At 37.6% G+C, this 144179-nt stretch overlaps 1 protein-coding gene across 1 annotated transcript; it reads right to left on the reverse strand.

Annotated features, from left to right (window-relative positions):
* Positions 1 to 16130: 16130 nt before the first annotated feature.
* On the reverse strand, positions 16131 to 100406 carry GIMD1 (GIMAP family P-loop NTPase domain containing 1). The gene is made up of 2 exons (XM_053700802.1): positions 100020 to 100406; positions 16131 to 16391 (listed from the first exon to the last, which is right to left on the reverse strand). Exons 1-2 carry the CDS (start codon positions 100404 to 100406, stop codon positions 16131 to 16133), a joined length of 648 nt encoding a protein of 215 aa, XP_053556777.1.
* Positions 100407 to 144179: the final 43773 nt, after the last annotated feature.

Below are 144179 nucleotides of genomic sequence, written 5' to 3' on the forward strand. Positions count from 1 at the left end.
AAGATGATCCCTTGCTTGTGAAAGCTACAATCGTTCCCACATTTAATAAATCCCATAATAAACTACCAGATTGCATATCTCCTACAGCTCTACGATCCTTTAACCTTTAGGGGACATTTAAGCATTTTCAGTGGATGTGGCTTTCTGGGTGATCAAGACCATATTGCTTGCTAATGTTACAGCATAGACTTTGTGAGGACTATTTCTGGGTGATCAGACCATATTGCTTGCTAATATTACAGTATAGACTTTGTGAGAGCTATTTCTGGGTTTGCCTTTCATTCACCTAGTACTTTTTTTTACAATATGTTCAGAGGTTTTAGTCTAATGTCTTTATTTTTCTAAATAAATATTGCCAGATTCTTTTGTATATTGGACATGAACTATCATATGGTGTTTTTGAGGTTATTTTTTTTTTTAATTTAGATATTTTTCCATTCTTGTCCAAGAGACTTTTCATTTTACTTCAGTTATCACATTTACTTGGTATCCTCTGTAGAAAATTATAACTATATAGACTTGAGAGCAGCAATGTGATTGGGAGCTAGCTGGCTACACCCATGCCTCTTGCCATTGATTCACCAAATGTGTTCAACTAAGCCCCATAGTGCATTGCTGATCTGGTGCAAGCAATAGTACCATAATACATTTCCTTTGTGCCCTTGTATGTCCCTTTAAAGTTCCTTGTTTGTTGTGGAATACGTTTTTAAGTTTGTAGCTCTTGCCGTTTTCACTTAATATCCAATAATATAACTTATCAGATCTAAGTGGATCTCAGTAACCTATTATCTACAAAATATCCTAGTAAAAAGCATTGCCAAATGAGTTAACCTGTCACAAAGGGTTAAGGCTTTTCTAATCTATAGTTGGCAAATCTCTGTGCCAAACAAAGAGATCTGTTCATTGTTTTTTCTCACTGACAGAAGTGCCATTCACATGGACAATGAACTCTAAATCATGTGTCATTTATGATTGCATGATGGTCATTGCTTTGATAAGGGTAACTTTAGAAGTTGTTCATTTTGCCTCTGTTTACATGCAGCTGAGAAACCCAACACACTGGAATATCAGCCCCAGAATGCATCTGTTCCACCATAGGACTGGTCTTGCCCACAGGTGTATCATATATTCCACAAAAGAGCTATAATTACTGGGTGTTCTTTCATTCCACCTCAATTTCCCACAGAAGCTGAGGAGTACAGGAAATCTTCAGTGTGAGGAACGGTTTCTTGCTATACAGCAATGAGGTATGTTCAGTCATTTTTTCTGTAGAGACTGTGATAACTCAGAAAGGCTGACAGTATCCCCATAAGGGGAAGGGTAAGCAGTAATCCTAGTCTTAGAAGGGGCTTTACTAGCTTGTATAAAGAGCTTAACTTATATATAACCAAACGTTTGTGTGTTCTGGGAGTAACGTTTTTATTATTTGAAGGGACAACTGTATTGATGGTACACTTGGCTTTTTTGGGGTTTTGATAACCCACATGGGTCCCTTCTGGTGGTCCTAAGGCCGCGGGGCATAGCAGTGGCGCCTTATCTAGACGACATCCTAATTCAAGCGTCGACTTTCCAACTAGCCAAGTCTCACACGGACTTAGTTTTGGCCTTTCTAAGATTTCATGGGTGGAAGGTGAACATAAAAAAAGAGTTCTCTTTCCCCTCTCACAAGAGTTTCATTTCTAGGGACTCTGATAGACTCGATGGACATGAAAATATTTCTGACGGAGGTCAGGAAATCAAAGATTTTGACCACCTGCCGAGCTCTTCATTTTATTTCTCGGCCGTCAGTGGCTCAGTGCATGGAGGTAATCGGTTTAATGGTAGCGGCAATGGATGTAGTTCCATATGCTTGCTTACATCTCAGACCACTGCAACTATGCATGCTCAGACAGTGGAATGGGGATTATGCAGATTTATCTCCTCAGATAAATCTGGATCTAGAGACCAGAGACTCTCTTCTTTGGTGGTTGTCACAGGATCACCTGTCCCGGGGAATGTGTTTCCGCAGGCCAGCGTGGGTTATAGTGACGACGGACGCCAGCCTTCTGGGCTGGGGTGCAGTCTGGAATTCCCTGAAAGCACAGGGTTTGCGGACTCAGGAGGAGGCCCTCCTACCGATAAATATTTTGGAATTAAGAGCGATATTCAATGCTCTTCAGGCGTGGCCTCAGCTGGCTTCGGCCGGATTCATCAGATTTCAGTCGGACAACATCACGACTGTAGCTTATATCAATCATCAGGGGGGAACAAGGAGTTCCTTAGTGATGATAGAAGTTTCCAGGATAATCCGATGGGCAGAGACTCACTCTTGCCATCTATCAGCGATCTATATCCCAGGGGTAGAGAACTGGGAGGCAGATTTTCTAAGTCGTCAGACTTTTCATCCGGGGGAGTGGGTGCTCCATCCGGAGGTGTTTGCTCAACTGGTTCAGCTATGGGGCACATCAGAATTGGATCTGATGGCATCTCGTCAGAACGCCAAACTTCCTCGTTACGGATCCAGGTCAAGGGATCCTCAGGCAATACTGATAGATGCTCTAGCAGTACCCTGGTCGTTCAACCTGGCTTATGTGTTTCCACCTTTCCCTCTCCTTCCGCGTCTGATTGCCAGAATCAAACAGGAGAGAGCTTCAGTGATTTTGATAGCACCTGCGTGGCCACGCAGGACTTGGTATGCAGACCTGGTGGACATGTCATCTCTGCCACTAAGACAGGACCTTCTGATTCAGGGTCCATTTAAGCATCCAAATCTAATTTCTCTGCAACTGACTGCTTGGAGATTGAACGCTTGATTTTATCAAAGCGGGGTTTCTCTGAGTTGGTCATAGATACCTTGATTAAGGCTCGAAAGCCTGTCACCAGGAAAATCTATCATAAGATATGGTGTAAATATCTTTTTTGGTGCAAATCCAAAGGCTACTCATGGAGTAAGATCAGGAGTCCTAGGATTTTGTCCTTTCTTCAAGAGGGATTGGAGAAAGGATTGTCAGCTAGTTCCTTAAAAGGACAGATATCTGCTTTGTCTATTCTATTGCACAAGCGTCTGGCAGATGTCCCAGACGTTCGGGCTTTTTGTCAGGCTTTAGTTAGAATCAAGCCTGTGTTTAAACCTGTTGCTCCGCCATGGAGTCTAAATTTAGATCTCAAAGTTCTTCAGGGGGTTCCGTTTGAACCCATGCATTCCATAGATATTAAGCTTCTATCTTGGAAAGTTCTGTATCTAGTTGCTATCTCTTCAGCTCGAAGAGTTTCTGAACTATCTGCATTACAATGTGACTCGCCTTATCTTGTTTTCCATGCTGATATGGTGGTTTTCTGTACCAAACCTGGGTTCCTCCCTAAGGTTGTTACTAACAGGAATATCAATCAGGAGATTGTTGTTCCTTTTCTGTGTCCTAATCCTTCTTCTAAGAAGGAACGTTTATTGCACAACTTGGACGTGGTTCATGCTTTGAAGTTCTGTTTGCAGGCAACCAAAGATTTTCGTCAAACATCTTCTTTGTTTGTTGTCTATTCTGGAAAACGTAGGGGTCAAAAGGCTACGGCTAACTCTCTTTCCTTTTGGCTGAAAAGCATCATCCGTTTGGCTTATGAGACTACTGGACAGCAGCCTCCTGAAAGAATTACTGCTCACTCTACTAGAGCGGTGACTTCCACATGGGCTTTTAAAAATGATGCTTCTGTTGAACAGATTTGTAAGGCTGCGACTTGGTCTTCGCTTCATACCTTTTCCAAATTTTCCAAATTTTATACTTTTGCTTCTTCGGAGGATATTTTTGGGAGAAAGGTTTTGCAAGCAGTGGTGCCTTCCATTTAGGCTCCTGTCTTGTCCCTCCCTTCATCCGTGTTCTAAAGCTTTGGTATTGGTATCCCACAAGTAAGGGTGAAACCATGGACTCGGTACAGCTTGCAAAAGAAAACAAAATGTATGCTTACCTGATAAATGTCTTTCTTTTGCGATGTACCGAGTCCACGGCCAGCCCTGTCTATTCAAGACAGATAGTATTTTTTATTGAAAACTTCAGTCACCTCTGCACCTTATAGTTTCTCCTTTTTCTTCCTTGGCCTTCGGTCGAATGACTGGGGGGGTGGAGTTAAGGGGGAAGCTATATAGACAGCTCTGCTGTGGTGCTCTCTTTGCCACTTCCTGTTAGGAAGGATAATATCCCACAAGTAAGGATGAAACCGTGGACTTGGTACATCGCAAAAGAAAGAAATTTATCAGGTAAGCATAAATTTCGTTTTTTCTCCCTTCTCTTTTTGTTCACTGATTATACACTGTCCTAGAACCTGAAGCTTTATATTGATTGTCAGTCAAGCTCTGCTTCCATGCCTTTTATCTTTAATGGGATAGTAAAGTCAAAATTAAACTTTCATGATTCAGATAGGGCATGTCATTTTTAACAACTTCTAATTTACTTTTATCATCAAAATTGCGTTGTACTCTTGTTATTCTTAGTTGAAAGCTAAACCTAGGTAGGCTCATATGCTAAATTCTAAGCCCTTGAATGCCACCTCTCATCTGAATGCATTTGACAGTTTTTCACAGCTAGAGGGTTTTAGTTCATGTTTCATATAGATAACACTGTGCTCATGCACGTGGAAATATTTAAGAGTCAGCACTAATTGCCTAAAATGCAAGTCTGTCAAAAGATCTGAGATAAGGAGGCAGTCAGCAGAAGCTTAGATAAAAGGTAATTACAGAGGTAAAAAGTATATTTCTATAACAGTGTTGGTTATGCAAAATTGGGGAATGGTAAATAAAGGGATTATCTTTTTAAACATTAATATTTTTGTTGTTTACTATCCCTTTAAGGTATGGAGTTGCATTGGTATGCATTTGGTCTTGGGTCTGTTACATACCTGTAACTTGCGTAAAAGAGATGCACATCTGGTATGGATGTCTGATGTGGGCGTATAGATGGCATTAATGGTTTATAGGTGATGGCTGTCATAGCCATCCCACTGGCAAATAGGGTATGGTAAGGCAATCTATTATGTCTGGTTTCGGTTATGGGTATATATATGACTTTAAGAGTATACATGTAGAATGGATCTACCCAAGAGATATTGTATTGCACTCCTCGGGTAGACAGCAACAAAAAACAAAAATATAAAATAGAAAATTCAATTACGGCTGTAGGCTAATAAATGGCAGGCCAAAATGATGCATCCTTGGCTTCAAATGTTCCTGTTTTAGTGATTACCTTGATGCTTCCTAACAATGCATCATTACATGCCAACTAAAATGTAGTTCACCTAAAATATATAAAATCTTGGCATGGATGGAGATTAAAGAAGTGTTATTAAAGTATAAGCTTGAATTGCTACAAAAAAATGTGGTATCTCTGTATATAATTTAAATGTATGTTTTCTAAATATATTCATGTATAGTGATATAATTGGTATATTAAACTTTCCTACTAGTGTAAGAAATCACACAATCTCTTATTTCAAATAAATATAAAGCATTTCTGAAACTCATTTTTGTCACAGGAAAAGCTTCAAAGTCAAGATAAAATATAATCAATATAAAATAGGATAGCTTTTTGACTGATGTTGGCCTTTAAATGACAAAATCTAAAAGAGAATCAGTCTTATCAAATCTTTTAACCTTGTTCTTTATATGTATTCATTTTGTATTGATATAAATTGTACAGATATGTGTATGTGTGTATAGAACAAGAAGACTGTGTAGAGGTACAGCTTTCAGAATCATTCTTCTTTAGCACAGAAATCTCTAATACAGTTACTTTATGGGGATGAATATTCCTTAAAGGGACAGTAAACCTTCAAAAATAAAATATATATAAACACACATATATTAAAATGATTTTTCCTAATTATGTTGTTATTTTGTAGTTTTAATCTAATAAACTCAATATAAAAATTCCTTATTTTGCACTCCCTCCGTTTACCTAATTATGCAAAGCCATTCACGGATAGCTCTACATATAGCCCTCGGGAGCGCACACCTCTATATTTAATCCCATGATTCATTTATTTTGCAAGGCTGTCAGTAGGAGGAGTATTTGTCTTTGTCTCTCTCATAGTCACGTGATCGTTACCCTCGGCTCGCGAGTGAGTAGTATTTTATTTATTTATTTATTTATTTATAAAATATTTTACCAGGAAGGATACATTGAGATTTCTCTCGTTTTCAAGTATGTCCTGGGATCACAAAACATTGCATTGATACAATAGGGTACAATAAAATACAAAAACAATAATAATACATAACATATGCAGAATTTACCATAGAACAGGTAGGAAATATATAATCAACCATGACAGGTGCATTCTGTTTTGAGATATGTAGAGAGGGATCTCTTAAAGGATATTAGGCTTGGGGAAGGTTTGAAAGTGTGCGGGAGGTCATTCCATAACTGTGGCGCTCTGTAGGAAAAGGAGGATCGAGCTGCTTTCTTTTTGTATTGAGGCAAGCTTAATAATGTGCTGGTACTGGATCTAAGGTTATAGGAGGTGGGAATAGTTGGGGAGAGCATTCTGCTCAGGTAGAGTGGGAGCTTCCCAGAAAGGCTCTTAAAAACAAGGCAGGAAAGATGGAGGGTGCATCTGGATTCCAGCGTCAGCCAGTTTAGTTCTTTTAGCATGTCACAATGATGGGTCCTGTAGTTACATTGTAGCACAAAGCGGCAGAACGAGTTATACAATGTATTACATTTATTATGGTGAGTTTGCGGTGCAGGTGCATATACTATGTCCCCATAATCCATGATAGGCATCAGCATTTGCTGTACAATCTTTTCTTTTACTGTAGGGCTGAGGCAAGATTTGTCTCTGTACATGGCACCTAGTTTTGGATAAAGTTTAGATGCAAGTTTTTCTATGTGGAGGCCAAAAGATAGATTAGGGTCTAACAACATACCCAAGTATTTGAAAGAGTGGACTGCGGTCAGCATGCAATTGGATTTTGTTTTGATGCGTAGATGGGAATTTTGTAATTTGTGTAATTTAGGTCTCGTTTCAAAGATCATTGTGACAGTTTTGTCAGTGTTTAGGAAGAGTTTGTTTTTTGAGATCCACTTTTCTACCTCTGAACTGGTCTTGGAGCACTGCTTCAAGCTGCTGCAGATCGGAATTGTTTGCATAGATTACCGTGTCATCTGCATACATGTGTACAGGAGGGTTTGCAGACGTTAGGCAGATCATTTATAAATAATGTGAATAGTATGGGACCGAGAATGGAACCTTGGGGAACACCACACGTGACTGGGAGAGGGAGGGAGTCACTGTTAGAAATGGAGACATATTGTGATCGATATTTTATGAATAGGCACTACTCTTGCAGTTTTCCAGAGTTTGGGTATGTATCCAGACATCAAGGATTCATAAATTAGGGTTGTGACAAGCTTAGCAATTGCCGGCGCACTGAGCTTCAACAGCATTGCTGGGATTTGATCAGGTCCAGACTGGTTTTTCATTTTTAGATTATTAAGGTGTTTCTTAACGACATTGATGGGTACAGGTCTAAAATTAAACTTCTCTATATTGGGTCTTTGCTGTTTTAGTGGGGCCTGATCCACATTTCTAGTTTCAAGATGCGTGCCATTTATTAGTTTGTAAATTAGGGTGGTGGAGCATCCGACAAAATAATTGTTAAAGGCATTTGCTACTTCTAAGGGGATTTGCAGGGTTTGGTTATCCACATTGACAGTGGAGGGTTGGGAGTGGAGTGGTGGATTTTGTAAGTTATTTATGAGTTTCCAAAACTTTCTAGGGTTAGATATGTTATTGTTCAGATTTTCACAGAAATATTGGGCCTTGGCCAATTTTGTTTGTTTAGTGCATATATTTCACCATTGTCTATATACACAGTGATCGTTCATAGAGCCAGTATGCTTGAATTTTGACAACAATGAATCCCGAAACTGGTACATTTGAATGAGGTCAGCTGTGATCCAATTTAAGTGTGCTCCTTTTACTCTCACCTTACGCAGCGGGGCATGTAAATTCCAAACTAGTAGGAGTTCAGACTGAAAGAATTCAACTGCAGAGTCTAGATCTGGGATTAGGTTTAATCTGTGCCAAGGGAGGTTCTTGATGTCATTTAGAAATTATTGAATATTAATTTTTTTTAAGGACCTGGTGATTTTAACTTTGGGAGGGGATTTAGTTGCCTTTATTTTGCGCACGCACGCACGCAGTACACTATGCAGTGGTCACTGAAATTGTTAGGGAAAACACCTGCCTCCTGGATTCGGTCAGGAGAAGTGGAGAGAATCCAGTCGAGCAGGGTATGATTATGGCTTTTGATGTTTATGCGAGTTGGGGAGGAGATTAATTGTGTCAGCTGCAAAGATTTAAATAGCGTGCGACAACTGTTATTTTTTGTATTCAGCCAATCAATATTAAAATCTCCAAAAAACAAAATTTCACTTTTTGGGTTTTGAGCTAGGGTTTCACTAAGGAGATGGGCTATGTCAGAAAGGGAATGCACAGGGAAGCTAGGTGGGTGGTAGATTCCTGCAACAATGATTGATTTACTGCATGGTATCTCAATTGTGCCAGAAAGGAAATCAAAGGTGGCAGAAGAGCTAGATTTTTGTAAGGGGGTGAATTTTGTGGAATTGTCAACATAAATTACAATGCTGCCTACTCTCTTTGCTCTGTCAATTCTATGTCATGAATACCCATGTATTGCAGTTGCAGAGTCAGGTATTTTTGCAGTTAGCCACGATTCCGAGATAATGATTTTGGGCTTGTATTGTAAACACCAAGCTTGCAGTGCATCGATTTATGGTAGTAAGCTGTGGATAATACAGTGCACAAAGGAGAGGCCTTTTTTAGCTGGAAGGCTAGGATTGGAATTTGCTGGGGGACCAGGGTTAGACTCTACATCATTTGCAAGGGCAAGTAACATAAGGAATAGGAATTTGGACATAGTTTGTTTGGCCATATAGTGAATGGGATACTTTATAATTTTGTGAGGTGGGGGTAGGAGGGCTATTTTTTATAACTCTCCATCAGCACTCAGCAGATGTTACAGTTATTTAGCAAGCGCACATCCTTTTTCACACACTTCACACTACAGAGATATGCAGTTATGATTTAGTCCAAGTGTGCATGCGGCTAGGATTGTGCATTGCTGATTAGCATATAAACTTAGCTAATTTGAATAATCAATCTCATTGGTCAATTGCTTTGAGCCATTTCAGTGACTGCCTGCCGGGGCTGTCTCCTATTGAAAGATAGCGGCATGAAACGGTTTCTTCAAAATAGAAAAAGTATGGTAATTTATATGCAATGTACTTTATTTACACACGCAATGTATTATCTATGTACTTTGGTAACAGAATATAACTTGTTAAAATGCACTGTTTTGTGACCCTTTAAGCATGGTCTTTCTAAAACCCTGGATCTTTGTAAGTTTCTTAAAGGGACATTAAACACAATTGTTTTCTTTCATGATTCAGAAAGAGCATACATATGTACACAACTTTCCAATGTAATTATCAATTTTGCTTCATTGCTTGGAATCCTTTCTTGAGAAGCAGCAATGCACTAATGGGATTCATGGGAACTAGGTGAACACATTGGTAATTCAATTGCAGGAGGCATATATGTACAGCCACTAATCAGCAGCTAGCTCCCATCTCCTGTGACTACCTTGGTATACTTTTCATCAAAGCATACCAAGAGAACAAAGTAAATTAGACAAAAGAAGTAAATTGGAATGTTGTTTCAATGTGTGTGCTCTGTCTGAATCATGGAAGAAAATATTTGGGTTTTGTGTCCTTTAAGGAATAAGGTAAAGAATAAAACAAATGAGTGTAACTATATCATATACACAATATTTTTTTTTTTAATCCTTTCTTTAGGCCGTTTATAAAAAAAATTACAGGACCCCAGTGTTGTCTCTTTTATTGGACCAGGTGAGACCAAGAGGTCCTGACAGCATTTGAAAGGGATGGCACATAGGGAGAGCATATTCACACAATGTTTTATTTTTTTTTATAAAGAAATAACTATCTTGTACATTGCTGGGTTTGATGGATTTAGAATGTAGAGGGTAGAGAGTTAGGTGTTATTTCAATTCTTGGACCCAGGCAGCACAATGTCATGTGCCAGCTCTGCTGGACCCCATACTTATTCTTGAGGGACTCCTCTTTTGTCCATTCTGAGTATAATACACATACTACAACTCTTGTTCCCTTTCTTTCAACCAGTTGTTTTAAGTGTAAAAACTATCCTGTTCCCTGTCCTTTCATTGTGTACAACATACAGTCTCATGTAGATTTGCACCCAAATTCCAAACATAGCTGTATAACTGATTCACCTTTATTTGTGTTCCCCACTTCTTCATAAAAACTGATTACATTAGTTTGTGGCATGATCTGTTTCTCATAAAACCATACTTGTCGCGACCTATGATCTTGTTTTCACGAATAATTTAACATCCCCTTTTAGCTTCCTATATGAATTATGTTTTTTTTTTTTTTTTTTTAAAGAGCTTTATTGAAATGAAACCTTAAGAAATATTACAATACACACATTTCAAACAAGGTTACAGGTTCGTTTTGTTTCCATCATGCAAAAAGTACAATAAAGGATTGACCACGTGTTGGACGTTAAATAACTTGGAGTCTCTGGCCTAAAACTAGGCCTACTGTCTTTATCTTACTGATAATAGAACACGAACAACTGCAGTCTGGGTGAACAGAGTCATTTTCTGTAAGTAGCTCTACATTTTCAGTTTTCTCTGTAGTAGTCATTTTACATCTAGTTATAATACGAAGTGGTAATGAACAACAATGATGAGATCAAGAATCTCAAAACATATTTTAGCACTAATGGTGAACTAGATCCGTGATACCCAGCCAGACATGACTAAGCTAATCGTACATCTTATACCAGTCTGACCAAAGAGGAAAGAAAGAGGAAGAGAGGAGAAAAGAAACACATACACACAAACCCTTCAGGGGGAGATAAAAGAACTGGGAGACGGGAGGGTGCAGCTCGCAGCGGGGTTTAGCACGCCACCCTTCCCGTAAACCTCTTGTCCTCTCACTTTTAATTTACTGTTTAGGACACTTAGTCGTTCCGTTTCCACATCTGAAGAATCATTTCATAGACATCTATCTTAGATGTCTGAATATATTGATACTTTTCAAGAAGCAGAGTGTTATGCGCACCCCGCTTCCATTCTGATTTTGTGGGGATTATCGCTGTTTTCCAATGGAGTGGAATCCGACATTTTGCTGCTGTCAGCATCAGAATTAGGAGGGTCTTTTTTAGCGGGTTTTGAATTTTATTTGGGAAATTAAAATTTAAAGTTTCTGGGGCTTTAGGAATGTCTAACTCCAGGACTTTATGGATCTCTCCCCACACCTCCTCCAAAACAAAAATGCTGTTTTTTATCGGTTACCGGATCATTTATATGGGACCCATGTTCAAGCGTATTTGCCTTATCTATGAATACATCTTTTGAATACAGGACATATTACTTATTCTAACTATTACAGTAATACTATCCAATGCATTGGGGGGTAGTTATCAACGTGTCTACTTTTCCTGCCTTCGCCGGCCCAATACGCCCGCCTAAGCTCGCATCACATCGCCGCCACCGCGGACCTGCAAAAATTCGCCTAAGTTATCAAAAAAGCTGTCAAAAAGCCGCGCACCAAGTACGGGGCGATGAGCAGCGGACTGTGAGAGTTATCACTCATCCGATCTCGCTGCTCTTCGGCTTTTTTTACAGCTTTCTTGCTAGCCTGTCACTAAGCACCCACACTAACTACACTGTTCTACCCCCTATACCGTCGACCCCGGAGCCCCCCGCAACTAAATAAAGTTAGTAACCCCTAAACCGCCGCTCCTAGACCCCGCAGCAACTCTTATAAATGTATTAACCCCTAAACCGCCGCTCCTGGACACCGCAGCAACTCTTATAAATGTATTAACCCCTAAACCGCCGCTCCTGGACACCGCCGCAACCTTACATGATACCTAGTAACCCCTATCCTGCCCCCCCTATACCGTCGCCCTCTATAATAAAGTTATTAACCCCTATCCTGCTGACCCCGCACCTCGCCGCAACTAAATAAATAGTTTAACCCATAAACCGCCGCTCCGTGACCCCGCCGCAACCTATATTAAATTTATTAACCCCTATCCTGCCCCCCTACACCGTTGCCACCTATAATACATTTATTAACCACTATCCTGCCCCCCACTACACCGCCGCCACTGTAATAAAATTATTAACCCCTAAACCTAAGTCTAACACTAACCCTAACACCCCCTAACTTAAATATTAATTAAATAAATCTAAATAATATTTCTATTATGAACTAAATTAATCCTATTTAAAACTAAATACTTACCTTTAAAATAAACCCTAATATAGCTACAATATAAATAATAATTATATTGTAGCTATGTTAGGATTTATTTTTATTTTACAGGCAAATTTCAATTTATTTTAACTAGGTACAATAGCTATTAAATAGTTATTAACTATTTAATAGCTTACCTAGCTAAAATAAAGAGAAATTAACCTGTAAAATAAAAACTAACCTAAGTTACAATTACACCTAACACTACACTATACTTTAATAAATGTTTCCTATTTAAAACTAAATACTTACCTGTAAAATAAACCCTAAGATAGCTACAATATAATTAATAATTACATTGTAGCTATCTTAGGATTTATATTATTTATATTTTACAGGTAACTTTTTATTTATTTTAGCTAGTTAGAATAGTTATTAAATAGTTATTAACTATTTAATAACTACCTAGCTAAAAGAAATACAAAATTACCTGTAAAATAAATCCTAACCTAAGTTACAATTAAACCTAACACTACACTATCATTAAATAAATTTAATTAAATTAACTACAAATAACTACAATTAAATACAATTACATAAACTAACTAAATTACAAAAAATAAAAAAAGCTAAGTTACAAAAAATAAAAAAAATAAGTTACAAACATTTAAAAAATATTACAACAATTTTAAGCTACTTACACCTAATCTAAGCCCCCTAATAAAATAACAAAGCCCCCCAAAATAAAAAAATTCCCTACCCTATTCTAAATTTAAAAAGTTCAAAGCTCTTTTACCTTACCAGCCCTTAAAAGGGCCTTTTGTGGGGCATGACCCAAAAAATTCAGCTCTTTTTCCTGTAAAAGAAAAATACAACCCCCCAACATTAAAACCCACCACCCACATACCCCTAATCTAACCCAAACCCCCCTTAAAAAAACCTAACACTACCCCCCTGAAGATCATCCTACCTTGAGTCGTCTTCACTCAGCCGAGCAGCGATGGAACCGAAAAGGAGATCCGGAGCGGCAGAAGTTATCCTCCAAGGGGCGCTGAAGAAATCTTCCATCGATGAAGTGATCCCCCAAGCGGCGCTGAAGAAGTCTTCCATCCGATGAAGTGATCCTCCAAGCGGCGCTGAAGAAGTCTTTGATCCGGGCGATGTCATCTTCCAAGCGGGGTCTTCAATCTTCTTCTTCAGGCTCGATCTTCATTCTGCCGACGCGGAACATCCTTCTTTCCCGACGGACTACCGACGAATGAAGGCTCCTTTAAGGGACGTCATCCAAGATGGCGTCCCTTCAATTCCGATTGGCTGATAGGATTCTATCAGCCAATCGGAATTAAGGTAGGAAAAATCTGATTGGCTGATTGAATCAGCCAATCAGATTGAGCTCACATTCTATTGGCTGATCGGACAAGCCAATAGAATGCAAGCTCAATCTGATTGGCTGATTGGATCAGCCAATCGGATTGAACTTCAACCTGATTGGCTGATTCAATCAGCCAATCAGATTTTTCCTACCTTAATTCCGATTGACTGATAGAATCCTATCAGCCAATCGGAATTGAAGGGACGCCATCTTGGATGACGTCCCTTAAAGGATCCTCCATTTGTCGGTAGTCCGTCGGGAAAGAAGGATGTTCCGCATCGGCGGAATGAAGATGGATCCTGAAGAAGAAGATTGAAGACCCCGCTTGGAAGATGACATCGCCCAGATCGAAGACTTCTTTAGCGCCGCTTGGAGGATCACTTCATCGGATGGAAGACTTCTTCAGCGCCGCTTGGAGGATCACTTCATCGGATGGAAGATTTCTTCAGCGCCCCTTGGATGATGACTTCTGCCGCTCCGGATCTCCTCTTCAGTTCCATCGGTGGCTCGGCTGAGTGAAGACGACTAAAGGTAGGATGATCTTCAGGGGATTAGTGTTAGGTTTTTTTAAGGGGGGTTTGGGTTAGATTAGGGGTATGTGGGTGGTGGGTTTTAATTTTGGGGGGTTGTATTTTTCTTTTACAGGCAAAAGAGCTGAATTTTTTTGGGGCATGCCCCACGAAAGGCCCTTTTAAGGGCTGGTAAGGTAAAAGAGCTTTGAACTTTTTTAATTTAGAATAGGGTAGGGCATTTTTTTTATTTTGGGGGGCTTTGTTATTTTATTAGGGGGCTTAGATCAGGTGTAAGTAGCTTAAAATTGTTGTAATATTTTTAAAATGTTTGTAACTTATTTTTTTTATTTTTTGTAACTTAGCTTTTTTTATTTTTTGTACTTTAGTTAGTTTATTTAATTGTATTTAATTGTAGTTATTTGTAGGTAATTTATGTAATTAATGTAATGATAGTGTAGTGTTAGGTTTAATTGTAACTTAGGTTAGGATTTATTTTACAGGTAATTTTGTATTTCTTTTAGCTAGGTAGTTATTAAATAGTTAATAACTATTTAATAACTATTCTAACTAGCTAAAATAATACAAAGTTACCTGTAAAATAAATATAAATCCTAAGATAGCTACAATGTAATTTATTAATTATATTGTAGCTATCTTAGGGTTTATTTTACAGGTAAGTATTTAGTTTTAAATAGGAATAATTTATTAAAGTATAGTGTAGTGTTAGGTGTAATTGTAACTTAGGTTAGTTTTTATTTTACAGGTAAATTTCTCTTTATTTTAGCTAGGTAAGCTATTAAATAGTTAATAACTATTTAATAGCTATTGTACCTAGTTAAAATAAATTGAGTTACCTGTAAAATAAAAATAAATCCTAAGATAGCTACAATATAATTATTATTTATATTGTAGCTATATTAGGGTTTATTTTAAAGGTAAGTGATTAGTTTTAAATAGGATTAATTTAGTTCATAATAGAAATATTATTTAGATTTATTTAATTAATATTTAAGTTAGGTGGTGTTAGGGTTAGTGTTAGACTTAGGTTTAGGGGTTAATAATTTTATTACAGTGGCGGCGGTGTAGTGGGGGGCAGGATAGGGGTTAATAAATTTATTATAGTGGCGACGGTGTAGGGGGGGCAGGATAGGGGTTAATAAATGTAATATAGGTTGCGGCGGGGTCCGGGAGCGGCGGTTTAGGGGTTAATACATATATTATAGTTGCGGCCGGTCAGGGAGCAGCGGTTTAGGGGTTAATACATATATTATAGTTGCGGCGGGGTTAGGGAGCGGCGGTTTAGGGGTTAATACATATTATAGTTGCGGCAGGGTCAGGGAGCGGCGGTTTAGGGGTTAACATGTTTATTATAGCTTGCGGTGGGCTCCGGGAGCGGCGGTTTAGGGGTAAACACTTTATTTAGTTGCAGCGGTGTAGGGGGGACAGATTAGGGGTGTTTAGACTCGGGGTACATGTTAGGGTGTTAGGTGCAGACATCTCCCATAGGAATCAATGGGATGTCTGGCAGCAGCGAACATGAACTTTCACTATGGTCACACTCCCATTGATTCCTATGGGATCCGCCGCCTCCAGGGCGGCAAATTGAAAACCAGGTACGCTGGGCCGTAAAAGTGCAGAGCGTACCTCCTAGTTTTTTGATAACTAGCAAAAGTAGTCAGATTGTGCCGCACTTGTGTGCGGAACATCTGGAGTGACGTAAGAATCGATCTGTGTCGGACTGAGTCCGGTGGATCGAAGCTTACGTCACAAAATTCTACTTTTGCCGGTATCTAGGGCTTGATAACTAATGCGAATCAACCTCGCCACAAATACGCTGCGGAATTCCAGCGTATTTGAGGTTGACGGCTTGATAACTACCCCCCATTGTGCTACTCTTTGGTGTTATCCATAATCCACATACTATGCTAAATATTATCACATAGTATATTATTTGAACTGTAGTCTTCGGTAACTGTTCTGCCTAACAAAATGCAAGATTTTTGATAATAATCTCTCTCTCTCCTGGTGTAGTGTTTTACCCATAGGAAATCTAAAAATGTATTGATTGTGAACATTTTCCAAAAGTGCTAAAATAGATTTAGGGGCCAACATAAGGTATTCTTCTTCATCCATTTTGGCCTCTTGTAACTTGTCTCCATGAGTAAATATGACAGTGGTGAAATGCTTCCATTCTGGGCCAAGTAGATACTGCGGGGGGAAAAAATATTAAATATTTTAGTTTAGCTTCTCCATTTTATTTTAAGTAAATTAAAAGAAGAATATGTCATAATTATTAGAGTAAAGAACTGAAGCTTGCTTAAACCAATGCTCAACAGTGTCACAAAATAAAATCCACTTTTTTGTTTTACGTTTTTCAAACACTGGGTACCTCATGTCTTTATAGTTATATTAATATGGCTGAAAACCTATTTTACAACAGTTCCATTTATAAGTCCTATGGGTAACATGATAATATCCTTGTCTAAGAACAGCTGGATTAGTCAATACAACTCTTTGAGCTACACCTGTGATTATGCAGATGTATCCTTAAAATCATGCCTTTTAAAGTCCTCTGGGGATAAAGATATGAAGCACGTTAATGCCCTTCCATCTACACACAAATATTTCCAGACAATCACAACAAATACAGGTCTGTCATTGCAATAACCAAAGCAAACAAAACATAGCAAATCATTTGCCTCTATATATTCATTTGTACATTTTCTTATAAAGACAAAGGTTGTCGTGACATTTTTTACTTATTTTTACTTTCTATATATTTATTAAAATTATACACACTTATTTATACAAGGTTGTTAAAAGTATTGCACGCATCTATCAATATGTGATAATTTGGCAAATAAAAAGCAGAAAAATACACAACAGACTGTGAACCAATAAAATAATGTTCAACTTTCAAAGTTTTTAATAAGTCTTACAGGGTGGTGTCAAAATGTTTTCTATGAACAAGATAGTAGTCAAATGTGACCAATTTGAAATAATATTACATTCTCCAAGGTGTCGGGGTCATTATATACTGTGTGTGTGTTTATATATATATATATATATATATATAAACAGCTGTAGTGAAGGTGCCGGTCAAAATCGCCAGGGTGCTCTGTAAACCTTACACAACCTGGATATATATATATATATATATATATATATATATATATATACACACACACACACACACACAAAAAATGTTGTTCCTGGCTTTATTTGGTTTGGACAAATTGTGAAAATGTTTGTTAAGAGAAATTTGTTAACCTCTTGTTTACTATGGGAAACATTTCAGGCAGTTATTACTGGTCTTTTCCTTCAAACAGCACATTAATCAACTTTTTCTGCAGATCAATCACATTTAGAAGTTTGCAACAAGCAACTGTACAGAATGCAAAAGAACAAGATTTTTTTCTGTCTGTCTTTCTTTCTAATGACACGATGAGTCCACAGATTATCTAATTACTATTGGGATATCACTCCTGCCCAGCAGGAGGCGGCAAAGAGCACCACAGCAAAGCTGTTAAATATCACCTCCCTTCCCTCTAACCCCAGTCATTCTCTTTGCTTACATAAGAGCAAGGAAGTGGTAAAGTTAGGTGTTGGAAAAGAAGATTCTTCAAGCAAGATCTTAGTATTTTTTAAGTGGTGCAAGATTGTGCTGCTTTGTTCTAGGGTGTAGCCGTAGTCCATATCAATCTCAGTAGAGCAGTGGTGGCTTTAGAGCAATGGGAACTTATGGGGTATAATCATCACTGCGCCTCCCATATACTAATGCTGACCTATTTCCTAAAGCCTGAGTAAGTTTATTCAGTCTTTGCTTTTTTTCACAGGTCCATGTGAGGAATCATGCCTCTCAAACCTAGTGAGCTGCCTGCTGCCGGGCAGAATTACAAAGGTGAGTGCTGACTTTTTATTTTCTAAGAATCGTCATTCAGAATAAAAGATGGCACTTTAATATAATATAATTTGGGACATAATAAAGGAATTATATTATGACTTTGACAGTATTTATTATGAGCAGTAATAGCAGGCACTGGGGACGAGGAGCAGGCTCAGAGGTGGTGTTTTTTAACTTAAGTATAAAACAGCATTAGTATACTTTTAAAAGACTTGAGGGAAGTTTTTTCTTGTAACGCTCACGATGGGCGGGGCTAACAAAAGCACCAAAAATTGTTGTGCACTTCCACATCATAGTTCCTGTGTTATGTGACACGGAAGACTTTGTTTCAGTTTTTGGGCCGTATTACAGATTTTAGCTGACAGAATAAATAGATTGAGTCCGGATCATCTAACAGCCTATAATCTCTGGTGTTAGTCAGTTAGGAAAGCACCTCAGCAACGTTAAACTGAGGTGTAAAGGTGTCCAGAATATTTAATTATTAATTATGTTATTTTCTTGCTGAAAAATAAAGCAGTTTATTTTAAAGATTTAAAGTAACAGTAACAGTCTTTTTGTGAGGTATTTTTTTAATAAAATATCAACTTTCTATCTATTTAGTTTTTTGTGGTGAATAAAGGTGGACCAAGAGGCCCTGCAAGATGTTACATGTTCTTTATGTTTTGATGCTAATGTTGAACTACCAATCCCTTTCTGTTTCTCATGTATTAAGAGAACTTTTCATTATAGGGATAGACTTTTTTTCTGAGCCAACATTGTCTAGGGCGGATGCTGTTCAGGAGTCTTCTGACAATGTTCAAAATATACCGTAGCTCTCTCCTCAAGTGTCTCAAAATTTAGTGTCCATACAACCAGTGCCCCGCGTTTCCTCCATTACTCCATCTGGAGTTACTTTGCAAGACATCGCTTCTCTCATGTCCTCTGTGGTTTCTGATGCATTGTCTGCTTTTCCCATGCTGCAGGAAAAGTAAACAATCTGGAAGTGAGGTTACTGACACAGTTGTTGCTATTTCAAATGCCCCCTCCCAGAAGCCTGAGGAGGAGGATAATTCAGTAGCATCTGAATGTGAAATCTCAGACTCAGACAGTGTAATTCCTCCTGCTGATACTGAAGTTGTATCCTTTAGGTTTAAGCTAGACCACCTCCATTTGTTACTTAAGGAGGTTTTAGCTACCCTGGACGACTCCAAAACTACCGTCGTAGTCAATCCTAAGATGTGCCCTCCATGGTGGAGGTACTTCCTGTACCAGATAGGGCTACAGAGATCATTGCTAATGAATGGGAGTAACCGGGTATCCCTTTTTCTCCATCCCCTATATTTAAAAAAATGCTTCCTATAGAAGACTCTATCAAGGAGTCTTGGCAGACGGTACCCAAGGTGGAAGGGGCAATTTCCACACTAGCCAAGAGAACTACTGTTCCATTAGAGGATAGTTGTTCCTTTAAGGATCCTATGGATAAAATTTAGAGGGGTTACTCAAGAAGATATATGTACACCAGGGTTTACAATGGTGACCTGCGGTTTGTATTGCTATGATCACTAGTGTGGCCGCATACTGGTTGGATGCATTGTCTGAATCCATTCGGACAGACATTCCCCTCGAAGAGATCCAGGATAGGATTAAGGCCCTTAAATCGGTCAACTCCTTTATTACAGATGCTTCCCTTCAGGTTATTAAGCTGGGAGCTAAGATTTCAGGTTTTGCCATACTGGCTCGCAGAGCTTTATGTTTAAAATCTTGGTCTGCCGATGTGTCATCTAAGTCTAAACTTTTGGTGATTCCTTACAAGGGAGAGACCTTGTTTGGGCCTGGTTTGACAAAAATAATTTCTGATATTATGGGAGGTAAAGGACATTTCCTCCCTCAGGATAAGAGAAATAAACAAAAAGGACGTCAGAGTAATTTTTATTCCTTTCGAAATTTCAAGGGAAATCCTTCCACTCCTTTCCGCCAACCAGGAGTAGTCCAAGCCTTCCTGGAGGCCCAATCAGTCTTGGAACAAGGGAAAGCAATCCAAAAGGTTGCTGTTGAGTCAAAGACAGCATGAAGGGCCTGCCCCCGATCCGGGACCAGATCTTGTGGGGACAGACTTTCATTCTTCACTCAGGCTTGGGTTTGAGATGTTCAGGATCCCTGGGCGGTGGACATCGTGTCCCAGAGATACAAACTAGAGTTCAAGACCTTTCCTCCCAGGGGCAGGTTTCTGCTTTCAAGATTATCTGTAGACCAGACAAAAAGAGAGGTGTTCTTATACTGTGTACAGGACTTCTCTGTCCTGGGAGTGATAGTTCCTGTTCCAATGCAGGAACGGGGTCTGGGGTTCTATTCCAATCTGTTCATGGTTCCCAAAAAGGAGGGAACCTTCAGACCAATTTTAGATCTCAAGAGTCTAAACAAATTTCTCAGAGTTCCGTCCTTCAAGATGGAAACTATTCGTTCCATTCTTCCTTTGGTCCAAGAGGGTCAATTTATGACAACGGTGGATTTAAAGGACATCATCCCGTTCACCCGTTTCCACCTCAGACCTCTGCAGTTAAGCATGCTCAGGCAGTGGAAAGGAGATTATGCAGATCTGTATCCACGATTACAGCTGGAGCAGGAGACAAGGGATTATCTACTTTGGTGGTTCTCTCGGGATCATCTCTGCCAGGGATCCTGCTTTCGCAGACCCTCTTGGGTGATTGCGACAACAGATGCCAGCGTTCTGGGATGGGGAGCAGTCTGGGGCTCTCTAAAGGCTCAGGGAACATGGACTCGGTCAGAGTCTGTTCTACCCATAAACATTCTGGAACTGAGAGCAATCTTCAATGCTCTCCTGGCCTGGCCTCAGTTAGCGTCGGCCCGGTTCATCAGGTTCCAGTCGGACAATATAACCTCAGTGATTTACATCAACCATCAGGGAGGAACCCGGAGTTCCTTGGCCATGACAGAGGTAGCCAAGATCATTCAGTGGGCAGAGACCCACAATTGCTGTCTGTCGGTGATCCACATTCCAGGAGTGGACAACTGGGAGGCGGACTTCCTGAGCAGGCAGACCTTTCACCCGGGGGAGTGGGAACTCAATCCGGAAGTGTTTTCCAGCCTGATTCTCAAATGGGGTCAGCCGGAATTGGATCTCATGGCATCTCTGCAGAATGCCAAGCTTCCGAGTTACACGTTGAGGTCAAGGGACCCTCAGGCTGTACTGATAGACGCTCTGGCGGTACCTTGGAATTTCAGTCTTGCATAGCTATTTCCTCCATTTGCTCTTCTACCTCAGGTCAATGCTCGAATCAACCAGGAAAGGGCGTTGGTGATCCTCATTGCACCGGCGTGGCCTTGCAGGATTTGGTATGCAGACCTGGTGGACATGTCATCTCTTCCACCTTGGAGACTTCCATTGAGGAAGGACCTTCTACTTCAAGGGCCCTTCCTTCATCCATATCTAGTTTCTCTGAAGCTGACTGCTTGGAGATTCAACGAGATTGAAATCCAAGCGTGGATTTTCAGAATTGGTCATTGAGACCATGATTCAGGCTCGTAAACCTGTGACTAGAAAGATTTACCATAAGATATGGTATCAATCTCTATATTGGTGTGAATCCAAGGGCTACTCTTGGAGTAGAGTTAGGATTCCTAGAATTCTGTAATTTCTCCAAGAAGGTTTGGAGAAGGGTTTATCGGCAAGTTTCCTAAAGGGTCAAATATCTGCCTTGTCTATTTTGTTACATAAGCATCTGGGGGACCTCCCAGACGTTCAATCGTTTTGTCAGGCCTTGGTGAGGATCAGGCCTGTGTTCAAACCAGTTACTCCTCCCTGGAGTCTTAATTTAGTTCTTAAGGTTCTTCAAGGGGCTCCGTTTGAGCCTATGCATTCTTTAGATATTAAGGTGTTATCTTGGAAAGTTTTGTTTCTTGTTGCTATTTCATCTGCTCGTAGAGTGTCAGAGCTCTCGGCATTACAGTATGAGTCTCCTTACCTTATTTTTCATTCGGATAAGGTGGTTTTATGTACTACTTTAGGGTTTCTCCCTAAAGTAGTTTCAGACCGAACATTAATCAGGAGATTGTTGTTCCTCCTTGTGTCCTAATCCTTCTTCTCAGAAGGAACGGCTTATGCACAATCTGGACGTAGTACGTGCACTAAAATTCTATTTACAGGCGACTAAGGATTTTTGTCAGTCTTCTGCTCTGTTTGTGGTATTCTCTGGGAAACATAAGGGACAGAAAGCTACGGCTACTTTTCTTTCTTTGTGGCTGAAGAGTATAATTTGCTTTGCCTATGAAACTGCTGGACAGCAGCCTCCTGAGAGAGTTACGGCTCATTCTATGAGGGCTGTTTCCTCTTCCTGGGCATTCAAAAACAAAGCTTCTGTGGAACAGATTTGCAAGGCTGCAACTTGGTCCTCTCTTCACACTTTTTCAAAATTCTATAAATTTGACACTTTTGCCTCGGCTGCAGCCGCTTTTGGGCGAAAGGGAGAAAGGTTCTTCAAGCAGTGGTGCCTTCCGTTTAGATTCCCTGTCTTGTCCCTCCCTTATCATCTGTGTACTCTAGCTTGGGTATTGATTCCCAATAGTAATTAGATGATCCGTGGACTCATTGTGTCATTAGAAAGAAAACAAAATTTATGCTTACCTGATAAATTTATTTATTTCTTGACATGAGTCCAAGGCCCGCCCTGTTCTTTCCACAGGTTGTTATTTACTTTGGTCAAATGACTGGGGTTAGAGGGAAGGGAGGTGATATTTAACAGCTTTGTGGTGCTGCTCTTTGCCGCCTCCTGCTGGGCAGGAGTGATATTTCCAATAGTAATTAGATGATCCGTGGACTCATCGTGTCAAGAAAGAAATACATTTATCAGGTAAGCATAAATTTAGTTTTTTTCTATAGTGTACACAGTAAGCATCACCATGTAAACAGCGGTTTATTTAATTTTTGAGCTACCCTATGCAGTGACGTGCAGTGAGGTCAGTGGCTGGTGAGGCCCTGGATAGTATCAGAGCCAGATAAACATGTATGAACCCAATAGAGGTTCAGTTTTTTGGATACTTAAAAGTCTGCAGAAACACTCAGGCACACAAAAACAAAACATTCAAATGCACACACACTCATAACACAAACAAAAACATTCAAATGCACACACATTTATAGACACAAACACAAAGAAACATTCAAAGGCACAGACACATAGGAATGGTCACACACACTTAAAAAAAACTCATACACACAGAAACTCTCCTGAGACACACACACATTCAAAGACACAATAACACTGACACTAACATAGAAAGACTCAGATACACACACAGACACAAAGAAACAGACTAACAGACAAAAAGAAAAATAGCTATTCTGTATACATAGATGCACAATAATATGCACTTATTGAATTTATAGCAAAAAATAAATCAAATTTTGGTATTGTTTATTATTATTAGTTTTTCTATAAATCCAGGAATTGCCTATCATGCATCTGTACTATGCTTTATAGTTTATCTATACTCTGTTGGGAGTAGAATTTATTTCTTCTGGAAATGGTTTTGTGAGTAAAATAATCACATTATTAGAATAAACTGGGAGCCTTCTTTATCTGGCAAAATCCTTGCAGTTGTATTATATGGATTCTCCTCACTTGAATTAAACTGCTTTCAGTTTTCATGCTGTGGAGTCATATCCCTGATCACCATCACAGCTGTGGTAGTCGCCCTTATCAACCCCACTGAACTATAAACCTTCAGAAATCAGTTGTGCTCACCCCTGCATTTCCTTTTATTCCCTATATTAATCTAAATGATTTACTTTATTAACAAAAGGATGCAGACGCATGTCATTTTCTGTTTTACAATTAATAAATAAACATGTTATGATTAAAAAAAAGTATTGTTTTTACACAATCAGTTAAAATACCTAAAATAATTGTTAAAATACTATTAGTTACATAATAGGGGCACGTAACATTTTTAGGATAAGGTGGAGAGAGATGGCTTAAAAAGATGACGCGTGGTACTTTTTAAATAAGGCAGGAGGTTTTTTAAATGTTATCAGTAAACTCTTATTCCCTACCACAATCTTCTGCCACTCAGAAATCAGAAGTATAAATAAATGAGTAGCAGCGCAGATACAACTGTGCAGACCGAGAGAGCCTTACCCGACGCCGGCACAAAGAGTGTCAGAAAAACCGCCACAAACATCAGTGTGTTCCAGAGGTGGAGGGAACTTAATATAATTAATATAGGACATCTGTGAAATTGGAGAGTTAAACAGATCTATACATTTAATTAAATCTAAGAAGCATATTAAGTTCCAAGTAAAGATAGTTTTCATTTCATGCAAGCAAAACACTACTTAAACTCGGTTATCCAAGCTGCCCCAGATTCATTATTCCAAAATCATCCACTCCTAGACCATCCTAAAATTAAGCTGGGTTCACTATCGGCTATATATAAGATACTTTTATCTACACTCGAACAAAAGCAGATAGAGACATATATATATCAAATGGGAACGTAGTTTACCCATCTGTGGAGAGGAAAAAATCGTACAAAAAAACATTGGGAAGCATATATAAATTAAATAGATCTATGGCAATGAGAGAATCCCATCTAAGACTTATGCATCAGGATCATCTGACCCCTAAGAGGGTACAGAAATGGAATAAAGAAATAGAGAATAAATGCATTAAATGTTCCAAACATAATCCGGAACTATTACATATGATATATAATGCCCCAAACAGTTACAACTATGGGCAAGAGTGGAATATTTGTTAACTTGTATTCTTAAAATAAAAATGTCACCATCGGCAGCAAACATAATATTTCTAACTAAACTCCCACACTAGGGCCAGAACACTAGATTTATTCAAGTAGTTATCTTGAAATTAGGTCCCTTTTTATTTTTTTAATTATTTTTTTGCTACTAAGTATGTACTAGGTAGGTTTGTTACATGAAACAATATTTAAATAGATCTGCTTAGGCTAGTAAAGAAGCATTCAATATTATTTTTGTTTTTGTTTTGTTAACAATGGAAAAATCTATAAGCACTTTAATGACTCTGAACTGATATAAGGTTACTTTTTATTATCTATATAGCCATGTTTATACTTTGTAACTGAAGATATTAAGAATCAGCATCTCTATTTGTTTTTCTTTGATGTATCTTATGCAAATTTGTAATTATTGAATCTGTAGTATTAAAAATAATGAAAAGTTTATAGAAAAAAAAATATGTCAACACTACCAAAACCTATTAACCCCTAAAATGCAGCCCCCCCCCACATCGCAGACACTAACTAAATCACTAAATAAAATTATTAACCCCTAAAGCGCCGCTCCCCGACATCGCCAACACTAACTAAACCTATTAACATTACAAACCCCCACCCAATATTGGCTGATTTGAACAGCCAATAGGATTTAAGCAGCTCTAATTCCTATTGGCTGGTTTAAATTTTTCATCCAATAGGAATGCAATGGTACCCCCAGTATAAAAGGGGTACCTTGCATTTGAATCCTCAGTGTGTGGAGGACGATTGCATAAAGAGGACCTCCACGTCGAATCAATGGACCTCCACAGGGATGAAGAAGATGTCGGTCCCTCGATGGATGAAGATGGAGCTGCTGGGATGAAGATCGTTCAGCAACTATGAGTACCTAAAGAGGGGTTAGTGTTAGGTTTTATTGGCGGTGGGTTTTTCTTTTTAGATTAGGGCTAATGGGCAATCTTAGAAGAGCTGAATGCCCCTTTTAAGGGCAGTAAAATAGCTGAATGCCCTTTTAAGGGCAATGCCCATACAAATGCCCCTTTAGGGGCAATGGGTAGTTTTTTGTTTTTTTTTAGTGTTAGGTTTTTTATTTTAGGGGGTTTGGCGGGTGGGTTTTTTTTACTGTTAGGGGGTAATTGGTAATTTGTTTAGGTGAAAGAGCTGTTTGACTTAGGGCAATGCCCTACAAAAGCCCTTTTAAGGTCTATTGGTAGTTTAGTATTAGTTTTTTTTAGTTAGGTTTTTTATTTTGTGGGTTTGGAGTGGGTAGGGGTTTGTAATGATATGGGGGTTTGTTTTTATTTAGTAGCAAAAGAGCTGTTATTTTAAGGGCTATTAGTAGTTTATTATAGATTAGGGTTCTTTTATTTTGGGGTGTTTTTTTTTTTTTTTAAACGGTTTAGAATAGGAATCATTTTTATTATTTTGAATAATTCTTTTTAGGTTTTAGTTAGGTTTTAGTGTAAGGCAGCTTAGGTTTTACTTTTATTTCACAGGTAAGTTTGTACTTTTTAATGTGAAATGTTTTTTTTCAGATTATGTTTTTTTTTATAATTGAGAGTCTTGGTACATAAACATCATTAAGATGATATAACAAGTCATATACATGAACAATTAAGGTTGTCTCTTTACAGTAGTTACATAAAAGACAATAAATCTCATATATCGACAAACGATAGTTGTACATTACATAGTTATCAATAATTTGAGAATCTCATTTTATAATTTATAGGAATAATAGCATTTAACAGTGGTTAATTCAATGGTTACATATGAACCAACTGATACAGGAAACACTATTACTCTGATAATGATAACCACAGAAATTATACATCTGTAATGACATAGGAATAGTTTAGTATGACCCAAAGTCGGGTGTACCTTTCGTACAGATATAATGAGAAGGGAAATTAAGTAAGTAAATACCGCTATAGAAATGTGAAAAGGGGGGGGGGGGCAGGCTATCTCCCATGAACTTTGTATTTTCGAATGCAATATCAAGGATGTTCTAGTATTATATGAGATATATGGCCAGACAGGACGCAAATTACAGGTCGTGGGTTTAATAGAGAGTAACTTGAGTATGAAATGGGCTATGAGATACAGGGTTGTAAAGGTGTAACATTTCACCAACTGTAGCACATAACTATATTAAATATAAGGAACCAGAACAATAAGGCAGTTATCAGATTAATACATATGTTTAAGTTCTAAAGGGCAGGACATACCAATTATTTCAAGCATAATAAATGTCTGTGAATACAAGTACAAGAGATTCATAACTGTATATAGGATATGAGGGCTGAGCCTACTGTATACTCCTATTTGCTAGAAATATGATTTAGACAGATATTTCCATACATATAAGAGTAATATAAGTAATTAGCATTAAGTAATGAATACCACTTTGGAATATCGAAATGACACATTGAATAAGGTAGGATGTTGATGAAACTAGTAATAACTCTTTATCAGGGATATAGTATTAAATAGATTCGGAGCATGTACCTAGGTACTGTTGCTTCAAACTATTAATTAGAATCCCTCCCCCCCTCACCGGCTTAGGGAAGGGAAAGACCTTTGGACACTCTAATCGCTGATGAAGCGTCTATAAAATGAGTACATATATAAACAAAATCGCCATCAGCTACAACGATAGTGTTAAACTGTATATAAGATAAAATCAGTAATATCAACGTGGTATAAATTTGAAATAGAATAATGACATTAATAGTAAACTTTAAGTTTATAATAGAATCCAGAAGGATTTTCAGCGGATAAGCACCACTTTTGGTATGATAATACCCTTAGTTCAAACACTATAAGGGTAGTCAGTTTCTGAGAAAAAGTAAAATAGATGAATTAAACATATATTCACAACAATGATAACGGTCTTTTTGCAAACACTACAATAACATAAACTGAACACAGTAAAATGAAGCCACAATTTCCTTATTTTCAATTCCTCTTAAAGGGACAGTATACACTCATTTTCAAATAACTTCATGTAATAGACACTACTATAAAGAACAAGATGCCCAGATACTGATATAAAAATCCAGTATAAAACGGTTTTAAGACATTCGCCTAGATTTTGAGTTTTGTCGGTAAAAACTTGCGGAGCTAACGCTCCTTTTTTTTCCAGCGCACCCTTAAGCCAACGCTGGTATTACAAGTTTTCTGAATGGCTGCGTTAGCCTCAGAAAAGTGAGCGTTGAGCCAAATTTAGCTCCACTTCTACTCTCAAAGCCAGCGTTGCTTACGGTAGTGGTAAGCTGGAAAAACGTGCTCGTGCACGATTTCCCCATAGGATACAATGGGGCTGAGCTGGCTGTAAAAAAACCTAACACCTGCAAAAAAGCAGCATTCAGCTCCTAACACAGCCCCATTGTTTCCTATGGGGAAACACTTTCTAAGTCTACACCTAACACCCTAACATGAACCCCGAGTCTAAACACCCCCTAACCTTACACTTATTAACCCCTAATCTGCCGCCCCCGACATCCTCGCCACCTACATTATATTATTAACCCCTAATCTGCTGCTCCGGACACCGCCGCCACCTACATTATCCCTATGAACCCCTAATCTGTTGCCCCGAACATCGCCAACACCTACATTATATTTATTAACCCCTAATCTGCCCCCCAACGTCGCCGCCACCTACCTACACTTATTAACCCATAATCTGCCGACCGGACATCGCCGTCACTATAATAAATGTATTAACCCCTAAACCGCCACACTCCTGACTCGCAAACACTATAATACATTTTATTAACCCCTAATCTGCCCTCCCTAACATCGCCGCCACCTACCTACAATTATTAACCCCTAATCTGCCACCCCCAATGTTGCCGCTACTATAATAAAGTCATTAACCCCTAAACCTAAGTCTAACCCTAACACCCCCCTAAGTTAAATATAATTTAAATAAAACGAAATAAATTTACTATAATTAAATAAATTATTCCTATTTAAAACTAAATACTTACCTATAAAATAAACCCTAATATAGCTACAAAATAACTAATAGTTACATTGTATCTATTTTTTGATTTATATTTATTTTACAGGCAACTTTGTATTTATTTTAACTAGGTACAATAGCTATTAAATAGTTAATAGAGTGGGTCCATCTTCAAGACATCCGACGTGGAGCATCCTCTTCTTTCCACGGCTAACACTAAATGAAGGATCCTTTAAATGATGTCATCCAAGATAGCGTCCCTCTAATTCCAATTGGCTGATAGGATTCTATCAGCCAATCGGAATTGAGGTAGGAAAAATCCGATTGGTTGATGCTATCAGCCAATCGGATTGAAGTTCAATCCGATTGGCTAAATGGATCAGCCAATAGAATGCGAGGTCAATTCTATTGGCTGATCCAATCAGCCAATCGGATTGAACTTCATTCCGATTGGCTGATAGCATCAACCAATTGGATTTTTCCTACCTTAATTCCGATTGGCTGATATAATCCTATCAGCCAATTGGAATTAGAGGGACGCCATCTTGGATGACATCATTTAAATGATCCTTCATTCAGTGTTAGCCGTGGAAAGAAGAGGATGCTCCACGTCGGATGTCTTGAAGATGGACCCACTCTATTAACTATTTAATAGCTATTGTACCTAGTTAAAATAAATACAAAGTTGCCTGTAAAATAAATATAAATCAAAAAATAGATACAATGTAACTATTAGTTATTTTGTAGCTATATTAGGGTTTATTTTATAGGTAAGTATTTAGTTTTAAATAGGAATAATTTATTTAATTATAGTAAATTTATTTCGTTTTATTTAAATTATATTTAATTCGAGGGACGCCATCTTGGATGACGTCATTTAAAGGAACCTTCATTCAGTGTTAGCTGTGGAAAGAAGAGGATGTTCCGCGTCGGATGTCTTGAAGATGGACCCGCTCCGCGCCGGAAGGATGAAGATAGACGATGTCGCCTGGATGAAGACTTCTGCTGGATGGAAGACCGCTTCTGCCCCGATCGGATGAAGACTTGTGCCTCGGTTTAGGGGATCATAGGTAGTTTATGGGTGTTAGTGTACTTTGTAGCACGGTAGTTAAGAGCTTTATGTTCCGGCGTTAGCCCATAAAACTCTTAACTACTGACTTTTTTAGGCGGTAGGAGTCTTGGCGGTAGAGGCTGTACCACTCACTTCTTCCAAGACTCGTAATACCGGCGTTAGGCAAATCCCATTAAAAAGATAGGATACGCAATTGACGTAAGGGGATTTGCGGTAGACAAAAGTTGCGGAAGAAAAGTGAGCGGTAGACCTGTACCTACCATACTCGTAATACCAGCGGGTGTTAGAAAGCAGCGTTAGGACCCCTTAACGCTGCTTTTTAAGGCTAACGCAGAACTCTAAATCTAGGTGATAGAAACTCTCAATTTAGCTATGTTGAAAAGTTAGCTGGAAAGCCCATTGCAAGTGGGAAATAAGACACTCCCCCCTCCCCCTTCTTTTGCATATGAAAAGACCCTTTACACAAACAGGAGCAAGCTGGAGAAGGTAGCTGACAGTATTCACATCAAACTTTGGGGCTTGATTAGGAGTCTGAAAATCAGAGCAATGTTATTCAAAAATAAGCAAAACTATACATTTTTTTTTAAAATCAAACTTTATGGGATATATAAATAGATCATCTACAAAACATATATGCAAAGAAAAAATGAGTGTATAATGTCCCTTTAACTTCTTAGAAGGTCATTTATATGCCCCAGTGAACTTCACATAGAGGAAAATTAATGGTATAAACAGTTGTTCTTGGACCATATGGAACTAAGAAAATAAAATATTATGTTGTGTATAACTAGAAACTAGCTAATGAAAAAAGAGTGTAAAATATAGAATATAGTATTTAGTAGTCGTTCTCTATCTACTTGTATAAACTAGTTTTTGAGGGAAGAGAAAGCATTGTATGGGTTAAGGTATGTTGCATTATGAATGTACATAAATCGAATAGCTCTTATGCTATAATATGTATTGCTTGTTTTATAGAACCCAAAACCCCAGACAGATTTATGTGATATAAGCATCTTACGGTGGTGTACAGGCAATAAATTGTAAGGTTACATATACTGTAATTCTCAAGCTGAAAATGCTCAGGTATAAGAGCCATGTACAAATAGCAAACCTTTAGGGTGAGTATTAAAATATAAAACAGAGCAGCCAAATATAAAGGTTCTGTAAGATATATAGTATACCAATAAATTCAATAAACAAGCTGAAATAATCCTTTAAGTCGCAGGGAGTAGCATACATAATGATCTCCTTCACACAGTTAGCGGTACATCAAGTTTAGTTGCCCCAAATAGAGCGGAATAGATCTAGTAACAACCAGGCATTTAATCATAGAAACCCTCTAATAATCCAACATTGCTATCTCCATGGCTTAGTTATTTTTGTATGGGCATAAAAATAGAAGATATCAAGCCAGTCGCTCGCCTCTTATGTAGTTTTTCTGAGAATTTCTCACAATCGAGCCATATCAACATAGACTTATGTCAAGTGACCATAATCTAGTTCTCCATAAATAGGACGAGCTGACTAACTGAAGGTGATTTCTGAGCTTCTTATCCAATACACAACCTTTGCAGAGTTCTGGGCAATTTGCTCTGGAGGGGTTTCAGGACCTGTTCCGAACCCCCTGGAGCTGAGAGGGTTGTGCGATGGACCGTTATTCCAGGGACGTCAGCTTTGCTAGGAGAGTAGCAGCCTATAATAGGAATGTCAGTTTGGGATTCCACACTGCGAGACATCTGAGTGACAAAGGTAGTTTCTAGTGGCAATCCTTGTGGCAAGTCCCTTGTCATTTTCAGATTCCACTTTTGTTACCTTGGAATGTAGACCTCATCTGCCGCTGTATGATATCTGCACTTCGCTCCCAGGGATCGTGCGCATCCCTCTCGGCTGGTGCAAACATCGGAAGTAGGTGTTTCTCGTTATATCCTATATTATCCGAATGTCCGTTTGGGGTTTCATCAGGAGAGCTAGTTGTCAGAGTCTGCTGAAAGGAGGCATGCTGTACACAAAGGGTTACTCTCTCCACCTCTACTGCATCAAATGCGGTTTCTTTGTCGTAAGGAGCTCTCAGCGCCATTTTGAGATCTTCATAGCCTCTACTTAGCTTTCGCTCCATCTTGTCTAGCAGCCTTTGCCATTCTGTAAAAGGAATTTCCATAGCTAGAATGAGTGATAGAGAACTACGTAGTTTTCCAGTGTAACTGTGTCTGCTTAACCCAGTAGCTCGGGGGGGGGGGGGGTGGATGTCTGCAAGGTAGGCCGCTAATTAGGAATTGATATAGGTAGTTTGATGTGTTATATATGGCAAATTATAAATCTGAGATCAGGAGCCTCTAGCAAGTGTGACCTGCCATGGCCACAATTAGGACACGCCCCAGTATTTATTTTAACTAGGTAATTAGTAAATAGTTACTAACTATTTACTAACTAGTCTACCTAGTTAAAATAAATACAATTTTACCTGAGAACTAAAAATAAAACCTAAGCTAGCTACAATATAACTATTAGTTAAATTGTAGCTAGCTTAGGTTTGTTTTATTTCACAGGTAAGTTTGTATTTAGTTTTAAATATTATTTAGTTAATAATTGTAACTTTAATTTAGCTCTATTTTAATTATGTTAAAGTTAGGGTGTGTTAGGTTTAGGGTTACGGCTATGGTTAGGGTTAGTTTTAGGGTTAGGGGCTAATATAGTTTAATTTAGGTTGTTGCAATGTGGGGGCCAGCAGTTTAGGGGTTAATAGGTTTAGTTAATTTTGGGGATGTTTGGGAAAAGTGGTTTAGGGGTTAATAGGTTTAGCTAGTGTCGGCGATGTTTGATAACAGCGGTTTAGGGGTTAATAGGTTTAGACGAAAATACTTAAAATAGAGGTGCAACAATGTCAATCTAATGCGCTACCTAAAGTGCTAGCAGTCCCAAAGTGATTATAATATGGTTAAAAGGAAGGACAAAAACTGAAATAAGTATCTGTCAAAGAAGGACAAAGGCTGCACTTAAGGTAAATCTGTGCTTTATTACTACACAAAATGAAGTCTATCCTCCACCCATTTAGCACATGATAAACACACATACACACAATAAAAAGCAACCAATGTGGGTGTATGGCAGTTTAGGGGTTAATATGTTTATTTTGTGTTTTAGTTAGTGTTAGCGATGTGGGTGTACGTCGGTTTAGGGGTTAATAGGTTTAGTCAGTGTCGGCGATGTTGGGGAACTGCAGTTTAAGGGTTAATAGGTTTAGTTAGTGTCAGCGATGTTTGGGAACGGCGGTTTTGGGGTTAATAGGTTTAGTTAGTGCCGGGGAAGTGCAGTTTAGAGGTTAACAGGTTTAGTTAGTGTTGGCGATGTGGGGAGGGTGCGGTTTAGGGGTTAATAGGTTTAGGTAGTGGCGGCGATGTCGGGGAAATGTGGTTTAGGTGTTAATAGGTTTAGTTTGTGTTGGCGATGTTTCGGAACGGTGGTTTAGGGGTTAATATATTTAGTTTGTTTCGGCGATGTTTCGGAAACGGTGGTTTAGCGGATTTAATAGGTTTAGTTAGTGTTGGCAATGTCAGGGAACGGTGGTTTAGGGGTTAATAGCTTTATTTAGTGATTTAGTTAGTGTAAGCGATGTCGGGGAAGTGCGGTTTAGGGGTTAATAGATTTAGTTAGTGTTGGCGATATGGGGGGTGCGGTTTAGGGGTTAATAGGTTTAGTTAGTGTTGGCGATGTTGGGGAATGGTGGTTTAGGGGTTAATAGCTTTACTTAATTATTTATTAAATAAAAAGATAGAGTTAGTGTCGGCTATGTTCGGTTTACATTAGAAACAATGAAAAATTCCGAATATGAGTAATGGGTCTGAAGATTCGGAAACTAATTTATTCATTTTTGGATTTTTTTCGGGATGTGGTAATTCAGAACTTCGGATGCATCCGAATCTCCGAATTTGGCAAAATTCGGCTGAAACAAAACACACCTGTCTACAACAAATACACTCTGAGCATCAGGGGTTAAATGCGCTATCACAGCAGTAATGAGACCTAAGAACAGCACATCCCAGTAATGCACTGCCATTCTGCCTAGTGGAGGGAGTGTAAGTCTGACAGCTCCGCCGTGTAAAGGTTTGTAAAAAAAAAAAAAAAAAAGCACAGCCTGGCGGCCAGTAGGCAAAATAGACCAAGGACTGCTGCTACTCTGCATTGCACGCTCCAGCAGCCCTTTACATGGAGAACTGTATAAGTGGAACCCAGCCTACCACACAGGACATGTAGTTCGGATCAGAGTGGCACTAAAATAATAACCTCTCCTGCTGCTGATGCTTCAGACATTGCGCTCAAAACTAAAATTGATGTGCACAATTTTAAGTGGAAAGGCAGTTGCAGCACTATATTTCTGCCACCCAGATTTTCCTCTTCTATTAGTTCCTGCCCACAGCACAGATTGTCAGTGCTTCTCTTACACTAACATTGTCACGCTCCCCCAAGAGGCAGATATGAGAGTTGCCTCACTTAAGGATTTTTCCCTGATTGGTTTCTTGATAAAATGTGACTCCTGACAGTGGGTGGGCTCTCCATACAGGACCTTCTAAGCTGTTCCACAATTGAGGGAGGCTGAGTTGGTCACTGACTCGTTCATGTATTTGCAGCTAAGGTCAGAAAATTTGGTAATTTCTTTTATTTTCATTTTCCTTTTCATGACAGGTGAAGCTTTGCCTCCCCTAACTGCACTTTGAGATCTGCCTCCCAGAATCCTCTTGCCCTAAGAAGAGATCTAGATGGCATAGGCAACATTTGTATGGTTTGCATTAATTCACTTTCACGGCACAACAATATTTAGAAATCAACCTATATTATTCTATAAAAATTGCTAATTTATAATTAGAATAAAGCATTTTTTTTTATCTTAGATTACCCTGGCCAATGCTCACAACAAATGAAGCTAGCCCCCAAAGGGGGAAATGGACAGAAGAGAAACCTCCTCCTCACCTGTATAAAAGTAACTGCATGTCTACTCTATTTCCAGATACAATTTAAAAAATGGAAATAAAGTTTAAGAAAACTCACTTGTGTTTAGTTACAGCATTTCAACCTTAGTAATTAAAGCAGCCGAAACCGGGGCCATTTGAGTAAAAAGTTTTTATATTATTTATACACTTCCTGTTTCGATGCCTCAGTTGAGACTTGGGGGCCAATTTATGGGGGCAGTTATGAAGCAGTGGTCTTAAGACCGCTGCTCCTTAACTGGTCCATCTGCTCTGAGGCTGCGGACATCAATCCGTCCAATCTCATACAATCGAGCTGATTGATACCCCCTGCTAGCAGTCGATTGGCCTCAAATCTGCAGTGGACGGCATTGCACAAGCAGTTCACAAGAACTGCTTGTGCAATGATACATTATAAATGCATTAATCGATGTCTGTCGGACATGATTCGCTGAGCGGATCATGTTGGACAGACCGATGATAAATCTGCCCCATGTTCTTGGTTTCTTCACTAAGCATTCATGAATCTACTGAAGTTAAATACTTATAGTATGGTGGCTGCTTATCTAGGGAGACGGTTTCTTTGGTTGAAGCATTGGGAGGCAGTATCCAGCTCAAAGGTTAACTTGTGTAATCCTCCGTTTGAAGTAGATATGTTTTTTAGGCAATGACTAAATCATTTCAGTTTAAGAGATATTGGGGTAATGCTTTGTCCTTTAAACTAATATATTTACATTTTCATTTTATAATTTCAAACAAAAGTTGAATATTAAACTCAATTATGGAAATAACAATCTTAATTCAAGGGAACGGGCTGTGGAAGATTTACCTCCAACAAAAAAGCAAAATTATAGTTTATCTCCTAAGTTGTTTTCTAAGCGAGCAAGGCTAGTTCACCACAAGGACACCTGGCTTAATAGAGTTACAGACTCCTGGATCATTGAGATTATCAGAAAGGGCTACTCTTTCAAGGTTAAGGATATCCCACTTCCATAATTTCAAGTTTCCTTTTTTCCTATAGGCCAGGTGAAGCAAGATATATTACTCATACATATCTTGCGACCATTAGAAATCAGTGCCATTCATAAAATACTCTTTTTTCCTTTAATACAAGGATTATTTTTTTGGGATCTCAAGGATGCATACTTCTATATTAAAATGGAAACATTACTAGTTTACTTTAAGACTTTGGATGCTGTTTTCATGGAAGGTCACATCTGCTATTCATATGGTAAATGGGCAATGAGGCAGATGAGATCCTTACTAAAGGACATTCTCAACAGATGGAATCAGCATATCTATTTCTCAGTCATCTCTTTATCATATTACATATCTATGTATTGTATATCTAAAAATAACAAAATAATTCAGGCTTGAAGACAGATATTATTATTCCTAAGAGTTATCAGAAGTGGGATTTTGAGTTGCATTGACCAAGATATTTTAAAGGCCTTCCATATGAAGCAGGTTCTAGTTCCTGCCAAGCTTAGAACTCAGTCTATACAGTGGTCTCTACATCCTGGGCAGCAACGTTAGATGTTACTGAATTATTTAAATAAGCAATCTGAAAAACTCAAACTGTTATCACACATTAAAAGTTGAATGTAAAATAGGCAGAAGAGTCTAATTTTGAAAATAAAATACATTCTGCATTATCTATTTTTTCCCCTCTAAACTGCGAGAGGGTCAAAAATAATCAAATTTTATCTTCTAATTTTTAATTATCAGTTTCTATTGAAAATATAGATATATACAGTCCTAAATTTTGGTGTTTTGGGAAGTGAACTGATGCTGAATGTGGGAAACAAAGTTTAGGTTTGAAATAATTAGTGAATTATAACTCCTGTGCTGCAATTTACTATGTATGGTATTTATTTATTTTTTTCATTTCATATGGTGGCATTTTTCTATTTTATGATATTTGTTAGCTGTGTACGGTAGTATATTAAAGGGACACTCAAAATAAAATAATCTTTTATGATTCAGATAGAGCATGCAGTTTTTTTGAGCATGTGCAGAAGCTCACAGGGTATACGTATACTAGTCTGTGATTGGTTGATATCTGTCACATGATACAGGGGGCTGGAAAATGGGAGAAAAAATATGTTTGGCAGAAAAAAAATCTATTGCTTACTGGAAATTTATAATAAGTGCTATTGCATTGTCTTTTTATTATGTACTTGTTAATTATGCAATTTTACTGCATTGAGTGGTCCTTTAAGCGTTTGATCTATGTCATTACACTCTGCAAATGATTACTGTGAAGTACTCAATATATTTGTACATAAGTATTATACATGTTCTATTTGTTGATTTACCTGTCATTAATAATGTTTTAATTAGCTTATATTTTAATTTGTAGTATGTAATTAGTCATTTTGCGGTGTTGCACTGATTGAATATGGATTGGTACACCAAGGATTAATAGTGCTCTGTTACCTGAACCAAGAGCTTTTGAGTGAGATTTTAAAGGGCCCCTCAATAGTGGGTCATTAGGACCTTGGGGATTAGTATTCATATTTTAACTTTCTTCAATAAAAGTTTTGCTTTTATCATATCAAATGCTATATTCAAGATTCACATTTTTTTCTATGGATAAACAATAGTGGCAGTGCTACTATAAAAGTGTTCAATTAACCTTATGTCAAATTATATCCAAGCATTGCAATCTCTACACCCCTTGTTGGAAGCATTGGTAAGTTTCTTAAAGATGCTTACCCGTCCTTATAGCAACAAATGAGACTTATTGGGGCCAATTTATGAAAGTGCGAGCAGACATGATACGATGTAGCGTATCATGTCCGCCGCACATTGATAAATGTCAACAGCATACGCTGTCTGCATTTATCATTGCACAAGCAGTTCTTGTGAACTGCTTGTGCAATGCCGTCCCCTGCAGATTTGCGCCCAATCGGCCGCTAGCAGGGGATGTCAATCACACCCTTATGAAATGGCAGGTTTATAAAATGTAAAGACAAAAACAACATGGTAAATTTCACACTTTTTCCATCTGTAATGTGATCTTTCATCAAACAAAAATCCAGAGAAAAAAACAAATAGTTAATTATTAGGAACATTTTAAATAAAAACAACAACTATAACATACTTCTAAATCATGTCTGTAGGTAAATAGCATATACCTGCCATCAATAAAAGTGATTTTGAATAAACTGTGATTAAAGTCAGCTGTTGATGTAGGATTTGCTTGAATGTTTGGGGTTGCATCCTACTGGGAGAGCTGATTGTTGAAAAGTACCAATCAGGAGAGGAATATAAAAAAAAAATATCAAAGGCACTGTATGTACCATAGAGCACTGTCAAAACCATCATCAATAAGTGAAGAAAATGTGGAACCACAAAGACTTTAAAAAGATCGTGACGACCCTCCAAAGTTGATGAGAGGACGAGGAGAAAATGTATCAGGGAGGATATCAAAAAGCCAACAGCAACACTGAAGGAGCTACAGAAATTTCTGGCAGGTACAGGTCACTCCTTGCATGTGACCATCATCTCTTGTATTCTATACATGCCTGGGCTATGAGGTAGGGTGGCAAGGCAGAAACCCTTTCTTACAAAAAAAAGCACATCCAAGTCCATCTAAATTATGCCAAAAGATTTAGCCACCCCCAACCATGTGGGAAAAATGTATAATGGTCTAAACTTTTTGGCCTAAATTGTAAAAGATATGTTTGGAGCAAATCCAATTAAGCTCATCATCCAACTTAAGGTACACCTATTATGAAGCATGGTGGTGGTAAGGTCAAGGGTTCTTGCCAAGATAGATGGGTTAATGAATTGCTCCAAATAGCAAGATATTTTGGCACATAAACTACTGAGTGGGGCGTGTAGACTTACGCAATCAGAGTGTTGTAGTTTTTTCATTTGAAATGTTCCTTATAAACTATTTTTTTCCCCTCTGGATTTTTGTTTGTTGGTAGATCATTTTACAGACGGAATAAGTCTGACATTTACATTGTTGTTATTTCTGCCTTTACATATCAAAAAACAGTAATTTCATGAGGGTTTATATATGTATATATATATATATATATATATATATATATATATATATATACAGTATATATATATATATATATATATATATATATATACATATATTTAAATATATATATATATATATATATACACACATATATTTATATATATATAAATATATATATACATACAATAATGTGAAGGGGACGCAATTGCATATATGGAAATATTTTGAGCTGAATAATAGTATAAATCACTATTCATGTATAGGCAAAATAGCCTCAATTAAGTTTAACGATTTAGTGGTGCAGACCCTTGAAAAAATGTAGCATGAGTAGACCAGAGAGGCGGCCTCAGGAATGTAATCCTGAATAAAAGACAGGGAAATTCAGCACTCTTTTATTAAAAAACAGCTCGTCTCACATAATTAAGTGAGGTGACAAAATTTGGACGGGTAATGACGTTCCCCCCTCCACTCCAAGAAAGGCACACACAGACTTAGTTTGTAAATTAATAAGTTTTTATATCAGTGATTTATAATAGAGTACATTCACCTAATGAAAATTAATAAAACAGAACTGAAAATAAGCAAATAAAAATAAACCTGACCGGTCAGGGGTACATGCTAAGTGATAGGTGTAGCGTCAACAATACAATATAAAGTGGACCATATTCAAGGTCTAAACCCAGATAAACCCTGCCATGAGCTCCGCTCGTAAGCGTATAGATAGGAGCTAAATCTTCAATAGAAACATGTCAGGGTTTCAGCAAGGCCGAAATGTTAAATAATGGTATCACACTTCAAGCCTGGAAAGAGGATACATAGGTGTTCAAGCTTTGTATAATATACAGCGTTTCAAGCTTATACCTCATAAGTCCACTACAGTCTGACTACACCCAGCTGCACACAGCACCCCTGTAGGGGGGATTAACACTGGGCAGGTTTACCAAGGGGATCTAAGCAGACTGTAAAGTGGATCAAATGGATATGTACAGCGTGTTATGCAGACATAGAATATAACACATTGATAGCCACTCTTGATAAGGGAAATATGTATGGCACTGCTAGGGTCCTGCCGTAGGCTATAAAGCAAGCGTATAGAGAGTCATGCAGGTTGAGGGTTAAAGCAGCTGCTGTTATTAGAGTGAGTTCATCAAGCAGTCTAATAGGTTAGTGCAAATCAGAACCTTGCAAGTCCCATACAATCACTGTAAAAGCTCCCAAATATCAGAGGTACTCAGCATGTATAACACTTCAGATAAAGGTAATGCAACTGCCGTTATTTTTGTAGAATACCATCGGCAACTTCAACCGAAATTAACAGTTATTGTTTGGCAAGGAGGTCTTAAGTCCGCATACTCTTTATCCAAAACACAAGCTGGCAGAATAAGTATCACCGTTTCTTGACCACAGTTCTTATACGACCTGTTTGTGTGTAATCCTCAATTCCTTCAACACCAGGTAGATTCAGTATAGGCCAACGCTATACATAGAGACAGCGCGGCGTCTTTCCACGAGAATTCAGTTGACAGCAGCACATGCACGTATCATGTGACCGGCCAGGACAGCCAATGCCCAATGTACTCTATTATAAATCACTGATATAAAAACTTATTAATTTACAAACTAAGTCTGTGTGCCTTTCTTGGAGTGGAGGGGGGAACGTCATTACCCGTCCAAATTTTGTCACCTCACTTAATTATGTGAGACGAGCTGTTTTTTAATAAAAGAGTGCTGAATTTCCCTGTCTTTTATTCAGGATTACATTCCTGAGGCCGCCTCTCTGGTCTACTCATGCTATAAATATATATATATATATATATATATATATATATATATATATATATATATATATATATATATATATATATATATATATAGTGTATGGATAAGTGCACTCTCACTAACAGCATCGATACATGATTATAAATTTTGATTATAAAATAAGGTGGCGCAATTGTGATTGCTAATTCCCAATTCTTGTTTCCAATTATATGCAATATGCATGTATATTTTATATTTTATAATCCATACATGCATATATAAAATGTTATAAAATGTATATGTGCATAAGGGTTAAAAAGGTCTCCTATGTACTCCTGTTGTTGAGAGAAAATATAACAATGTTCATATGTATAAAACAAATAAATTTATTAACAATATATTAAAAATCCCATATGGGTACATTCAATAAAATCACTAATAAAAACTATAATAAGCTAGACACCAGTGTCCAAAATATATTGTCTATCAATGTGTAAATATATTGAACTAATCTAAAACATAGTATACACTGAGAAGACAATCAATATAAGCAACAATGTTGATAAACATATGATATGTTTGCGTGAAACACTTGTCACAGTCTTATTGGATATCCTCAATATCCCATAGTATCGTAATTGTTACTTTGTAGGTGTACACTAACTGCAGCTAGTAGGTAAACAGTACCTTATAGTGCTCTGTAAAAGATACACAGTAACATAGTAACAATTACGATATTTCATATTTGGAAACAAGAATTGGGAATTAGCAATCACAATTGCGCCACCTTATTTTATAATCAATATTTAAAACATTTTTTGGGATTACGTTTTTAAAGGTGAGCTCAATTCCCATTCCGGCCAGACAGTTGTCATTCCTTTTTTTTTTAGCATCAACACATGCCAGGGTGCTAAGAGGAAATCACAGGATTAATTGGATGAAGCACTCACTGGTCTTATCAAGTGTATCCAAACCAGTGAGTGCTTCGTCTAATTAACCCTATATATACAGTATATATATATATATATATATATATATATATATATATATATATATATATATATATATATATATATAAATTGGGTGGCAGGGAGTCAGATGGCGTTCTGCACATGCACTATGGCTTGGACTGTAAAAAACATCCCTGTTTCATAGCGATCAGTGTGTTGAGAAGTGCACGAACCATCTGGACGTAGATAAATGTAAACATGGTCCTTCAGGACCATTTATGTATGATTTGTATACAAATCCAGATGGGTTTTAATTGGTTTAAGGCATGAATACTTCACAAAAATAACACAAAATACATGGTGTAACGTCAGAGTTTGAATGGAATGTTTAATAGACTGAATATGTTCTATTAAAAAAATAAAAGCTACTAAATGAGATGCTCAGCTATGTAATTCACCTAGTTTTGGGAGGTGTGTCTGTTGTTAAAGGGACACTGTACCCAAAAAAATTCTTTCGTGATTCAGATTGAGCATGAAATTTTACGCAACTTTCTAATTTACTCCTATTATCAAAATTTCTTCATTCTCTTGTTATCTTTATTTGAAATGCAAGAATGTAAGTTTAGATGCCGGCCCATTTTTGGTGAACAACCTGGGTTGTCCTTGCTGATTGGTGGATAAATTCATCCACCAATAAAAAAGTGCTGTCCAGAGTACTGAAACAAAAAAAAAGCTTAGATGCCTTCTTTTTCAAATAATGATAGCAAGAGAACGAAGAAAAATTGATAATAGGAGTAAATTAGAAAGTTGCTTAAAATTGCATGCTCTTTCTGAATTACAAAAGAAAAAATTTGGGTACAGTGTCCCTTTAAGTGTTATGCTTGGGAAAGGAATGACGCATAAACAATATTTTATGTGTGTTCTATCTTAATGTCTCAAAACCTGTGTATTTTATGATTTAGAAAAAAAATATGCATTTTTGCATTAATGTATTTGTGAGATTATAAAAATCAGCATTTAAATCATCAATGCTGATGGGCTATGCAGCAATGTAATTAATTTAATGCAGTCAGTAATAGTTTATAAGATTGAAGACTTTATAATACTATTACTACTACTACCAATAATAATAATACATAATGGACCAGATTACAAGTGGAGTGGTATTTAATGCTTACGCTAGAGCTCTAATTGTGCTAGAAATAAACTTTTTGCACTCGTCGGGTTGCGCTCCTATTATGATTTGAAAGTAAAAAGTTTGTGCTCTAGAGCTAACCCGACAAGCGCAAACAGCTTACTTCTAGAGCAATTAGACTATCGCACGATAACCTATTCCCCAATAAAAGTCAATCGAGAAAAAAAAGTGGAAAAAACACTGAACACCCTGCTTGCGTGCTAACCTGATCGCATATTCTCAAAAGTGCAAACCCGATTGCATATTCTCATATACGCAAACCCTAGCACATATTCTCATATGCGCAAGCCTGATCGCATATTAACATGTGCGCTAACCTGACCACGTATTCACATATGGGCTACAAACAAGGGGAATTGAGGGATAAGTGAAATTAAAAAAAATAGTTCAAGTAGCTATATTATTGTGCATTAGTTTGCTAGCTCACTGAACACAAGAGTATTAGGCTAAATGTAACAGTATTTACAAAAATGTTTTTTTACAACAAATGTTACACGACAGAAGAAAAAGAGCCTTACTCTAGTTAAGCAATTGATTCACAAATATAAGGATAAAAACATTCCAAACATACAACTCAAAATAACTTTATTGGAATTGTAATTAAAAAAACAGTCATAAATACGTACACTTGCACGCACACACAGAGATTAAAAATATCTTAAACTCAGAGTGATAAGTATATACAGTATATGCTGTTAAATCAAATAAGAACAAAAAAGGGAAGCGGAGCACTGAGTAAAATAAAAAGTTCTCTTTATTGTTGAAGAAATGTTAAAAAACGAAAAATACAAGGAGTTTAAGGGTGCTATTCCTTGCAATGGGAACCCCCTCTGCTCAAAAGTGGTTTTTTATAGGAGGTTCATTGATGACCTCCTATTCATATGGAAAGGGAGCACAGATGAGTTATCCACTTTTCTGGATCTCCTCAATGAAAACGACCTGGGACTGAGCTTTACATCTGAGTCCAACAATACGAGCATCAACTACCTCGATGTAACCCTTTTGGGGGTAATTGGTGAAAAAATTCGTAGCACAGCCTTTAGAAAGCCAATCTCTGGCAACATATTGCTACATGCAACAAGCTGTCACCCCAAAAGTGTATTTAAAGGTATCATCAAGGGTCAGTTCATCCGTTTAAAACGGAATTGCTCAGAATTGGACAATTTTGAGGATGAAGCGAAAAAACTATCGGATAGGCTCAAGGCAAGGGGTTATGCTAACAATTGTATAACATCAACATTAGATGAGGTCAGGAAGATTGACAGAAGGGATTTATTACATCCCAAAACGAAGCAGAGCAGAGGGCATGACATGCAGAATGACCTTTACTTTGTAACTGACCATTCAGAGCAATATCCCCAGATTTGCGAGATAATCAAGAAACATCTGGTTATGCTTAGAGCTGATGAAGGGCTGGCAGACCTAACCCCTAAGTCTTGCCACTTCACTTACCGGAGAAGTAAAACAATAGGTAACGTGGTCTCTCCAACCAGAATTGGTAAGGACACCATAAGAAACGAGTCCTCTTGGCTCACCCAGAAGGGAATGTTCAAATGTCACAAGAGAGATTGTGTAGCCTGTGAAAAAGTGGAAATGGGTGATCAGTTCAGGTCTTCTGTAACTGGTCACTCCTTTCCTATTAATATGTGTCTCAACTGTAGGTCGACCTACACGATCTATCTAGCATCATGCACAGAGTGTGCCAAACAATATGTTGGACTCACAACCAGGGAGGTCAGATCAAGAATTAGGGAACATCTCTCAAGCATAAGGGTGGGAAAAGCAAGCACCCCCCTGGTCCAACACTTTACATCCATACATAATAAAAGCTCCGAAACCTTTCGTTGGACATGCATAGAGAAAGTCCTAAAACCACCCAAAGGAGGTGACAGGGATAAATTATTATCCAAACGAGAGATCTTCTGGATCTTTACATTGAAGACTAGACACCCAACAGGGTTAAATTCCATGTATGATCTGATCAACCATTGGGAGTGATCAAGATGCTTAACATAACTCCACTCAACCCCCAATCTGAGAGATTGTGAATTATGTAACTTTAAATGGTACACATATGTATTACTAATACATTCATATTCAGTCTTTAATCCCTTTGAAACTTTAAATTTTACAATAAACAAAATAGGGGTCTCCTGTCCTTGTATAATTATAGGGTTAATATCCCTTTATTTCACTAGTATGTTGTCCATTCTTTTTGACACTCACATATTTATATCTCCGTTTCCTTAAGTTTATTTTTGATACACAATAACCACCTCTTACATAATGAGGGCATTAAAGTTAGCTAGTTAGCAACATATGAAGGGAGCTAACAGATCTAGGACAGACTTTCCGGATACCTACTCCCAGGAGCTAACTATAAAATGGTATAGGCTAACTAGTTTAACATTCTATACTTAGGATTGTTCATATGATGTATACTTGTACAATCCTACAACTGATTATTAAGTTTATTGCAAATACATATGCAAGTACAGAATGTATGATTTTAAGTTTATATGCAAAATGCAGATTGTATGACTTTAATTTAGATTCTTTATGGTCTATGAATGTTACTTTGGTTATTTTGTGTACAATAATATGTTCATGGTTTAGTACATCTGTAATCTGTTTAGTATTATTATATACTCCTCTTGTACAGGTTATAAGGGGTTAATAAGAAATCCTTCCCCCTTTGTACAATTGCCCAATAGGGTTCAGCCATTGTGTTTTAAAAGAGGGCTTTTCCCTACACAGTTCAGCAGCTTTGATAACGGCGGAATGCCAAAACATGTCAGCAGCTGTTTGAGCTGAACCCATTGCAAGGAATAGCACCCTTAAACTCCTTGTATTTTTCGTTTTTTAACATTTCTTCAACAATAAAGAGAACTTTTTATTTTACTCAGTGCTCCGCTTCCCTTTTTTGTTCTGTTTCTGTGACCTACTAGCGTGAGCACTGAGAGAGGAAACTGCTGCTCGCACTATCCCTAACTTCCACACTGCTAAACAGACCCTGCAGCTGGGCTTCCCCTATCCACAAGAGGATTGGTTGAGATCGATTTTACTCCAATCAGGAGGGAGCGTCTGAACAGAGGACGTCTTCTAACCAATCACAGCAAAGGAAAAACACAGGGAAGTGTTTGGTGGTTCCCTCCCCCCCACCTCCAGAAACGTCTGACGAGGGAGTACAGGCACCAATAGCGGATGCAGTTTGAAAGCCATACCGGACAGGCTGAAGGAGAAGAGCCACCGGCACATCGCGCATACCGCTTACAGGTTTCAGTGATCCTGCCCCCAGGACCGGATGTAACAGAGGTGAGAGGAGGGGGTCATAATTGCACCAGTAACGACTGTTTGGTCATATATTATCCGATTGGGTCTGTGAAGTTTCTGTTTACTACAGTGACTATAGCTCCTTTTTAACTCTTGACACACCGTACAGGGACATCCCACTTTCTTGTAAATCAAATAAGAAGTCAGATCTAGTGTTATAACCTGTGCTAAGTGGAAAAATTGCTGATGCTAAGTTCTACCCGCACATCAAAGGGTTAAATAGTGCGGTTTAAAGACAATGACAATAACAGAAAAAAAGCGACTTGAAATTAATGTAATTTCATCCTGGTGTGTAACATAAAAAGAGGGACTATGCCCACAGTGAAAGGTGCCCCTAACGCGCGTTTCACAAACGCTTCCTCAGAGGGGTGTCTTTAAAGTAGTCAGATTAAAAGTAATCAAGCTCCCGCTATAGAAGGAGCTTTTTCTTGAGAACTAGCTTTGCTATAATTTGTGGTTGTGCTAGGCACTATTTAACCCTTTGATGTGCGGGTAGTAGTTAGCATTAGCAATTTTTCCACTTAGCACAGGTTATAACACTAGATTTGACTTCTTATTTGATTTAACAGCATAGACTGTATATACTTATCATTCTGGGTTTAAGCTATTTTTAATCTCTCTGTGTGTGTGTGCAAGTGTACGCATTTATGATTGTTTTTTTTATTACAATTCCAATAAAGTTATTTTTGAGTTGTATGTTTGGAATGTTTTCCATCCCTATATTTTTGTATCAATTGCTTAACTACAGTAAGGCTCTTTTTTTCTGTTGTGCAACATTTGTTGCATTTTTGTAAATACTGTTACACATGGGCTAACCTGACCGCGCATTAACATATGCGCTAACCCGACCACATATTCTCATGTGCTCTAACCCGACATAAAATATGAATATTTCAAATTACAATGTTCTTCACATAGAAAAATATGTTCTATGTATTCATAAATACATATTTTTACATATATCTGATGGTATTTTGGTAGAATATACATATAATCATATATATATACATAATTTTATATAGGTATAAATATATACATATATATATATAGATGAATATCTCTTTAAAATACTTGCAACATCCTGCTATTTGCAGAATATTGGAAGGTATAATATTTATACACAATAAAACACTTTATTAGATAATAATATTGCATAAATATGCTTTGACATGTTTTCATCTACTTAACTGCAAAGGGCTCCAATGCACTGTTTATGTATGTATCTCTATGTTAAAGCCCTTTGCCTGCCTTTTTTTTCTAACACCTGAGCCCTTATAACTTTTGTGTGCAATTTGTTTTTAATAGTTTTTATTAGATGGTGTTGTTATGAATGTAACTATACTTTGTAATGTATTTTTGATGTGTTTTTTGACACTTTTATGTTTCGCGAAACAGTTAACCACAGCTCTGAAGTTGCGGTAATCATTCTAGCATAAATCGCGATTGAGCTCACGTCATAATACGATCGCAATTTAACCTGAAGAAATGGTTGTGAAAAATCAATCACAAACATTTGTGCTCCACTTGTAATTTGGCCCAATTTAGGGACATCTCCAGCTTCTAATATAAAAGTTGTTGTGGAGTGTTAAAACTGGTTGTGTTTTTTTTACACGTCATTTAAAAAGTGTGCTGTTATGTTTTAAACTCTCCTTCTAAATGCCAAAAGAAACTAAGCTGTCACTATCGATAAAAAAACAGCCGCTTTATTACACCACCAGATATAAACAAAAAAGTTGCTACAATGTTTGCATAACAGCGTTGATCATAGTTGATACATGAAAAAAAATTGCTGGCATGAAAATAGCAATCTAAAAATATGCTGTGAAAATTACAAGTGATAGGTTACTTTTTGCCATGTAATGGAGATTTTTATTTTACATATTGGAAACAACTTATTACATTATTTTGTAAACTCTTTATCCATTACTCTTTTAAAGAGACATTTTCATGAAATGATATAATTCATTACTGTTTTTTCATTGCATAAAATTCTAATTGATAATTGTGTGTTTAACCCTTGCAAAGGTGTTAAAGTAAGCACATAGTTAAACTCGTACCCCAGGTGTGCTTCTGTGCTGTTCCTGAGCTGGCTGTCTAGATGAATATGCTTCTCTTCATTGGCTCGCTGGTCTTGACCTGCTCTTGAGTACCAGTTTTAACAACTTTGCAAGGGTTAAACACAGTTACTAATGGATATTTGTGTAATTTTAAAATGTTTTAATATAACAGAACATTGTATTGTTAAATCAGCATATTCCTTTAGTTCAATATTTTACATCAACGCTTTCGTATCTATTGCCATAATTTTTTTGGGAAATTGTGGTCTGCTTGAAGAGAAATTTATCACTTTTAGATTGTAAATAACTCTCTAATAAAAATTCATATTTTATTCTGTCCTCTTTTATTGTAATTTAACTGAAAATGATTCGGTTCCCAGTTCTGGGAATTAGAAGTGGACATCTATCCCTAGTTGGCCTCATCAGAGATAAGGAACTGCAAAATAATGGAACTTCTGCTAACAAAAACAGTGACAAACTTTGTATACTCCAGTAACCAGTCTTAAAGGGACAGTCAAGAATAGAATTGTTATTGTTTGAAAATATTGATAATCCCTTTATTACCCATTCCACAGTTCTGCATAACCAACACTGTAATATTAATATACATTTTACCTCTGTGATTACCTTGTATCTAAGCATCTTCTGACAGCCCCCTGATCTCATGACTGTGGTTATTTATTATCTGTTGACTTGCATTTAGTTCTGTGTTGTGCTAAATCTTAAATAACTTCTCAGGAGTGAACACATTGTTATCTATATGGCCCACATGAACCAATAGGATTTTTTCTACCTTAATTCCGATTGGCTGATAGAATTCTATCAGCCAATCGGAATCTAAGGGACGCCATCTTGGATGACGTCACTTAAAGGAACCTTCATTCGTCTTCAGTCGTCGGAAGAAGAGGATGTTCCGCGTCAGATGTCTTGAAGATGGACCCGCTCTGCGTCGGATGGATGAAGATAGAAGATGCCGTCTGGATGAAGACTTCTGCCTGTCTGGAGGACCACTTCGCCCGGCTTGGATGAAGACTTCTCCTGGCTTCGTTGAGGACTTCGGCCCGGTTGGATGAAGACTTCTGCCGCTTCCTTGAGGATGGATGTCCGGTCTTCAGAACTGTAAGTCGATCTTCAGGGGGTTAGTGTTAGGTTTTTTTAAGGGTGTATTGGGTGGGTTTTATTTTTAGGTTAGGGAATTTGGGCCGCAAAAGAGCTAACTGCCCTTTTAAGGGCAATGCCCATCCAAATGCCCTTTTCAGGGCAATGGGGAGCCTAGTTTTTTTTAGCTAGTATTTTATTTGGGGGGTTGTTTGTGTGGGTGGTGGGTTTTACTGTTGGGGGGGTTGGCTGTATTTTTTTTTTACAGGTAAAAGAGCTGATTACTTTTGGGCAATGCCCCGCAAAAGGCCCTTTTAAGGGCTATTGGTAGTTTAGTTTAGGCTAGGGTTTTTTTTATTTTGGGGGGGGGGCTTTTTTATTTTGATAGGGCTATTAGATTAGGTATAATTAGTTTAAATATCTTGTAATTTGTATATTATTTTCTGTAATTTAGTGGGGGGGGGTTGTACTTTAGCTAATTTTATTTAATTTATTTAATTGTTGTTAATTTAGTTAATTTATTTAATTATAGTATAGTGTTAGGTGTTATTGTAACTTAGGTTAGGTTTTATTTTACAGGTACTTTTGTATTTATTTTAGCTAGCTAGTTATTAAATAGTTAATAACTATTTAATAACTATTCTACCTAGTTAAAATAAATCCAAACTTGCCTGTAAAATAAAAATAACCCCTAAGCTAGCTACAATGTAACTATTAGTTATATTGTAGCTAGCTTAGGGTTTATTTTACAGGTAAGTATTTAGTTTTAAATAGGAATAATTTAGTTAATGATAGGAATTTTATTTAGATTTATTTAAATTATATTTAAGTTAGGGGGTGTTAGGGTTAGACTTAGGTTTAGGGGTTAATAAATATAGTATAGTGGCGGCGACGTTGGGGGCGTCAGATTAGGGGTTAATAAATGTAGGTTGGTGGCGGCGATGTTAGAGACGGCAGATTAGGGGTTAATAATATTTAAGTAATGTTTGCGAGGCGGGAGTGCAGCAGTTTAGGGGTTAATATGTTTATTATAGTGGCGGCGATGTTGGGGCAGCAGATTAGGGGTTAATAGGTGTAGGTAGGTTGCGGCGACATTGGGGGCGTAAGATTAGGGGTTAATAAATATAATATAGGTGTCAGCGATGTTGGGGGCAGCAGATTAGGGGTTCATAACTATAATGTAGGTGGTGGCGGCGGTGTCCGGAGCGGCAGATTAGGGGGTTAATAAACATAATGTAGGTGTCTGCGATGTCGGGGGCAGCAGATTTGGGTTAATAAGTGTAAGATTAAGGGTTTTTAGACTCGGGGTTCATGTTAGGGTGTTAGGTGTAAACATACATTTTGTTTCCCCATAGGAATCAATGGGGCTGCGTTAGTGAGTTTTACGCTGCTTTCTTGCAGGTGTTAGACTTTTTCTCAGCCGGCTCTCCCCATTGATTCCCATGGGGAAATTGTGCACGAGCATGTGCGACCAGCTCACCGCTGACTTAAACAGCGCTGGTATTGGAGTGCGGTAAGGAGCAAATTTTTGCTCTACGCTCACTTCTTGCCTTTTAACAACGGGTTTGTAAAAACTCGTAATGCCAGTGCTGTAGGTAAGTGAGCGGTGAGAGGCTGTCTATAGAGCCTTTGAAACAGGCAGAAATTTTGGCTTTTAAATGTTGTAAAGTATATTAATCTAACAATGTTGGTTGTGCAATGCTGGGGAATGGGTAGTAAAGGCATTATCTATCTTTTTAAACAATAACAATTTTGGTGTTGACTGTCCCTTTAAGTGGGATTTGGCTATTGAAGTACAATGGAAGCAAACAAGGCATTCAAATAAAATTCACACTCACTAATCTTATAATTACAATGGCTCATGTCTCTTTCCGAGCTGCTGCTTTAATATGTTTGAGGCCTCTAAAGAGTTAAAAATGTTGAGCTATACTTCTTTCGTTGGCTTTGGTTATTTCCTTGTTGTCAATAAATGTAAAAATAAGCAGCATTTAATAACTTACCAAAGTATTTTTCTATAGAAGATATTTGACAGAAGTGGCATGTTTTTCTTCAAATTAGTTTACAAATGTACTAAAAAATCAAATTTTATTTGAGTGAGCATATTCTGAAGTTTGCAAGTGCTCATACGATGTAATCCATATGAGTTGACATAACAGGGAGTGATTTTAAGCTTGTGCTGACTTTTCTGTACCACTTCTGCCATAAGTAAATGATTGTATCCAGAAAGACTACAAGTATCTCACATTTCAAAATCCTTTAGAATGTTTTCATTTTTAAGAAAATTGTGGAAATTATGAAATACAATACACTATGATTTTGGCATGGTTTTTGCAGCATTTAACACTGCACATAAGAAATTTGAAAGTTCATTTTAATTTTTTAAAAGGAGGAATTGTTTTATTCTGTACATAGTTGTATGAAAGGTTAAATATCTCCTACTTAGGATATTTGGATAATTTCCATATATTGTGAAATAGACATTTGAGACATTGCTCCTTCGAGCAATTTATTTATAACCAAATTATTCTTTTAGTGCAGTCAAAATCACACTTCTGCAATACGTTGTTACACAAGATAGAGATGTGCAACTGCTGATTACTTGATACGCATGCATGCCTGTATTTGATTGGCTAATAGCCTTATTCTACTGAGCTCATGGTAGCAATTAGAGCTTATAAAATTAACCGCTGGTTAATTTTATGAATGTGCCCCAAATGCCTTCAAAATACATGCCACTTCAAATACCAGCGCACAATTGCATGCGCTGGTATTATGAGTGGAGAGCAAATATCACGCTTGCAAAAGCGCAATTTAGCTCTCCACTCGTAATCTGGCCCATTGTTAGCATTGATATTGAGTGATCACAATCCCAGATTGCTTCTGCCAATAAAAAGCCTCAGCCACTAAATATTTTTCGGAAAAAAAAAGTGCCTCTTGGCAGGTTTAGGTGTAATATTAGAAGTTTTTGGATTGATCTCTTTGTAAAGAGAGTAATGTTAAGAAGAAGTGACATGTATAAAATAGCCTTTTGATAAAGCCGGAAAGCCGGCAAAACATGTTAAGGGGAGAGGGTTGGTGGGATTGTTTTAATACTTACAGCGAATGTGAGTGCAAGTAACATTAATGAGGTTGCTCTTAACTGAATATTTATAACAGCAGTTTCTTATACCTATTCGTAGACCCATACTTGTAAACTTTACAACCTGCCTAGCAAGTGCATTTGGGCATGATGGTACAGTCTAACTTATAATGCACTTGCACTATACTCCTAAATGATAGGATATCTTCTTATGGGGTCTTTGCAATATTTATTTGTGTGACGTGGCAAGTGTGTACATAGAAGTACTTTAACCAACTGTAGTACTCTCCCAGGAGGTTTCTCCTTATTACTAGCTCCGGATATCGGTGTTATTATAGTACAAGAACTGGGCATATTATGCACAGTGAGTGATTGAAGACATTGATATTTCACACAGCATTAGATATTATTCATGCCTGGTTAACTTAATGTGTTAGACGCAGTGGGGCCTATTTATGAAAGTGTCAACCGAAAATACGCTGGAATTCCGCATCATAATTGTTGCAAGATTGATCCGACCTAGTTTTCAAAGCCTTAAGATTGGCAAATGTTGAAATTTGTGACGTAACATACGATCCCGTGATATCAATCCAACGCAGATCGATGCTTACGTCATTACAGATGTTCCGAATACACATTCGGCTCTATTTGACACTTTTCCCCTTTTATCAAACTTTTAACAGGTACTCTTGCGTCTTTTCCGACACAGCATACCTGGTTTTCATGCCGCCACCCTTGAGGTCGTGGATGCCATAGAAATCAATGGGAGTATGAAAGCACAGAAAGCTTATGTTCGATGCTGCAAGAAAATGAAGCATACCATTGATTTCTATGGTAGAAAATAAGTTACATTTACACCTAACACCCTAACATAAACCCAGAGTCTAAACACCCCTAATCTGCCGCCACCTACATAATCTTATTAACCCCTATTCTGCCGCTCCCCAACACCGCCACCACTAAATAAACGTATTAATCCTTAAACCTCTGGCCTCCCACATCACCATTACTAACAAACCTATTAACCCCTAAACTATCAGCCCCCAACATCGCAAAAAACTAAATGAAGCTATTAACCCCTAAACCTAACAATCCCTTAACTTTAAATTAAAATTACAACATCCCTATCTTCAAATAAATTAAAACTTACCTGTAGAATTAAAATAAACTAATTTTAAACTATTAATTAACCTACCCTAACTATTATACTACAAATAAATTAAACTACCAATTAAATAAACCAAATTGCATATTAGAAAACCTAACCCTACTAAAATTATTTAAATGTACAATTAAACATTATTTACAAAGTCCTAAATTACAAAAAAACCTAAGTTACAAAAAAAAACAAATACTAAATTATGAAAAATAACAAACCAAATTATCAAAAAAATTTTTTTACACCTAATCTAATAGCCCTATCTAAATAAAAAAAAAACCCCAAAATAAAATAAAAACCCTAGCCTACATTAAACGACCAATGGCCCTTAAAAGGGCCCCAAATATATCAGCTCTTTTACCTGGCAAAAAAATACAAACACCCCCCAACAGTAAAACCCACCACCCAACCAACCCCCCAAATAAAAAAAAAATATCTAAAATAATCTAAGCTACCCATTGCCCCAAAAAACCCCTAAAAAAACCTAACACTAACCCCCGACGATCCACTTACAGTTATTGAAGTCCCACTTGAAGGATCCATCCAGCCGGCCAAGTCATCATCCAGGCGGCAAGAAGTCTTCATCCAGATGGCCTCTTCTATCTTCATCCAGCTGGCGCGGAGCGGGTACATCCTGATAACATCCGGCACAGAGCATCCTCTTCTTACAGTCTCCGCCATACACTGATTCTTCAATGCAATTGACGCAATCCAAGATGGCGTCCCTTGCATTCCTAATGGCTGAAAGATTTCAATCAGCCAATAGGAATTAGAGCTGCTAAAATCTTATTGGCTGTTCAAATCAACCAATAGGATTGAGCTCTCATCCTATTGGCTGTTCCAATCAGCCAATAGGATTGAGCTCTCATTCTATTGGCTGATTGGAACAGGATGGACCCGCTCCTCGCCGGCTGGATGAAGATAGAAGAGGATCCTTCAAGCAGGACTTCAAGAACTGTAAGTAGATCGTCGGGGGTTCGTCAGGGGTTCGTGTTAGGTTTTTTTTAAGAGTTTTTTGGGTGGGTTTTTTAAGGGCAATGCCCATACAAATCCCCTTTTCTGGCCAATGGGTAGATTAGGTTATTTTAGATAGTTATTTTATTTGGGGGGTTGGTTGGGTGGTGGGTGGGTTTTACTGTTTACTGGGGGTGTTTGTATTTTTTTGCCAGATAAAAGAGCGGATATCTTTGGGGCAATGCCCCACAAAAGCCCCTTTTAAGGGCGATTGGTAGTTTATTGTAGGCTAGGGTTTTTTTTTTATTTGGGGGGGGGGGGCTTTTTTATTTAGGTGTAAAAAAATTTTTTTTATAATTTGGTTTGTTATTTTTCGTGATTTAGTGTTTGTTTTTGTAACTTAGTTTTTTTTTTGTAATTTAGGACTTTGTAATAAGGTTTAATTGTATATTTAAATAATTTTAGTAGGGTTAGGTTTTTTTAATATGTCATTTAGTTTATTTAATTGGTAGTTTAATTTAATTGTAGTATAATAGTTAGGGTAGGTTAATTAATAGTTTAAAATTAGTTTATTTTAATTCTACAGGTAAGTTTTAAATTATTTGAAGATAGGGATGTTGTAATTTTAATTTAAAGTTAAAGGGTTGTTAGGTTTAGGGGTTAATAGCTTAATTTAGTTTCTTTCATGTAATTGGCAAGAGTCCATGAGTTAGTGACGTATGGGATACACAATCCTACCAGGAGGGGCAAAGTTTCCCAAACCTCAAAATGACCCACATATACAACCCTCACCACACTCTCAATTCAGTTTTACAAACTTTGCCTCCTATGGACGTGGTGAAGTAAGTTTGTGCTTGATTTTCTTCTGTGATATGCGCTTCTCAGTATTTTGAAGCCCGATTCCTCTCAGAGTACAGTGAATGTCAGAGGGACGTGAAGGGAGTATCACCTATTGAATTCTATGGTTTTCCTTGCGTTAAATATTTTCATAGGTTCTCTGTTATTGGTCGTAGAGATTCATCTCCTACTCCCTTTTCAGATCGACGATATACTTTCATATTCCATTACCTCTACTGATAACTGTTTCAGTACTGGTTTGGCTATCTGCTATATGTGGATGGGTGTCTTTCGGTAAGTATGTTTTTATTTCTTAAAGACACTCTCACCTATGCTTTGGCACTTTATGTATTAATGTAAAGTTCTAAATATATGTATTGTACTTATATTTGCCATGAGTCAGGTTTATGTATATTTCCTTTTGCAGACTATCAGTTTCAAAATTGGGAAAAACATATTTAGGAAGTTATTTTTCTTACCTGGGGTATAGTCTTTTCTTCAAAATTGACTGTTTTCATTAATTTTCGCGGGCAAAATTTAGGCTCGAGAGGCCGCAAAATGCTGATATTTATTGCGTCATTCTTGGTGCGAGAATTTTTTTGGCGCAAAGGTACGTCCGGTGATGCAAATTCATCTTTTCCGGCGTCTTAGTTGATGCCAGGTTTCCTTACACAAGGATGCGTCTGCTATGACACGAGTTGCTTCATTTTCGGATGTTGTTAGCACCCAAAAATTTTGTTTTGCGTTGCGCATCATACTTGGTGCCAAATAATTTTATTATTTAAACCCCACTTCCTATATGCCTCTTACATTTTTCTATGCTCAGAGGACTATGCTGAAACTGCCATATAAGGAAACTGATAATTTTGCTTTATATGTTGTTTTTTTTCTCTTACATTTGCAAGATGTCTCAATCTGATCCTGTCTTAGAAACAACTGTTGGATTCCTGCTGCCTGATAACAGCTCTACTAAAGATAAGTGTTTCTGTTGTAAGTTAGCAGATATTATATCTCCAGCTGTAGTATGTAATAGTTGTCATGATAATATTTTACATGCAGAGAATGTATCCATCAGTACTAGTACAATGCCTCTTGTTCCTTCAACATCTAATGTACATGATATCCCTGTGAATATTAAAGATTTTATTGCTGATGCGATTCAGAAGACTTTGTCTGCCATTCCGCCTTCTAATAAACGTAAAAGTTCTTTTAAAACTTCTCATAAAGATGATGAATTTTCAAATGACCGAAAACATACTGAATTATGATTTAGAAGATCCTACCTCAGATATTGACACTGACAAATCTACTTATCTCTTTAACATGGAGTATATTCGTTCCTTGTTGAAAGAAGTGTTAATTACTTTGGATATTGATGAAACTAGTCCTTTTGATATTAAAACTAGTAAACGTTTAAATTCTGTTTATAAACCTCCTGTGGTTACTCCAGAGGTTTTTTCCAGTTTCTGATGCTATTTCTGATATGATTTCAAAGGAATGGAATTGGCCTGGAACTTCTTTTATTCCTTCTTCTAGGTTTAAAAAGTTGTATCCTTTGCCAGCAGCCAGATTGGAGTTTTGGGAAAAAATCCCCAAAGTTGATGGGGCTATTTCTACTCTTGCCAAACGTACTACTATCCCTATGGAAGATAGTACTTCTTTTAAGGAAAATAGGAAACTTGAATCTTATCTAAGGAAAGCTTTTTTATTTTCTGGCTATCTTCTGAGGCCTGCAATTTCTATAGCTGATGTTGCAGCTGCATCAATCTTCTGGTTGGAAAGCTTAGCGCAACAGGAAACAGATTCTGATTTTTCTAGCATTGCTCGCTTGCTTCAAGATGCTAATCATTTTATCTGTGATGATATTTTTGATATCATCAAAATTGATGTTAAATCTATGTCTTTAGCTATTTTAGCTAGAAGAGCTTTGTGGCTCAAATATTGGAATGCTGACATGGTATATAAGTCTAGATTACTATCTCTTTCTTTCCAAGGTAACAATTTATTTGATTCTCAGTTGGATTCCATTATTTCAACTGTCACTGGGGGGAAGGGAGTAGTTTTACCTCAGGATTAAAGAACTAAAGGTAAATCTAAGGCTTCTAATCGTTTTTGTTCCTTTCGACAGAATAAGGAACAGAAACCAAATCCTTCCCCCAAGGAATCTGGTTCCAATTGGAATCCTTCTTTATGTTGGAATAAATCCAAGCCTTTTAAGAAACCAAGTCTGCATGATGGTGCAGCCCTCATTCCAGTTCAGCTGGTGGGGGGCAGATTAAATTTTTTCCAGAACATTTGGGCATTCTGTCCAAAATCATTGGATTCAGAGCATTGTCTCTCAAGGGTATCGAATAGGATTCAGAATGAGCAAAGACGAAAAAATGGTAGGCTACTGAGCAACAGGTAAGAACAAGATATGTGGTTTATTCCATTAAAATAACAAAGAACAAAGCAATACAAAGAGGGGTGTTAGCCATCTAACATGTTTCGCGCATAAGAGCGCTTACTCATAGATGCTAAGTGCAAGTAAGAAAGACCAGAGCATTTAAAGGGACAGGCACCAATAGAAAACAGGTTCATCAGGTGACATAATCTAACAGGTGTCACTTAAATAATTTCACAAAATTTATTAAAGTTGTCTGCCCTTCATATATGCTATAGTTTGTATATTAAAAACAAATACATTTTACTTGTGAAAGAAAAAGCAATATTTGGCTTATAAGAATTGCATCAAATGTTTAAATACTCAAATGATTCAGAAACAGTTCATAATAGAAACAATATACAAAAAGCAAATGAAAAAAATAAATGAAAAAAATAAGTAAAAGAGAGAAATAAAGTATTTGCACAAAACTGAACCATATCAAAGGTGCATAGCAAACAATATGTGAAAAATATATGAAAAACTCATAATAATTATATGTTGAAAAGCAATTAATATGTATCTGCCTACATGTAGTTGTATGAGGAATTATTAACAAATTTTTTGTGTTTGTTTTAGTCTCCTCAAATACTTTGGTTAGCTCTTTTTCATTATAACCTCTAGCTTTGAGTCTTACAATTAATTCTTTACCCCCTTGTATGTAATTTTCAATATTGCTGGCATTGCGTCTGAGTCTGACAAATTGGCTCCTAGGTATAGATTTTACTAAATGATGTGGATGGCAAGAGGTGGCGTGAAGTATGGTGTTCCCTGCCGTATCCTTTCTGTATGTACTGGACTGGATCTTATGTGTGGAAATGTCACCATATAGGTGAAGATCTAAAAAATTAACTCCCTCAGGGTGCAGATCTCCAGTAAATCTTAGATTGATATCATTGTCATTAATAGTGGTCAAAAAATCATCAAAAGGAAAGTCATCTTTCACAATGAAAATAAGATCATCTATATACCTCATGTACATAAGGATGCCGGACCTGAAAGGTTCCCCAATGTCATATATATGCTGGAGCTCCCACCAACCCACAAATAAATTTGCGTAAGAGGGGGCGAATTTCGCCCCCATAGCTGTTCCTTGACATTGTAAATAATGAATTGAATCAAAGTTAAAATAATTGTGGGTTAGTAGGAACTCCACAACCTCCAAGATAAACTGTTTAGTCTCATCCTCGTAGGTGGTGATTCTGTTCAGGAAAAATTCCAAGGCCCGGCATCCATGCACATGAGGTATAGAAGAGGTTATAATGAAAAAGAGCTAACCAAAGTATTTGAGGAGACTAAATATTGGAAACCTAAGACACAGGTTCCCCCCCCCCCCCCCCTAATGGAGACAACTAGCAGTATTGCCATATCTAGGGATGATCCTAAAACAAGAAACTATTTAAATGAGGACAGCATTGTATTTTCAACGGAATTTTCTCTCCAATACAATTCAATATGTAATATTCTTAAAAAACATCTACATGTATTGAAGAGTGATGAAATCCTTCAATCCTATATCAAAGATTGTAGATTTGTAGCAAAAAAATCTCCCACATTAGCTTCCAAGCTTTCACCTAGTTTGGTGAAATCTAAGGCCAGTACTGATGCTAACTGGCTTAGAGGTAAGGGCAACTTTAGAGCACATCTTTCTAATTGCCTAACTTGTGACACTATGGACTACACCAATAGTTTTTGTAGTACAGTCACAGGTGAAACTTTCAAAATTGATTTTTATGCTACCTGCCTGACCTCCTATATTGTATATTTACTTGATTGCCAACTTTTTGGGGCCCAGTACGTAGGTCAATCAACCAGAAGTCTTAGGGACCGTACTAGGGAACACCTTAGGGATGTAAAGAATTTTAATAAAGATTCCGCAGTGGCCAAACATTTTAATCTTTTCCACCTCACTAATGTACCCAAATTTAAAACTAAGGTTATAGACATAGCTAGAGTACCCACACGTGGGGGTAACCTATCTAAAATATTGGATAAAAAGGAATTATACTGGATCTATAAGTTAAGATCTAAATCACCACTAGGTATGAACTTAGAGTGGGATATGAGATATTTCGTGGATTAGACAGATATGAGAGTGTATATCTATCATTGTATATTGATGTCCATACATATATTTTCATATTAGTATGCCCACATATACTTTTGTTTCTCTCAAAAAAATCTTGGACTTACAACTATTTGTATACACCAATATCTGTCTAGGCATTAGGATATACATATGGGTCTCACCTATGGTTGTTAATGTATATAGACACTACCTCTACTTTTGAATTTATGCAATAATATAGAATTTGAATATAAATTTATTTTAAGTGTAGAGTCTATATAGGATATATGTAAGCCCTGGGTGTACCATATTTCATTTTGTTTTGTTTTGTTTTGTTCTGTTTTCTTTAATAATTAGTATATATGGCAAATACTCTTTCTTACAAAACAAACACAAAAAATTTGTTAATAATTCCTCATACAACTACATGTAGGCAGATACATATTAATTGCTTTTCAACATATAATTATTATGAGTTTTTCATATATTTTTCACATATTGTTTGCTATGCAACTTTGATATGGTTTAGTTTTGTGCAAATACTTTATTTCTCTCTTTTACTTATTTTTTTCATTTGCTTTTTGTATATTGTTTCTATTATGAACTGTTTCTGAATCATTTGAGTATTTAAACATTTGATGCAATTCTTATAAGCCAAATATTGCTTTTTCTTTCACAAGTAAAATGTATTTGTTTTTAATATACAAACTATAGCATATATGAAGGGCAGACAACTTTAATAAATTTTGTGAAATTATTTAAGTGACACCTGTTAGATTATGTCACCTGATGAACCTGTTTTCTATTGGTGCCTGTCCCTTTAAATGCTCTGGTCTTTCTTACTTGCACTTAGCATCTATGAGTAAGCGCTCTTATGCGCGAAACATGTTAGATGGCTAACACCCCTCTTTGTATTGCTGTGTTCTTTGTTATTTTAATGGAATAAACCACATATCTTTTTCTTACCTGTTGCTCAGTAGCCTACCATTTTTTCGTCTTTGCTGAGTTTACTGCGGATGTCCACCGCTTTTGGTTGGCTCCACACACCCCTACACCGGTCTTGGTTTGGTCTGTTTACCCCAGTCCTTTACGGAAGTATACTGCAGCAGCACCGCCTCCTCTTCCTTCTAGGATTCAGAATGAGACCTCCTGTGAGAAGATTTTTTCTCTCACACGTTCCAGCAAATCCAGTGAAGGCTCAGGCTTTTCTGAAGTGCGTTTCAGATATAGAGCTTTCAGGGGTAATTATACCAGTTCCGTTTTAGGAACAGGGTCTGGGGTTTTATTCAAATCTATTCATTGTCCCAAAGAAAGAAAATTCATTCAGGCCAGTTCTGGATCTGAAAATTTTGAACCGTTTTGTAAGAGTGACAACTTTTAAAATGGTGACTATAAGGACTTTTCTGCCTTTTGTTCAGCAAGGTCATTATATGTCCACGATAGACTTACAGGATGCATATCTTCACATTCCAATTCATCCAGATCACTATCGGTTTCTGAGATTCTCTTTTGTAGACAAGCATTACCAATTTGTCGCTCTTCCATTTGGCCTAACGACAGCTCCAATAATTTTTTCAAAGGTTCTCGGTGCCCTACTCTCTGTAATCAGAGAGCAGGGTATTGCAGTGTTTCCTTATTTGGACGATATCTTGGTACTAGCTCAGTCTTTATATTCTGCAGAATCTCACACAAATCAACTAGTGTTGTTTCTTCAAAGTCATGGTTGGAGGATCAATTTACCAAAAAGTTCCTTGATTCTAACAGACAAGAGACAAATAAAATTGGTTTCAGCTTGTCGGAACCTTCAGTCTCAGTCTTTCCTTTCAGTGGCTTTGTGCATGGAAGTTTTAGGTCTCATGACTGCATCATCGGACGCAATCCCCTTTGCTCGTTTTCATATGCGACCTCTCCAGCTTTGTATGCTGAATTAATGGTGCAGGGATTATACAAAGATATCACAATTAATATCCTTAAATCCCAATGTTCGACTCTCTCTGACTTGGTGGTTAGACCACCATCGTATAGTTCAAGGGGCCTCCTTTGTTCGTCCAACCTGGACTGTAATCACAACAGATGCAAGTCTTTCAGGTTGGGGAGCTGTCTGGGGATCTCTGATAGCACAAGGGGTTTGGAAATCTCAAGAGGCGAGGTTACCAATCAATATTTTAGAACTCTGTGCTATTTTCAGGGCTCTTCAGGTTTGGCCTCTATTGAAGAGAGAACCATTCATTTGTTTTCAAACAGACAATGTCAAAACTGTGGCATATGTCAATCATCAGGGTGAGACTCGCAGTCCCCTGGCTATGAAAGAAGTATCAGGGATACTTGCTTGGGGGGAATCCAGCTCTTGTCTTGTCTAATTTCTGCGGTACATATCCCAGGTGTAGGCAATTGGGAAGCGGATTATCTCAGCCATCAGACTTAACAACCGGGGGAGTTTTCACTTCATCCAGATGTGTTTTTTCAGATTGTTCAGATGTGGGGTCTTCCAGAAATAGATCTAATGGCTTCCCATCTGAACAAGAAACTTCCCAGGTATCTGTCCAGGTCCAGGGATCCTCAGGCGGAGTTTTACCAACCTGCTTATATCTTCCCGCCTCTAGTTCTTCTTCCAAAAGTGATCTCCAAGATCATCATGAAACATTTGTTTGTGTTTCTGGTAGCACCAGCATGGCCTCACAGGTTCTGGTATGTGGTCCTTGTCCGGATGTCCAGTTGTCAACCATGGCCACTTCCTTTAAGACCAGATCTTCTATCTCAGGGGCCGTTTTTCCATGAGGATCTCAAATCATTAAATTTGAAGGTATGGAAATTGAACGCTTAGTGTTATGTTACAGGCTCGTAAATCTGTTTCTAGGAAGATTTATAATTGAGTTTGGAAGACTTATATTTCATGGTGTTCTTTTCATAAATTCTCCTGGCATTCTTTTAGAATTCCTAGAATTTTACAGTTTCTTCAGGATGGTTTGGATAAAGGTTTGTCTGCAAGTTCCTTGAAGGGACACATCTCTGCTCTTTCTGTTTTATTTCATAGAAAGATTGCTAAACTTCCTGATATTCATTATTTTGTTCAGGCATTGGTCCGTATCAAGCCTGTCATTAAATCAATCTCTCCTCCTTGGAGTCTTAATTTGATCTGAGAAATTTACAGGCTCCTCCTTTTGAGCCTATGCATTCTTTGGATATTAAACTACTTTCTTGGAAAGTGTTGCTCCTTTTGGTTATCTCTTCTGCTAGAAGAGTTTCTGAATTATCTGCTAGAAGAGTTTCTGAATTTCTTTGTGTCCTAATCCTAAGAATTCTTTGGCGAGATCCTTACATTCTCTGGATGTTGTAAGAGCTTTGAAATATTATGTTGAAGCTACTAAAGATTTCAGGTAGACTTCTAGTCTATTTGTTGTCTTTTCTGGTTCTAGGAAAGGTCAGAAAGCTTCTGCCATTTCCTTGGCATCTTGGTTAAAGCTTTTGATTCATAAGGCTTATGTGGAGCCGGGTCAGGCCCAGCCTCAGAGAATCACAGCTCCTTCTACTAGATCAGTCTCCACTTTGTGGGCTTTTAAGAATGAAGCTTCAGTTGATCAGATTTGCAAAGCAGCGACTTGGTCTTCTTTGCATACATTTACTAAATTCTACTGTTTTAATGTGTTTGTCTCTTCGGAAGCAGTTTTTGGTAGAAAAGTTCTTCAGGCAACTGTTTCAGTTTGATTCCTCTGTGTATGTTTTAAGTTTTTTCTTTCCAATTATAAGAAAAACTTATTCTTTTGGTTGTGGATTTATTTTTTCAGCGGAAAATGGCTGTTATCCCTCCCTCTCTAGTGACTCTTCTGTGGAGTTCCACATCTTGGGTATTACTATCCCATACATCACTAGCTCATGGACTCTTGCCAATTACATGAAAGAAAACATTATTTATGTAAGAACTAACCTGATAAATTCATTTCTTTCATATTGGCAAGAGTCCATGAGACCCACCTTTTTATGGTGGTTATGTTTTTTTGTATATTATATTTCCATTTCCTTTTTTGATGCTTTTTACTCCTTTTTCTATCACCCCACTACTTGGCTATTCATTAAACTGAATTATGGGTGTGGTGAGGGGTATATTTGTAGGCATTTTGAGGTTTGGGAAACTTTGCCCCTCCTGGTAGGATTGTGTATCCCATACGTCACTATCTGACGGTTTAGGGGTTAATAGGTTTAGTTAGTGGTGGTGATGTGGGAGGTCAGAGGTTTAGGGGTTAATACGTTTATTTAGTGGCGGCGATGTCGGGGAGTGGCGGGATAGGGGTTAAACATTTTAGTATAGTAGCGGCATTTAGTGAAATTGTATAATTAAAGTTGGGAAAAAGCCGAATAAACGTGAGATCAATGACTGCTAGTTAACAACAGTGCAATGTTTATCGCCCCGTACTTGGTGTGCGTGTTTTTGATGGCTTTTTTTATAAAGAAGATGAGCATATTGAGATCCGCGGCCGTGATGTTAGGCGAGCGTATTGATGCCGGCGAATGCAAAATAGTTGACACTTTGATAAATATGCCCCAGTATCTTGAGCTATTACCTGTGATAGAATATAAGGAGCACTTTGATACGATGTTGGGAATGGGTGTGATTGCTACATTTGTATGTTGATTCACTGTGCACTACCACGCAACCTCAAAAATATATTGACCATTAAACTGCTGCAATAATATCCACTATAAACCAATGTGCAACTGTGGGAATATTTGCAGCTCACATCTCGCTAGCATTTTAGTTTTAATTTACACCCACTCATTTTAAAAGATATTAATAAAGTTTATGTTTTAATTACTTTTTGACACACACGCCTTCATATCATTGTAATCAGGGGTGGCCAAGAGTGCTTACATAGTATCGCTTTCCAGTTCAGTCTGTGGGGCCGATTTATCAAGCTCCGTATGGAGCTTGATGCCCCGGGTTCCGTGCGAGCCTTCAGGGTCGCCGGAAACAGAAGACTGCTGCTCCATAACTTGCCCGCCTGCTCTGAGGCCTCAGACAGAAATCAACCCGATCGGGTTGATTGACACCCCCTGCTAGCAGCTGATTGTCCGCAAATCTGCAGGGGGCGGCATTGCACCAGCAGTTCACAAGAACTGCTGGTGCAATGATAAATGCAGACAGTGTATGCCACTATACTAGCTTTATATAAGGCCAATCTATTACTTTAGTGGTAATCACCCCTTTCATACCAGTAGTGCCATCAAGACTCCTTTTTTTCATTAATGTATGAAATTAACCCCTTGTTCCAAAACCATAGTAATACGGGTTAATTGTTAATAAAGCTTTTTGAACACAACATTATGGGTATAGTGGGTATGGGTGTTGGATGGATTATTTATATTGATAATAGTGTAAAAGTGCTCATTATGATTTTTTTAGTTGATCAATCACAAATCTTTTTAAACTTTTTAATAATTTTTTACCTTGAATCAAGATTTTAAATACTGACACCAGATTATGATACATCAGATGGAAAATTATTATTATTACTTTTTTTTTTTTTTAAAAACAGGCATTTTTTAATCTTTTTTTTTGTTTGTTTTTTAACTGTGCTATGAATAATACCAACAAACAACATGAACACCAACAAATAAGATTTTATTTAAAAAAACGAAAGCACTGTAACATTACAGAAATGGGAGTAATAATGCATAGGTTTGCCAATTAGGTTATCTAGATTGAAGCGCTCCCAAATTTTGTTTTCTCTTGTTTCTAGTGGTTCTCGTTTGTTGTTGGAGATATCATATAATTGGCTAAATAATGCAATTAAAGGTGTAAGTTACAGAAAAACTCACTAGAGAAAGGCTGTAAAAGACTGATGAAGAGAACCTCAATAAATCTAGATCATAGTTTAATTGTCATCCAATATGACACTGTGGGATATTTTCCACTATATTTTGCTCATATGCAAAACTGTTTCATAAAGTCAAAAAGACCAATTTGGCATTTTATTATCTTTGATGTCTAATTATTTACACAAGTCCCCCATATATTCTTTTTACTGTTAAGTCAAAGGCCAATACATAGAGAGAACAATGGGAATAAACAGCTTGGTACCTCTCTGCCACAGACATTAACTGGGAGCATTATATTTCATCTACAACTTTGTGTTAACATGTTTTTTGTGTAATCAGAACTTAAAGGCACATACTACTTCAGTTCAGAAATGTTCAATATAGGTGGGGAAATAATAGACAAAATAAAGGTGAAGGAGCTATTTGTAAACAATTTAATACATTCCTGTAGGTAAGATGAATATTTGGAAACACATTGAAGGGGAGAAAATATTAGTGTAAACTGTCCAATTAAAGGGACTGTCTACTTCATAATTGTTATTGTTTAAAAAGATAGATAATCCCTTTATTATCCATTCCCCAGTTTTGCATAACCAACTCAGTTATATAAATACACTTTCTACCGCTGTGATATCTAAGCCTCTGCAGACTGCACCCTTATTTCCGTTCTTTTGAAAGACTTGCATTTTTAGGCAATCAGTGGTGCCTCATAAATAACTCCAAGGGAATGAGCACAATGTTATCTATAGGACACACATGAACTAGCACTGTCTAACTATGAAAAACTGTCAAAATGCACTTAGATAAGAGGTGGCCTTCAAGTGCTTAGACATTAGCATATGAGCCTAACCTAGGTTTAGCTTTCAACAAAGAATGGCAAGAGAACAAATTTGATGATAAAAGTAAATTAGAAAGTTGTTTAAAATTGCATGCCCTATCTGAATCATGAAAGTATAATTTTGACTTGACTGTCCCTTTAAGTTAGTGAATTCAATAAGTGAAAAAAGGGTCCTTAAATGTGCTGATATTTAACTACTGTTATTCTGGAATATGATCACATTTAACAGAACTGTACAATGATAACAACAGGGCCTTTATCGGTGAGAGCACTTTCTGTCCTGATATTTGTGATTATGCTGACATTGAAAAGTGCTTATTGGCCACTGTTAACCTGCTGATAGATTGGGATTGAACGCTATATTAGCCAGGTCCTACACTGTAAATATTAAAGCATTTATTTTGCTCTAATGTTGTGTGAGATTAAATACTAGGGAGTTAGAATCAAGGTCTATGTTCATTTATCCAAATGACAAGCTCTTTAGAGCAATGCACGTTTATCACTGTAGGCTGCTTTATAATGTGTTATACAATGTTAAGTTTAGTAGAATGTAATTTTATAAAGAACCCTCACATACTGCCAGTCAACATAGTAAAATGAAAGGGATTTTAATATATAGTAAAATCGGTTATTAATTGTGATTTACGATATACAGTATTACCCCCATAATGATGTGGATGTGTTTTGGACACTGGAGCACTAAGTGAAAGTGTTGAATGGAGCTTTTTCACATAAATAAGAGAATTTCTTTGAAAAAAAAAGTTTTATTGAACAATTATTACATTACAATTATTACATTTGTATTGATATTTTAGGTGACAATAACTTTTTTACTGGTTAAATAAAAAAAATACAGTACAGCTACTAAAGTAGATGTTTATACTTGTAATGTAGAGAACCAGATGTTTTAGATGTATCAGTATATTAATCAAAATGCAAATTAGACACACTGCATATACAACTCTAAAAACAATACAATAGTTCTTTGTGTTTACTGTACCTAACTGCAATGTATACAGTAACTGTACTGAATTTCACATTGTTACATTATGGTACAGTAAATATTAAGTATGTGTGTACCTGTATAATAGTTATATTATGGCACCTGAACAAATACTAGATCTATTACATTAGAACAATATGTACTGTCATTGACTTTTAATGGCGATACAGAATTTTTAAGTCAATGCACTGCACTGTACACTATATTAATGTATATCTGTATGGTACTTACATAATGACCCTGACTATGATCTTCACTTTCTTACTGTAGACAACTGAAGTGCACACAGTTACTTATTCGTTTTCCTGAATATTTGAGATGGGCTGTAGTTTCACTAAGGATGTGTTGCATTATTGCCAAGACACTAATTATGAGACTGCAGTAATTCTTGTACATCATCATCAACAACATTCTCCATTCCAGTCTCATTAACCAGTTCAATAATGTTTTAGATGATTAATTAAACCATCCTCACCTTCTTCCAGGTTGCTACATTCATCTGGCTACATCTTATACCACATTCCATTCATGCAGTTAGGAGTCATTTAATTCCAAGCTGCTGTTTTTAATCACATTAAAGTGTCGAGCTGCCTCCCCCTGCTCACTTGCGGCCAATCGACTGCTAGCAGCTGCTGCCAATCATTCTGATTGTATCTGCTCAGGATTAATTCAATCTGCCACCTTTTAGGTGGCGGAGAGGTTAAGGAGCAGCAGTCTTATGACCGCTGCTTCTTAACTTTCGTTTCAGATGAGCCATAAACGATGGGCCTCCGAAGCATCATTGACTGCTTGATAAATGGAGTCCATAATATTTGTATCTTTGCAAGCTTAGCTTATGGATTGTTTATCTTCATCATCCGTTTTCTCTTTGTGCCTCTTGAATGTTCAGCAGAGTTATCAGGCCTAAATATTACTGCATGATCCTTTAGTGATATTAATAAAGTGGTTTTGGTAAGAAGGTAACCAACTTCTATGGAGGTTAGAAGTGTGTCTAAATTATCCGAGTAGCCTGGAGTATTATCAAGTACCAACAATGCTTTAGGTTCAGTGTTACTCTCCTCACATAGCATTTCACCCATGGGCAAACCAATTTTGAAAACATATTAACTATCACCCAAGCCTTCTTCTTTGGTTTCCAAACCATTGGCAAACTTGATTTTGGGACAATTTTCTTGGGTCATGATGTCTGAGAATGATACACAAGCATATGGGGTTTAGCTTAAAGTCAAATTTAGTGTTGTACCCTAGCAAGATAACTTGTCTTTCATATTTAAACCTAAATACAGGTGGCCCTCTGTTTACAACGGTTCAATTTACACCGTTTCAGAATAACAACCTTTTTTTCCTGTCATGTGACTGCTATTGAAAAACATTGAGAAGCAGTGCATTTATTAAAATAGCCAGTAGGTGGAGCTGTCCGCTTGTGTTGCAGCAAAGCCAAGCAAGCGGAAATTAATCAGTTTAACCAGACCTGAGCTATCGAGCAGATTTCAAAGGAACAAGATCTTCCTGTCTATAAATCAGTCCAGATTGGAATGCATAGAAAGAACTGTTTGCAGAAAAATGCAAGTGAAGTCTGTGTTGTGTGATTATTGTATTAGGTTTATAATGCTGTTTAGCAAATGTTTTTGTTCATTTAACTTAGTTTAATTATATATTCTGTGTTGTGTGATTATTTTATTAGGTTTATAATGCTGCTTAGCATTTAAAGTCTTCATTTCAAAGCTTTAAAAATAATGTATTAGGTGTTACTTATGACAATTTTGAGAGGGGCCTGGAACCTAACTCCCTCATTTCCCATTGACTTACATTATAAACTGGGTTTCAATTTACAACAGTTTCGATTTACAACCATTCATTCTGGAACCTAACCCCGGCGTAAACTGAGGGCTACCTGTACATGTTTTTCCTTATGGGAGATAATAGTGAAAGGTCTGTTTCATCAACATTAAAGACAAGTTCAGGTGAGTTGCCTTGCTCTATGATGGCTTTGAAAGTTGCAGGACATTTTCTAAGCATTTGTGATATGACTACGCTGTCTGGGGCAGAACCTTGCAGTAGATGGATTCAGTGCCAAACAGTAACAGCATTATCTGTGATATCAGAATACAGCAGAGAACCAGCACTCGCTGGGACCAAGTTGAGCATGGTAATTGTTTATATACATATATGGTGCCAAGGATTTAGAAGGCTTATTTTCTATAACTTCTAATTTCTTTTTTACATTCCCCGATAGTTTGTAATACACATTTATGTGTAAATATAAAAACCTCCCTGCTTCTAAGGTGTTAAATGTGTCTTGCTAAAATAAATCTGAAATGAGGAATAAAAATACCTCCCTAAAGTTTTTTTTATCTTATCCAATGTTCAGACCATTTTTGTGCCAAAATTATTTAAAGTGACATTAAAATTATGTTTTATTGATGCATGGCATATTTCAGCACAAAATAAATGTTTTAAATTAAGTTAAAACTGTCAGTTTATTTAAATAAATTCGAAGGTTTTGGAAATCAAGATCAGTTCATGAAAACACCCTTTGAAAAGTATGGGAAACATAGGGCCCAATGATCTAAACTTTGCCAGATGGGAATGTCAATTAACCAGACTCGTGCGTGACTACTTTCGGTGCCTAGAGGAAGAGTTGTGCAACCTCATTACAACCAGGCTGAATACCAAAGAAGTACAATTGGTGTCCGTAAATCAGCCAACACAGGAACCAATTTCTAGGTCTACACCTTGCATTTCAGACTCGGATAGCGCAAAGACCCCTTACTTTCATACTCAGACAGTTGTTAGGTATCCCGCTCTTACAAAGCCTCTGTCTAGCATGGGACCATAGATGAGGGAATCTATCTATACTGGAGCTTCATGTGACAATGTAGAGACGTCCGCTTATTGCACGAGGACCATACTTCAACCAGAGATAAAAGCGGAGGTCACGGATTTAACTATGGAGATCATTTCCCTTTCTCACACCAGACAAGAGTCTATAGTCACTACCGAGAAGCAGAGCCTTACTGAATACATAACGCCAAAGTTATTGCTTTGAAATGGAGGAGTCAACCTTACTCATCCATCCCTGGCAATTATGACTAACGGAGACATGGTGGGAGGGAACACTTGCTCCACTTTTAAAAACCAAAGATATGTGACAGACTTACTGAGAGTTTTCTCAATGGTTAGGCTGAAATCTGGAATTGGCTAAAGCTGGAACTACGATAACTTTTACCGTGTAGAACGGGCAGTGGTCATACCTATAGACAGGATAAGACGAAATTATCATCAGAAAGTATATCTGGCAACGAGTATATATGTCTGTATGTTCCTTTTAGTTGGTGCCCTATTTGAGCTATTTGTTTTCATATAGTGAGTACCTTATCTATAGTAAATATCATGAAAGTCACATATATAAATATATAGCTCACTTGACTTTACATTTTTATAGTTTTGGATAGTTTAGTGTTTAATTAGAAAAGATTGACCTCTGCGCCTATTAACAACCTATGTGCCCGGGGAGGGGTAATCCTAGCTGGTACCCAATGTGCAAGAAGAAAATTAAGGTATAACCCAAGGCGCCTACCCTAAGGAGGCTAGGTGTATGAAAATGTAAAATCTAATTATGATTTAAACTCCAGTGTGGTCTAAAAATGTTTTAATACATAAATAAAAATATTTTGCAGATAAAACAAATATACATACAATGCTTCAAGTAAATATACAATGCTTCATGGATCCATGATAAATAACAGATAGAATAAAATCGAAGTCGAATAAGATAAAACAATAAAACAATAAAATATAGAGGTAATACAATAGTGCTTGAGCAATAATATACAATACTATATTATACAATAGCAGCGAAAGAAGTGGTTGCGGACAATCTTGTTGTGAATTCTCTGATGGAATTCTAAGATGAATTAAATGTGAGGAGAAAAAAGTTAAAAATGTGTGAAAAAAAGTGTGAAAAAAAACTCCTCAAAATAAAGTGTGTGGGTGAAAAAACTTCAAACTGTGATCCAAAAGAATTCAAAAATTTTTTTTATAATCCTAAAAAATATAATCCAAAAAAATATATATATATCTTCCACAAAAGTGTAGTCTGATCCAAAATCGATACAAATGTTGAAAATAAGAGTGTCAGCAATGTCTCAATAGAAATTGGTGTATAAAAATTGGTGTATAAAAAGATATAATGTCAGTGTTCCATTATTCCTAAAGATCCTTATCCTCAAAAAAAGGTCTTCAATCCAATAAAAAATGAGTGCAAAAAAAATAAAAAATGAATGCAAAAACAAAAATAAAAAAATGAAAAACAGGGAACAATAACCTGTGGAGAGAGAAGAAAAAAATATAGTGTAGATTGTCCTAAATGTTCAGCAAATAATGAAATAAGGCTTACCAGTTCTGGTCAACGCGTTTCGGCCCGTGCTAGGCCTTTCTCAAGACTTTTTGGTTTTGGTATACTGGTGGCGGCCTTATATAGTTTGTTTAACCGGAAGTGATTTGTTGTTCACTTCCGGTTTTGCCGAATTTGCTATCTTGTTTTGGGGCTAAATCTAGTTAAAGTTCTTTGTAGTTTACTTATTTTGGTGTGGAGTTATGGTAAATTGCTTCCTAAGTTTAACATTTGTTGTTAAAGAGGATTCTTTTGTTATTAGCCCTTGCCTAATACCTCCGTGGGTAACGTGACGTCACTTCCGGTCTAGGTAATTTTTACGATCGGTTTTGTAGATCGTGTATTCGAATTAGGTATGTATTTCAATGGGAGTCGGGGAATCTATATTTTTCTTATTTCCTTACCAAATTGTGTTTCTTAATGCTGGTAAACATAGGTCCGTGATCGGACCGACCTGATTGGTCATGACGTCACGGCCTCGGGTTGGCGCCTTTGATTGGTTCTGAAAGGTGGGTTTGCCTAATCTTGCCTTACTATTGGTGTGTGAATAGCCGTAATTATAATAGTATTATGTTTCCTTGAACTATTTGGATATGAGGATTGCATTCATCCTAGTATAATGGTATTGTCTAATATTGATCTTCTAGGGGCTTTTTTTCTTTTTTTCTTTCTTTTCTTTTTTTGTGCGATCCTAAAAATAGATATCTTAGTATAACTTTCGTTTCTATTTGTTCATAATAAAAAATTTTATTCCCAACTGTAATGTTTGAGACTGTCAGTAAATGTTCGAGATTGTCAATGAACATAGCTTTTTAGCATATTATTCATATGTTTTTTTACGAAAGATGGACTTTGGTTATTGGCGTAACAGGGGAGGGTAATTGTATCTTCTATTCTCTTTCTAATAGTGAGAGACATATGTTTTTTTACGAAAGATGGACTTTGGTTATCGGCGTAACAGGGGAGGGTAGTTGTATCTTCTATTCTCTTTCTAATAGTGAGAGACATAAAGGTCTGGGTGCTTCTGAAATTTAATTTAGTGGTTTTAAATTTTCTTCTTTAAAGAGGTTTCTTTTTTATATATAGGATACCTTTTCCTAGTTTCATTAGTACCTTTTTGGTGATGTAAAATCGGAATGTTATCATACTATCTACTTGTAGGATTAGATGGAATAAAGGAGAGGAATGAGTACTTACCCTAAATAGATAGGGATATGTGTATTGACCTAAATGAATAGTTTTATACACGTATTAATAAATTGAATAGTTAATCCTTTCCTATAAGGAGATTAATGTTCCCTATAGGACTTAGGGGACGTCAAGATATAGGGACTTGTAGCGGAATTTGGGTTTGGGTCTCATAGGAGTGTAACCATGTCAACTTTTGATCGTTACCCTCATTTTGTATTTTTTGGATGTTTCTTATCAAGGTTTGAATCATAAGGTGTAATTTGAAAAAGAGAGTCTTTGGTCAAAGGGGATTAGTTTCTAAGGTATCTGTTTTAATTTGAAATTTCTACTTTAGTAAAAGCCTATTGAGAGGGGTTGGTTTGGTCACAGAAGCTTCAATTTGTGGTTTGTCTTTTTTTCAATTCAGAATGTCTGGTATATAGAGTCTGTTTTCAATTTGAAATTTCTACTTTAGTAGAAACCTTTTGAGAGGGGTTAATTTGGTCAGGAAGATTCATTTTGTTGTGGATCTATTTTCGATTCAGAATCTCTGATGTGGTTAGACCATGTTGAAAAGGTGCGACAAGTCTTCTTTGTTATTAAGACCTCTTGGGTATAGACAATCTAGGTTGAAGATCCACCTGGATTCTGCTGTGAGGAGTCTTTTTTCATGGTTCCCTCCTCTCCAATCCTTTTTGATCTTTTGTATCCCTAGAAAGGTAAGTTCTTTGGTGTTGCCTTTGTGTTTATCTACAAAGTGTTTGTATAACGGTGTGTCTACATTTAGTTTTTCGATCTGTAGCAGATGTTCTCGCATCCTATCCTTCAGGGTTCTAGAAGTTTGGCCCACATATTGTAGGCCACATGAGCATTGGAGCATGTATATAATGCCCTTGTCTTGGCATCTGATTAGATCCTTGATCTTATGTGTTTCCTTGGTGTTGTGGCAAATGAAGGATGATGCTTTTATACCGTGTTTACAAGACTTGCATGATATGCACGGAAAGAATCCTTTAAGTTCTTTTCCAAACACATTTGTAACTCTGGCGGTCTTTTTCTTCGGTATACTCGGGGCTAGTTTGTTTTTCAGGTTCTTGGTTTTTCTGTAAATGAACCTGGGTTGAGTAGGGAGTTTTTCACCTATCAGATCATCGTCTTTTAGTATACCCCAATGTTTTTTGAATATTTTCTCAATGATATTTTTGTTATCACTGTACTCTGTGATCATCGCTATATCCAGTGACTCTTCATTTGTTGTTGTTTTTGGTTTTTTATATTTGGTAAGAGTGGATCTGTCGATCATCCTGACTTCTTGAATTTTCTGGTCCAATTCTGTCTCGTTGTACCCTCTCTCAAGAAATTTATATTTTATCGTTGTTGCCTGTTCTTCCCATTTGTCTGCAGTGGAACAGTTTTTCCTCATTCTTAACAGTTGACTCTTTGGTATGTTATTTTTCCAATTGAAATGGTGGCAGCTGGTCATGTGTATATAGTTATTGCTGTCCACTTGTTTAAAGTGGGTTGAGGTCTCTAGCTTTCCGTTTTTTACTTCGATTTTTAAATCGAGGAAGATTATATCGGTCTGACTGCTGGTATATGTAAAATGTAGGTTGTTCTTGTTTTTATTCATGATTTCAAAGGTGAAGTCAAGATCCGATTGTGTCCCCTTCCAGACTATTAGTATATCGTCGATATAACGGCGATAGAGGACCAGGTCCGCGCTAGCTGGGCAGGATTCCCAAAAGATATGCTCCCATTTACCCATATATAGGTTGGCATAGCTAGGCGCGAACCTGGTCCCCATCGCCGTTCCACAAATTTGTTGGTAATATTGTCCGTTATTACAAAAATAGTTGTGTTGTAGTATATACTTGATACTATCCAGAATGAATCTCCTTTGTTCATCTACGACTTCGTTGTCCTTTTTCAGGAAATATTCCACCCCTTCAATTCCTTCTTGGTGAGGAATACAGGTGTATAATGATGTGACATCACAACTGGCTAAAATGAAGCCTTCTTCCCATGTTATATCTTCCAGTAGATTCAAAACCTGGGTAGAGTCTTTCAGGTAAGAGGGAAGTTGTTGGACATACCTCTGTAAATTCAGGTCAACGTATTCAGATAAATTACTACTGAGTGATCCGATACCTGAAATAATCGGTCTTCCGGGGGGGTTTTGCAGTGCTTTATGAATCTTGGGTAAGTGATATATCACGGGGGTTATGGGATAATTTATGTTAATATATTTGTATTCTTTCTCAGTAAGAATCCCTTTCTCTTTTGCCTTATCCAGTAAACTCAATAGTTCTTTCTTGTATGTTCCCAACGGATTTGTGCGTAATTTGCAGTAGGTATTTTTGTCGCTCAATATTCTTTCATTTTCTGATTCATAGTCACTTCTATTCATGATGACGATGCCTCCTCCTTTATCGGCCGGTTTGATACTTAGGTCATAGTTGTTTTCGAGTTCCTTAATTGTTTTTAACTGTTGAGTAGTGAGATTGTGTTTCCTTATTTTGAGTTTCTTCTGTTGGATATCTCTAATATCTCGACATACTAGATTCTCAAAGGTTTCTATAGCTACTCCTTTGCTCGCAACTGGATAAAATGTAGATTTAGGTTTAAGTTCCGTATGTCTGAAGGAGTCTGTGTATTCTCTTGGTGTATAAGCTAATCTCTCGGTTGGAGACCTGGAAAAGAACCTTTTGAGTGTGAGTTTCCTCACAAATTCCTTGGTGTTGATAAATGTTTGAAATTTATCTAGGCTCTTAGTAGGAGCAAAGGATAGGCCAAACTTCAAGACTGAATTCTCATCTTTCGTCAGGGTGTGTGAACTGAGGTTAAAAATGCCACCGTTATTTTTTGCATTTTCGTCTGAATCATGTTCCTGATTGGATTTCATGTTTGATTTCTTATTTAATTTTATTCCTCCTCTTCTTCCTCGATGAGTCTTCTTTTTGATGCTTTTGGTTTCTCTGGTCCTGTGTTTTTTTGGGGCATCGGTTGCTTGTTTTTCTCCTTGCTGGATGGGTGTTCTAACCCTAAAAAAGAGGAGGATGAGGATAAGACCTCGATGTTAGGAGTAGTGGATGTTTGTGGAACAGTTCTTGATTCTGTTCTTTTGATGCAGTGTTCAATCCTCCACTCGTCCTTTGTATGTCCATCGTTTAGCGTTTTCCCACGGTATTCATCTTGGGCTGTCTTCCGTCCTCCTTTTGTTTGGGGTGTTTTGTAAGCCTCCCTATGTGTATAGTCGGAGTGGTCTCTTCTGTTGTATTCTTCAGAATTTATATTTTCTCTTTGCTGATAAAAGGCAGGTTTCCATTCATTTTGTCTGTTTCTTTGTGTCCTCCTGTAGTAGTGTTGTCTCCTTTGTGAATAGTAATCCCCTCTCCAGTTGGTTTGATTATTGAAATTATGATGTTTTGGTGTCCTGTTGTCATATTGGTCCCATCTGTTGTTCCATTGATTTGTCCTTCTATCTGGTGAGTAGTAGACTCTCGGCCTTGTATCTCTCCTTCTTTGAGGAGTTTGACCATAATCATTGCCCCTTCTTTCTGGGGTATAGTCATCTCTCGGTCTTCTGTCTCTGTCATCATTAAATTCCCTGTAATTATTATAGTCGTTGTATCGCCTGCGGTTCTGTCTATACCTGGGTCTTTTTCCATGATTTGGATAGGGTGATCTTCTATGATCGTTTACTCGCATCTCATATTTATTATTGGATATGTTGAACTGTTCTTGTTCATGGAGTTGTCTCTTATATTCTTGCTTATTCTTTGAAACTTGTATTTCATCTCTATTTTTCTGTGTGTGTGCAGTTTTTGTAGTCTGGCTTTTGCTATTGACTACCTCTGCCTCAGTGTCCTCAATTGTAGTAGTGGATTCCTTTGTCTCGTCACTGAGCTCTTTATTTTCTTTGTTTTCAAGCTCCCTCATAAGTTTTTTGGTTTTCTTTTGGATAACATCTTCTCTGGCTTTTTTTACTCTCTTTACTAGATTTTCTCTCTTATCTGTAAGGTCCTTGGAATCCTGTCCGGAATGTTCTAAATTCAGTAAGATTGCTTCATTTTCTTTGATCTCATAATCCATCTCTGTGGTGAGAGATTCTCTATATTCAATGATTAACCTCATTAGCTGCCTTGAGGTGTTGATTAACACCATTTTCCACTTGTCAGAGATTGAATTGGACAAGGGGAAGGCACATTCTTTATGGGTAATTAATCCCTTTGGTATGATATCTAATTCAAGGCATTTTTTAAAAAATGATATTTCCGCTTTAAATTTAATTTCTGAAATTAATAATTTTTCTAAATCTTTAAAAATGGACTGGATGTCTATAGTTTCTTCTTCCTCAACTTCAATACTTATTAATTTGGTGTGTTGGTTAACTTCTATAAGTACGTCTTGTCTCAATGTATTAAATGAATCCATCTTATTTGAATTTTTCTAGTATAATTGGCTGCTGAGGACTTGCTAGGATATATCAAAGTTAAATTAGAAAAGATTGACCTCTGCGCCTATTAACAACCTATGTGCCCGGGGAGGGGTAATCCTAGCTGGTACCCAATGTGCAAGAAGAAAATTAAGGTATAACCCAAGGCGCCTACCCTAAGGAGGCTAGGTGTATGAAAATGTAAAATCTAATTATGATTTAAACTCCAGTGTGGTCTAAAAATGTTTTAATACATAAATAAAAATATTTTGCAGATAAAACAAATATACATAAAATGCTTCAAGTAAATATACAATGCTTCATGGATCCATGATAAACAACAGATAGAATAAAATCGAAGTCGAATAAGATAAAACAATAAAACAATAAAATATAGAGGTAATACAATAGTGCTTGAGCAATAATATACAATACTATATTATACAATAGCAGCGAAAGAAGTGGTTGCGGACAATCTTGTTGTGAATTCTCTGATGGAATTCTAAGATGAATTAAATGTGAGGAGAAAAAAGTTAAAAATGTGTGAAAAAAAGTGTGAAAAAAAACTCCTCAAAATAAAGTGTGTGGGTGAAAAAACTTCAAACTGTGATCCAAAAGAATTCAAAAATTTTTTTTATAATCCTAAAAAATATAATCCAAAAAAATATATATATATCTTCCACAAAAGTGTAGTCTGATCCAAAATCGATACAAATGTTGAAAATAAGAGTGTCAGCAATGTCTCAATAGAAATTGGTGTATAAAAATTGGTGTATAAAAATTGGTGTATAAAAAGATATAATGTCAGTGTTCCATTATTCCTAAAGATCCTTATCCTCAAAAAAAGGTCTTCAATCCAATAAAAAATGAGTGCAAAAAAAATAAAAAATGAATGCAAAAACAAAAATAAAAAAATGAAAAACAGGGAACAATAACCTGTGGAGAGAGAAGAAAAAAATATAGTGTAGATTGTCCTAAATGTTCAGCAAATAATGAAATAAGGCTTACCAGTTCTGGTCAACGCGTTTCGGCCCGTGCTAGGCCTTTCTCAAGACTGGTTTTGGTATACTGGTGGCGGCCTTATATAGTTTGTTTAACCGGAAGTGATTTGTTGTTCACTTCCGGTTTTGCCGAATTTGCTATCTTGTTTTGGGGCTAAATCTAGTTAAAGTTCTTTGTAGTTTACTTATTTTGGTGTGGAGTTATGGTAAATTGCTTCCTAAGTTTAACATTTGTTGTTAAAGAGGATTCTTTTGTTATTAGCCCTTGCCTAATACCTCCGTGGGTAACGTGACGTCACTTCCGGTCTAGGTAATTTTTACGATCGGTTTTGTAGATCGTGTATTCGAATTAGGTATGTATTTCAATGGGAGTCGGGGAATCTATATTTTTCTTATTTCCTTACCAAATTGTGTTTCTTAATGCTGGTAAACATAGGTCCGTGATCGGACCGACCTGATTGGTCATGACGTCACGGCCTCGGGTTGGCGCCTTTGATTGGTTCTGAAAGGTGGGTTTGCCTAATCTTGCCTTACTATTGGTGTGTGAATAGCCGTAATTATAATAGTATTATGTTTCCTTGAACTATTTGGATATGAGGATTGCATTCATCCTAGTATAATGGTATTGTCTAATATTGATCTTCTAGGGGCTTTTTTTCTTTTTTTGTGCGATCCTAAAAATAGATATCTTAGTATAACTTTCGTTTCTATTTGTTCATAATAAAAATTTTTATTCCCAACTGTAATGTTTGAGACTGTCAGTAAATGTTCGAGATTGTCAATGAACATAGCTTTTTAGCATATTATTCATATGTTTTTTTACGAAAGATGGACTTTGGTTATTGGCGTAACAGGGGAGGGTAATTGTATCTTCTATTCTCTTTCTAATAGTGAGAGACATATGTTTTTTTACGAAAGATGGACTTTGGTTATCGGCGTAACAGGGGAGGGTAGTTGTATCTTCTATTCTCTTTCTAATAGTGAGAGACATAAAGGTCTGGGTGCTTCTGAAATTTAATTTAGTGGTTTTAAATTTTCTTCTTTAAAGAGGTTTCTTTTTTATATATAGGATACCTTTTCCTAGTTTCATTAGTACCTTTTTGGTGATGTAAAATCGGAATGTTATCATACTATCTACTTGTAGGATTAGATGGAATAAAGGAGAGGAATGAGTACTTACCCTAAATAGATAGGGATATGTGTATTGACCTAAATGAATAGTTTTATACACGTATTAATAAATTGAATAGTTAATCCTTTCCTATAAGGAGATTAATGTTCCCTATAGGACTTAGGGGACGTCAAGATATAGGGACTTGTAGCGGAATTTGGGTTTGGGTCTCATAGGAGTGTAACCATGTCAACTTTTGATCGTTACCCTCATTTTGTATTTTTTGGATGTTTCTTATCAAGGTTTGAATCATAAGGTGTAATTTGAAAAAGAGAGTCTTTGGTCAAAGGGGATTAGTTTTCTAAGGTATCTGTTTTTAATTTGAAATTTCTACTTTAGTAAAAGCCTATTGAGAGGGGTTGGTTTGGTCACAGAAGCTTCAATTTGTGGTTGGTCTTTTTTTCAATTCAGAATGTCTGGTATATAGAGTCTGTTTTCAATTTGAAATTTCTACTTTAGTAGAAACCTTTTGAGAGGGGTTAATTTGGTCAGGAAGATTCATTTTGTTGTGGATCTATTTTCGATTCAGAATCTCTGATGTGGTTAGACCATGTTGAAAAGGTGCGACAAGTCTTCTTTGTTATTAAGACCTCTTGGGTATAGACAATCTAGGTTGAAGATCCACCTGGATTCTGCTGTGAGGAGTCTTTTTTCATGGTTCCCTCCTCTCCAATCCTTTTTGATCTTTTGTATCCCTAGAAAGGTAAGTTCTTTGGTGTTGCCTTTGTGTTTATCTACAAAGTGTTTGTATAACGGTGTGTCTACATTTAGTTTTTCGATCTGTAGCAGATGTTCTCGCATCCTATCCTTCAGGGTTCTAGAAGTTTGAAATCATGAATAAAAACAAGAACAACCTACATTTTACATATACCAGCAGTCAGACCGATATAATCTTCCTCGATTTAAAAATCGAAGTAAAAAACGGAAAGCTAGAGACCTCAACCCACTTTAAACAAGTGGACAGCAATAACTATATACACATGACCAGCTGCCACCATTTCAATTGGAAAAATAACATACCAAAGAGTCAACTGTTAAGAATGAGGAAAAACTGTTCCACTGCAGACAAATGGGAAGAACAGGCAACAACGATAAAATATAAATTTCTTGAGAGAGGGTACAACGAGACAGAATTGGACCAGAAAATTCAAGAAGTCAGGATGATCGACAGATCCACTCTTACCAAATATAAAAAACCAAAAACAACAACAAATGAAGAGTCACTGGATATAGCGATGATCACAGAGTACAGTGATAACAAAAATATCATTGAGAAAATATTCAAAAAACATTGGGGTATACTAAAAGACGATGATCTGATAGGTGAAAAACTCCCTACTCAACCCAGGTTCATTTACAGAAAAACCAAGAACCTGAAAAACAAACTAGCCCCGAGTATACCGAAGAAAAAGACCGCCAGAGTTACAAATGTGTTTGGAAAAGAACTTAAAGGATTCTTTCCGTGCATATCATGCAAGTCTTGTAAACACGGTATAAAAGCATCATCCTTCATTTGCCACAACACCAAGGAAACACATAAGATCAAGGATCTAATCAGATGCCAAGACAAGGGCATTATATACATGCTCCAATGCTCATGTGGCCTACAATATGTGGGCCAAACTTCTAGAACCCTGAAGGATAGGATGCGAGAACATCTGCTACAGATCGAAAAACTAAATGTAGACACACCGTTATACAAACACTTTGTAGATAAACACAAAGGCAACACCAAAGAACTTACCTTTCTAGGGATACAAAAGATCAAAAAGGATTGGAGAGGAGGGAACCATGAAAAAAGACTCCTCACAGCAGAATCCAGGTGGATCTTCAACCTAGATTGTCTATACCCAAGAGGTCTTAATAACAAAGAAGACTTGTCGCACCTTTTCAACATGGTCTAACCACATCAGAGATTCTGAATCGAAAATAGATCCACAACAAAATGAATCTTCCTGACCAAATTAACCCCTCTCAAAAGGTTTCTACTAAAGTAGAAATTTCAAATTGAAAACAGACTCTATATACCAGACATTCTGAATTGAAAAAAAGACCAACCACAAATTGAAGCTTCTGTGACCAAACCAACCCCTCTCAATAGGCTTTTACTAAAGTAGAAATTTCAAATTAAAAACAGATACCTTAGAAAACTAATCCCCTTTGACCAAAGACTCTCTTTTTCAAATTACACCTTATGATTCAAACCTTGATAAGAAACATCCAAAAAATACAAAATGAGGGTAACGATCAAAAGTTGACATGGTTACACTCCTATGAGACCCAAACCCAAATTCCGCTACAAGTCCCTATATCTTGACGTCCCCTAAGTCCTATAGGGAACATTAATCTCCTTATAGGAAAGGATTAACTATTCAATTTATTAATACGTGTATAAAACTATTCATTTAGGTCAATACACATATCCCTATCTATTTAGGGTAAGTACTCATTCCTCTCCTTTATTCCATCTAATCCTACAAGTAGATAGTATGATAACATTCCGATTTTACATCACCAAAAAGGTACTAATGAAACTAGGAAAAGGTATCCTATATATAAAAAAGAAACCTCTTTAAAGAAGAAAATTTAAAACCACTAAATTAAATTTCAGAAGCACCCAGACCTTTATGTCTCTCACTATTAGAAAGAGAATAGAAGATACAACTACCCTCCCCTGTTACGCCGATAACCAAAGTCCATCTTTCGTAAAAAAACATATGTCTCTCACTATTAGAAAGAGAATAGAAGATACAATTACCCTCCCCTGTTACGCCAATAACCAAAGTCCATCTTTCGTAAAAAAACATATGAATAATATGCTAAAAAGCTATGTTCATTGACAATCTCGAACATTTACTGACAGTCTCAAACATTACAGTTGGGAATAAAAATTTTTATTATGAACAAATAGAAACGAAAGTTATACTAAGATATCTATTTTTAGGATCGCACAAAAAAAGAAAAAAAGCCCCTAGAAGATCAATATTAGACAATACCATTATACTAGGATGAATGCAATCCTCATATCCAAATAGTTCAAGGAAACATAATACTATTATAATTACGGCTATTCACACACCAATAGTAAGGCAAGATTAGGCAAACCCACCTTTCAGAACCAATCAAAGGCGCCAACCCGAGGCCGTGACGTCATGACCAATCAGGTCGGTCCGATCACGGACCTATGTTTACCAGCATTAAGAAACACAATTTGGTAAGGAAATAAGAAAAATATAGATTCCCCGACTCCCATTGAAATACATACCTAATTCGAATACACGATCTACAAAACCGATCGTAAAAATTACCTAGACCGGAAGTGACGTCACGTTACCCACGGAGGTATTAGGCAAGGGCTAATAACAAAAGAATCCTCCTTAACAACAAATGTTAAACTTAGGAAGCAATTTACCATAACTCCACACCAAAATAAGTAAACTACAAAGAACTTTAACTAGATTTAGCCCCAAAACAAGATAGCAAATTCGGCAAAACCGGAAGTGAACAACAAATCACTTCCGGTTAAACAAACTATATAAGGCCGCCACCAGTATACCAAAACCAGTCTTGAGAAAGGCCTAGCACGGGCCGAAACGCGTTGACCAGAACTGGTAAGCCTTATTTCATTATTTGCTGAACATTTAGGACAATCTACACTATATTTTTTTCTTCTCTCTCCACAGGTTATTGTTCCCTGTTTTTCATTTTTTTATTTTTGTTTTTGCATTCATTTTTTATTTTTTTTGCACTCATTTTTTATTGGATTGAAGACCTTTTTTTGAGGATAAGGATCTTTAGGAATAATGGAACACTGACATTATATCTTTTTATACACCAATTTTTATACACCAATTTCTATTGAGACATTGCTGACACTCTTATTTTCAACATTTGTATCGATTTTGGATCAGACTACACTTTTGTGGAAGATATATATATATTTTTTTGGATTATATTTTTTAGGATTATAAAAAAATTTTTTGAATTCTTTTGGATCACAGTTTGAAGTTTTTTCACCCACACACTTTATTTTGAGGAGTTTTTTTTCACACTTTTTTTCACACATTTTTAACTTTTTTCTCCTCACATTTAATTCATCTTAGAATTCCATCAGAGAATTCACAACAAGATTGTCCGCAACCACTTCTTTCGCTGCTATTGTATAATATAGTATTGTATATTATTGCTCAATCATTATTGTATTACCTCTATATTTTATTGTTTTATTGTTTTATCTTATTCGACTTCGATTTTATTCTATCTGTTATTTATCATGGATCCATGAAGCATTGTATATTTACTTGAAGCATTGTATGTATATTTGTTTTATCTGCAAAATATTTTTATTTATGTATTAAAACATTTTTAGACCACACTGGAGTTTAAATCATAATTAGATTTTACATTTTCATACACCTAGCCTCCTTAGGGTAGGCGCCTTGGGTTATACCTTAATAGTTTAGTGTTTACTTGATTTGAGCAGAGTTGAATCAATACCTCTTAGTGTCATGTTTTAATTCTTACTATAAATGATAGTTTCAGGTGCTGACTAAACTGCATTAATCATGGCTGTTGTGCTGCCTGCGGCCGAGGTAGCGTGACATGTTTATGTGTGTAACTAGTTTAAAGCACCACTGTTCAGTTTTTTAACACACTTTTAAGTACTCAGAGGTTACCCACAACTACTGTTTCATAATGTGATCTCACTCCCAGGTGACTCTAGATAAGGATCCACTATCATCCACTGAGCTACTTAATTATAACCTAAATAAAAAATAGAGCTAAGAGTGAGGGTTAATGTTTGTACTGGATGCTCACGTATAGCTGTGCCTTTTTATCTTTACACTACCACTTGGTGTTGTAATTTGTTAAAATATTCTACTATATTACCAGTATCTTATATCTTATCACATTACCTTTCAGAATCATTGCCTACCCTACTGATGCAGCTAATTTACTAGATACTGATTAGTTGGTTACTATACCCTCTCAACTAGTAAACCTACCTATTTTCTGACTAGTTATACAGGTGAAACTCGAAAAATTAGAATATCGTGCAAAAGTTCATTTATTTCACTAATGCAACTTAAAAGGTGAAACTAATATATGAGATAGACTCATTACATGCAAAGCAAGATAGTTCAAGCCGTGATTTGTCATAATTGTGATGATTATGGCTTACAGCTGATGAAAACCCCAAATCCACAATCTCAGAAAATTAGAATATTACATTCAATCAATAAAACAAGGATTGTACATAGAACAATATCGGACCTCTGAAAAGTATAAACATGCATACTGTATGTACTCAGTACTTGGTTTGGGCCCCTTTTGCAGCAATTACTGCCTCAATGTGGCGTGGCATGGAAGCTATTAGCCTGTGGCACTGCTGAGGTGTTATGAAAAACCAGAATGCTTCAATAGCGGCCTTCAGCTCTTCTGCATTGTTCAGTCTCATGACTCTCATCTTTCTCTTGGCAATGCCCCATAGATTCTCTATGGGGTTCAGGTCAGGCGAGTTTGCTTTCCAATCAAGCACAGTAATCCCATGGTCACTGAACCAGGTTTTGGTGCTTTTGGCAGTGTGGGCAGGTGCGAAGTCCTGCTGGAAAATGAAGTCAGCATCCCCATAGAGCACGTCTACGGAAGAAAGTATGAAGTGCTCCAAAATCTCCTGGTAGACGGCAGCGTTGACCCTGGACTAAATAAAGCACAGTGGACCAACACCAGCAGATGACATGGCTCCCCAAATCAACACAGACTGTGGAAACTTAACACTGGACTTCAAGCATCTTGCATTGTGTGTGCCTCTCCATTCTTCCTCCATAGTCTGGGTCCTTGGTTTCCAAATAAGATGCAAAATTTGCTCTCATCAGAAAAGAGGACTTTGGACCACTGAGCAACAGACCAGGTCTGTTTTTCTTTAGCCCAGGTAAGACGCTTCTGACGTTGTTTGTTGTTCAGGAATGGCTTGACAAGAGGAATACAACATTTGAAGCCCATGTCCAGGATCCGTCTGTGCGTGGTGGCTCTTGATGCACTGACTCCAGCCTCAGTCCACTCCTTGTTAAAGTCCCCAACACTTTTGAATGGCCTTTTCCTGACTATCCTCTCCAGGCTGCGGTCATCCCTGCTGCTTGTGCACCTTTTTCTTCCACACTTTTCCCTTCCACATAACTTTCTATTAATGTGCTTTGATACAGCACTTTGGGAGCATCCAACTTATTTTGCAATTACCTTTTGAGGCTTTCCCTCCTTATGGAGGGTGTCAATGATGGTTTTCTGCACAACTGTCAGGTCAGCAGTCTTTCCCATGATTGTGATTCCTACTGAACCAGACTGAGAGACCATTTAAAGGCTCAGGAACCCTTTGCAGGGGTTATGGCTTAATTAGCTTATTAGAGTGGAACACTTTGAGCCTAGAATATTGCACCTTTTCACAATATTCTAATTTTCTGAGATTGTGGATTTGGGGTTTTCATGAACTGTAAGCCATATTCATCACAGTTAACTTTTGCACGGTAATCTAATTTTTTGAGTTTCACCTGTAGATGTTTATCCTACTTGTGTTATTAGTTGACATAATAATATTAGTTTTCGTGTACCCCTGGTTAGCTATAGCACTGTAACCTACCCTATTTATACAGTTAATAGATATAAAACTCCTTTTTCTCGCTAGTTACAGCCTTACTTATGCAACTGTCAGGCATGCTGGGAATGATATTAATAGGATTCTAGCTATGAACCTATAGCCAGTGTGTGCTCCTCTCCCTACATTGTTCTGTTTTGCTTAATAGTGGTATACTATATGTCTATTGAGATGTAGAGGCCGATTTATCAAAGGTCTTGCGGACCTGATCCGACAGTGCGGATCAAGTCTGGAAGACCTCGCTGAATGTGGAGAGCAATACGCTCTCCATATTCAGCATTGCACCAGCAGCTCGCCGCCCCCTGCAGATTCGTGGCCAATTGGCCGCCAGCAGGGAGGTGTCAATCAACCCGATCGTACTCGATTGGGTTTAATTGTGGGCCTCGTAGTCTTGTTTTGCTGGAACTCAGCTCATAATGGTTTGGCTTTTGATGTCAAAGTGTGCTCCCCTTTCTAAACCTTAGACCCCTATAGTGGCCTAAACAAGAGGTGCTATTGTTCCCCTATTTTCAACACACTGACTGAGTCTCTGGTTTGGGTAGCTAGAGACTTATTTATTACAGCCATTATTGCTTCCCTTAGTTAGACTCACATATTTTTTCCAAACGTGACCCTTTCTTCTGACTCCTTAATATATATATTTATCTATAAGTCAAGGAACCATGAGTGGCCCCATAGGTTTGATATTATTTATGGTCCCTGACTATTCCCACCCATCACAATATATATTATTATTTTTGGTCCAAGAGTGGCCAATATTTTTCATATGGGTGGCCAATATTTTTCATATGGGTGGCCAATATTTTTCATATGGGGATCCAGTCTGTCTTAGCTTTAGCAGTTGAAAATAGGGGTTGCCTGCACTTTATCTTTTCCCTAAAAAAAAATAAAAAATTAACTTGCTGCCGATCTACTTTGTCATGTCATTATAGTAGATGGTGATCTTGTTTATATATTTATATTCATTGTTGCTGTGTTTTAATAGTGTTCTGAAGGTCCAAAAGTTGCCTTATAGTAATATAATCCTCCAATTATCAAAAAAAAAAATAGTTTTGGAGGTCCAAAAGTGGCCTTATCTATTTGAAGGAGGTTGGAAAACATGAGGGTTGACGTGTTATTTTATATATTACACAACAGGTATTTCTTTGACAATCTGCTGTACTATGTGTTATCACTTTTACGTATTAATTGCAATAACCAAATTATGTGACAATCCATTGTTATAAAGGATGTAGGTTTGTATCTATATCCATGTAAGATACCTGTATGTTTGACTTTTTATTTTTAACCCTCAATAAAAAAAAAAAAAAAAAGTAATGGAACGCACTGGAAAGTGACACTTTGCTTTGTGGAGCGAAGTTAGCAGTGAGCAGGGGGGCAATTTAAAAATTAAATCCTGCAGCCAATATAAATCACATTACGCTGCTTTCTGTGTATAGTATCTTACAATTGCCTATATTTTCATATATATGTTTTTCTATATGGGTGGTATGGATTTTGAGTGTTTTAAAAAAGGCTCTCCAACCTTTAGTTTGCGAGAGAAAACTATGAGATCTTTATTGCGAAAAGCTTTTCAGAATTACATTGGGATTAGAGAGACACTTTCATATACGCCCATGGAAGCACTTGTACAGCTCATTTTACGAAAAAACAACAATAACACTTCATATTTAGTACTTATAAGCACACATTTCTAAGTGATTTATGCACCTCCAGTGTGTTTGAATTACAATTTACACTGTGTATAGTTAAAATGACTTATTCCTTTGTCATTTATGTACAAATTTTACGTTTTTGATATAATACGATTTTTGGTGAAGAATTTCACTACGATTTTTTTATGCATCTTAATGTTTCCTGCATATTTTTCTGTGAATGGTTCAATAATTCATTTTGTATGAATTTTACAAAATTACAAAATACTAATTTTATTGCCAATTTTTGTAACGTATGCATCTCCTCCCAATATGAAAATGTAGAATACGCCCCTTTGCGAGACACCCTGTTTTTAGGGTAAAAAGTGGCTTTAGATAATTTCACCAGGGAAATAGAAGTACTGGCAATTATTGTTTAATAATCTCATGAGCCCAGAGACCTTTAAATCTTCAGGTCCTTTGTATTCCTGGTCTCCTTTTCTGTGGCTTACTAGGAACAGATGAAATTGAACTTCTGTAACATGTTATATAAACCCATACATAAGTATTGCAGAGGCACCTCACTTTCTGTTTGGGATTTAAAAAGCACAATATTTTTTTATTTTGCTTCGCTAAACATTGATGGGATAAGTTTAGAGTTTAAAGAGTAGGTCTACTTCAGAATTTGTAATGTTTAAAAAGATAGATAATCCCTTTATTATTACCTATTCCTCAGTTTTGCATAACCAACACAGTTATATTAATATACTTTTTACCTCTGTGATTACCGTGTATCTAAGCCTCTGCAGACTGCCCCCTCATTAAAGTTTTTTGACAGACTTGCAGTTTAGCCAATCAGCTCTGACTCATAAATAACGCCAAGGGAGTGAGCACAATATTATCTATAAGACACAAATGAACTAGTGCTGTCTAGCTGTGAAAAACTGTTAAAATGCACTGAGATAAGAATACCAAGAGAACAAAGCAAACTTGATGATAAAATTGAATTGGAAAGTTGTTTAACGTTGCATGCCCTATCTGAATCATGGAAGTTTAATTTTGACTAGATTGTTCCTTTAATGCCCCTTTAACAGTGTTTATCTGCTTTACATTTACTACAGGCATCCTGAAAAAAATATTTTACATTGGCCAGTAGGAGTCAGACAAATCTCCCTTGGGAAGAACAAAGTGATGCAGGGCAGGTGTATAAGTACTAGTAGGCACTTAAAATTCAAATTTTTTCGATTTTGAAGACAAAATTATGTAATGAACTGAGATTTTTCTCTATGTTTTTTTTTTTCTCAGCAGATTTCATTAACTGTCAATGTCAGCTTTAAAGAGTGTAAATCATATTTAGAGTTTTATTTTAAAAATGAGGTTCCAGTCTAGTGTGCTATTTCAATTTTGTTTGAAAAGAATCTGGAATATGCAATCGTTCTGTAAAAGGCAAATTATAAAAAAAGCAATTATACCTTCAATCAGTGATGGTTCGAGGGGATACTTTTACTCATTTGTATATATTATTTCCCAGAAAGCACACTCACATGCACATATGCTTTAATAAAAGCCAATTTAAAGAAGCATATGTTCTAACAAAAAAAATAAGAAATTCTGCCACATATATATGATATATATATACACCCACTGTATATATATATATATATATATATATATATATATATATATATATATATATATATATATATATATATATATATATATATATATATATATATATATATATATATACACACACACAGTATATATACACACACACAAATCCCTAAATCTGGAATTCCAAAATCCCTTTTTTATTCATATATTTGTTGTAACTAAAGTTCTTGAAAACTAGAATTTTTCCCCACAGTAAGTCACACACAAACTGAATACTTTTTTTTAGTGTGTACTAAAATGCAAATGCTCGTCTACATTTATTGAAAACAACTGTTGCCTTTTTGATTACAGTACTGTACTATCTTACTAATGATACTATGAATACAAGAGTATTAAAAGTGATATTAAACTACCTTTAGGCTGCATAAGCTGTATTATGAAATGTAAATATTGCCTATAAGATATTGTTGTTTACACTTGTCCCATCCCCTCTCCAAGCTGTCTCATTTTACGAATGCAAATACAAATATTCCAAAATCCAAACTATTCCTGAAATTCCACCATTTGGGGACATTGAAATGTTTAGCAGCGTAGGGTTAAAATTGTCCTACAAAAAGGCTATGTACTTAACTCATTATTTGATTCTATTAGTTGCTTATAAGATGTTTTAAGGTTTTTGCTAAAGGGGAAACATTTTAAAAAAAGTTGTATGTGCTCTACTAGGTCTAACAACCTTAAAAGTCATATTTTAAAATAATTTTTGCTGGGTTACACTAGACGCAGAAAATATCCACTCTTAAGTATGTGGTATGTTTTTATAGTCTGAAGCTATCTGATAATGTGAAAATGGGACTTAAGTAGTGATTGTCAAGGATCAGAATTTTAAAATGACATATTGGGTCAAAAATTTTTCACAAAAAACAAGAATGTAATCTAGGCTTTATTTAATCCATTTATAATACAGGTAAAATGGGTTCACAAGTCAACTTTATATACAAATACTCTTCTTTGGAGGTGTGTTTAAACCATATACAAAAAACAATTTTAAGCTTTCTTTTAGATCTGCTATTAGAAATTCTAGATGTAATCACTATAGAGAAATAATCAGTTTAGCCCTCCATGTTTGAAATGTTATGTTAATGAACATATAAACAAAATCATTCGGAAAGGTAAAATAAAAAAAAAAATACTCAATCATTATATTTCTGGGATAGATGATTTTTATAAACATAAACACCTACTGCATGTGATTCAAAAGAATACAACAATCACTTACTGTGCATGAGTTCAGTACAAACATACAACTGTGGACAGACAAAAATATTTTGTGCAAATGATATAGAAAAAATGTAATATTTAAACATTTAGAACTAGATTACGAGTGGAACGCCAACAGTTACGCTAGAGCGAAAAGGGGTTTATCTGGGGTGTTTGCATGCATTGGGTTTTCCGCTTATATTACAAGTTGAAAGTAAACGCAATCACTTGAGCTCTGGTTAACTGATTCAAAAAAGTGTCACAAAACACATCAAAAATGCATTACAAAGTACAGTTACACTCATAATGACACCATCTACTAAAAATTATTAAAAAAAATTATTAGTTCAAAGATATGAGGTCTCTGGTGTTAGAAAAAAAGGCAAATGGCTTTAACATTGAGATACATACATATCTCTAAATATGGATATATATATATATACACACACATATATATGTGTGTGTACAGATGTATTTATATGTGTATATATGTATTTACAGACATATATACACATAAATACACACACACACAATATATATATATATATATATATATATATATATATATATATATATATATATATATATATATATATATATATATATATATATATATATATATATATATATATTGGAGCCCTTTGCAGTTAAGTAGATGAAAACATGTAAAAACATATTTATGCAATATTCATATGTAATAAAGTGTTATACTGTGTATTTACTGTAAATAGTTCACATTCCAATTTTCTGCACATAAGGAAATATGTTCTATGTATTTCTAAGTTGATATTTATATATATATATATATGTGTATATTTCTATAATATGTATTTATGAATAAATAGAACATATTCTTCTATGTGAAGAACATTTAAATGTGATATAATCATATTTACAACCCTCCCTCTACCCCAATTCTCCTGCAAACTACCACCCCATATCACTACTTCCGCTAGCTTCTAAAGTCCTGGAAAAACTAGTTTTCGATCGCCTAACACACTTCCTATCCTCCAACTCATTGCTTGACCCCCTGCAATCTGTTTTCTGTCCCCAACACTCAACTGAGACTGCCCTCACCAAGGTTACTAACGATCTTCTTTCTGCTAAAAACAATGGCCACTATTCTATACTTATCTTACTTGACCTGTCTGCTGCCTTTGACACTGTTGACCATCCCCTCCTCCTACGGACTCTCAGCTCCCTTGGGCTCTGTGACATTGCCCTATCCTGGTTCCACTCTTATCTCTCTAATAGGTCCTTTTCTGTCTCATTTGCTGGCGACTCATCCTCTCCATTGCCTCTGTCCGTTGGAGTACCTCAAGGCTCTGTTCTAGGCCCTCTACTCCTCTCTATTTATACTTCCTCACTGGGTAAACTTATTAGTAGCCATGGCTTCAACTATCACCTCTATGCTGATGATACTCAGATGCACTCTCTCCTTCTGTCCTTTCCCACATCAGCAACTGCTTATCTGGCATTTCTTCCTGGATGGCCTCTCACCACCTAAAAATCAACATGTCCAAGACTGAGCTTCTTCTAATCCCCCCAACTAATTCTACTTTACTATCACTGTCGGTGACACCACTATCTCCCCATCACCCCAAGTCCGCTGCCTAGGAGTTACACTTGACTCCAATCTGTCCTTCATACCCCACATCCAATCGCTCTCTTCATCCTGTCGCAATCACCTACGCAATATCTCCAAAATTCGTCCTTTTGTGAGTGCTGAAACTACTAAACAGCTAATCCATTCCCTAGTAATTTCCCGTCTTGACTACTATAACAACCGACTAACTGGCCTTCCTCTCTCCCACCTCTCCCCCCTTCAATCCATCCTAAATGCCTCTGCTAGGCTAATCCACCTCTGCCGACGCTCTGTATCTGCCGCACCCCTCTGTGAGTCCCTTCACTGGCTCCCCATTCACAGCAGAATTAAATTCAAAATTCTCACTCTGACCTACAAAGCCCTTACCAATGCAGCCCCCCCATACCTGTCCTCACTCATCAACAAATATACTCCAGCCCGTCCCCTAAGATCCAACAACGATCTACTTCTTGCCTCTTCTACCATCACTTCCTCTCATGCTAGACTACAGGACTTCTCTCGTGCGGCACCAACTCTCTGGAACGCACTTCCTTGAGCTGTCAGACTTTCCCCCAACTTCTCCTCCTTTAAACGCTCCCTAAAGACCTTCTTGTTCAGGGAAGCATCAGTAACTAATGAATTCCACTTGCCTAATAGTTGCCCTCATCTAACTTCAGACTAACATCATTCCCACCTTTGCAGTCCCCACCTCCTGTTTCTCACCATCCTATCGATTTAGATTGTAAGTTCCCACTGGAACAGGGCTCCCAATTCCCAGGGCCGGCTCAAGACATTGTGCTACCTGGGTCCAAGATTACAATAACGCCCCATATAATAACAATTAGTCAATAAAGTGCTGCCCCTTGTCAAGTGCTGCCTGGGTCCCTTGGACCCACTTGGTCCCATGGTTGAGCCGGCCCTGCCAATTCCTCCTGTATTTGTTTGTTAAATTTTGTCTGGTGTCTCATATTGTACTGTCCTTTTATCTTTGTTACCTATGAACAGCGCTGCGGAATCTGTTGGCGCTTTATAAATAAAGAATAATAATAATAATAATTTACATATCAGGTTAGCACACTTGATCAGGCTCATTGTCCCTCTCTCCGTTCTTGCCATTTAATGCAGTCATTTTTTTCTTTCATGTAATTAGCAAGAGTCCATGAGCTAGTGACGTATGGGATATACATTCCTACCAGGAGGGGCAAAGTTTCCCAAACCTCAAAATGCCTACAAATACACCCCTCACCACACCCACAATTCAGTTTTACAAACTTTGCCTCCGATGGAGGTGGTGAAGTAAGTTTGTGCTAGATTCTACGTTGATATGCGCTCCGCAGCAAGTTGGAGCCCGGTTTTCCTCTCAGCGTGCAGTGAATGTCAGAGGGATGTGAGGAGAGTATTGCCTATTTGAATGCAGTGATCTCCTTCTACGGGGTCTATTTCATAGGTTCTCTGTTATCGGTCGTAGAGATTCATCTCTTACCTCCCTTTTCAGATCGATGATATACTTTTATATATACCATTACCTCTGCTGATTCTCGTTTCAGTACTGGTTTGGCTTTCTACAAACATGTAGATGAGTGTCCTGGGGTAAGTAAATCTTATTTTCTGTGACACTCTAAGCTATGGTTGGGCACTTTGTTTATAAAGTTCTAAATATATGTATTCAAACATTTATTTGCCTTGACTCAGAATGTTCAACTTTCCTTATTTTTCAGACAGTCAGTTTCATATTTGGGATAATGCATTTGATTTAATCATTTTTTTCTTACCTTCAAAAAATTTGACTCTTTTTCCCTGTGGGCTGTTAGGCTTGCGGGGGCTGAAAATGCTTCATTTTATTGCGTCATTCTTGGCGCAGACTTTTTTGGCGCAAAAATTCTTTTCCGTTTCCGGCGTCATACGTGTCGCCGGAAGTTGCGTCATTTTTTGACGTTATTTTGCGCCAAAAATGTCGGCGTTCCGCATTTTGGCGCCAAATAATGTGGGCGTCTTATTTGGCGCTAAAAAATATGGGCGTCGCTTTTGTCTCCACATTATTTAAGTCTCATTTTTCATTGCTTCTGGTTGCTAGAAGCTTGTTCTTTGGCATTTTTTCCCATTCCTGAAACTGTCATTTAAGGAATTTGATCAATTTTGCTTTATATGTTGTTTTTTCTCTTACATATTGCAAGATGTCTCACGTTGCATCTGAGTCAGAAGATACTACAGGAAAATCGCTGTCTAGTGCTGGATCTACCAAAGCTAAGTGTATCTGCTGTAAACTTTTGGTAGCTATTCCTCCAGCTGTTGTACTACTATTCCTACGTCAGATGGTACTTCGTTTAAGGATCCTTTAGATAGGAAAATTGAATCCTTTCTAAGAAAAGCTTATCTGTGTTCAGGTAATCTTCTTAGACCTGCTATATCTTTGGCTGATGTTGCTGCAGCTTCAACTTTTTGGTTGGAAACTTTAGCGCAACAAGTAACACATCATGATTCTCATTATATTATTATTCTTCTTCAGCATGCTAATAATTTTATCTGTGATGCCATCTTTGATATTATCAGAGTTGATGTCAGGTTTATGTCTCTAGCTATTTTAGCTAGAAAAGCTTTATGGCTTAAGACTTGGAATGCTGATATGGCTTCTAAATCAACTCTACTTTCCATTTCTTTCCAGGGTAACAAATTATTTGGTTCTCAGTTGGATTCTATTATTTCAACTGTTACTGGTGGGAAAGGAACTTTTTTACCACAGGATAAAAAATCTAAAGGTAAAAACAGGGCTAATAATCGTTTTCGTTCCTTTCATTTCAACAAAGAACAAAAGTCTGATCCTTCATCCTCAGGAGCAGTTTCAGTTTGGAAACCATCTCCAATCTGGAATAAATCCAAGCCAGCCAGAAAGGCAAAGCCTGCTTCTAAGTCCACATGAAGGTGCGGCCCTCATTCCAGCTCAGCTGGTAGGGGGCAGGTTACGTTTTTTCAATTTGGATCAATTCTGTTCACAATCTTTGGATTCAGAACATTGTTTCAGAAGGGTACAGAATTGGTTTCAAGATGAGACCTCCTGCAAAGAGATTTTTTCTTTCCCGTGTCCCAGTAAATCCAGTAAAAGCTCAAGCATTTCTGAATTGTGTTTCAGATCTAGAGTTGACTGGAGTAATTATGCCAGTTCCAGTTCAGGAACAGGGGATGGGGTTTTATTCAAATCTCTTCATTGTACCAAAGAAGGAGAATTCCTTCAGACCAGTTCTGGATCTAAAAATATTGAATCGTTATGTAAGGATACCAACGTTCAAGATGGTAACTGTAAGGACTATCTTGCCTTTTGTTCAGCAAGGGAATTATATGTCCACAATAGATTTACAGGATGCATATCTGCATATTCCGATTCATCCAGATCATTTTCAGTTCCTGAGATTCTCTTTTCTGGACAAGCATTACCAGTTTGTGGCTCTGCCGTTTGGCCTAGCTACAGCTCCAAGAATTTTTACAAAGGTTCTCGGTGCCCTTCTGTCTGTAATCAGAGAACAGGGTATTGTGGTATTTCCTTATTTGGACGATATCTTGGTACTTGCTCAGTCTTTACATTTAGCAGAATTTCATACGAATCGACTTGTGTTGTTTCTTCAAGATCATGGTTGGAGGATCAATTTACCAAAAAGTTCATTGATTCCTCAGACAAGGGTAACCTTTCTGGGTTTCCAGATAGATTCAGTGTCCATGACTCTGTCTTTAACAGACAAGAGACGTCTAAAACTGATTGCAGCTTGTCGAAACCTTCAGTCACAATCATTCTCTTCGGTAGCCTTATGCATGGAAATTCTAGGTCTTATGACTGCTGCATCGGACGCGATCCCCTTTGCTCGTTTTCACATGCGACCTCTTCAGCTTTGTATGCTGAATCAATGGTGGAAGGATTACACAAAGATATCTCAATTAATATCTTTAAAACCGATTGTTCGACACTCTCTAACGTGGTGGACAGATCACCATCGTTTAATTCAGGGGGCTTCTTTTGTGCTTCCGACCTAGACTGTAATTTCAACAGATGCAAGTCTCACAGGTTGGGGAGCTGTGTGGGGATCTCTGACGGCACAAGGAGTTTGGGAATCTCAGGAGGTGAGATTACCGATCAATATTTTGGAACTCCGTGCAATTTTCAGAGCTCTTCAGTTTTGGCCTCTTCTGAAGAGAGAATCGTTCATTTGTTTTCAGACAGACAATGTCACAACTGTGGCATACATCAATCATCAAGGAGGGACTCACAGTCCTCTGGCTATGAAAGAAGTATCTCGAATTTTGGTTTGGGCGGAATCCAGCTCCTGTCTAATCTCTGCGGTTCATATCCCAGATGTAGACAATTGGGAAGCGGATTATCTCAGTCGCCAAACGTTGCATCCGGGCGAATGGTCTCTTCACCCAGAGGTATTTCTTCAGATTGTTCAAATGTGGGAACTTCCAGAAATAGATTTGATGGCGTCCCATCTAAACAAGAAACTTCCCAGGTATCTGTCCAGATCCCGGGATCCTCAGGCGGAAGCAGTGGATGCATTATCACTTCCTTGGAAGTATCATCCTGCCTATATCTTTCCGCCTCTAGTTCTTCTTCCAAGAGTAATCTCCAAGATTCTGAAGGAATGCTCGTTTGTTCTGCTGGTAGTTCCGGCATGGCCTCACAGGTTTTGGTATGTGGATCTTGTCCTGATGGCCTCCTGCCAACCGTGGACTCTTCCGTTAAGACCAGACCTTCTGTCACAAGGTCCTTTTTTCCATCAGGATCTGAAATCCTTAAATTTAAAGGTATGGAGATTGAACGCTTGATTCTTCGTCAAAGAGGTTTTTCTGACTCTGTGATTAATACTATGTTACAGGCTCGTAAATCTGTATCTAGAGAGATATATTATAGAGTCTGGAAGACTTATATTTCTTGGTGTATTTCTCATCATTTTTCTTGGCATTCTTTTAGAATACCGAGAATTTTACAGTTTCTTCAGGATGGTTTAGATAAAGGTTTGTCCGCAATTTCCTTGAAAGGACAAATCTCTGCTCTTTCTGTTCTTTTTCACAGAAAGATTGCTATTCTTCCTGATATTCATTGTTTTGTACAAGCTTTGGTTCGTATAAAACCTGTCATTAAGTCAATTTCTCCTCCTTGGAGTTTGAATTTGGTTCTGGGGGCTCTTCAAGCTCCTCCGTTTGAACCTATGCATTCATTGGACATTAAATTACTTTCTTGGAAAGTTTTGTTCCTTTTGGCCATCTCTTCTGCCAGAAGAGTTTCTGAATTATCTGCTCTTTCTTGTGAGTCTCCTTTTCTGATTTTTCATCAGGATAAGGCGGTGTTGCGAACTTCTTTTGAATTTTTACCTAAAGTTGTGAATTCCAACAACATTAGTAGAGAAATTGTGGTTCCTTCATTATGTCCTAATCCTAAGAATTCTAAGGAGAAATCGTTGCATTCTTTGGATTTTGTTAGAGCTTTGAGATATTATGTTGAAGCTACTAAATCTTTCCGAAAGACTTCTAGTCTATTTGTTGTCTTTTCCGGTTCTAGAAAAGGCCAGAAAGCTTCTGCCATTTCTTTGGCATCTTGGTTGAAATCTTTAATTCTTCTTGCCTATGTTGAGTCGGGTAAAACTCCACCTCAGAGAATTACAGCTCATTCTACTAGGTCAGTTTCTACTTCCTGGGCGTTTAGGAATGAAGCTTCGGTTGATCAGATTTGCAAAGCAGCAACTTGGTCCTCTTTGCATACTTTTACTAAATTCTACCATTTTGATGTATTTTCTTCTTTTGAAGCAGTTTTTGGTAGAAAAGTACTTCAGGCAGCGGTTTCAGTTTGAATCTTCTGCTTATGTTTTTTCGTTAAACTTTATTTTGGGTGTGGATTATTTTCAGCAGGAATTGGCTGTCTTTATTTTATCCCTCCCTCTCTAGTGACTCTTGTGTGGAAAGATCCACATCTTGGGTAATCATTATCCCATACGTCACTAGCTCATGGACTCTTGCTAATTACATGAAAGAAAACATAATTTATGTAAGAACTTACCTGATAAATTCATTTCTTTCATATTAGCAAGAGTCCATGAGGCCCGCCCTTTTTTTGTGGTGGTTATGATTTTGTATAAAGCACAATTATTCCAATTCCTTATTTTATATGCTTTCACACTTTTTTATCACCCCACTTCTTGGCTATTCGTTAAACTGAATTGTGGGTGTGGTGAGGGGTGTATTTGTAGGCATTTTGAGGTTTGGGAAACTTTGCCCCTCCTGGTAGGAATGTATATCCCATACGTCACTAGCTCATGGACTCTTGCTAATATGAAAGAAATGAATTTATCAGGTAAGTTCTTACATAAATTATGTTTTTTGCTGCTCTCCTCCACATTCTCTCTCATTAAATTCCAACTCCACCCCTCCTTTTGTCATCACTCTCTTTTTTTCATGGTACCCTTTCTTCACTCTCTCTTACTCATTCTCCTTTGGTCTCTCACACTCTTTTTTACTTCTTTCCTTTTTATCTACTTCCTTGATCTCACCCATTCTGTTTCTTTCCCGCTCTTGCTCTCACCAAGGGCCCGGTTATCTAAAGTTCTGTTTTATGAGATAATCTAAGCAGTCTCATCAGTACTGAGAGGTCCTTCAAAAAACTGTTAGCTTCCAAATTGTTTATCTAGCTATGCAGATTTCTGTAACTGAAGGAGAGACACATACATTGTAATATATTGCTTGGAAACCCCCCAAATATTTTAAGTGATTTCTCTCCATGCTGCCGAGCTTTTGATAATCAGGCCCCAAGTGTTTCTCTTCCATTTTCTTTCTCACACAATAGTTTGGCAGATTAAAGGGATACTTAGGCCCTGTAAGCATTTTCCCAAGGCAAATTACTTTAGTTGAAAGCAAAATAGATAGTAAATACATTACAATGGGTTTACTATGTTTCCTTAAAGTTAATGTAACTTTGTCATTAATGTCGCTAAAGGTTTATGGTTATATGGAAAGGCAGACAACCCAAACACGGGTAAACACAAAATAATTACCTAGCCAACTATGACATTTTTTTTTAGTTTTAAAGGTTAACTTTGACATTTTTTTTTAGTTTTAAAGGTTAACTATGACATTTTTTTTTTAGCTTTAAAGGTTTTAGAGCTACCAATAGCTACCATAGCTTCTATCTAAAAAGTAGAGTGACCACTTCTAAATGCAAGAATATTACTTTTCTGTCTTACAATTGGAAATTCACCTTCTTTAATTCTGGGAAAAATATTTGCAAACCGCCCTCTTACAACATAAAAGCTTACATAATTGGTCTAAAACTATTCCAGCACTTTCTCCAGCACCGACCTTAATAGCTTTTGACAGGATGTGTGTGAATAGCCTAACCTAACTTGGCCTTGTTGGAAATAAGGAAAGTAATGCTTATATTAGCTGTTTCATCTGTTTGCAATTATCAATTTTATCCATTTTTTAAAGTTTATTGAAGGCAGATATAGTGATTTGGGATTAGAGATTAAACTATTTAATGCTGGAGGGCTTTGTAATGAATTGGAAAGCATTCACTTGCAGTACAAACAACTCATCCAAGCTTATCAGTTTTTCTTTTTTAGTTTCTCAGGAAAATTGGTGCATACAAAGCATAAAGAGAAAGGATTTGCTCATCCTTAAAGAAAAAAAAACTGGTATAAATTACTCATCTTATTACATGAATTACCTCTGCTAATTTGACAGTGTGCTGGTTATCTTCTTCACAGTGGGGTATGTCAGCCCTCAGAACAAGTAAGGCCATATGTAACCCGTCTGAAAATTGCTCGGCTAGGCTTCTCTTCACGCTTTGCTTCATCTCTTCCTGGTTCAGGCTGCTGTGAGGTGAACCTGGTGTATCCAGCACCTGCAGTTTCAGACACAACTCTGCTCCCATCCTGCGAGCAAATTGAGGTATGCGGATTCTGCAGAGTCGGCACTCCTTGGTCACTGAGCGTGGGAAAAATTGGCTTTCAAATTCGTAACTGCCCAGCAAGCTATTTCCAAGTGAACTCTTACCACTTTTGGTCTTTCCCAGGAGAAGGACATTGATGGTGATCTCATTGGTGTCTGACATTTTATTTCTTTTTATGTCACAACGAAAAAAAAAAAAAGGAAATGATACAAGAGTTAGGATTGTCAGGGATGTTTTAAATTAATATTTTCTTTTTAATGGTCAGGTTACACAAGGATACTTTAGTTGCTGATAGTAAAATTCACAAACAATACTGAATACAGGCAATATTCTATTATAGCTGTATAATAGCACAAATAAAATCAGTAATTGTATTCTATCTCATGTCTATCAACTCACCTGCCACATATTTTTAATACACATTGCAGAATTGTTGAACTGAGCAAATTATAAACATTTTGAAATACAAATATAGAAGGGTCTATTTCAATAGCAAAGGTGCTGCTTATAATCGACTAGATTACGAGTTGTGCATTAGGGTAAAAAAGCAGCATTAAGAGGTCCTAACACTGCTTTTTTACGCCCGCTGGTATTACGAGTCTTGAAGGTTTAGCGACACCGCACACTTCTTTTGCCTTACCGCAAAACGACTTATATAAACTTCGTAAAGTCTTTTTTCTATGGGACTTTCATACCGCTGATATTACGAGTCTGTCCTGGGAGGCCAAAAAGTGAGTGGTAAACCCTACCCCGTCAAGAGTCCTAACGCATTTAAAAGTCAGTAGTTATGAGTTTTATGGTACAACGCCTTAACATAAAACTCATAACTAAAGTGCTAAAAAGTACACTAACACCCATAAACTACCTATTAACCCCTAAACTGAGGCCCTCCCGCATCGCAAACACCATAATAAAAATTGTAACCCCCTAATCTGCCGCTCCGGACACCGCCGCCACCTACATTATATTTATGAACCCCTAATCTGCTGTCCCCAACATCGCCGACACCTACATTATATTTATTAACCCCTAATCTGCCACCCCCGACATGGCCGACACCTACATTATAATTATTAATCCCTAATCTGCCGCTCCGGACACCGCCACCACCTACATTATATGTATTAACCCCTAATCTGCTGCCCCAACATCGCTGACACCTAAATACTATTTATTAACCCCTAATCTGCTGCCCCCAATGTCGCCGCAACCTACCTACATTTATTAACCCCTAACCTGCCGCCCCCAATGTCGCCGCCACTATATTAAAGTTATTAACCCTAACACCCCCTAACTTAAATATAATTACAATAAATCTAAATAAATATTACTATCATTAACTAAATTATTTCTATTTAAAACTAAATACTTACCTGTAAAATAAACCGTAAGATAGCTACAAAATAACTAATAGTTACATTGTAGCTATCTTAGGGTTTATTTTTATTTTACAGGCAAGTTTGTATTTATTTTAACTAGGTAGAATAGTTACCAAATAGTTATTAACTATTTAATAACTACCTAGCTAAAATAAATACAAAAGTACCTCTAAAATAAAACCTAACCTAAGTTACACTAACACCTAACACTACACTACAATTAAATAAATTAACTAAATGAAATACAATTACCTAAATTAAATTAGCTAAAGTACAATCCCCCCCCACTAAATTACAGAAAATAATAAACAAATTACAGATATTTAAACTAATTACACCTAATCTAATAGCCCTATTAAAATAAAAAAGCTCCCCCAAAATAAAAAAAACCCTAGCCTAAACTAAACTACCAATATCCCTTAAAAGTGCCTTTTGTGGGGCATTGCCCCAAAGTAATCAAAAAACCTAAGCTCCCCATTGCCCTAAAAAGGACATTTGGATGGGCATTGCCCTTAAAAGGGCAGTTAGCTCTATTGCAGCCCAGAGTCCCTAACCTAAAAGTAAAACCCACCCAATACACCCTTAAAAAAAACCTAACACTAACCCCCTGAAGATTGACTTACCGGGAGAAGTCTTCATCCAAGCCAGGCGAAGTGGTCCTCCAGATGGGCAGAGGTCTTCATCCAGACGGCATCTTCTATCTTCATCCATCCGGCGCGGAGCAGGTCCATCTTCAAGACATCCGACACGGAGCATCCTCTTCATCCGACGAATAAAGCTGAATGAAGGTACCTTTAAGTGATGTCATCCAAGATGGCGTCCCTTAGATTCCGATTGGCTGATAGAATTCTATCAGCCAATCGGAATTAAGGTAGAAAAAAATCCTATTGGCTGATGCAATCAGCCCATAGGATTTAAGTTCAATCCTATTGGCTGATCCAATCAGCCAATAGGATTGAACTCGCATTCTATTGGCTGATTGGAACAGCCAATAGAATGTGAGCTCAATCCTATTGACTGATTGGATCAGCCAATAGGATTGAACTTCTATCCTATTGGCTGATTGCATCAGCCAATAGGATTTTTTGTACCTTAATTCTGATTGGCTGATAGAATTCTATCAGCCAATCGGAATCTAAGGGACACCATCTTGGATGACGTCACTTAAAGGTATCTTCATGCAGCTTTAGTTGTCGGATGAAGAGGATGCTTCACGTCGGATGTCTTGAAGATGGACCCGCTCCGCGTCGGATGGATGAAGATAGAAGATGCCGTCTGGATGAAGACTTCTGCCCGTCTATAGGACCACTTCTCCCGGCTTGGATGAAGACTTCTCTCGGCTTCGTTGAGGACTTCGGCCCGGCTTGGATGAAGACTTCTCCCGGTAAGTCAATCTTCAGGGGGTTAGTGTTAGGTTTTTTTAAGGGTGTATTGGGTGAGTTTTATTTTTAGGTTAGGGACTTTGGGCTGCAATAGAGCTAACTGCCCTTTTAAGGGCAATGCCCATCCAAATGCCCTTTTCAGGGCAATGGGGAGCTTAGGTTTTTTTAGATAGCATTTTATTTGGGTGGTTTGTTGTGTTAGTGGTGGGTTTTACTGTTGGGGGGGTTGTTTGTATTTTTTTACAGGTAAAAGAGCTGATTACTTTGGGGCAATGCCCCACAAAAGACCCTTTTAAGGGCTATTGGTAGTTTAGTTTAGGCTAGGGGTTTTTTTTTATTTTAGGGAGGCTTTTTTATTTTAATAGGGCTATTAGATTAGAGTAGTTTAAATATCTGTAATTTGTTTATTATTTTCTGTAATTTAGTGGGATTTTTTTGTACTTTAGCTAATTTAACTTAATTTAGGTAATTGTATTTAATTTAGTTAGTTTATTTAATTGTAGTGTAGTGTTAGATGTTAGTGTAACTTAGGTTAGGTTTTATTTTACAGGTACTTTTGTATTTATTTTAGCTAGGTAGTTATTAAATAGTTAATAACTATTTAATAACTATTGTACCTAGTTAAAATAAATACAAAGTTGCCTGTAAAATAAAAATAAACCCTATTATAGCTACAATGTAACTATTAGTTATATTGTAGCTATCTTAGGGTTTATTTTACAGGTAAGTATTTTGTTTTAAATAGGAATAATTTAGTTAATCATAGTAATATTTATTTAGATTTATTGTCATTATATTTAAGTTAGGGGGTGTTAGGGTTAGACTTAGGTTTAGGGGTTAATAACTGTAATATAGTGGCGGCGACGTTGGGGGCGGCAGGTTAGGGATTAATAAATGTAGGTAGGTTGCGTAGACATTGGGGGCGGCAGATTAGGGGTTAAGAAATAGTATGTAGGTGTTGGCGATGTTGGGGGCAGCAGATTAGGGGTTAATACATATAATGTAGGTGGCGGTGGTGTCCGGAGCGGCAGATTAGGGGTTACTATTTATAATGTAGGTGTCGGCGATGTCAGGGGTGGCAGATTAGGGTTAATAAGTGTAAGATTAGGGGTGTTTAGACTCGGGGTTCATGTTAGGGTGTTAGGTGTAGACATAACTTTTATTTTCCCATAGGAATCAATGGGGCTGCATTATGGAGTTTTAGGCTGCTTTTTTGCAGGTGTTAGACTTTTCTCAGCCGGCTCTCCCCATTGATTCCTATGGGGAAATCGTGCACAAGCAGGTACGACCAGCTCACCGCTGTCTTAAGCATCGCTGGTATTGGAGTGCGGTAATGAGCAAAATTTTGCTCAACGCTCACTTCTTGTCTTTTAACAACGGGTTTCTGAAAACTCGTAATACCAGCGCTGCAGGTAAGTGAGCGGTGAGACAAAACTGCTCATTAGCACCACATAGCCTCTAATGCAAAACTCGTAATCTGGACCTTTGTCTTTTGAAATATTTACCAACAGGGATCTCTGTTATCTCTACAAGTTAACATGTTATATTGTATAAGCAAAAGAAGAGTATGACTATTCCTATAAAGGAAAACACAATACTTGATTATAATATGGCCAAATTAAATTAAGACGTCAAAATTATTATAATCTCTTTTATTAAATGTGATTAGTCTTGAAAATCCTTAATGAACAGTAAAAAAACATTGTAAAATCCATTATTAAAAATGATTCAAACTTAACAAGGCCTTTTGAACATGTTTAACAAATTAGTGTACTATATAAGGTACTTATACTGTTATTTATTTTATTTAATTTGAAAAAGTAGTATAATCGTTATTAAATTCAGCATATTTCTTTACACAAGCATATGTGGTTACTACAATTGCATTTAAATCCATTACACAGTTTTATAAGATTTTCAGTTTCCATAAGTTAGACTGCCACATACTATGTACAATGGAAAATGCCACACTGGAAAAATTAATATGCTTGATTTGAATTTCTATATATAATGCAAAACATTACAGTATTCACATAATACAAAGAATTGCAGTAGTCACTATAGGCTTAATGGAGGTCTATATATTGATGTGTGCAGACAATCGGCTAGATTACGAGTTTTGCATTATGAGTGAAAAAGCAGCGTTATGGCTCTTTTTCACTATTACGAGTCTTGCAGGTATAACTGTACCGTAACCTAACTACCGCAGCTTTCAAAAAGTCCTTTTTCAATGGGACTTCTATAGCGCCGGTATTACGAGTTTACCTGTCCGGCCAAAAAGTGAGCGGTACAGCCTATAACTACAAGATCCATACCATAAACTGAAAGTCAGTAGTTATGGGTTTTACGCTACAAAGCTGTACCATAAAACTCATAACTAAAGTGTTACAAAGTACACTAACACCCATAAACTACCTATTAACCCCTAAACCGAGGCCCTCCCGCATCGCAAACACTAAAATTATTAACCCCTAATTTGCCGCTCCGGACATCGCCGACACTATAATAAACCTATTAACCCCTAAATCTGCTGTCCCTAACATCGCCGCAACCTACATTACTGTTATTAACCCCCTAATCTGCTGCCCCCAAAATCGCCGCCACTATACTAGTTATTAACCCCTAAACCTAACCCTAAGTCTAACCCTAACACCCCTAACTTTAATATAATTAAAATAAATCTAAATAAAAATTACTATCATTACCTAACTAATTCCTATTTAAAACTAAATACTAATAGTTACATTGTAGCTATCTTAGGTTTTATTTTTATTTCACAGCTAGGTTTGTATTTATTTTAACTAGGTAGAATAGTTAGTAAATAGTTATTAACTATTTACTAGCTACCTAGTTAAAATAAATACAAATATACCATGTAAAATAAAACCTAACCTGTCTTATACTAACACCTAACCTTACACTACAATTAAATAAATTACATTAATTAAATACAATTAACTAAATTACAAAAAACAAACACTAAATTACACAAAATAAAAATGAAATTATCAAATATTTAAACTAATTACACCTGATCTAGTTGCCCTATCAAAATAAAAAGCCCCCCCCAAAATAAAAAAACCCTAGCCTAAACTAAACTGCCAATAGCCCTTAAAAGGGACTTTTGCGGGGCACTGCCCCAAATAAATCAGCTCTTTTACCAGTAAAAAAAAAAATACAAACAACCCCCCAACAGTAAAACCCACCACCCACACAACCAAACCCCCAAATAAAATCTTATCTAAAAAAACCTAAGCTCCCCATTGTCTGAAAAGGGCATTTGGATGAGCATTGCTCTTAAAAGAGCTTTTAGCTCTTTTTCCTCCCAAACCCTATCTAAAAATAAAACCCACCCAATAAACCCTTAAAAAAAACCTTACACTAACCCCCAAAGATCCACTTACAGTTTTTGAAGACCGGACATCCATCCTCAACGAAGCCGGGAGAAGTCTTCATCCAAGTCGCAAGAAGTCCTCAATTTGTATTTATTTTAACTAGGTAGCTAGTATATAGTTAATATCTATTTACTAACTAATCTACCTAGTTAAAATAAATACAAACTTAGCTGCGAAATAAAAATAAAACCTAAGATAGCTACAATGTAACTATTAGTTATATTCTAGCTATATTAGGGTTTATTTTACAGGTAAGTATTTAGTTTTAAATAGGAATTATTTAGTTAATGATAATAATTTTTATTTAGATTTATTTTAATTATATTAAAGTTAGTGGGTGTTAGAGTTAGGGTTAGACTTCTGGGTTAGGTTTAGGGGTTAATAACTTTAGTATAGTGGCGGCGACATTGGGGGCAGCAGATTAGGGGTTAATAAGTGTAGGTAGGTAGCGAAGACATTGGGGCAGCAGATTATGGGTTAATAAATGTAATGTAGGTGCCTGTGATATCAGGGGCAGCAGATTAGGGGTTAATAAGTGTAGGTAGGTGGCGGCAATGTCGGGGACGGCAGATTAGGGGTTAATAAGTATAATGTAGGTGTCGGCGATGTCGGGGGCAGCAGATTAGGGGTGTTTAGACTCGGGGTTTATGTTAGGGTGTTAAGTGTAAACATAAATTTTCTTTCCCCATAGGAATCAATGGGGCTGCGTTACGGAGCTTTGCGCTCCTTTATTGCAGGTGTTAGGCTTTTTTTTAGCTGGCTCTCCCCATTGATGTCTATGGGGAAATCGTGCACGAGCACATAAAACCAGCTCAAAGCAGCGCTGGTATTTGTATGCGATATGGAGCTCAACGCTGACTTATTGCCTGCTAACGCCGGGTTTTTGCAAGCCTATAATAGCAGCGCGATAGGGAGGTGAGCGGTGACAATAAATTGCAAGTTAGTACCGAGCTACTCATAATGCAAAACTCGTAATCTAGCAGAATGTTTCTTCAGTGCAATTAATAAAACAGTTCAGAAAATACATATTATAGATTTTGACGGCAGATAAGAACCAAAGGCCCAAAAAGTTTGTCCCCATTTATTATAAAGTGTGAACTTAAAGGGGTATTTAAAAGTAAATACATGCTAGAAATAACAATACAGTCTACAACGTCAATTACTGTTGGGAATATCACTCCTGGCCAGCAGTAAAACTGTTAGTTATCACTTTCCTTCCCACAAACCACAGTCATTCTCTTTGCCTTTGGGGCATGGAGGAGGCGAAGTTTTGGTGTCTGAAGAAAATTGGATTTATTTCACGTCAATCAGGATTTTATTATTTTGAAAGCCAGAGTAGGTTTACTCTGATCTTTCCTCTCAAGATTGGGTCTAGCGTACTCCACTTTAGTCTCTTCAGTAGGGCAATGGTGGCTTTTAAGCAGTTAGGAACTTGTGAAGTGGGCTTCGCTGCATTTTACTAACACGTTGCTGTCCTGGTATAGAAAGCCAGAGAAGTTTACTCTGTTCTTTTTTACACAGGTCACTGTAAGGAGTGGCGTCCTTCCATACTGTGAGAGCTGTCTTTCTGATGGACAGCTAGAGGTGCCTTTTGTCTTCTGGGGCTAGGAGGCTGGCACTGAAGGGGTTAAGCTGAAAAATGCTGCATTTTATTATGGGACTAATATCTTGGGTACAGGATGAGTTTTTGGCAGGGGCAGGCACTATTAGTATTTGACAGAGACTGGGGTGCATACTTTTATTTGGTTATTTAAGTATATTCCCTTTTTTCCTTATGCTGGGTGATAGAATAAGCTAAGCAAACTATTTGTTCTAAGCTCATTTGTGAGAGAAACATGTAATGGTTTCTGGGTCAGAACAATCACACAGTATAGCGATACGCTGTCAGTTGTGTAATCCGTTAGCTTACTGTGGATGATAATGTTTATGCTAACAGTTTCGATGTGATGGGCTGTGAAAGTGAAATGTTTATGGTGATATGTGAGAGACTGTGCCCTCTAGAGAATTTACTTTGGGTCAAATGATCTCCGCCATTATAAGTTGTGTGGCGAGAAGGACACTGCTATGTTTGTAGCGTTCGTGTAAAGTGTGCGCTTATGCTGCTACGCAGTTTCAGTTTGTGGGTCATGTGACTCATTTCCCTGCTTTAGTTTTTACTAGAGGAGTAGCGTCTTTTCTATCTTTCGGCTCTCAATCAGCAAGTGAGCTCTGCCGTATTACTGAGTGTTTTAGACAGCCTTGACTAATTTGGACTAGAGAATTACTGGGCTTTAAGAGGACCATTATAACTTGTCTCTCTTTTTTAAAGTGAACTTTTTTCTCACATAAGTTTCTCATCCCTTCACTGTCTGACTTAAAGTGACAGTAGATATCATATGCACATTTGATCTTATTAAACATTTTTCATGTTAAATAAAGGGTTTTCATTTTTTCCATTGTTATTTAAACTACAGACACTGTAGTTCTTCATTTATTTATTTATGTTGTATATGTTTAATGCATAAATTGTGCTACAAACAATTCTGTCCAGCTTTCTTAGCCAGTATTTTTCTAGGTGAATCCAATGTCTCTCAGGTTGATGCTGTTCAGACAATGCCACAGCTTTCTTCTTAAACGTCCCAAGCCTCTATGGCGTCACATGCAGCGCACTGCGGTTAGTATCAATCTCCTGGAGGAGTTAATTTGCCTGCAGAATTTGCTGCTCAGGTATCTTCAGAGGTATCTGTGGCATTATCTGATTTTCCTATACTAAAGGGAAATCGCAAGAGGAACATTAGAGACTCAGATAGTGAGGTTTCTGGTCCGCCTGCTGCTACTCAGGTTCCCCTCCTCTTAGGTCTGATGAGGAGGATATGTCAGTGGTCTGAGGGTGAAGTCTCAGATTCGGACAGTATAATTTCTTCATCTGATGCTGCAGTAGTATCCTTCAGATTTAAGCTTGAACACCTTCGTGTATGGTTAAAGGAGGCTTTGGCTAATTTGGAGCGACTCTAAAACGTAGGTCGGTGTCAACCCTAAATAATCTAGTAAATTTTGTAAATACTAGGATTCCTCTGTGGAGGTGTTTCCTTTTCCAGACCATGATAGAAGATTTTTCACAGGAATTGGAAGTCAGGTCCCCCCCCCCATCTCCTTTCTTTGGAAAGATGTTTCCCGTCGCTGTCTCCATTAAATATCATGGTCTACTCTGGCTAAGAGAACTATAATTCCTAGGGAGGATAGCTATTCTTTTCAGGATCTATGGACTAAGCTGACGGCTTACATGGAAGTTTGTTTTTCCACTGTGTCAAGTGCGGCATCATGCCTTGCTTGATCCAATTTGGTAGGGACTCCTTTGGAGGAGGTCCAGAACAGAATTAAGGCTCTTAAGCTAGACAATTCTTTTATTTCTAATGCTGCCATGCAAGTTTTTAAGATGGGAGCCAAGATATCTGGCTTCGCTGTGCTAGCCCACGGGGCGTTGTGGCTATATTCATAGTCAGTGGATTTTTCCTCTGAGCCAAAGCTTCTGGCACTTCCTTACAAGGGTAAGACCTTGTTTGGTGCTGATCTAACAGGAATATTGCTGATATCGGGTTAAGGGTCTCTTCTACCACAAGACAAGATGAATAGACCTAAAGGAGTTTGCCCCTAATCCTGGATCGGTCCAGGTGAGGGGCAGAATCTCTGTCTTCAAACATGGATACGAAATGTCCCAGATTGGCTGCGGACATACAGGGAGTGCAGAATTATTAGGCAAGTTGTATTTTTGAGGATTAATTTCATTATTGAACAACAACCATGTTCTCAATGAACCCAAAAAACTCATTAATATCAAAGCTGAATAGTTTTGGAAGTAGTTTTTAGTTTGTTTTTAGTTATAGCTATTTTAGGGGGATATCTGTGTGTGCAGGTGACTATTACTGTGCATAATTATTAGGCAACTTAACAAAAAACAAATATATACCCATTTCAATTATTTATTTTTACCAGTGAAACCAATATAACATCTCAACATTCACAAATATACATTTCTGACATTCAAAAACAAAACAAAAACAAATCAGTGACCAATATAGCCACCTTTCTTTGCAAGGACACTCAAAAGCCTGCCATCCATGGATTCTGTCAGTGTTTTGATCTGTTCACCATCAACATTGCGTGCAGCAGCAACCACAGCCTCCCAGACACTGTTCAGAGAGGTGTACTGTTTTCCCTCCTTGTAAATCTCACATTTGATGATGGACCACAGGTTCTCAATGGGGTTCAGATCAGGTGAACAAGGAGGCCATGTCATTAGATTTTCTTCTTTTATACCCTTTCTTGCCAGCCACGCTGTGGAGTACTTGGACGCGTGTGATGGAGCATTGTCCAGCATGAAAATCATGTTTTTCTTGAAGGATGCAGACTTCTTCCTGTACCACTGCTTGAAGAAGGTGTCTTCCAGAAACTGGCAGTAGGACTGGGAGTTGAGCTTGACTCCATCCTCAACCCGAAAAGGCCCCACAAGCTCATCTTTGATGATACCAGCCCAAACCAGTACTCCACCTCCACCTTGCTGGCGTCTGAGTCGGACTGGAGCTCTCTGCCCTTTACCAATCCAGCCACGGGCCCATCCATCTGGCCCATCAAGACTCACTCTCATTTCATCAGTCCATAAAACCTTAGAAAAATCAGTCTTGAGATATTTCTTGGCCCAGTCTTGACGTTTCAGCTTGTGTGTCTTGTTCAGTGGTGGTCGTCTTTCAGCCTTTCTTACCTTGGCCATGTCTCTGAGTATTGCACACCTTGTGCTTTTGGGCACTCCAGTGATGTTGCCAGAAGATTATGGCCAAACTGGTGGCAAGTGGCATCTTGGCAGCTGCACGCTTGACTTTTCTCAGTTCATGGGCAGTTATTTTGCGCCTTGGTTTTTCCACACGCTTCTTGCGACCCTGTTGACTATTTTGAATGAAACGCTTGATTGTTCGATGATCACGCTTCAGAAGCTTTGCAATTTTAAGAGTGCTGCATCCCTCTGCAAGATATCTCACTATTTTTGACTTTCCTGAGCCTGTCAAGTCCTTCTTTTGACCCATTTTGCCAAAGGAAAGGAAGTTGCCTAATAATTATGCACACCTGATATATGGTGTTGATGTCATTAGACCACACCCCTTCTCATTACAGAGATGCACATCACCTAATATGCTTAATTGGTAGTAGGCTTTCGAGCCTATACAGCTTGGAGTAAGACAACATGCATAAAGAGGATGATGTGGTCAAAATACTCATTTGCCTAATAATTCTGCACTCCCTGTAGTATCTCAGGTTTTCTACATAGAATTCATACCTTCCTCCCAGAGGTAGGTTCCTCCTCTCTTTTTTATCTGCAGGCCAGATAACAGTAAGACATTTTTTAAGTGTGTTTCGGACCTCTTTTCCCTGTGAGGGATAGTTCCAGGGTCTAGAATTCTATTCATTCCTGTTCGTGGTTCCCGAAAGAGAGGGAATTTTCGTCCTAGGATACTTCTAAGTGTCTCAACAAGTTTTCTCCATTTTCCTTCAAAATGGAAACTATTGGTTCCATTATTCCTTTGGTCCAAGAGGGTCAGTTTATGGTGACCATAAGCCTGGGGGACATGTATGTTCAAGTTCCTGAGTTTAAACTTTCTGTCAAGCACTTTCAGTTTGTGGCTCTTCCCTTTGGACTTGCCATAGCTCTCAGAGAGGGCTATATTGCCAGTGATCAGGTTTCAAGGAATTGCTATGGTGCCCTTATTGGACATCATAAAGTTCAGATTGCATCTTTTCAACAAGCAAACTCTCATACAGAGATCTTTTTGTTTTTCTTCATTCCACGGATGGAAGTGAATCTGAAGATGAGTTCCCTTGTTCCAGCTACAGGGATTATTTCTTAGGGACCATATTAGTTTCCCTATCTCTGAAAATATTTTTGACAGAGGTCAGAATATAGAGGATTATTTCCTATTGCCTCTTTTGGCACTCTACTGTTTGGCCCTTCAGTGGCTCAATGTATGGAGGTAATTAGTCTGATGGTTGCTTCATTGGAAATCATCCCTTTGCTCGATTCCATCTGAGAATCTGCCATTATGAATGTTACAGATAGTGGGCCAGAGACCTTGTGGCTCTGTCTCGGAGGATAGATCTAGCGCTGTCAACATGAGATTCTTCCCTGTGGATCAGAGAGGGGAATTAGTGGTAGAGCGCTCGCTTAACTTGCGAGAGGTAGCAGGATTGTTGCCGCATTCTCCAGAATCTTTTGGTTTTCTCAGGAGCATCTGTCTTGGGGCACATACTTCCAGAGACTTTCCTGAGTAATAGTGGCTAGCCAGTTGGGTTGGTGACTATGGATTTGGGAGGAGTCTGCTCTCCCCACAACCATCTTGGAGTTGAGAGCGATCTACAATGCTCTGATGGCTTGGCCTCAAGTGTCTTTACCAGTTTTTCAGGTTCTAGTTGAACTATTTCATCTCAGTGGTTTACATTAACCACCTGGGAGGAACCTGGAGTTCCTTGGCCATGATTGGTGTGGATTGTTTGGTGGGCGGCCCACATTCGTTGTTTATCCACTATTCACATTTCAGGAGGGAATACCAGGATCGGACTTCTTGAACAGTCACATTTTTCATCCCGGGGAGTGGGTGCTTCTCTTGGAGGTGTTCTCCAGGTTATTCCTCAAATAGGGGGTGCTGGAGTTGGAGATGGCAGTATGCCAAGTTTCCAAGTTATGTTAAATGTCAAGAGATCAGCAGGCTGCTCTGTTTAATACCCTGGCAGTTCCTTGGGATTTCAGTCTGTCATCCCTGTTCCTCAGTTTGCTCTCCTTCCACGAGTCATTGCTCGTATCAAACGGGAGTGAGCATCAGTATTTTAATAGTTCCTGCATAGTCTCGCAGGATCTGGTATACAGACCTAGCAGATATGTATTTCTTTCACCTTGGTGGTTGTTCCTGAGGAAGGACCTTCTAATTCAGGGTCCATTCTTTCATCCAATTTTCATTTTCGGAGGCTTTCTGCTTGGAGATTGAATGCTAAGTTCTGTCTAAGCGTGGTTTTTATGAATCTGTCATTGAAACCATGATTCAGGCTCGCAAGCCTGTTACTAGAAACTTTTACCATAAGGTATTGTCACGCCGCGCTAGGGGCGTGGTGTCTCCTTCCCTGCTCATTGTCAGGGGCAGTGTCGGCTCCGGATGCGTGCGGCACTGACGTCATCGCCGCACGCTCCGGATGCCGGTCGGACCTCAGTGCCACAAATCTGCGCCTATTTAAATCTTTGTAGAACGATCTGTCACTGCCGAAGTATAGTTGTTACTTTGTGTGCTCCTGGGTGTGACAGATAGTAAACCCTTAAACTGCTGGATTAATTGCTGTTGCTGAACCTGCCTGTCTAACTACTCTACCTGCTTTAACCCTTACCTTGCTGGATTGATCACTGTTGCTGAACCTGCCTGTCTGACTACTCTACCTGCCCTAACCCTTAATCTGCTGGACTGCTTTACTGTTGCCAAACCCTGCCTGCCTGACTATGCTAGTGGTTTATCCTTGGACTGCTTTACTGTTGCCAAACCCTGCCTGCCTGACCATTCTAGTGGTTTATCCTTGGATTGCTTTACTGTTGCCAAACCCTGCCTGCCTGACCATTCTAGTGGTTTATCCTTGGAATGCTTTGCTGTTGCCAGACCCTGCCTGCCTGACCATTCTAGTGGTTCATCCTTGGACTGTTCTTCTGTTGCCACTGGGGACTCTCCTGCCTGTGGTGAGTGTTGCCTTCCTCATTTTATTAACTTTCTCTGCTCTGGGATATTCCCTATCACTGGCCAAGACTACTGGCCGAGTTTGGTCTGATAGAGGAGTATCCTCACACCTTCCAGTCTCATCAGTCAAGGGTCACCTTTATCATTTCCTTGCAAAAGACAAGGCTCTAGCCTGGGTCTTTCCCCTTTTGGAACAGAACGCTACACTCTTGCATGATGCTGACGAGTTCATTTCTGCTTTATCTTCTGTGTTTGGGACTTCTGTCCGTACCTCTGCTTGGAATATTATCTCCTGGATCTCTGCCAAGGCAATAAAACTGTGGCACAATTTGCCATTGAGTTCCGCACCTTGGTACTTGAAACCACTTGGGATGGCAGTGCTCTCAAGGCAGCCTTTAGGAGGGGTCTCCATGAATGCATCAAAGATGAACTCACCTATCGTGATATTCCTTCTTCTTTGGATGACTTTATAGTGCTTTGTATCAGTCTGGACTCAAGAGAGACAAGCCGAGAACGACAGAACAAGGAGGGTCCTCCCTTCCCGTTCCCCTGTTCTTCCGGTTCCAGCAGCATCCATGGATCTCTCCTCCTACAAACATTCAGAGTCTGAAAGACAGAGAAGAAGGAGACTGAGACTATGCTTTTATTGTGGATCCCACCAACTAAAGGACTGTGACCTTCGGCCGGGAAAAGCAAATGCTTAGGGGATAACACAGGGGTACCTCTAAGCATGATTTCGAATAAATCCCCTCACTCCTCTCGGATCCTGGTACCTGTTACCCATACCTTCCTTCAGAATACTTTCCACACTCAAGCCTTCATTGATTCAGGGGCAGCTGGAAACTTCCTGGATCACTGTTTCATGATTCAAGCTGGCTTGCCTCTTCTGCAGAAAAGACATTGTCTCAAAATAACTACTCTGGATGGCACCCCCCTTGGTTCAGGCTTGATCCATTTTGAGTTAGCACCCCTGACCCTGACTGTGGGTGTCCATCATACCGAACAGCTGCAGTACGAGGTCATTCATTCCCCAGCACAGCCTGTCATCCTTGGTCTTCCTTGGCTTCGGTTACACAATCCACAGTTTGACTGTGCTGAAGGACAACTCGCCTCCTGGGGTACTTTCTGTTTCCACTCCTGCCTTGCTAAAGTCACTCCTCTGCTCCACATTCCCATAGCCAGCATCCAGACTCCTTCAAACCTTCCTTCGGTATATGTAAATTCCCTGATTGTGTGAATCCCAGGACTACTTTTGGAAGTAGGGTCAGAATTCTTAGGGGTTTTACTTTTTCTCTGGGAAGGTCTAGAGGACGGTTTGTCAGTCAGTTCTCTGAAGGGTCAGAGATTCTGCTTTACCCTTTTTTTACACAAGTGTCTGGCGGATGTGCCAGACATTTAATCTTTTTGTCAGACCCTGGTTAGTATCAGGCCTGTGTTTAATGCTCCTCTGGGAGCTTTAACCTTGTTTTAAGGTTTTGTAGCAGGCTCAGTTTGAGCCATAGCATTCCATAGATTTTACATTTTTATCTTGGAAGTTTTATTTTTTGCTATATCTTCTGCTTGGAGAGTTTAGGTACTATGAGCTTTGCAGTGTGATTTGCTTTATCTTATTTCGGATAAGATGGTTATTTATCCTAAGTGGAAATATTGTTTGGGAATTTGTTGTTCCCTCTCTGGGTCCTCATTCTTATCTCTTGAGGAACATGTGTGCACAATTGGATGTTGTGCTTGTTTAATATTTTTTCTTATGTTTTGTTTGTTTTCTCTGTAACAGAAAGCTGCTGCTACTTCTTTTTCTGCTTGAGAAGTTTAATTTGTTTGCTTTTCAGACTGTGGGGCTGCAGTCTCCTGAGAGAGTTATGGCTCATTACACAAGGGTTGTCTCTTCTTCTTGGGCCTTCACAGATGAAGCTTCTGTGAATCGGTTTGGCAAGGCTGCAACTTGGTCTTCTTTGCATACTTTTGCCAAATTTGATCAATTTGAGGTTTTTGCCTTGGACTAGGTTTCTTTTGAAGGAAAATTTCTTCAAACGGTGGTGCCTTCTGTTTAGGTCTGCCTGTCTTGTCCCTTCCTAGTGATCTGTGTACTCTAGCTTGGGTATTGGTTCCCAACAGTAATTGATGACGTTGTGGACTTAGGAAAGAAAACAAAATGTATGCTTACCTAATAAATGTATTTATTTCCGGATATGGTGAGTCCACGACCCAACCCTTTATTTTTAGATGTTTTTTACTAAACCTCAGGCACCTCTACATCTTTGTGTTACATTACCTTCGGTCGAATGACTGGGGTTTGTGGGAAGGAAAGTGATACTTAACAGTTTAACTGTGGTGCTCTTTACGTCCTCCTGCTGGCCATGAGTGATATTCCCAACAGTAATTGATGACGTTGTGGACTCACCATATCCGGAAATAAATAAATTTATCAGGTAAGCATAAAGTTTATTTTTATAATTATGTTATTTTTTAAAGGGATATCAAAGTGAAATCAGAAAATGCTCTATTACATGCATACTATGTGTGTTACACCTGCTAAACATGGAAGTTCAATTTTGACTTTACTATCCCTTTAAATATGGAAGATATAAGTTTAAAAGGTTTAGTTTCTATAAAGTAGTGGGCACCACCATGTTTCAACTTATGTTTCATGGATCATCTAAAAAACATTCATGTAAAACAAATCTAATGTACAATGTCCCTTTAAGGACAATTAGGGACAAATTTAAAACAGGCGATAAACGAAACTGCGCAAACAAAGTTGTGTGGGAACCCTATTAGATAATTATGTTAACAATCCTAAGCTCCAGACTGCCTTGTTTGCATAGCCTATTTAATTGCCTGATTTATATCTATCCCTCATCAGCAGCAGAATGAGATATGGGAAAAACTTCCCACATGAAAGTGACCTTTACTTCATAGAAACTGAAAACCAACAATTTTCAGCTAAATTATAGGAAAAGGTACAAAATAAATAACAAAAGTATTGCAAAGATTTTTTTAACTATGGTACACATTATTAAACATTTTATATTACATACTGTTTAATATGCCTTTTATTAGTTCTTAGCCTAGCCCTATGCTTACGCTCTACACAAAATCATCCCTACATCATTAATTAACATTCACAAAAATAATGTGTCAAAATTCTTTTATGACAATAAAATATGTTCTAAAATAAGATTTTAATTTATTTATTTACTAGTAATGAGAATCTTTGCTTAAAGCGAGCATGCAAGGAAAGACATTTCAGGTTTTATCAGAAATTATCTAGGAACACAAAATATCACTGAAAACTCATTTTCTCCACACCTAATTTCTCACAAATATAAGAAACTGGACACATCTTGTGCTTGCCAGCTTGATGCTTTACTACATATTATTGTTGTTATAGAAAACACATGCTATTTTTTTTTAAGGAAAATTGGTTTTGTTTGAGAAAAATGTGTGCAGGATGGTATTTCTGAAATTCTGGATATTAAACTATACAGTGTGTGTCAAAGAACTAACTTATTATTTATACCTTTTAAACTGCCAACTGAGTAGTTTATCTAAAATAAGTTTAGGTCTTTACATTTAATAATTGTCACAGGGAGACTTTAGGTAAGTAAAAAAAGCCTGCTTTGTCTTGCTCCGGAAAAGAGACATCAATAGTAAATTAAACTTATAGAGAATTATCTGAATTTTTTTGTTTTAATATCTTTGAATAATACCATGATTTGTATATGACATTTCTAATATATATATATATATATATATATATATATATATATATATATATATATATATATATATATATATATATATATATATATATATATATATTGTATGAAATAAATATATTTCCTAAGGCACAAGTGAAAAATGTGTTATGTTTAGGAAACAGTTATGTATTCTGCAAGTCTTATGAGGAACTACTCTGTATTTAGCAATTTAAGTAGTTTGGGGATGACACAGTATAGGTAGGTATTTCAGTAAGTTTCAAGTGCTTTTATTTATGGTATTATTGTTGTACTAAACATTTTTTCTCTGTTATTCTTTTACCAGCTGTTAGTTTGCAAGTTTAAAATATACATTTGTCTCCAAAAAAGTTGCTAGCATGAAAGTGATCCTATGACGGGGAATCGTGTCACTCATAATTACTTTTGAAGTACTTATGTATGAAATAGTTAGTTGTGAAGGAGTTAACGCTCTCGCAATCTAGAAGACACACCTGTGCTTGGAATTAAAATATGAACTACTAGACAAGTTAAGAAATAATCAGAAAAAAGGTTCTGGTTGGTTTGTTATATGCTTCTTTTCCTTTCTTTGGAATTATACATTCCTTACCTGGCGGAGAAAAAATACAGATTTTTTTTTAACTTAATGCAGTTGTAGCTTCAAGTGTATTGGAGTAAACAGTTTGCCCAGATGCCTTAAAGGTACAGCACTTTGGTTTGCTTAAAACAAGCTGTCTTTATGTGCCAGATCTGTTATGCAACAAAGCTTTTAACTGTTCAAGTTAACGCCACATGATACTTCTGTTTATATCTTGGTACAGGTCCCACCATGAGTTCTGTAGCCTTTTAAGGATTCTTGTCTTAACTCAGTCAAATGACGTATCTTTTGTTGGAGCTCTTTTAAACAGATATGATGGTCAAAACTATACTATCATGTATATCAGGAAAGGCCAAGTGGCGGCCAATGTGTGCCCTTGTTTTTGTGGTCCCAGGAAAAAGTGGAACTAATATATATGTGTTTTGGGTAAAACCGCAGAAAGAGGGTGGTCTGCATCATTCTTATCTCTGTGCCCTGTGGACATTTCTATATCATTATATATTATTTGTGTGAATAATATCCATAATATGCAGCCCTCAAGGCTTCTAAAATTTTGTTTGTAGTCCCTGTGTGTTAGGAAGTTGGCCCTCATGTATTTATATGAATGAATAGCAGTTAAACATGTCAAGAACATTTTTGGAGGATAAAACGGCAAAAAGCCATAACTTTTTATATTTTTTTTCATAATCCAGGTAGAACATGCAATTTCAAACAACTTTACAATTTACTTCTATTTTCTAATTTGAATTGTTCTTTTTGTATGCTTTGTTAAAAAACATACCTAGATAGGTCCAGGAACAGCAATGCACAACTGTGAGAAAACTGCTGATTGGTGGCTGCACCTGTTGTCATTTGCTCTCCTGACTAAAGTTCTGCACATAACAGAATATGTACTATGTATTTAGAAATATATATATATATATATATATATATATATATATATATATATATATATATATATTGTACCAAAACACATCATATCTATCTATCTATCTATCTATCTATCTATCTATCTATCTATCTATACAGTATATATATATATATATATATATATAATCCTGGACAAATGGATGCACTCTCAGGTCTTTTGGTGAAAAAGTAAATACTCTTTAATGGAACGTTTTCGGGGACTTCCTCCCCATCATCAGCATACTAGTATGCTGATGATGGGGAGGAAGCCCCCGAAAACGTTCCATTAAAGAGTATTTACTTTTTCACCAAAAGACCTGAGAGTGCATCCATTTGTCCAGGATTATTCATTGCATGCTTGCACCCAGGCAGATATCCTACAGGAGGGTAACACAGTACATTGGATGGTATTATATATATATATATATATATATATATATATATATATATATATATATATATATATATATATATATATATATATATTTATATATGAATAAATAGAAACTATTCTGCTATGTGAAGAATATTGGAATGTGAAATATTCATATTTTTATGTAGGGTTAGCATACTTGAGGATATGCAATCGGGTTTGTGCACAAGTAGGGTGTAAGCTTTTTTTCCCACTTTTTTGCTCCATTGACTCCTATGGAGGAATACGTTCTCATGTGGACACTATTGTAAGTTCGGCTTTTTACGCTTGTTGGGTTAGCGTGCGAGCAAATACAGTTTACTTTCAACTTGTAATACGAGCGTAACCCGACTTGCGCAAAAAGCTTACTTATAGCGGAGTTAACGCTCAAGCTGAAGTGTTAAATACTGCTCCACTTGTAATCTGGTCCTTTAAAGGGGTGTACATTTGAGATTAAAGAAAAATTAAATACATTGCATGCACCAACCTCTAATCATGGGTGCTACAATTTTGGAACCTAGCTACACTGCAGGTATCTGAAGGAGAGTTGCTGCACATGTGCAAACACGTTGCAACTGGCATATAGTGAAAGAGAGATTTCCACATGGCTGCACCTATGACTAGAGAGAGAAGGGAATAACCTTGATAGTCTGCTTATAAAATGTATTTAGTGTTTAATGTCCCTTTTTAAGGTTTGTCTAAACAGGCGAAGTAAACCCGCTGATCAAAAGGTCATCCACAATCCTCTAGACCAGCACGGAATGCCGTAGCGGTGGCAGAATCAAACCGCTAAGATAACAATGCAAAAAAGGGGAAGCCGGCTCTGCAAGATGTCTGACGCTTTTCACGCACCCTAGTGGCGCTTATTCATAGACTTGGGGATTATACAATAGATACCCCTTATATGTTAAAAACCACCAGTGGGCTAATAACCAATCCAAGGTCAAGAACAAGCCTGTGATAAGAAACAGTGATTGGAAATGTTAATTGGACACATATAAGCGGGCATGCAAAATGTACAAGGCAGATCTTGATATATATGTTAACATAATATGACTTAGAAACAAATCATGCAGTTACTATATCATTCATAATAAATAAAATAAGCATTATGCATAAGAAAAATATGTAGTACTTAAGTGTAACACTAAACCAAAGTACTAAACACAATGCAAATATACACATATAAAAATTAGAAATAGAAAAAAATGTTTAACACCAAACTGTACATGCTCTACATATAAAAGGAAATATTTGATAATAATGATGATAAATATACACAAAATCTAACCTTCAAGAAAAACGACAGTAGTATAAATCAATTAATGATATAAGGAATGTGACACAAGACAACATAAATAACCACAATATAGAACATAAGGGTTAGTTGTCAATAAAATAATTAATGTCACATTCCTTGTTCATTCCCATAGGAAGACAAGTTTTTAATTTTATCATCCAGAACAGTTCTTTTTTCTCCAGAATTTTATATTTATTGCCACCTCTGATGGGGGCGGTAGCTGTATCAATAATTTGTACTGACTTATCGGCTTTATCAGTGAAATGATAGCCATTAAAATGATTGGCTACAGCAGAATTTTTGTTATAGTTTTTTACATCCCTGGTGTGCTCACCATATCACCAAATCTCTTCCTTATTTCCCTAGATGTTTAGCCAGTATATTGGCACTGACAAAGGTTACACGTTGGCAGATAAATGACAAATGTTGTGCCACAATTGGCATATAAATTAATATCAAACTGCTGTTTGGTGGTAATGCTAAAGAAATTGCTACCCAATAAAACATGGGCACACGTGGAAATTTCTCTTGCCACAGTAAAAGTTACCTTTTTTATTTAGCCAAGACAGTTTAGAAGCCTTATTAGCTTTTATCATGCTAGGAGATAAACTCTGTGCTAGTGTTCTATGCTTTTTTGGAACAAATTGGAATGTGAAATATTCATATTTTCATGTTGGGTTAGCACACTTGAGGATATGCAATCAGGTTTGTGCACGAGTAGGTTGTAAGCTTTTTTTCCCCCTTAATCTCCAGACCAGGAAGAGATCCAAAGGTCCCAACTAATTATCGTCCAATCTCTTTGTTAAATATGGATATAGACATATTTGCCATAATTATAGCAAACCTGCTTTATTTCAGTTTTTTAGGTTGTATTATTTGACCCTACATAGCGCTGCCATTACAAGTTTCTAAAAAGCCGCCTTGTCCATGCGATATGGTGTCGATTAGCTCCATACCGCACAAAATCCAAGGCTGCTTTGATGTGCTCGTGCACGCTTTCCCCATAGACATCAAAGGGGACAAGTCTAAATACCCCTAATCTGCCGCCCGACATGGCCGACACTGAAATAAAGTTATTAACCCATAATCTGCTGCTCCCGACATAGCCACCATTAATAAAAGTTATTTACCCCTATTCCGCCGCTCCCCGACATCGCCGCCACTATAATAAAGTTATTAACCCTTATTCCCCGCACCCCAACATCACCGCTACTAAATAAACCTATTAACCACTAAACCGCCAGCCCCCCACATTGCAAAAAACTAAATAAAACTATTAACTCCTAAACCTAACAACCCCCTAACTTTAAATTAAAATGACAAAATCCCTATCTTAAAATAAATAAAAACTTACTATTATACTAAAATTAAAATAACTACCAATTAAATAAACTAAATTACACATTAAAAAATCCCTTACACTACTAAACAAATTTAAATCTAAAATGACAAAAAATAAAAAAGACTCAATTAAGAAATTACGGCGGTTTAGAGGTTAATAGGTTTATTTAGTGGCGGTGATGTGGGAGGCCAAAGGTTTAGGGGTTAAAAACTTTAAGTGGTGGCGATGTCGGGGAGCAATGGAATAGGGGTTAATAGCTTTATTATAGTGTCGGCAATGTTGGGGTGCGGGGGAATAGGGTTTATAACTTTATTATAGTGGTGGCAATGTCGGGGAGCAGCGGAATAGAGGTTAATAACTTTTATTAGTGGCGGCGATGTCGGGAGAGGCAGATTAGGGTTTATTAACTTTATTATAGAGTTTGCGATGCGGGAGGGTGGCAGAATAGGGGTTAATAATAATAGGTAGTTTATGGGTGTTAGTGTACTTTGTAACACTTTAGTTATGAGTTTTGTGTAACACTTTTGTTATGCAAAACTCATAACTACCGGTCTCAGATAGCGGAAGGGATTGTGTCGGTATAGGCTGGAACGCAAGCATTTTAGCCTCACCGCACAACCTGTAATATCAGCGCTATGGAAATCCCATGCAAAAAAAACAAAATTTATGCTTACCTGATTAATTTCTTTCTTTCCGGATATGGTGAGTCCACAACTTGAGTAATTACTGTTGGGAATATCTCTCCTGGCCAGCAGGAGGAGGCAAAGAGCACCGCATTTAAACTGCTAAGTATCACTCCCTTACCCCCAACCCCCAGTCATTCGACCCAGGGCCGTCTTTAATATTGACTGGACCCTGGACGAAAATTTTCTTGGGCCCCCCCCATGCAATTTCGCTCTCCACCCCAACATCCCAAAAAACAACTTAATCAATTTTTTTAAAATTATTACCCAGCAGTGGATTATCCAATGCTGAGCTAATCATTTAAAAAAAATGAAATAAATTGCAATATGTGAAACTGGACCTAAGCAGTACTAATAAGTAAATAAATAAATACATAAATGCCTCCACTGTGGATTCATTTAATATTCTTTTGAATGTGATTCTGGTGTGAGGTTAGCTGCTTAAAGATATTTAGGGCAGCCAACAGGAGCAAAGCAAGGTAAAGACTGAAGAGGAAGCATGGAGGTGCAGTATAAGTTTACTGACTGGAACAGCAGAACTACTATGGGAAGCCGTAAAATCTGAGACAGAGAGAAAACAAAAACTATAAAAATAAACCTTACATTAATGTGTGAAGTATCAGCATGACATTATACATCAGCCACAGCAGCACGTCACTTCTTTGCTAGGAACAAGTTCCCTCTCACCTTGCACTAGACAATGCTGCATGGGGAGGGGTGTGCGTGCACTCACTTATTCTTCCCACTGACACCTTTCTACAAAGCACCGTTCCCCTAACAAACTTCAGTTAGTTGATCTTAGGGCCACAGCAGAAAGAGCAGGGCTAAGGGGACCAGCAGACTGGATGCTGTCTGTCCAAGGCTTCATGGATACAGTGTGAGATGAGTCACACAGCCTCAAGACTGAAGAGAGCAGTGTATGCAGATGCACAGATGCTCAAATCCTCACGTGCCTGCCACTCCAGCTTTCTGCTGTATGCGCCTACAGTCAGCCCTACCCAGAAACAATCCCCACCACCAGAGCAGTTACCTGGTAACAGTGGTAACCCCAGTAGGACCTTTTATGATGCAGTGGGAATGGCTGGATGCCGATTTAGGGCTTAACATTCAGTGCTGTACAGTGCACATCTAAAACAGCACATGGCACTAGCTTGGCATATCACATGACACCGACACGGTCTGGCACAGTTTAATAAAAAATATATATAAGCAGAGTACTTTTGACTGTGACAGTAGTAGCACTGAATGTGTGTGTTCCCCATGTCACATCAGCAGTCTGGTATGAACCATAAAAAAATTTTTTTTTATTTTTTTTTTGGACTCTTGGGCCCCTCAACAGAAACTGGGCCCTGGGCAGCTGCCCCTTTTGCCCTGTGTTAAAGACGGTCCTGATTCAACCGAAGGGAAATGGAGAGAAAGTAGTAAAATAAGGTGTAGAGGTGTCTGAGGTTATAGTCAAAAGAACAACTGTCTTAAAATAAAGGGTGGGGCCGTGGACTCACCATATCTGGAAATAAATAAATTTATCAGGTAAGCATACATTTTGTTTTTCTTTCCTAAGATATGGTGAGTCCACGGCTTGAGTAATTACTGTTGGGAACCAATACCCAAGCTAGAGGACACAGATAAATAGGGAGTTACAAGACAGACAGTCCTAAACAGAAGGCACCACTGCTTAAATAACCCTTCTCCCAAAAGAAGCCTCAGCCTAGGCAAAAGAATCAAATTTGTAAAATTTTTAAAAAATATGTAGAGAAGACCAAGTTGCAGCCTTGCAAACTTGTTCCATAGAAGCTTCATTTTTGAAAGCCCAAGAAGAGGAAACAGCTCTTGTGGAATGAGCCGTAATTCTCTCAGGCTGCTGCTATCCAGCAGTCTCATACGACGAACGAATTATACTTTGTAACCAAAAAGAAAGAGTACTAGCAGTAGCTTTCTGACCTTTACGTTTCCCAGAGAAACAAAGAGGGCAGAGGACTGGCGAAAATCCTAAGTCGCCTGTAAGTAGAATTTAAGAGGATGTACAACATCTAAATTGTGTAACAAACGTTCTTTGAAAGAAGAAGGATTAGGACACAGAGAGGGAACAACAATTTCCTGATTGATATTTGTAATAGAAACAACCTTAGGAAGGAAACCTAATTTAGTACAAAGAACCACCCTATCTGCATAAAAAATAAGATAGGGAAAAACACACTGCAGAACTGAGAGCAGAAGAGATAACAACAAGAAACAAAACCTTCCAAGATAACAGTTTAATGTCTATGGCAGTGTTTTTCAACCAGTGTGCCGTGAGAGATCCTCAGGTGTGCCGCGGCAGACTGACAACAGTGCGGGGGTGTCCCTCTTTCAAATTTTAGAATATTGGGAGGTATGTGACAGGCTCATCAGGCATCATTTACAACCATGACATTGACATTCATTCACAGACAATCATTATGATTGTTTGTGAATGAATGTCAATATGTCATGTATAGTTTGTAGGAGGCATGGCATGAAAGCACAGTACAGTGTGTATATTTATATATATATAAATATATATATATATATATATATATATATTGTATATATATCCTGTATTAGGCTACAATGTGTGATTTTGTAAACATTTTGGGATAGTGGTTTGCCACAGGATTTTTTTATGTAAAAAAGTGTGCCACGGCAAAGAAAAGGTTGCAAATCACTGGTCTATGGAATGCAATGGCTCAAACGGAGCCAGCTGTAAAAGGAGGAGCAACAGACTTAAAGAAAGACCAGATTGATGTCCAGGGAAGCCACCATCAGAGGAAATTATTTTGTTTTTCCTCTGTCAGAAACATCTTCATCAATAGAGAATTTATTATGGTCCCTAAAAACACTACTCTTGTAGCAAGGGGAAGGGAGCTTATTTCCAGATTCACATTCCATCTGTGGAAACGAAGAAAAGACAACAATATCTCTGTGTGAGATTTTGCTTGTTGAAAAGATGGTGCCTGAACTAATATGTCATCCAGGTAGTGTGCTACAGCAATTCCACAAGAACGGATCACTGCCAAAAGAGCCTCTAGAACCTTTGAAAAAATTCTGGGAGCCGTGGCTAGACCAAATGGAAGGGCCACAAACTGGAAGTGTTTGTCCAGAAAGACAAATCTCAGGAATCTGTGATGGTCCCTGTGAATAGGAACAGGAAGATACGCATCCTTTAGGTCTATGGTTGTCATGAACTGACCCTCTTGTACTAAAGGAAGAATGGAGCATATAGTTTCCATCTTAAAGGATGGAACTTGGAGAAACTTGTTTAGACACTTCAAGTCTAGAATGGAATGGAAAGTTCCCTCTTTTTTGGGAACCACAAATAGGTTGGCGTAGAACCCAAGACCCTGTTCCTGCACTGGAACTATCACTCCCAGGGAGGAAAGATTTTGTATACATTTCAAGAACTGCTCTCTCTTTATCTGGTTTTCAGATAATCTTGAGAGATGGAATCTGCATCTGGGAGGAAAAGTCTTGAATTCCAATTTGTTACCCTGGGATACTATGTCCACAGTCCAGGAATCTGGGACATCTGGTATCCAGGCTCGAGAGAACTGAGAAAGTTTGCCCCCCACATTATCCGATCCTGGAATCAGCTATGGCTTTCTTTGATTGTTTCCCCTTATTTCAAGACTAATTGGGTTTCCAAGAAGACTTGGATTGTTCCTGCTTGGAAGAAGAAGGGGGGAAGGCTTTCTTCTGAAGTTACGATTAGGGGTTTTACACCCGTAATATCAGAGATAATTTCTGCCAAACCGGGTCCAAACAAGGTTTGGCAGAAATTATCTCTGATATTACGCCAGAAGCTTAACTTTAGAGGAAACATCCGCAAACCAGGAATTCAACCATAATGCCCTGCGGGCTAGGACAGCGAAACTATAAGTTTTAGCTCCTAGTCTAACAACCTGTAAAATGGCATCTGCAATAAAGGAATTGGCCAACTTAAGAGCTTTAATCATATCTTGAATTTCATCTAAGGAAGTCTCTACTTGAAGAGAATCAGACAAGACGTCGAACCAATAAGTTGCTGCACTAGTCACAGTGGCAATACACACTGCAGGTTGCCATTGGAGACCTTGATGAACATAAATCTTTTCAAATAAGCCTCCAGCTTCTTGTCCATCGGATCCTTAAAAGAGCAGCTATCCTCAATAGGAATAGTGGTTCTCTTAGCCAGAGTGGAATCGGTCACTTCAACTTTGGGTACAGTATACCAAGGGTCTTTAATGGAATCCTCGACAGGAAACATTTTCTTAAAAATGGGAGATGGGAAAAAAGACACCCCTGGTTTCTCCCATTCCTGTGAGATAATCTCCCTAACACGGTCTGGCACAGGAAAAAAACTCTGAAGTGGAAGGTTCATCAAAGAAACTATTAAGTTTACTAAATATCTTAGGAGTGACAACGACAGGGGTATCATAGTCATCTAAAGTAGCTTTAAACCTCCTTTAACAATACATGAAGGTATTCAAGCTTAAATCTACCCCAGTCTCAGAAGAAGGAATTATACTGTCCGAATCTGAGATTTCACCCTCAGAAAGTCCTGATGTATCTTCCTCATCAGACTTATGAGAAAGGGCAACTTAAGAAACAGAACTGAGGACAGGCACCTTACTTTCTAGATTTTCTCTAGCGTTTTCCCTGTAATCTGGGAATGGCAGCTAATGCTGCAGATACCGCTGAAGATACTTGGGCAGCAATTTCTGCTTTTAAATAAATTCCACTAGGAGTTATAGAGGAACCGCAGGGCACTGAATGTGACACCATTGAGGCTTGGGATGTAGCAGGAGAAAGCTGAGGTATTATTTTAACAGCATCATACTGAGAGACATTAGGCTCAAACATGTTACCTTTATTTTGCAAGGTTTTCTTGACACATGAAGAACAAAATTGCATAGGAGCTGCAATCTGTGCATCTAAACATAATGCGCATTAATTCATGAGAGCAGGCTCTTGCTCCATATCAGACATGTTGTGAAACAATAAATAAACTTCTACAGATACGTTTCAAAGATTTTAATATTCAATTAAAATAAGCAAAGGAAAATATACACTTTAAATATTATCCAAAATTAGGATCGAGCCCCAGCTAAAGTTATGTGAGAAAAGTTAAGAAAAAACATTTACTAAACATCAAATAAACTTCTAAAATACCCCTCAGGCAACCCCACACCTCATTTACTGAGGTGCCTTACCGCTACCAATTAAGACCGGATCACCCAGAAATGGAGAAAAACAACTTTTTCCTCAGAAACGTTATGACATATGTATGTATGTGGTACTTGTAAAGGGCGGCTAATCACCCGTAAGGGTGTCAAGGCGCTGCTCATTTTATTGACCTTGGAAGGATGAAAGGCTGAGTGGACCTCACTGGGGATCGAACCTGCAACCCTTGGGTTGCTATAGAGCTCAGCCACAGTGCCTTAGCATGCTGAGCTTTCTGTCTGACATAAAGCTAGTCATGAGACTGCAACTGCCGAGCTCGAATTACTGCTGCGACACAGAGAGGCACCACTTCCTGGTACTCTGAGTACCAGAAATAAGCGGTTTTTCAAACCTGACAGTCTAAAATGTTGCATCGTTTTATTTTAAAGCAAAGGGGAAATGAATAAACTGCTGAAATGGAAAATTCAGTCTTACTTTCAGTATAAACTTGTATTGTTTTATCAAATAAATATGTGTCAGAAAATAAAGCTTAATAAAAACATGTTACCCTTTCTTTTTAAGAGAGTTTAAAGTGATGGTAAAGTTGCGTGTCTGCACAACCTCCTTAAAGGGACAGTCTACACCTGAATTTTTATTGTTTTAAAAGATAGATAATCCCTTTATTACCCATTCCCCAGTTTTGCATAACCAACACAGTTATAATACTATACTTTTAACCTCTGTGATTATCCTGTATCTAAGCTTCTGCAAACTGCCCCTTTTTTCAGTTCTTTTGACAGACTTGAGGTCTAGCCAATCAGTGCCTGCTCCCAGATAATTTCACGTGCACGAGCACAGTGTTATATATATGAAATACATAAATAAATGCATAAAAAAGGAGTGTCTTTTAATTTGTTAAGTGCATGGTCTCCCCAACTGGAAGAAAAAGCACTTACCTGCTCCGCTGTCCGACATGTACACAGTTACATGGTATGACAAGACACAGTTCTTCACAGAGACCTTTGAAAAAGAAAGAACAGAGTAGCCAAATCTGGCTTTCTAAACTAGTGCAGCAATTGTTAGGAAAACGCAATGAGTACCTCTTTACAAGTTCCTAACTGCTTTAACCCCTTAAATGCTAACGACGGCTCTGAGCCGTCACAAATTGCCCCAGTCAGGTGCTGACGACGGCTCAGATCCGTCGCTAGCACTTACCCACCTTGAGGGCAATCTGGGGCTCCCATCTACTCCCACCTGGCGATCTGGCATGTATAGTCACAGGCATCGCTGGGGCTTGTGGTTTTGCACAGTGACGTCACGCACAATGACATGATGACATCACCGCGCAACTTTATTTAAAATTAACAATGACAATTATAGGGAGATGGGGGCATGCTGCTTAGAAGCCTGTATCTGAGGCATCTAAGCAGCTACAGACCCCCAAGACTCACCGTTGGAAAGGTAATCATCTAACCTTTCCATGGTATAAGTCTTGGGGATCTGTAAAAAAAAGTAAAAAAGTAAAAAAAATATATATATTTAAAAAAATAAATATTTTTTTTTTTCAAAAGCAGCTTAGCACCTAGGTGGGAAATGGCTTAGCAGCCAAAGGGTTTTGGAGCCACCACTACCCGACTGCAAGGAATGATGTGGAATATGGCTATACCCCAAAACTTGCTTGTAGATGAAATCAAAATTTTTCTTCAGACACCTAAACTTCACCTCCTCCATGCACCGAAGGCAAAGAGAATGACTGGGGGTTGTAGGTAAGGTAATGATACTTAGCAGTTTAACTGTGGTGCTCTTTGCCTTCTCCTGCTGGCCATGAGAGATATTCCCAACAGTAGTTACTCAAGCTGTGGACTCACCATATCTTAGGAAAGAAAGGGGCTTTATCGCGGGCATTTGCACCCAATGGGTATAACGATTGTATAACAAGTTTAAAGCAAACGTGAGCACAATAGCAATGATTACCGTGTCCTCAGAGCTCTGGTTAACTGTTTTGTGAAACAAAAAAGTGTCACAAAACACATAAAAAATACATTAAAATGTACAGTTACACTCATAATAACACTATCTAATAAACATTATTTAAAAAAGAAAATATTGCACACAAAGTTACATGGGCTCAAAGAAATGGGGTCTCAGTCTAAATATGTATGTGTGTGAATAGATGTACATATGTACTTATATGTGTATATATGTTTTTGCAGACATAAAAACATGTAAATACATATGTACACACATATACATAGTCTTGCATAACTAACACGGTTATATTAATATAATTTTAACCTCTGTGATTACCTTGCATCTAAGCCTCTTTTGAGAGCCCCCTGATCACATGGCTATTTATTTATTTATTATCTATTGGCTTTCATTTTAGCCAATTAGTGCAGTATCATGCACAACTCCATTTGAGAGAGCATAATGTTTAACTATATGGCCCGAATGGATTAGCAGTCTGTTGTTGTGAAAAGCAAATAAAAAAGCAAGTGATAATGGCTGTCTGTAGTGGCTTAGAAACAGGCAGACATTAAGAGGTTTAAATGTTATAAAGTATATTAATATAACAATGTTGGTTGTGCAAACCTGGGGAATGGGTAATAAAGGCTTATCTATCTTTTTAAACAATAACAATTTTGGTGTTGACTGTCCCTTTAATAAATAGCAAAATATGAAAATCATCCAGTAAACTATAAAACCTACAAAACCTAACATTGGTACCATGCTAAACATAGACTCTAATGTATATAACTGCATTGAGTAGTGCATAGACAAAATTGTCATCATTAACCCTTGCTGCACATGGAGAGGCTGCAGTATAGATCATCTGCTACTTGCATCACACAGTGAAGTATTCTAACACTACTCTTTGTGAGACAACCTTCACACAATCATTCAACCATTTTACAACCTTTCACATGCACTTTTTTTATTTGCGATGTAGATACCTTGAAAATATAACATTAATATAACAAGCTTTAGAACACCGGGACCTTCAAATCTTCCTTTATTTTTTTATTTGGCAATCAAAGATATCACATTTACATTACTTTTATTATATGCTTGATTTACAAAATATGTTGTGCTTTTTCCATTATGAGACTGAATAAATTTATATTAAGTGTAATTGTCAGTGTATAAAACATGGACAACTCCCATGTAATATTACAGTTGAATTATTTCTCATGTATTTTCTTGGTAAGTGAAACATCAGGGCAAAATATATACATTATATGTATATATCCTATCCTTTAGTGTCAAAATGATGGTAGAATTATTTAAACTGGAATATTCATTTTATGTTTTCAGAAGTATAAATATTGTATTTGTACTAAGGTTAGAGTAATTACAAAGTTAGTATGGCTGAAGGGACAGGCGCCCGCAATGACTGAAAGATAACAAAAGTAATACGTATCCTTCACTTCTACAAAAGCTGTATGCTTTAAGAGATTGGAAGAAAAACATATATAGGAAAATCTCTCACAATTTGATTCTGTTTCTCTATCATTTTCACTGTGTTTAGAGGATTATAGAATATATAAACTCTTAAATGCTTATTTCAATAAAAGTAATTTTCAAATATTTTTCTAACCATTTGTTTAACCAATTAATTATGCTTTCGGTTGTGCACTACAAGACTTGTAGTTTAAGTTTTGGATAATAGCCTAGAACAAAATTACTCTTGAGCAGGTTATTAGTGGATGTGGCAAACTTTACTTAAAGGGACAGTCTACAATAGAATTGTTATTGTTTTAAAAGATAGATTATCCCTTTATTACCCATTCCCAAGTTTTGCACAACCAACATTGTTATATTAATACACTTTTTACCTCTGTGATTACCTTGTATCTAAGAACCTTCTTCCAGCCCCCTGATCACATGACTGTGACTGTTTATTATCTATTGTCTTGCAGTTAGCATTGTGTTGGGCTAAATCTTAAATAACTCCCTGTGCCTGAACACAGTGTTATCTATATGGCCCACGTGCACTTTTAGTCTCTTTGTGTTGAAAAGGAATTTAAAAAGCATGTGATAAGAGGCAGCCCTCAAGGGCTTAGAAATTAGCATATGAGTCTGCTAGGTTTAGTTTCAACTAAGAATACTAAGAGAAAAAAGCAAATTTGATGATAAAAGTAAATTGGGAAGTTGATTAAAATTACATGTCCTATCTGAATAATGAAAGTTTAATTTTGACTGATTATCCCTTTAATGTGATGTGAGGCAAATTTAATTTCCATTTGCATTTGACTGATTATCATTCCTTTTGTTGAGTCTCCAAAATATTAGCACAATCCCTATGTATGAGGAAGAGTGAATTAAGAAAATGTAGATATTTGTGGGAGAAAACAGAGGGGACGTGTGTTTTGGTACAACACTGTAACATCCTTTTTTTGTTTCAAAGAACAGGGCTGGTATTACAAATAACTAGCTTTTTGCATAAAACATTTATTCTGACTGGTAAATAACCAGGCAAACTGTTTATACGCTACACAAAGTTAATCAGGTACAAGAAGTTTTTTGCATTTTGAGGGCTTATAAACTGTTACTCAAAATCTCTAAAATTAGCGTAACATTAAAGGAATAGTCTTGTTAAAATTAAACTTTCATGATTCTGATAGAGCATGAAGTTTTAAACAACTTTCTAATTTACTCCTATTATCAATTTGTATTCGTTCTCCTGGTATCTTTATTTGAAAAACAAAAATGTAAGCATAGGAACGGCCCACTTTTCGTTCAGGACCTGGGTAGCACTTTCTGATTGGTGTCTAAATGTAGCCATTAATCAGCAAGCGCTACCCAGGTGTTGAACCAAAAGCTTACATTCAAATAAAGATAGCAAGAGAACGAAGACAAATTGATAATAGGAGTAAATGAGAAAGTTGCTTAAAATTGCATGCTCTATCTGAATCATGATAGTTTAATTTTAACTAGACTATTCCTTTAAGTTAATATATATGAACAAAATATTACATTTTATTTTACACCAGGCAAATATACATACAACCTCACCCTGCATTGTTATTATCAATAAGAAATTACATTTAATTAATATTTTTCATGTTAATTTACTAAAACATTAATGTTTTTCACTTGAATTTACTAAAATAAAAAAATGTTATCAGGTTTTTAAAATAAACACTATTTAAAGATTTGAAATACTTTTTTTTTGCCCAAAAAGAATGCTAATTTGAAGCTTTTTTTAAATTGATACTAAAACATAGAGGGAATGCATACAACTCATCTCATGGGCAAATTGCAGGTGTTATGGACATGCACATTGGTAACCAATGATTAACAATCACACAAAACACAAAAATATGATAATAATATTATCAGCAGCGCATTAATTTATTTATTTTTATTAAATAAAAAAATACTACATTTTAGAACAATCATCTATTTTATATGCAACAAAGGCTTTAATATCTCATTAATATGCAGAACATTACTGTGTTTTCCTATTTATCTATCTGCCTATACAGAAACATGTTTTTAAAGGTCTAAAACTTTTTGCTGTTTAATTTTATTTTCTGATATTACATCAAATATTGGTACAATTATTTAAACTTTCAAAACAAGTTTACTGATTATATATATACATTGTCCTTACCCCAGGGAGCTTCCTGTCTTTTCAGAGCAAATTGTAGCAACTCATTGTGAGATGAACTTTGAGATTGAGATGATGGTAATTGGTACCACTAAGAGAATAGATACCACAGCCGCCTTACACTAGTTAATGTATTACAGAAAGAACAAAGTTTAATATTGATATCTTATGCGGATACAGGAGGCTGGTATACAGTATATGCATTTGCATATCATTTTTTGGCATAATCAGATATGATGCAATAGTTTACAATGTAATTATTGTTTTTACAATTTTGAATTTAGTGACAACATAAAAGTTGAAAATAAGAACAGACCTTTAAATATATTGCTCTTTTCTCCAACATAGGTGTGTCCGGTCCACGGCGTCATCCTTACTTGTGGGATATTCTCTTCCCCAACAGGAAATGGCAAAGAGCCCAGCAAAGCTGGTCACATGATCCCTCCTAGGCTCCGCCTACCCCAGTCATTCTCTTTGCCGTTGTACAGGCAACATCTCCACGGAGATGGCTTAGAGTTTTTTAGTGTTTAACTGTAGTTTTTCATTATTCAATCAAGAGTTTGTTATTTTCAAATAGTGCTGGTATGTACTATTTACTCAGAAACAGAAAAGAGATGAAGAGTTCTGTTTGTATGAGGAAAATGATTTTAGCAACCGTAACTAAAATCCATGGCTGTTCCACACAGGACTGTTGAGAGCAATTAACTTCAGTTGGGGGAACAGTGTGCAGTCTCTTGCTGCTTGAGGTATGACACATTCTAACAAGACGATGTAATGCTGGAAGCTGTCATTTTCCCTATGGGATCCGGTAAGCCATGTTTATTACGATCGTAAATAAGGGCTTCACAAGGGCTTATTTAGACTGTAGACTTTTTTGGGCTAAATCGATTCATTATTAACACATATTTAGCCTTGAGGAATCATTTTATTTGGGTATTTTGATATAATAATATCGGCAGGCACTGTATTAGACACCTTATTTCTTAGGGGCTTTCCCAAAGCATAAGCAGAGTCTCATTTTCGCGCCGGTGTGGCGCACTTGTTTTTGAGAGGCATGGCATGCAGTCGCATGTGAGAGGAGCTCTGATACTTAGAAAAGACTTCTGAAGGCGTCATTTGGTATCGTATTCCCCTTTGGGTTTGGTTGGGTCTCAGCAAAGCAGATACCTGGGACTGTAAAGGGGTTAAAGCTTAAAACGGCTCCGGTTCCGTTATTTTAAGGGTTAAAGCTTCCAAATTTGGTGTGCAATATTTTTAAGGCTTTATGACACTGTGGTGAAAATTTGGTGAATTTTGAACAATTCCTTCATGTTTTTTCGCAATTGCAGTAATAAAGTGTGTTCAGTTTAAAATTTAAAGTGACAGTAACGGTTTTATTTTAAAACATTTTTTGTACTTTCTTATCAAGTTTATGCCTGTTTAACATGTCTGAACTACCAGATAGACTGTGTTCTGAATGTGGGGAAGCCAGAATTCCTATTCATTTAAATAAATGTGATTTATGTGATAATGACAATGATGCCCAAGATGATTCCTCAAGTGAGGGGAGTAAGCATGGTACTGCATCATTCCCTCCTTCGTCTACACGAGTCTTGCCCACTCAGGAGGCCCCTAGTACATCTAGTGCGCCAATACTCCTTACTATGCAACAATTAACGGCTGTAATGGATAATTCTGTCAAAAACATTTTAGCCAAAATGAACCCTTGTCAGCGTAAGCGTGGCTGCTCTGTTTTAGTTACTGAAGAGCATGACGACGCTGATATTAATATCTCTGAAGGGCCCCTAACCCAATCTGAGGGAGCCAGGGAGGTTTTGTCTGAGGGAGAAATTACTGATTTAGGGAACATTTCTCAGCAGGCTGAATCTGATGTGATTACATTTAAATTTAAGTTGGAACATCTCCGCATTTTGCTTAAGGAGGTATTATCCACTCTGGATGATTGTGAAAATTTGGTCATCCCAGAGAAACTATGTAAAATGGACAAGTTCCTAGAGGTGCCGGGGCTCCCAGAAGCTTTTCCTATACCCAAGCGGGTGGCGGACATTGTTAATAAAGAATGGGAAAGGCCCGGTATTCCTTTCGTCCCTCCCCCCATATTTAAAAAATTGTTTCCTATGGTCGACCCCAGAAAGGACTTATGGCAGTCAGTCCCCAAGGTCGAGGGAGCGGTTTCTACTTTAAACAAACGCACCACTATACCCATAGAGGATAGTTGTGCTTTCAAAGATCCTATGGATAAAAAATTAGAAGGTTTGCTCAAAAAGATGTTTGTTCAGCAGGGTTACCTTCTACAACCCATTTCATGCATTGTCCCTGTCACTACAGCTGCATATTTCTGGTTTGATGAACTGATAAAGGTGCTCGATAGTGATTCTCCTCCTTATGAGGAGATTATGGACAGAATCAATGCTCTCAAATTGGCTAATGCTTTCACTCTAGACGCCACTTTGCAATTGGCTAGGTTAGCGGCTAAGAATTCTGGGTTTGCTATTGTGGCGCGCAGAGCGCTTTGGTTGAAATCTTGGTCGGCTGATGCGTCTTCCAAGAACAAGCTACTAAACATTCCTTTCAAGGGGAAAACGCTGTTTGGTCCCGACTTGAAAGAGATTATCTCTGATATCACTGGGGGTAAGGGCCACGCCCTTCCTCAGGATCGGCCTTTCAAGGCAAAAAATAGACCTAATTTTCGTCCCTTTCGTAAAAACGGACCAGCCCAAAGTGCTACGTCCTCTAAGCAAGAGGGTAATACTTCTCAGGCCAAGCCAGCTTGGAGACCAATGCAAGGCTGGAACAAGGGAAAGCAGGCCAAGAAACCTGCCACTGCTACCAAGACAGCATGAAATATTGGCCCCCGATCCGGGACCGGATCTGGTGGGGGGCAGACTCTCTCTCTTCGCTCAGGCTTGGGCAAGAGATGTTCTGGATCCTTGGGCGCTAGAAATAGTCTCCCAGGGTTATCTTCTGGAATTCAAGGGACTTCCCCCAAGGGGGAGGTTCCACAGGTCTCAGTTGTCTTCAGACCACATAAAAAGACAGGCGTTCTTACATTGTGTAGAAGACCTGTTAAAAATGGGAGTGATTCATCCTGTTCCATTAAGAGAACAAGGGATGGGGTTCTACTCCAACCTGTTCATAGTTCCCAAAAAAGAGGGAACGTTCAGACCAATCTTAGATCTCAAGATCTTAAACAAATTTCTCAAGGTCCCATCGTTCAAGATGGAAACCATTCGAACTATCCTTCCTTCCATCCAGGAAGGTCAATTCATGACCACGGTGGATTTAAAGGATGCGTATCTACATATTCCTATCCACAAGGAACATCATCGGTTCCTAAGGTTTGCATTCCTGGACAAACATTACCAGTTTGTGGCGCTTCCTTTCGGATTAGCCACTGCTCCAAGGATTTTCACAAAGGTACTAGGGTCCCTTCTAGCGGTGCTAAGACCAAGGGGCATTGCAGTAGTACCCTACCTGGACGACATTCTGATTCAAGCGTCGTCCCTTCCTCGAGCAAAGGCTCACACGGACATCGTCCTGGCCTTTCTCAGATCTCACGGCTGGAAAGTGAACGTGGAAAAGAGTTCTCTATCCCCGTCAACAAGGGTTCCCTCCTTGGGAACTATTATAGACTCCTCAGAAATGAGGATTTTTCTAACAGAGGCCAGAAAAACAAAACTTCTGGACTCTTGTCGGATAATTCATTCCGTTCCTCTTCCTTCCGTAGCTCAGTGCATGGAAGTGATCGGGTTGATGGTAGCGGCAATGGACATAGTTCCTTTTGCGCGCATTCATCTAAGACCATTACAACTGTGCATGCTCAGTCAGTGGAATGGGGACTATACAGACTTGTCTCCGAAGATACAAGTAAATCAGAGGACCAGAGACTCACTCCGTTGGTGGCTGTCCCCGGACAACCTGTCACAAGGGATGACATTCCGCAGACCAGAGTGGGTCATTGTCACGACCGACGCCAGTCTGATGGGCGGGGGCGCGGTCTGGGGATCCCTGAAAGCTCAGGGTCTTTGGTCTCGGGAAGAATCTCTTCTACCGATAAATATTCTGGAACTGAGAGCGATATTCAATGCTCTCAAGGCTTGGCCTCAGCTAGCGAGGACCAAGTTCATACGGTTTCAATCAGACAACATGACGACTGTTGCGTACATCAACCATCAGGGGGGAACAAGGAGTTCCCTAGCGATGGAAGAAGTGACCAAGATTATTCTATGGGCGGAGTCTCACTCCTGCCACCTGTCTGCTATCCACATCCCGGGAGTGGAAAATTGGGAAGCGGATTTTCTGAGTCGTCAGACATTGCATCCGGGGGAGTGGGAACTCCATCCGGAAATCTTTGCCCAAGTCACTCAGCTGTGGGGCATTCCAGACATGGATCTAATGGCCTCTCGTCAGAACTTCAAAGTTCCCTGTTACGGGTCCAGATCCAGGGATCCCAAGGCGGCTCTAGTGGATGCACTAGTAGCACCTTGGACCTTCAAACTAGCTTATGTGTTCCCGCCGTTTCCTCTCATCCCCAGGCTGGTAGCCAGGATCAATCAGGAGAGGGCGTCGGTGATATTGATAGCTCCTGCGTGGCCACGCAGGACTTGGTATGCAGATCTGGTGAATACGTCATCGGCTCCACCTTGGAAGCTACCTTTGAGACGAGACCTTCTTGTTCAGGGTCCGTTCGAACATCCGAATCTGGTTTCACTCCAGCTGACTGCCTGGAGATTGAACGCTTGATTTTATCGAAGCGAGGTTTCTCAGATTCTGTTATCGATACTCTTGTTCAGGCCAGAAAGCCTGTAACTAGAAAGATTTATCACAAAATTTGGAAAAAATATATCTGTTGGTGTGAATCTAAAGGATTCCCTTGGGACAAGGTTAAGATTCCTAGGATTCTATCCTTCCTTCAAGAAGGATTGGAAAAAGGATTATCGGCAAGTTCCCTGAAGGGACAGATTTCTGCCTTGTCGGTGTTACTTCACAAAAAGCTGGCAGCTGTGCCAGATGTTCAAGCCTTTGTTCAGGCTCTGGTTAGAATTAAGCCTGTTTACAAACCCTTGACTCCTCCTTGGAGTCTCAATTTAGTTCTTTCGGTTCTTCAGGGGGTTCCGTTTGAACCCTTACATTCCGTTGATATTAAGTTATTATCTTGGAAAGTTTTGTTTTTAGTTGCAATTTCTTCTGCTAGAAGAGTTTCAGAATTATCTGCTCTGCAGTGTTCCCCTCCTTATCTGGTGTTCCATGCAGATAAGGTGGTTTTACGTACTAAACCTGGTTTTCTTCCAAAAGTTGTTTCTAACAAAAACATTAACCAGGAGATTATCGTACCTTCTCTGTGTCCGAAACCAGTTTCAAAGAAGGAACGTTTGTTGCACAATTTGGATGTTGTTCGCGCTCTAAAATTCTATTTAGATGCTACGAAGGATTTTAGACAAACATCTTCCTTGTTTGTTGTTTACTCAGGTAAAAGGAGAGGTCAAAAAGCTACTTCTACCTCTCTCTCTTTTTGGATTAAAAGCATCATCAGATTGGCTTATGAGACTGCCGGACGGCAGCCTCCCGAAAGAATCACAGCTCATTCCACTAGGGCTGTGGCTTCCACATGGGCCTTCAAGAACGAGGCTTCTGTTGATCAGATATGTAGGGCAGCGACTTGGTCTTCACTGCACACTTTTACCAAATTTTACAAGTTTGATACTTTTGCTTCTTCTGAGGCTATTTTTGGGAGAAAGGTTTTGCAAGCCGTGGTGCCTTCCATTTAGGTGACCTGATTTGCTCCCTCCCTTCATCCGTGTCCTAAAGCTTTGGTATTGGTTCCCACAAGTAAGGATGACGCCGTGGACCGGACACACCTATGTTGGAGAAAACAGAATTTATGTTTACCTGATAAATTTCTTTCTCCAACGGTGTGTCCGGTCCACGGCCCGCCCTGGTTTTTTTAATCAGGTCTGATAATTTATTTTCTTTAACTACAGTCACCACGGTACCATATGGTTTCTCCTATGCAAATATTCCTCCTTAACGTCGGTCGAATGACTGGGGTAGGCGGAGCCTAGGAGGGATCATGTGACCAGCTTTGCTGGGCTCTTTGCCATTTCCTGTTGGGGAAGAGAATATCCCACAAGTAAGGATGACGCCGTGGACCGGACACACCGTTGGAGAAAGAAATTTATCAGGTAAACATAAATTCTGTTTTTACAAATGTAATGTATTCACTAGAGGTAAAAAAATAAATTACAAACAAACATATATATATAAATAAAACATCAGTATTGTAGACTGTATAGTATATTTTGTATTCTGTGTGATAGCAGATTATTATGTACATCCTACAAATAGAGAGCATATATTTACTATGATTACTCACTCAGAGGTGCACTTGTATGTAATGTTTTGTTATCTCATAAATGGATGAATTAGTCGCTATCAGAGTCTGCCCTTTTATGCTTCCAATACAAGGAACAATTTATCTGCAGTTGGATTCACTGACACATGTTGTACATCCTGTTGCATGAGATCAAAAGTGAGCATGTGATTTATCTTCTGTCACTTATATAAATATCATGTGTTATTTAATCATCAGAATCTCAGAAAGTAAGGTTAAATTAGTATAATCAATGTAAACAACTTGAGGCATCTTGTGTATAAAAATATAGTTCCTACAATTGTAAACATTGATGTTTCTGTATATGGATAAGTAGTAACACATATTAACTGATATTTGTTACTACTTATCTATTATGTTTCCATAAAATACATAATAATTCTAGGCTAAACATGCCATACTAGTTGAGATTAATTTAGAGCAGATCAGGCTTGGAAACTGAAGATGCACCATCCATAGGTTTAATTTGTGCAGTGTTTGCCAGGGGATCTGATCTTGCCTTCCTGTAGACCAGGGCTTCCTAACTCCAGTCTTCTGGGCACATTAACAGAGCAGGTTTTCTAGATGTCTGAAGTAAAGTACAGGCTTTTACAAGCTACCAAATGTACCTCGTTTTGTGCTTAGCTTACACTATGTATGTCCCTTATCTCAGCACTTTATACAGTCTTGCATATTAACATATTAGGTCCTTGCATAACCATTCTCATTCTCCAAAGGAGTGAGTACAATTTTCTCTATATGACACACATGAACTAGCACTGTCTAGCTGTTTACAAGATTTTAAAAGAACTGAAATAAGGGGAGGGCTAATGTGGCTTAGAAACAGACAAACTTAGAGGTTATAAATTATATTAATATAACAATGTTGGTTATGCAAAAATGGAGAATGATTAGTAAAGGTGTTATCTCTCTTTTTAAACAATACAAAAAATCAAGTAAATTGTCCCTTTAAGATCTACACACAACTCTTATATTTGGTCCTCTGGTAGCAGAGATGTCAACTGCTGACTGGCTAAGTACAATATTCTTAATATTGTGCTTCAATGGGATAAATTATCTAGGGCTAATATTTATCCAGTTAGATAGATATATACGTTATGTAGCTTTTTTCAGTTTACTAAAATATTTAAGGAACATTAAAGTTTAAAGGCTAACAACTCAAGGTTTCTCATATAGCTAAATCATTAAAATGGATGTGTAAGACCAGCTAGATATATGTGCCAAAAGCAGATTTTATTTGGAGACCCCATTAAAAATTAGCCCATTGAACAAAGAGCATGAATACGCTTCAAAATGTGTAGATACAATTCTGCAGTTTTATAAATTAATGAACATTTTAACTTTTGAATGCCAACTAAGAATTACAAACACTATGGGGGGTAGTTATCAAGCCGTCAACCTCAAATACGCTGGAATTCCGCAGCGTATTTGTGGCGAGGCTGATTCGCCTTAGTTATCAAAGGCTCGAGACCGGCAAAAGTAGAATTTTGTGACGTAAACTTCTATCCACCGGACTCAGTCCGACACAGATCGATTCTTACGTCACTACAGATGTTCCGCACACAAGTGCGGCACAATCTCACTACTTTTGCTAGTTATCAAAAAACTAGCAGGTACTCTCAGCACTTTTACGGCCCAGCGTACCTGGTTTTCAAACCGCCACCCCTGGAGGCGGCGGATCCCATAGGTATCAATGGGAGTCTGACCATAGCGAAAGTACAAGTTCGCTGCTGACAGACATCCCATTGATTCCTATGGGAGCTGTCTGCACCTAACACCCTAACATGTACCCCGAGTCTAAACACCACTAATCTTCCCCCCCTACACCGCCGCAACTAAATAAAGTTATTACCCCCTAAACCGCCGCTCCCGGAGCCCACCACAAGCTACTCTATACATATTAACCCCTAAACCGCCACTCCCGGAGCCCACCGCAACTATAATAAATGTATTAACCCCTAAACCTCCACTCCCTGAACCCGCCACAACCTATATTAAATGTATTAACCCCTATCCTGCCCCTACACCGTCGCCACCTATAATAAATTTATTAACCCCTAATCTGCCCCCCCTAAACCGTCGCCACCTATAATAAATTTATTAACCCCTAATCTGCCCCCCCTACACCGTCGCCACTTATAATAAAATGATCCTAGGCTCCCAAATCCAAAAGTTCTATGCTGCAGACTAAGAACTGAGGACGGCCTCACTGGATCAAACAACTGACGTATAGGGGGCGGGGCTCTACGCGTTTCGTCCCAGTGACGTAGGGACTTTCTCAAGAGTGATTTGCTAGTAGCGTGCATATCCTCTTGTAGGTTGTGTGTGTTAGCACTCCCACATTTTCCACCAATGTGGTAAGAGATAGTAATGATATGCACGATACTGCAAATGGGGAACATAAACAAACGCTTATGATAGCGTAAGTATCGGTAAATGTCAGATATTATAAGGGGCTTGATTTCTTCAAAGGTTATGCAATGATAATGCTCTACAAATATAATTCAGTTCTAAACAAATCCCTTATCTCTTGAAACCCAAAAATATTAATAATGGTACAAGTTAATATATATTTACATATCGTTCTAAAAATACAATAGATATTCATAAATATAAAACCAATAATTTTTAATTTTAATTTTTTACCTTACCAGCCCTTAAAAGGGCCATTTGTGGGGGCATGCCCCAAAAAGTTCAGCTCTTTTGCCTGTAAAAGAAAAATACAACCCCCAGCCAATCAGATTGAGCTTGCATTCTATTGGCTGTTCCGATCAGCCAATAGAATGCGAGCTCAATCTGATTGGCTGATTTCATTAGCCAATCAGATTTTTCCTACCTTAATTCCGATTGGCTGATAGAATCCTATCAGCCAATCGGAATTGAGGGGACGCCATCTTGGATGACGTCCCTTAAAGGAGCCTTCATTCAAGACCCGGCTTGGAAGATGACATCGCCCGGATAGAAGACCTCTTCAGCGCCTCTTGGAAGATGACATCGCCCGGATCGAAGACTTCTTCAGCGCCGCCTGGATGATGACTTCATCGGATGGAAGATTTCTTCAGCGCCGCTTGGAGGATTAACTTCTTCCGATCCGGATGTCCACTTCGGTTCCATCGCTGCTCGGCTGAGTGAAGACGACTCAAGGTAGGATGATCTTCAGGGGATTAGTGTTAGGTTTTTGTAAGGGGGGTTTGGGTTAGATTAGGGGTATGTGGGTGGTGGGTTTTAATGTTGGGGGGGGTTGTATTTTTCTTTTACAGGCAAAAGAGCTGAACTTTTTGGGGCATGCCCCCACAAATGGCCCTTTTAAGGGCTGGTAAGGTAAAAGAGCTTTGAACTTTATTTAATTTAGAATAGGGTAGGGCATTTTTTTATTTTGGGGGGGTTTGTTATTTCATTAGGGGGCTTAGATTAGGTGTAAGTAGCTTAAAATTGTTGTAATATTTTTAAAATGTTTGTAACTTATTTTTTTATTTTTTCTACTTTAGTTAGTTTATGTAATTGTATTTAATTGTAGTTATTTGTAGGTAGTTTATTTAATTAATTTAATGATAGTGTAGTATTAGGTTTAATTGTAACTTAGGTTAGGATTTATTTTACAGGTAATTTTGTATTTCTTTTAGCTAGGTAGTTATTAAATAGTTAATAACTATTTAATAACTATTCTACCTAGCTAAAATAAATAAGTTACCTGTAAAATAAATATAAATCCTAAGATAGCTACAATATAATTATTATTTATATTGTAGCTATATTAGGGTTTATTTTACAGGTAAGTATTTAGTTTTAAATAGGATTAATTTAGTTAATAATAGAAATATTATTTAGATTTATTTAATTAATATTTAAGTTAGGGGGGCGTTAGGGTTAGGGTTAGACTTAGGTTTAGGGGTTAATAATTTTATTACAGTGGCAGCGGTG

Source organism: Bombina bombina, chromosome 2 (genome assembly GCF_027579735.1).
Source record: "Bombina bombina isolate aBomBom1 chromosome 2, aBomBom1.pri, whole genome shotgun sequence".
NCBI classification, from domain to species: Eukaryota; Metazoa; Chordata; class Amphibia; order Anura; family Bombinatoridae; genus Bombina; species Bombina bombina.

Excerpts from the sequence above, each read along its gene's own strand:
- GIMD1 (XM_053700802.1), bottom strand. The coding sequence starts at position 100,406 with ATGTCAGACACCAATGAGATCACCATCAATGTCCTTCTCCTGGGAAAG. Across the intron at positions 16,392-100,019 it reads ACACTGTCAAATTAGCAGAG|TATCTACTTGGCCCAGAATG; the intron begins GTAATTCATGTA and ends TTCCCCCCGCAG.